Source organism: Sinohyriopsis cumingii, chromosome 3 (assembly GCF_028554795.1).
Source record: "Sinohyriopsis cumingii isolate HCF-2022 chromosome 3, ASM2855479v2, whole genome shotgun sequence".
Taxonomy (NCBI): Eukaryota; Metazoa; Mollusca; class Bivalvia; order Unionida; family Unionidae; genus Sinohyriopsis; species Sinohyriopsis cumingii.
In genome coordinates this window covers 52,490,273-52,634,451 of record NC_142963.1, presented here as the reverse complement: position 1 = coordinate 52,634,451, position 144,179 = coordinate 52,490,273, and the positions used below count along the sequence as shown (strand labels likewise).

The following is a 144,179-nucleotide window of genomic DNA, read 5'->3' as shown; positions in this document are numbered from 1 at the left end:
TCGATAGAGTCGATTAAACAACAATACATGCTATAGAACGGTTTGATTTATCACTTATAGAGACAACCATATGTGATGACGATTAACACAGTACATGGTGTGATATCCCTGCTACCGTTAATACTATTACATGAAAATATTACTTTATGCTACATGAAATCTTTGATGAATTTAGGAATCTGTGTGTGAAAAAGTGCAAATTAGATTTAGTTCTCCATTGTAGTGCACCTGGTTGTGCTCATTATAATAGATTAAAGATATTGGGTGTTGACCTTGGCAGAATATGACACGTTTCTGCTGATTGGAAGTCGTTATTGAGTTAGTACACACACACACACACACACACACACACACACACACACACACACACACATATATATATATATATATATATATATATATATATATATATATATATATATATATATATATATATATATATATATATATATATATATATATATATATATATATATATATATATATATATATATATATATATATATATATATATATATATATATATACACACACACACACACACACAACAGATAGTCTGCCGAAAATATCTGGCTCTGAGTGAGTAGAACGCAACGATGTTAGACTTTTGGGATAACGGCAACAGTGACCATGGCTGCATGTTAGAAGTAAGCACTGAGATTCCAAAACATTTCCAGTATTAATTTAAAATCTACCATCTTGCTTCAATTCCAGATGCTGATTAAGTGATACAAAACCAGCTGTACCAAAGCTACTAGTAAAATGTAATTGTAAAATAACACAATATATGCGATATTAGAGAACCTTGAAGATTTACCGCAATTTGGATAAAGATTGAAAAACATACAAAGGGTACACTTGTTTGAACAGGAAAACATTGATTAAAATCCTCCATGGTAATTATTTAAATCTGGGCAACAATGTTTTCGAGAACAAACTTCTTTCGATTAATTAATAACGCAGTATTCCGTAAACTGATCCATGATGGCTAAACTGTATTAGAGCTATCCGAATGGTTGATGAATTAATTATATTACAACAGTGTGGAAAATAAACAACGTAATAGTTTGAAACTACTAATGTTACGAATCTTATGTCTTCTTTGTGAGTTTAGATGTTTACTTGGGTTTGTGTTCAAGACCTAGCCTCGATTATAACTTAGAAGGTTGTAGAAACAACTTGTTTACAGTTTGAAGTCAGTTTCCATTAGGAATTATTTTCAGACATTTCTATTGCGAAATGGGTCATTTGGGGATGTATATACGTTTGAGATCAACACTATTATTCATTTCTATTTTCTTTTCCTTCTGAAGATGATTTTACTGTTGCGTTCAGAGATAATTTGAGAGGAATCATTTATTGAAAATTGTTGATTGGATTTACAAAATACTTATACACTTTTGGACTATAACACTATTTTGGTATTATTGAGGAATGATTCAATGACATTCGGGGTTATATCATTTTCATACATCAAGACAATTGTTATGTCAGCACATTCAAGATTACTTGAGTTCATTCGGACCACATTATACGTTTGGTCTTGTTGTAGAACATATATGATTATTTGGGTTTTAGTTCACAATACTGCAAGTTTCTTTTCAAATTTTCACTTTCTGTTCTAGAAAAATAAATTTGCTTGTTGAATTATACAGAAGTTTTTGCTTTTGTTGCCTTTTGTTGTATAGCTGAAGACCATAGAGTCGTAATAAAAGGAAATGAAACTCAACTCTCATTGTATGTTAGTTCCTTGAATTACCTATAATTTCTGATATGGTTCTCTTAAATACTACTTCCACTGACAGTGAATCATTACTGTTACCAAAAATCTTTGATGATGACAAAGTTTTAATTTTACGTTTTCACGCATACTGCTATTTCTAAATATCTGCCATTATATGTAATTTAGTTACTTTTGTTACATTCTCATTAAGTTTTCAAAATCCCAACAGCTAGAATGAAAGTATCGGTTTTATTCAGATGCTCTTGCTAGGGTAATGTTAAATCTGAAGTACCAAGGAAGAGTACACGGATATATTGATAATAATACGTACGTATCAGGAAGTCAAGTGGTATTCTAAACCTATGTTTCATACATCACGTACTGTGTACATCGTCAGTACTAGTATTTTTCTGATTGTCAGCTGCTGGTCGTGGCTTTATCAACTGTATATCTTATATCTTGTTATATCTTGTTTAATTCTGTTTGTTATACCCGAAATTGGTAACCACTAAACCTTGTCTAAAATGAAAATGTTGTTACGATCTAGCTTGAAACGATTATCATTTATGTATGATACCATTATTTCTTTCACAAGTTATCTGCCGTAACGTTTTGGGCTCCGGTGGTCGAGCGGTCTATAAATAGCTTGCACATCTAACCTCCGTCCGCGTGAGTTCGTGTCTCGGCTCGACCAACGTGGGTATATGGGAAAGCTTCCTTTTAGCTTCATGTGGGTCGATGGTTCTTCCCTAGACCTTCTTTGATTCTTTTCTACCAAATGTACTGGCCTATGATGCCCTGAAAAATTGCGCTAAGCTCCAAAGTGTTTCTGCGTAAGTTGTTTACCACTGCATTGCTAGGATCTCCTTTCACTTACATATCAATAACAAAAAGAAATTACCCGGTAGAATCGGTATTTGTCACTCAAGGATATGTTGGTATTCAGTTCCTTTGTGTACTTTCTCCTACGTATGAGAATGCCAAAAGATGTTGCTTAGTTGATTTTCTACAATTCCTAAACCTTTGTCGAAATGCCTCTGGTACCAAATCATAACCCTTTCAGATATAGTACTTAACCACGTTATAATAATCACACTCTTGTACTGACGGCTAAAATTAAATATGATGTGCTCTGCCCAGAAGTGTAGCGTATCATAATAAAATGCAGTGCTCTCTGGGCCATCTCGGATTTTCAGCAATTTTTTCAAAATGAATACAATATTGATTTACTTTATTTTCTTGGAAAGGGTACTAACTTGAAATTTCTGATTTCATCTAAACCTGAATTTGTATGTAATGTGGATGAGTGTGTTCCATTTGCCAACTCTGATTCTTTTATTTTAAATTGAATTTCCATTTTTTCTCTCTCTCTCTGCAACTTTATTTCCCTCTCTTTTATCTTCTTTGCATTTGCTTTAGCATTTGCTTATCTTCTCTTTCACTTCCTCTTTCTGCAATTGCGATTGTCTCTCTCTTTTGTATTTATGCAACTGAAGCTTTCTTGCCTCTATTTCCGTCTTCTGTTTTAATTTAAAATTCCTTACTTTTAAGTCAGAGCCTGATAATAATCTAACCAAAAACACTTTTATCCCAAAAATTCTTTTCTACCAAATGTTGGATCAAAATGGTTGTTATTTCTTGCTTCAGTAAAGAAGCCTTCGCCTCAGAGAGATCACAGTGTGGGCAAGCTTGAGGAATTCATCTTGTTTCAAGGACTGTAACCTTTCCTGGGTGGCATTAAATATAAAAGTATCCACCTTAGATAGCATTGTGAATGCTTCCAATCTAAATGGCATAAATGACACAGTGAAAGCATGTTGGTTTCACTTCAGATCTCTCAAATGTGTAAGATGAAAATAGCAGGTACTATCAAAGAATAATTCCAAAAGAAAGTGAATATAATTCTAATTAAATTTCAGTGGTGTTCAAATTATGATCCTACACTGAATGTGTTGGTGTGATGTGTGTGATTTGGATTTTTGTAAGTCTTTGGTATGACTTGGCCGGGGATCGAACCCACGACCTCCCGCATCCGAGGCGGACGCTCTAACTACTAGGCCACCGGAGCGGTTTGAATGTGTTGGTGTACATGTAGTCTCGAATGTGGTAATGTGTCAGTGTCCTGAAATGTGATGATGTGGTAACAACCTCTTGATAAATCGCAATAGTCCAAATGGTTTTCGCCTGAAATCACTATAATTCCAAATTAATGTTCAAGTCCAAGAGTATTATTGAAGAGCACGTTGTATTTCCAGTGATTAATAATTCGAATAAACAACTGTACCCAAATAAAATTCAGAACCCCATAATAAGAATAATTCTGCTAAAGATGTTACAGAAAGAATAAACATTTTTTCAAGCAAACAGGATTAAAAGAGACTAAGAAACAAAAGATGAACCAGGATGTAAGTCCAATTTTCATTTCAATCTGTTTTTAAAATTATAAGAAAGAATATAGTAAATATCGGGTTCAACAGGTTTGTCCATAGAGAATATCAAAATCTTAGATGAAGACCCAACTAATCATGTTTACCACTACTAATAAACTGATCCTAATATTTAACCAGTATTCGTAGATTAAATATTAGATACGTATTATTTGTTTAAAAATTATAAGTCACTGTCTATTAACACAATTAACTTGATTTTAGACAAGGTCAAGTCTAAAATACAATTATTTATATCATACAATCAATGAGAAAAAATATTAACAATAGAAATTAAATATACATAACAAGAGAAACGCCCTAATCATGTCTATCGCTAATCAATCCACACCTTTGAATGCTATTTTGCATTTCTTTTCCATACGTGGATAGTGTTTGTCTCCTTGATAAACTAAATTGAAATCTCCTCAATTTGTGCGGCGTTGTTGTATTTAAATTTTTACATATTTCCATTTTATTAAGATATGGAGGTTACTCTCCTTACTGAGTAAATATTTTGTTAGGTAAAATTATGTTTGCAATCAGGTAGTCTATTGTCATCTGTCTGAAATAAACTAGAATGAATTTAGCTTTGCATTATATTCAACACCCATTGTTGATAGTTGATCAAGTGTAAACCTAAGTAATATTTTCAAAAGCATACATCGGTCAGTAAGATCAGAGCCTAATGAGGCACGGTAAATTTGTATCGGTAACTTTGTTTTATTTCTCTCATCTTTGCATTATTGATTGCCTGAAAACACTGGTGTTATGTTGACTGACGAGATAATATGCAAAATAGATCAAGCGAAATCAGAATGGGAGCAAATGTGTGGTATGCCATGACTTGCGAGAACAAGTCAAATCAGTGAAGATAGTTGAATTCATAAATTAGTAAATTTTGCTAGCTCACATTGTTCCTGGCATGATTTCAAGTAACATCTCTTAATTTGTTTTTCCATCTTATATTTCATAGCATAATAGAAATGGACCCCTGTCGTTATGACAACCATTTTAATAACTGTTGTTAAAAGAACAAATGCCTCAACAGCACATCATCAAATACACATTTATTTATATTTCGTTTGTTTTAGAACATTTATTATTTCAGCACTATTTCAGTTGCGCTTTTGAAATCTGTTTAATAATTATTAAGTTACCACATCTGACAATGATGTGGAAATTTAGGAGCTCTTTTATTTACAATTGTTTCTTACGTGTTCTTGCTTTCTTTCTCCGGCCATTATTCGAAATTTTTCTCAGGCAAAAATATACTAATTTCCTCTTGGCCTGTTGTATATTTTATTTGCAATCGAACTATTTCGTTTGTACATATACTTCTCCATTTTTGCAGAAATGGACTATTCACCAATTGCAAGACTTTGTAATTGTATTTTTCTTTCTTCTTCCATAAATAATACACATGCTTATAGCTGTGACTTTTCCATTTTGTAGCCATTAAATAACTTAAATGAAATGATTTGTCCCTGCGAAGAGAAGTATAATTTAGAGGTTACGTAAATACTGTACGTTAAAATCGACAATCAAATAATAAAAATATTTGTTAAAACATATGAAACACAGGTTGAGGAGTTATATTAAAATAAATATCAGCAAATAAACAGATTCAGAAAAAGGGGTAATATTGAAAGAAAACGTGGAAAGTATTAAAACCTATACAAATTAAAAAAGCAAATAGTTAGATATTTGAAATGTCAATGTGAAAGTGAAAACAAATTTGACAGTACCTGAAAGATTAACACTTAAATTACAAAAACAACGAGATGGAACAATAGCTCATACAGAAAAAGTAGTAGATAAATACTTGTTTTCACCCTGATAAAAGTTATGAAAACTTAACCTGGCCAAGAGAACTTTGAACTTTGTTATTACAAAGCGTACGTATTGGCAGATCTTTCACTGTCAGTACCACAGAGTACTGATAATTATGTGGTTCATGACTATATTTTGAAGGGTGATGAATTGGTACTTGAGACATATAGACAGAGGTTTAGGAATTGTAGAAAAGAAACTAAGCAAACATACGTTGAATTTGCATGGGAAAAATAACAACTGTTTGATAAATGGTATTCAGCCAAGATGATTATAGAGATGATATTTGTTGAAGTGTTCTAGAATTGCTTACGTAGTGACCTCGAGATATAACTTGATTAAGCAAAAGGTGGAAACTCTGGAAACTTTGGAAACTGCTAGTACAGCTGATGAATAGTCATTGACTCACAAAGTTTCATTTGTCAGTAAGTCTTCATCTCCACAGCTTTTTTGTTTAAAAGATCCATATCAGTCTCATATGAATATTTCCAAGCATCATTGTGGCTCAACTCTTTGAAATCAAACTTCTGATAATACTGAATCGAAATCATTATCTCTTCCTACGTGCACTTATTGTTTAAAGAAAGTAAACGCTATTTCTGATTGCTGCCGATTGAAAAATAAGCATCAGAATAGACACATAAGTATTATAGATGCTCTTATTTCAAAGACGTCGAAGTCACGATCATGTATAGAAAGCAATATATTTGTAGATCACACAAACCCCAGTCTAATTTTAATATGGAGAATAATGTACCATTCATGTCTAAAAGTTCTGTATCATTTATTGGTGTCTTAAGACTCTGTGGTTTCCAGCTAAGTTAAGGTGAAGGAAATCTCTGAATTCCCTGTTCCTATCGTTGGGTATGACAGAATAATACTGTTTATTTTTTCCAGTAGACACTCATATGATTACGCCATGAATGTGATACTTGTTTAATGCTATATTGAATTCCTTTGTTCGTAATACACAATTGACACATGTTTTGTTGCGACGATCCTTTGATGAGATTTCAAATACAGTTTGATCAAATGTCTTTTACAGAGCACAAGCTCTTTCTCTATATACGTAATGGTCCAAGTGTATGAATAGTCATTGTTCTGTCATTTACAGTGTACTCTGTCACTTAGATATACATGGCGAATAGCTAAATTTAGTTACTTTCATCAATATCGGGAAAATAAAACATAATACGTACGATTAGGAATTAATGTCAAAGGCAATATACTTTGCAAAGAAAAACAACACGTATTGCAAAACGTGAATTTGATGCGTCAGAAAACAATAGCGTGACCGGCGCAAGATTGCTAATCAATGTTGATGAGAAAGTGGATACTTTTAAAAAATAATGTGTTATCGTCGACAGGAAACAAAATGATTTTGATCTGGAGCACATATGAAATACCGAAGAAACTCCGTGTTTGATCTGGATTTAAAAATATGTTACACTAATCTAGGCTTATTGTTCAAACATAAGATATAGCTTTTGTGGGAAATATATCGGGTGCATTTGATGCAGTCTGTAAAAGAGAAGTCGCGGCGACATCGAATATACCAAGCTGTGATCCCTGGCGGTCCCACGTCCGTACTGAAAACAGTGAATGTTTGCCTAAACAAACCGTTGAATAAGATGTGGAAATTAGAGTCGGGTGATATTTACGATGTCAGTTGAGGAATTCGGAACTTTATTTGGTAACTCTTACAATGAAGATGAATTAGTTGAGTTCGAACCCGATATAATCAGACAGTAACCTTTATAGGATGCCGTGAATCACAATAGTGTTGAATTTACATTAATTGTTTATAAGAATACTTTACGATTAATATATTACGTGACATTGTGAATCACAACATTCTGGATTGCCATTGTTCTACCTGTATATGACACATATCTCAACGGATGGATTGGTCATATAGATGGAAAATATTAAGCATTATGGATTTCATTCCATTAAACGGACAAAATTTAAGTTGTCAATTTGTTTTATATATAATAAACTCAAAAGCACAAATCTGTTTATGTTACATGATTTTGTCTTTATATGTCTCTTTGCCTATTTGTCAAGATTTTCTTTTTTTTCCAAGTGCAACTCTTTCTTACCGACCACATTTAAACCCTTGCAGAGAGATTTGTTTTACAAAACTCAACTCGACTTATTGGATGGTTATAGAGAAATTCGCTTTGTGCAGACCAAACAACACGGATTTGACTCATAGTCAAATAGAGTTATATGCCAGTATACGCGGTACTTAAAGGTTAACTAGTTCTTTAAGTTCCAGATTTTATGAATCATTTAAAATGTATGTTGATGCAGATGCGAAGGGTTTGGTGGAGTATCAGAGTGTTCTATTTTTCTAAAAATTAAACAAGCGCCAGAGAACGTGTTCTACATTCGAGAAGAAATGTTTGGCTTTGATGCTGGCCTTGCAATACTATGACTAGAGGGGCAGGAGACTAGTTGTATTTCTCCCTTAGTGAAATAATGTCCTCAACAGTGTGCAGGAAATTTATTGTTTTTCCTTTTTGGTCAACGAACCCTCCCTCTTTGCTTCTTGTCTACAACCAGGATAGTCCTTAGATCCACTGTGTGCCTTTGTGCTTACATTATATTTCCCATTAGCACTCCCATGCTCCACTCCTCCGCTTGGAAGCAAAGATAAACCGCCATTTGAGCTCTCTGACTCGGAGTTTCTTTCAGCTGCGGATCTGACAGAAGTAGAGTTTCAATAGTTTTGCACATAGTCTGGACAGTTTACTCAGCGATGTTTGTTGTTGCTGTTTTCGCTACTCTTGGTGGTTGTCATCCTTTGGATTTGGGTCCCTTTTAGTTCCATCTTCAGCCTCTTGTTTTCTTTCTTGTTTATTTCTTATTCATTTATTTTTTTCTTTTTCTGCTCTACACCTTTTGTGATATGGGAGCTAGCTAACTGTATAATCTCTGAAGATTGCTACTGATGTCATTCCTGCTTTCTTACTCCTCTTCTCTGCTGCATCAAGGAGCTACTCCTCTGGTTTATTGTGTCGTTGTCCCATATCGCTTCTACTCAATGGATTCAGCCCTTTGCGATCAAAAGGTCAGACCTTTCAGTGCTCTCAGGGCCGTGGCAGGAAATATGTCCGTCGCTAGTGCCATTCTTTTGATTACATGTTTCTTCTAGCTAATCTCTCTGCTGACAGAGGCAAGACGTAGACAGACATCAACATTTTGAATTATATACGTGTGCGCGAATATGACATGTATGTGTTGTTTATGCCCACACCGTGGGCTATTTAATTCATCGTGCGGGAGTGAAATTAGAGCCACACTCCCATACGCGTTTAGGCACACAAAAAATTATGTCGAATGCCATGGCAATGGAGCCTCTTGTTACTTCTCAGAATTTAACATGAGTGGGAATCTAAACCACACACACACACACACACACACACACACACACACACACACACACATATGTTATAGTCGATGTTACGCGCATAAAACGCCACGTGAGGATTAAGACCACACACACACGACGCCATCCCCGGTTCCGTGCGTACACGCTCTTCGGGATATTTGGTTATTAGATGAGTGGGAATAGGCCCACGCACTAGTTTTTGAATGTCGAACAGGAAAGGGATGCAAAGGACTCGCAAGGGTTGGGTACAAATGTCAGCCATAACGTTAATTGAAAACACGTGCAATACTTGCGAACGCATTGCTTGATATGTTCTAAGCACATACGAGAAGGAAAATAACCCGTTGTTTTTGGTACGCTTACGTAAAGTACACATCTGTAGGTGTAATGTAAGTCAAGTGCTCAGACATAAAATAAACTGTTCTTCTTATATTTCACATAGGTTTGACATTAGAGAAACGATACGTGTTTATGTATACACGCTTTATCCACAGTCACACTACTACACATAGGTAGAAGGTTGTTTATAGTTTTGCAGTTGGTTTGGTGAAGACAAAGACATCCAAACACTGTAGCAAAACTTGAAAGTCATTAAATAGTATCTCTTTTATGAGAGATGTACATTCATTTGTTGTCCTGGACCGTTGAGATGTTAACGACGATATCCATGACGACCAAGTTTCATCATAATATTTAGCATGCAAAAGAGACGCCTCCTTTTGACAGTGAAAAGAAATCATCCTTTTCCATCTGCCACTCCTCCACCTCTTCTCCATGATGTAGCTGCTGTTTCTGTTCTTACTTCTTTTCTCCTTATCTTTTTTATATTTCCTCTTGCAAGACTTCGTCTACGCGGTCTTACGTCATCTTTATAATAATGGTGGTCTTTTTCTCCATTTTCCTCTCAATCATGCCGCCTCTTACCATGTTCATATGCATCAAGGCTTCTGCCAGTTGTGAAATCTTATTCATGTTGACATTTCGGCGATGGGTATCACGTCTGTTTGTCTTCGATTAGAGTCGCGTATCGGGTCATGTCCCTAATCTGTCATTTTATTGTGGATTTGATTTGATTCAATTAGTGCCACGTTGTGCAGCTTTACCTGAAGGTTTGGGTTGTTAACCACCTTATATCATACAATTTTTGTGGGAGTTCGGTCATGTCTAAATATTGGTACATTTTCTTAATTTTATCAAAATGGTGCTTTATTGCGTTGTGTTACCTCGTTAACATTTGTGCCTGGTGGATTGACATTTTGCCCACATTGTAATATTACTAATATGGGGACAGGTTGTTAGAACCTATGTCAATTTCTGTCTGTATAGTGTTGTTGAAGCTGTTTGGTAATTGGAAGTCACATCAGAGATGTTTGACAAATGGGTCTTGATCTTATTACTGGGACGAGTTTTTCAAATGATGTTTTATTTTCATTCCATGTAGGTTTCCTCGATATTCCATCTTATAGGGCGTGAGTTTATCGAGACCTGGCCCCTAATGAACATGTGTAACGGGGCAAAATGACCACCGTAGGGAACGAATCTTGGTCTTTTAGTCTACAGAGAATAATGACCGGGGGATAAGTTATCTACGACAAAAGGGTCCGTTTTCTACGTAGAAAGGTGACCCCATCCTCATTGAAAAAGAGTAAAACGACCCCCTTCACTTTGTAAATTGACTCTCTGTAGAGAATTGCCCCCTTTAGGATTTAACTTTTTACAAAGATTGTCATAGTAGTGTTTTTTAAGTTATTTTTACTATGTATCTTGTTATTCATTTTCTCCAGCTTGTACCATTTTACATTTAGTATTGGCTAGCAATTAATTATTCGTGGCGCTGTAAAAACTCAACACACCTCGTACATTTGTAGGATAATGCGGAGCACAACACCCAATTGCAACAAGAAATAAATTACCTTCCCTACATACAAAGAATGTGTCAGAAAGGATCAGACCAGGATAAATGTTTCCAGTTGGGTGTGGAACCAAGTGGTTCAATATAAATTGAGAGATGTTATTTGGCTGCAATTTCACTGTGAATATTCATGACAGGGACTAAGTTTTCGCACGGAATGATTGGGAAGGAGACATTCTCTATATTGAGATACCTTTTATTGTGGTTATGAATGCAGTGAGGTGGGATTGCACAGGTAAAATAAATATAAGATATGGTCAAGAGCAATATTTTCATTGACCTTGATATGGAATAATGGCCCCAATAGACTTTGATCAATTGTCATTCAAAACGTGATGGGTAACACCTAACAAGTTTTAGTGTGTGTTCATGTACTATAATAGCACTGTCATCCCAGGTAATCTTAGTGGCGTTGGAATGTTGGTCTGAGTTCAGCTTGAAGAAATGCATGCAGGTAATATATAGCAATATATAGTAAAATAATTGGTGGTCTGACCCAAGAAGTGGATTTGAGTCGATGCATCGCAGAAGCGAACGGCTCTAGTAGCCTCAGACCAACGGAGGCTTAACGAAATAGGGTTACGGAACCATGTGAATATTATAACAAAAGTGCACAATTACTGTAGTCTTGGACTTCAAAGTGAGACACTAGACAATAAAAAACAATTGATAAAGCAATTTATCAACAGCCATCTCACTGGTATATACACCTACATATAGCTACGGATTTCTGTTTAGGTCTTACTATTAAGCAGATGTATGCGAGAGTCTGCGTTAATCAATATTGCAATATTACATCATAACTGTGTACGCATTTTCATATATAGACCTTCCTTAGAATAGAGCTATACATTCTTTTAGTATCTACGCTTGACAAAATAAAATTCAGTCATGCTTGATCGACTGTGAACTGATTTGACTGTGGACTAATTATACATGGCCTTACAGTTCTAGTAGGAGATCTGAGGCTCAAACCTGATCCTTTTAATAACAAAATCTACTACCCAAAATGTTCTTAAATACCGTGGGAAACTATATAGGTTATATGTCTAAGATTCAATCCAAGCGACAAACTTAATTAATTGCCTCGCTTCTTTTGAATTCAGGTACCAATATTCTATAATCTATGGTATCTATTTTCTGACATTTCATCGGACGTATCAGTTACCTATTTCATACTATGGACTAAGTATCAAAAGGCAGAGTTAGAACCGGACTTCAGGGTCATAAGACTCTGTTCAGTGGTCGATCAGTCTCAAGAGAAAGAGTTAGTATACCAGTACCTCAGTCTCTAGATGCGATGGTATGGACTAAATGGGTTGGGGGTGGGGGCGTCTTCAGTGAATATGGTGCTCGCCTGTGCAACAGAAAATTAGATGTGGTATGCCGTTGGCTAGGTAACACCATTTTTTATTTCTATCCATTTAACATAATGTCTGAAGTACGAAGAAGAAACATTGATTACACAATCTAAAAATACACCACGCGTTCAAAACATTTATTTTGATTTTGTTCTGTCTTATGTTTTATAAGTAATATTGAACAGTTATAAAGACAATTTTGAAACCTTTGTTTTCTAAATCAGCAAATATGTTGTAGAAAAGACACCAGTCATGACTTATGATTTGAAACATTAATGTTAAACTAACTTGTCTTGTCAATCAGTCACAATAATACAGTATCGTGGTCAAAACGCAACATCGCGACCTCGTTAATATACCGCTTTGCCGCGTTATCGTATCGCGATGTCGCATCTGCTCCATTAAAGTTAATCCGATTTACATGCATGTACATATTACCCATCAAAGTACTAGTATAACTATATATACAAATATAATAACTTTGTCACATCAATCGTCGCGTGCTGATCACATTGTTGCGGTGTTGACCTGTTCATCTTAAAGTTTCGACCACGACATATTGAAACATCCGAACCGGACACCATAAAAAATTAATGTGCTATTATTTCACATGAGAAAATATGTGAATGGGCGACCAATTAACATAGCCATTAAAAAGATGCAAGTAACTGAAATACAAAGGGTATTTTGTTGCTATGAAATGATCCCAGACGAAGTTATGGATGTATATTTTCTTCCAAGTTTTCCCATTAACAGAGTAAATTAAATATATGAAGATCTGTCACTTTCTGCATCCACGGGGATATCCGATCGACTGGAAGCATGACATCTCTCCCATAGACAAAATATAAAGGCGTTTTTTGGGTTGATTCATGATTCGTCGTTCTATATCACCCCAGTCATTTTGATTTCATTAAGATACGGTAACTAGCTAACATTCCACACAATCTCTTACTAAATCATTATTTTTGTCTACTGGTTTGAGGGTGGTATGGTGATGCTATTCCATAATCAATAGGCCAGCTTCACAATACCTAAAAATAACGCCCTCTGATTATCTCGCAAAATCCCGAAATTCCAAAGAGAGGTGCTCAGGTCTCACTGGACAGTTTATCTGGTGAATTTTCATCCGATAATGACCTATTGCAGAAAAATAAGAATACTTTTAGACTGAAGATACAATAAAATCAAACTAAATTTTTTTGTAGAAAGCATGCATGTGAGATTTTGACTGCGGCAATCAGGTTAATTCCTTATGTAACTGTTGGCTTTTATACTGAACCAACACTGCCACCAACCCCCCTTTGTTACATTCATTTTTGACAGCAAAGAGCTATTTTGAACATTTTCCTGTGACAAGGCAGCTAAAAGAATCAGTATGTGCCTTACGCACGAATAAATGTCACTAGTACTATGACAAATCAGCATACTTTTCATCACCCCTCAACCATGTTGATTTTAAGATATTTACATCTGTAGCAGACATACGTAAATACGTAAGCCAAGTCGGCTGTTCATTTGCAGCCCAAGTTACGCATTTGATCTCCAATGCTAGTCTAACTGTGAGAGTCTATATAATCATGTTATTTTAATTAAGAGAGCAAACTAGAGAATAATGTTTTTTTAAATAAAATACCAAACTACATAATCATGTTATTTTAATTAGAAGAGCAAACTAGGGAACAATGTTATTTTAAATTAAAATACCGAACTATAATGGTTTCTTAAATTAAAATACTGAACTATAGACAAATGTTGTTTTTTTTTAAATTATAATACCAAACAATAGTTTAATGATAGTTTAAATTAAAACACCGAAACTATATAATAATGTTGGTTTTTTTAAATACCAAAACTATAGAATAAAGTCATTTTAAATTAAAATACCAAATCAACAGAAAAATGATATTAAAATAAAAATTGTTTCGATAATTGTCAGACGTTGATCCAGGATTCTGAAAATATGTTTTTGTAGACATGTTTAGGGTTTGAAACCAACATTAGTTCGTTAGTCATAAATCAGTATCTTGTGCTGAAAATGGCGTTAAACCCTACAACAACAACAACAACAAAAAACAACAACTTTCACAACAATATAGCAAGAGTTATGGAACCTGCTTTCCTCAGAAAGACTAGTTACGCAGTATGGTCATGATATTCTGGGTGTTTTATGCGACTCAGTTGAATTGTTTCAGTGTTACGAATTGGACACGAATCAAGACGCACGCACTAACGGTCGGACAAGACAAAACCAATACACTCATTCACTTGATTTTGGGCATATAAATTAAAAAGGACTGAAGTTTTGCTGACTCCCAAATATCAACCAGTCTCAATGCAATGCATACTCTGTAAAATTTTCTCAACTTCACCAATCCTAACTACCAGCATAGAATTAAAATGCAGAATGTCGTCTTATACGCTGAAGTCTTTATACTTCCTTGCAACATTTCTCTTCTTGTCATTCTGTTTTCTAATAGTCCTTGTGAAAAACAAAGTTCCTAATGCCACCATATTCTACGTGATCCATGTTAAAAATGAGGCAGCAATATGCGTCTCCAGCATTTATACTTGGATTTTCATTGATATTGCCAAACAGTCAGCCTTACACAACGTTTCAGACTTCTAAAGGAAAACCGTTTCCTCACACGACGTTTCATGTTTCAAAAGGAAAGGCGCTATAGCTTTTGATATATATTGATTAGATCGTGAGATGGGTGATAGAACTAACACTTCTACCCTTCGGTACAGTAATTTAATTCCTTCTTCAATGTACTTTCATGAAAGTAAGTGAGCTCTAGAAAAATGACCCCATTCTGTCCAGATTATAAGCTTTTTCTAGATTAATGAACATTTTCTTTAACACTGAAAACCAATCTGATGTTTGACTCCAAGCATTTGAGTTGATCTATGGTGATCTTTTGTTGCGGAAACCCCTATGGTTTTGCCTGCCTGTTGTTAATCATAGTTTCCATTATTTTACAGATATTTTTGGTAAGTGAGTTGGGTCTGTACGAATTTGCCTCTGCCGGATCCTTTCCGGGTTTCGGGAAAGAGATTACCGTCGCATGTTTTCAGTTAGTTTTTTTTAATTTCTCCCAATCTCGAGATCGTTCACAGCAGATCCGAAATCGTCTGTTTAGATTGTTATGAGAGGTTTTATAGATTTCACAACCGAGTGTATCCTCTGCAGTGGATGTGGATTTTTATTTTGTTGGTAAGCGTCTTTCTCTATTCATGTTTTGTGAAGTCTGTTTTAGGGGGCTAGAGTGGTCATGCCTGTCTGCGAACAACTGGGGATTTATTTTCTACTGTGTTCCGACATTTTTGGAACACAGTGGAATGATTTGCGTTTCTGCTCATATGCACATACGGGCAAACTATGATGCCTTTCTGTTGGAATTTTCATTAATCGTAGTTAATACGGAGATTTGGTGGTTGTGAAGGTGTTTTTTCGCTTATTATTTTAATTCTGGTCTATACCTGTTTGGAGTTAGTAGTTAGTTTAGCGATGAGCAAAAGTTTTCTATGCTATTTGTTAAGCGATAGAAAGACATTATTAGCTAGTTTTTCCTTTTCTTTATGTACAAGAAAATCTTGGGCTTCTTTAGTATGCCTAAGTCTATTTAAGGACTTGATTTCCCCATTTATGGCTTGTTTACAGACGTCCTTCAACCAAGGTTCTGACTGTTTGACCCATCTCCCGCCTGTTTTGGGAATGCTGTCGAGGGCAGAGCTGCAACTATATTTGTTTGAAATGCTCTATATTGTCATCGTATTGTCACTGTATTGTCGATCGGTATGCATTCCCTCATATAGTAAGCGAGTGGCAGGTCTGGCGAAGATATCGATTTATATGCTAATCATGTGGATGTGAAAAAAAGCATCCCTTGAAAGAAAACATCACAAACGAAAAATTGAAACAGAGAATGTAATTGTTTAAAAATGATGCTTTTGGTATAAATAAACAATTTAACACCATTTTGTTCTAATTAAAATATTTGTTTTAATAAGCTTTGTTAATTGAAACATCACCTTTGAAGAGAAAAGATTAGGGCGCATCCTTTCCTCTTCATTTACAAATACTGAAAACTTTAAACATGGTTGACAATGTTGTGAAGCAAGACTAGTATTAGTACATTTTGTCATTCTGTTATTGATGAAAACTACTTCACAAAACAGCCTTTCGACTTTATCATCGTTTCTAAGGTACCACGGTCCAAGCACTCATTAAATGTTCTAAGCGGAATCTAAAACTACGCTAGAGAAGAACATACATAAAACATTGTCCACACAGTGAGATCTTATCCATCTAATCTCGCAGTTTTGAATTCAGCAGACCCAGCATTTCTTATAATCAAGTTAATAATGTCGTCTTCCAAAAGAGTTAATCCATAACAATCGTGCATTCTGTTCTACGCTATGGTCGTTGGGAAAATAGGCGGATACCAGCTGGGTTCCTGGTAGATACATGTTATCTCTGTTGAGGAGGTGTAAACGTCTTTTGGGTTCTCGATGTACAGCTTCATCTTTAGCACACACGATTGGACTGGATTCCAGTAAGCTGTTTACGAATTGTGATTCAATAGGTAATGCAGATAACAGGTGTTCATTTTTTTTTCACAGGTAGTGATAAGTCAACAGTTCACACTTGACTTTTCACTTGAAAATATGTGCAAGCCAATGATCCGGCAGACTGTACTCTGTTGCAAGAGAGTTTCGATGTGTTTCGTTTTCTGAGTAGTCAGTGGATGTCAATAATCACGCATGACTTTATACCACTCTTTAAATTATTCTCCTCTCAGAGGTGGGCCCATGCATCTTCTAGATACATTTTCAACTTGGTTTCTAAACCCATCTTGAAACATTTGTGTTGTTATTATCTGACTAAGATGATCGATTTGACACCCACAATAACGTTCTTTTATTATGTCTGTGATTCTTTCGTCTAAGTCAGGAGTAGAACAAGTGATTAATTGTTGTTCTTGTTTTAGTCATCTTGACATTATGACTGTATTTTTGTCTTCTTCACTTGTGGTTTGCGACGTTTCTTTTGGATTGAAAGTATTATCTTCGCGCCTATTTCCATATGTACCTGTTCCATCTTTTATTCTTAATAGTTTTCAATCACTTCTCACGAATTGTTGAGTTCCAAAGTGTTGTCAAATCTGTGTGCAAGATGAGGTTCACTATGTTCTCAGAGCTAGTTGAAATTGAAGTGCGACACGAAGTTGGCTAGATTTTACAGTGTGAAAGTGTCCTTCATTGCTGCCATGATCTGGTGTGAAATCAAAGCCCCACGAATTGCTGTACGAAATACCGTGGATCTTGTTGGTAGCTAACCTTTCAATGGTTTCAAACAGTGTAAAGTAAGATTAAATGTAATTTTTCTAAGCAATGTTAGGTTCAAAAGGTCTGGTAAGCAACGTCTAGCCATTTCTGATGATTTCTGTCTTGGATATGTTGAAGTGTTGAAGCTCAAAAGTATTTTTGTTGATAGTTCCGTTTAGACCCGTATTGCTGATGATGCCAGTGAACAAACGTTTTAGTAGTATTTCCTAAATATGATCTTTGAGCTTTGATCAGAGTCCAATACAATAGTGAAGGATTACACTTTTCTTCGTCGTACAAGATAATTCACTGTCATTCTGCACTAACATTTGACTGCTAAAGTTTGCACTTTGGGCAACCATTACACACGGCGAATATAAAGTTTGACTTCTTCGGTGTTTGTTAGCATTATCCATCTATTGTACTATTTAGTCTTATGTTTACATCCAATCCATTTAATAAATACTTGTCTTGCAACCACATGTTGAAATGCTTTATGTTCAGTAACTTTTGAAGAATATTGATGGTTAATGAAATCATTAAACACCATTTATTGATGGAATGGAATTTCCATGAGGACGAATCAAAACGTGACCAACTTTCCTAATGCTCGTGAATGAATCAAAACAAGATCAGATATACTGCTCACTTTATTTATTTTTGTGGGAACGTATAATAATTAAGGAGCTAAATAAATATTAAACAGAATAATAAGAAATCTGAAATGTGAAAGTGAGTAGGTAAATTCAATTTAATCAACAGATTTACCTGATATAGATTACATCAGGTCTGTATGACGCGTATAGCAACGTTCAAACAAAAGTAGAAAGGTCAGTAGAAAAGTAGAAAGGTCAATAGACAAGTAGAAAGGTCAATAGAAAAGTTGACTGTATGCTGGTATTCATTATTAATTTTTGAGAAGGTGGGTGGGGAATCAAACCAGAACGTCTTTGGCTTAAATATAAATAATTTTTCAAACACCAAGCGAATGCTGCAGTCTGTAATCTCGGATTTAATTCTAAATATAACATTATCACGCATGCACAGTTTACTAAAACTATCAGGAAGCAGAGTTGATTCAATCATAAAGTCGTACTTTCCGTTTCTTGGTGTGAATTTATAAAATGTTATATTATTCCAGGTAACTTGACAGATCAATAACTATTTTTTAGAACGAATGTAACCTCATTTATCGTTCAAAATGCTAATCATTTCAAAGTTTCCTTTTTTGTGGCAGGTTTACTATTTTTTTAGTATTGGCTGTAGTTAATATAGTATCCTATAACTATCCTATTGAATATATCCTGAGTACTATATTATTGGCTGTCGTTAGCACCGAGTCTTTGACAATGTTATCATACTAAATCTATCCCCTGTACTACCGTATTCGCTGCAGCTGACATTACGGTAATAAAGAATCGATTTCTTGTTATATAGTATTTTCTGAAGCTAGCAGTATGGTGTTGAGTATGTTATCCTATACAATCTGTCATATGTATCTGAGCATTGGTTATATTAAAATTGTCTCAGTTACTATAACTATCCCTTGTACCTGAGTATTTTATTTAGTTAGAATTGTAGCAGTGACTATTACTATCCCTTGTACCTGAGTATTTTATTTAGTTAGAATTGTAACAGTGAGTATTACTATCCCTTGTATCTGAGCATTGGATTAAGTTAGAATTGTAGCAGTGACTATTACTATCCATTGTACCTGATTATTGGATTTAGTTAAAAATGTAGCTGTGACTATTACTATCCCTTGCACCTGAGCATTGACTGTAGTAAGAATTGTGGAAGTGACTTACTATCATCTGTACCTGAGCATTGGCTGTTATTAGTGCATGAGCATTGGCTAGAGCTAGAATCGAAGCAGTGACTATATTATATATTCCACATATCTGAGTATTGGCTGTAGTTAGAATTGTAACAGTGACTATATTATCTATCCCTTGTACTAGAGTATTGGATATAGTTTGAACTGTAGCAGTGACTATACAATTTTCGCCTTGTACTTACGTATTGGCTATAGTTAGTACACCGGAAATAAACATCCAAACTACCTGGAATGAGAAAATAAAAGCGGAAGATTTTATGATTTTATTTTGTCCCACAAAGTATATAAGCATATTTCCGGTGTTTATATGACATATGTTGTTATGTATATCTATATTATGTATATTAATTTTATGATAATAGTTTCTTCGCATCAATTTAATGCATAATATTTCAAATACTAATTTTATTTAAAGATGAATCATTCTTGAATATTGCGTAACATTCATTCATAAATTTCCAACATTGAAAAGTACTCTTGTCCAAGATAATATCAAGTGATTTAGATTTTAGGACATGAATTGATGAAAAGCCAGTCTGATTGGTTAACATCTGAACTTGTTTACTAGTTTAAATCATTCTAAAAAGAATACAGGCATTTATTTTCTTTCTGAAACTACGTCTTAGCTTCGTCTATAAGACATGTTTACGGGAGAATTAGACATTCCTTGTATTATTATTAGTTTTGGAAGATAGTTTGGTGTGTTTGCTTGAGATGATTCACTTATTTAATTCAGTCGTTTATTGCATTAAAAAAGTGCTCGAATTATTAAGAGTTTGGAACTATTGCTATTACGGAATTACTGTGAATTCATTTAAAGTCATTTTGGGATTTTGATTATTTCATTGCTAATGGTATAGAAGTACTTCAGTGAAAATCGTTCGGAATATTAATGCAACTTATTTGGATTAATAGATACTTTTGGACTTAATACGACTATTTATGACTGTTTAGGATCTCATTCACCATACTGTAAGTTATTTTAACGTTTTTACTTTGTATTTTAGGGAAGTAAATTATACTTTGGTTTTTGCTTTCTTGTTAATCATTTTGAGACCATACAATCGTGACAAGAAATTGGGGGCTGATTCGGAATTTGAATATTTCAGAGAGATTACAATTGTATGTTAAAATATAAATTTCACTTTAGTTTGACTTTTATTAGTCCTGATATTTTAATTTCAATTATTTGGGAAATTTAAGGTAAATCAAACTAACCACGACATCGAAAGTAGAGAACTTTGTTACCGATCGTATCCAAGAAGGGCTAGAGTCCTCGAAAGATGAATAATTTGAACTTGCCATACATTAGCCTTTCTGAACAAAGGCTTCTTTAACAAAGCAAGAGATAAATAGTGTTTTGATTCATTATTTGGTGAAAAGGAATTTCTTGACATCAGTGTTCTGGGTTTGATAAGGAAGTCTCTCTTTGGTTCAGACTGGAAATTAAGGGAAGTGCAGTTAAACAAAACAGATGGATGTTGAGTTTTGGAAGCTTCAGCTTCAGCAAAAAGTAATACAAATGCAAATTCAGAGAGAGAATTAAGCGGGGATATGCAAAATGAAGAGGAAGACGGAGAAATGCAAATGCATATTAAATTACTGGCAAGTAGTTCACACTCTTCCCCAGTATATACAACCCCAGGTTTTGATGCTACCAAAATATTAGGTTGATATCCCCTTTAAAGAAAACAAGATAGATAAATATTTTGCTCATTTTGAGAACATTGCAGAAAATTTGAAATGGTCAAGAGAGCATTGGACTTTGTTATTGTACTTAAGTGTACTTATTGGAAAAGTTAGTGAAATCTACACTTTACACTCGGTAGAACAAAGTGATAATTATGATATGGTCAATGAATGTCTCATGAAGGGTTATGAGTTGGTACGTAAGGCATGGCGTCAAAGGTTTAGCAATTGTAGAAAAACTAGACAGACCCATGTTGCATGGGGGAAAAAAAACAACTGCTTAATTGACTGATGTACAGACAAGAAGGTTGACAAATATTATGATAACCTCAGACAATTTAATTAGATTCAAGAGTTCAAGAATTGCGCCTAAAGTGACGAGAGGACATAGATGTTGAAACTTTAGATAATGCTGCTAGTAGAGCTGATGAATATTCCTTTACTCACAAGGTTTCATTTGTCAATAAATCTTTCAGCAGTTTTTGCTAAAACCCCATTCAGGGTCCTCTGAGTACTTCCAAATCATAAACTGATACAACTATTCGGGATCAAACGTCTGAAGAGGCTGATCAGAAATCTTGTTCTCTTCCTCTGTGTCTTATTGACAGGAGAGAGGGCACGTTATTTGTGATTACTACATATTGAAATTTAGGCAACAGAATAAAGTCAACGCGGTTCCAATTACTCTTGTTCCTAAGATGTCACGATACAGTCATGTATTGAAAGCATTACATTCGTTGGGTCTAATAAAGCCCGGTCTGATTGTATTATGGAGAATTCTGAACCAGTCATGTCGAAACGTTCTGCATCACTTGTTGGTGATTATGCCAAACCTATCCATATTATGATAAAAATACACACAGGAGCATTTCAGGGTATTTTGTTGTTATTTACTTTGCTTTTTTCAGAGATTTATTCTTCTTCTCACAATGTTCCTATTCGTGGAGTAGGGTGCGTAAGGCTCGTGTGCAACATATTCCTGTACTTGACGAACAATTTATCCATTTAATGATTTTGTTGAGGAACAATTTATCCATTTAATGATTTTGTCATCTCCATCAGCGTGGCCGTCCATCCGTCCTTGTGAGCAATACTGGGACTAAGCCACTCAACGTATATTTGTATATTTTATTGAAATGTAGATAAACTTTTGGTGTATTAGGTTAATACAACAATGTTTCAAATCTGTTTTTCTTTTTGCTTACACATTTTGGAACTTCTTGGACTTCTGCATTTTGAAGGAAAACAATGGTTACTGCGATTAAGAAAAAATGTTTCATGTAGCAAATGAATTTCGGAATGCTTGTTTTGTATGCACATATAGATGACCTGATTAGAGTTTTGAGTAATTAATGCAATATTTCTAAAACTGTTTAATTTTTTTAATTAAATGTTTATTGTTTCATTTTTACAGGGTGCATAGTACTAATTGTGTTATGGTATATGAATGTATTCTTTAGAATTGTGTCTTTCCGTCTGAATTAATAAGTACTCAGCAATCTATCGTGCCAGCAATGTATATAAAAAGCACATGATCCTTTGTGGGGTCAGGTATATATATATATATATATATATATATATATATATATATATATATATATATATATATATATATATATATATAGCGGAGTAAGATCGCAAAAAGGAATTGTGATTACGAAATAGTGACGTATGTGAAATGACATTGGCGCGGCAATAACGTTATATGTGTTAACACGCAAAAACTCGGTTTATTACACGTCGTATCAAAAAGTATGATCTTCAGGGTGATTTACTATCCAAAACTGCCCTCAACCCAAAAAATAAAAAAATAAAAATATACGTTGAGCACATTATTGTACTGAATTAAAATGTCTATCGAATATGTCACAGTACTACTGCAACTCCTATTGATTTTGAGTGCAGAATCTTTTTTGTTCTTTTTTTTCTGGGATTTGTTTCTTCTTCTAGTTTTGTATTCTCTATAAAGGTGAAACTAGGACCCCAAACCAACAGGGAGTACATGACGAACAAGTCATATTTTGCATGCGTTGGTCGACAAAAGTTGTGACCCCAAAACAAAGCACTTTCTTCCATATGACCAGGTTAAGTATAACCTTTATAGTGTTGATGTGCGGTAAGGCAATTAACCAGACCATAATATATGGACTGTTCTATACCTTGATATGTAGGCTTGCTTTGGCCATGCGCTTCACGGTGCAAGCGATAAATATTGTGGAATACCGGATCTGTAGTTTAATTTCATGCAAATTCTGATTGATTTATTCTTTGGATTATCTTATTCTTTCTCACTGTCGGATTGCATTCTCTTGTGTACAAAACACTTATATGAATTTCGAACGTGGAAATCTTATATTACAATTTCGATACATGTCGCAAGTCATAAGCCCAAGTATCGGGCTTGTAAGCCCCAGTCTAAGCTAGCACGTTTCTCCAATCCATATTTGAGTAAACGATTTTTGCTATATTCACCGTTCTCCATCTTTGAAAAATACACTGGACGTGAAACCAATATGTCTTGCTTACTATTGTTTTTAACAAAGGAACAACCATTCGTCCTTTCTTCTGATTCTTTTATAAGTATCATGAATTAATGTCATTCCACGTGCTTTCTTTACTAGAAAGGTTACGAGCTAAAAGAACTTAACAAAGACTATTCCTAAATGCAAAACACCAATCCTAATGATACTGGAAGAATTTATACATTCTGATGAAAAGGAAAATAAATTGTGTTTTTACATTCCACATAAGCTGTAATTTCTATTGTCATAATCATCGTATTCATAGTGGACATTATTGTAGTTATTTTCGTCTTTTATGTGGCTGTAGTTATTATCGTCTTTATGATACCACAACCACTATTATTATTATTATTATTATTGTTATTAGTATTATTATTAGTATTATTATTTCAGGAAAGACATGAATGAAACGTCTTGCATCTATGGGCTTGAAGTGGTAGAGGAAATGAAAGGAAAAAACGCTACAACCTCGGACGAACTAGCCTGGCCATGCGAACTCCGAATTTTCTGGGTTCATATTCTTCCATTCGTCACCCTAGTAAGAGGGCTCCTTTCTTATGGAACAGCAATGATCGTAGCCGTCGGAATTCTTCTGAATACTGTATCATTCGTGGTGTTGACAAGAAAAAACATGCGTAAAATTCCACCTAATTTATATCTCGCTGCTCTATCAATCTACGACACTCTTACCCTAACCATGAACTTTATGGTGGGGGTGCTTCGAGGTCAGAATGAAAGTATCAACAAACATTTTCAAAGCGACGAGGGACTTTGCAGATTTCATGGAGTAATAGTTGAGATGTTTAACCTTCTGTCCGTCTGGGTGATTGTCGCTTTTTCATTTGATAGATTATTTACGATAAAATTTCCTCTAAAAGCTAGAACTGCCTCTCCGAGAAAAGCTCTTGCTGTCGTTCTACTTGTTTCTGGGATACTCTCCGCGATTGCCCTTAATAAAATAGCGGTGTCCGGTTTCGAGGACGACTCTGTTTTTGGTTACAAAGCCTGTAAAACCAAGCGAGAGATCGTCAAAGAGATGATATATTTCTACGTTGCACTGAATACCTGGATACCTACAATTCTAATTGTCGTTATCAATACTATAATAATTTTTGAAGTAAAAAAATATAGAAGTGTGCGTCAGACACTGACCAATTCCTCCATGTCGGGAACTGACGAGAGAGCCACAAAGATTCTTTTGCTTGTCTCCACGACGTACGTTCTGCTCGTGTTGCCTCTGGGTATTGTGCAGACGACTGAGCTCATATGTAATTCTACAAAGGCGTTTATCCCAGGCGAGAAAGGTTATGAGGGTTTTATTATGACAAAAATCAAGCTCAAGTGGACCAGAGCTTTCTTCTTTTTCTTCTACCAATTTCACTATGCCATCAACTTTTTCCTGTACGTAGCCTCTTCTTCAGCCCATCGGTTTCGAGCAACCCTTAAGAAACTGATAGGCATGAAGGTGAATTCGGAAGACATTGCGAACACTCGAATAACTCGGAGAAACGTCGTTGTTCCGGCACCCTTTTCACCAGCAGTCAGCGATACACAGGGTAATGACGGCAACCAGAGTCAGTTGTGAGCATCAAGAGAATCAGATGGATATTTATACTTTTTCTTAACATTTAATTTAAAATTCACAAATATTTGCCTATCATCCACCCAGTACTATTATAAAATATTTGTCTGTCATCCACCCAGTACTACTGTAAAATATTTGTCATCTACCCAGCACTCCTATAAAATATGTCATCTACCCAGCACTACTATAAAATATTTGTCATCTACCCAGCACTCCTATAAAATATTTGTCTATCATCTACCTAGTACTACTATAAAATATTTATCTGTCACCCACCCAGTACTACTATAAACTATTTGTCATCTTCTCAGCACTACTATAAAATATTTGTCATCTAACCAGCACTACTAGAAATTACTTGTCTGTCATCTACACAGCACTACTATAACATATTTGTCATCTACTCAGTACTGCTATAAAATATTTGTCTGTCATCCACCCAGTACTACTATAAAATATTTGTCATCCACCCAGTACTACTATAAAATATTTGTCATCCACCCAGTACTACTATAAAATATTTGTCATCCACCCAGTACTATTGTAACATATTCGTCATGTACCTAGCACTACTATAAAATATTTGTCATCTACCCAGTACTATTGTAACATATTCGTCATGTACCTAACACTACTATAAAATATTTGTCATCTACCCAGTACTATTTTTAAATATTTGTCATCTACTTAGTACTACTATAAAATATTTGTCATCTACCCAGTACTACTTTAAGATAGTTTTCATCTACCCAGTACTAGTATACAATATTTGTCTGTCATCCACCCAGCAATACTATAAAATATTTGTCATCTACCTAGCACAACTTTAAACTATTTGTATGTTATCTACACAGGACTACTACAAAATATTTATCATCTGCCCAGTACTACTCTAAAATATTTGTCATCTACACTGCACTATAAAATATTTTTCATCCAGCCAGCACTACTATACACTATTTTATCTGTCCATCCACACAGCACTATTATAAAATATTTGTCTGTTATCTACCCATAACTAATATAAATATGTGTGTTTCATCCACCCAACACTATTATAAAATATGTATCTGTCATATACCCAACAATATTATCCACCAATATCATAAAATATGTCTGTTATCTAACCACCAATGATGTAAAATATTTGTCTGTTTTCCGCTAATAATAATTAGTTTAAAATATTTATCTATCTTCCAGCTAATATAAAATGGTTCTAAAATATTTGTCTGTCTTCACGCCAATAATAATATGCAGCTATAAATAACTATACTCTAAACTAAATAAATAAGGTATAAACATAAACCAACACTCTAACCAACATGCCATCAGTAAAATTTAAATTTTGTTTAGATAATTTGATTTTAACGATATTATTGCGAATCAACAGAGATATGAGATACATGTCATCTAGTTTTAATCCAGTAGTACTTTTGCTCTAGGTCTGGTTAGCCACTAATCTGCCATTTAAACACTCATATCTTATCCAGTATAATTAATACAACATATTTTTGATGATATGGTTTGTGCTTAAGTTGAGGTATGAAGATCAGGATTTTATCTACACCCATATGTCACAGAATAAGGCAAGAAATAACTTGGTTTCGCCTTAGAACGATTTGATCATTTTCGTCGTACAGGCGTACAACGTTACCTAAGGTGGATAATTTTTTTTCTAGGTAAGTAACTGCACTAGCATGTATCTCGTTGTAGATTGCTTGCGGCAAGAAACACCAAAAGCAGGGTATGCACGGGTATTTTACCCTTACAAATACTCACTTTCCAGTAGATTTAAGGCAAGTACTTTTCTAACTGACACAATGGTCTTTTGGATCTTGTCAAGGAGTAAACGTTCTCCGTTTTTATTCTACAGCCATAACCCCTACCCAGCACTACTATAAAATATTTGTCATCTACTCAGCATTAATATAAAATATTTGTCATCTCCCCAGCACTACTATAAAATATTTGTCATATATCCAGTACTACTATACACTATTTGTGTTACATTTGTATTTTATTTGATATGTGAAGCATATGCAGTTTTTAATGTCGTATTGTGAAATGATGCCTTTACTACTACACAGATTTGAACGTTGTGAACTTTTGAATTGTTTACAAGTTGCTATTAGGGGTTTAATTTAGTAGCATGTATCTATAGATTAATTCCGTACCTGATATTATGACCAGTTTGGTTTTATTGTAGTTGTCTGTACGTATGTCTGTGCGCATGGTGGATCCATGAAGGGTGGGTGTGGTCAATAAAAGTGTGGGCCAACCCAATTCAGGAGAACTGTGTGCTGTCGGTGCGTATGTGTGTGCAGGTATATCAGGCTGTCTGTCTGGCCGTCTGTGTGTCTATATGGAAATGGAAGATGATGTAACCATCAAGGCCATACGAAGACGAAACCGCTAAATTTGTAAACTTGTGCGCATTGCGGATCCATGAAGGGTGTGTGCGGCCGATACAAGTGTGGGCCAACCCAAGAATTCGGGAGAACTGTGTGGTTTGCTAGTGGACAAATTTGCAAGTATTTACAAATATTTATGAATCATACGGCTGTACAAATGACCAAGTCATATGTTTGTTTCAATTGATTGTTGTTTCAACTGAGTACAATTGAGTCATTTTGATTACATGAGATTATTTGAATCTTACTTTCATTACGTCAGATTATATGAATCTTACCGTCATACATTTGAATATATGATTTTTTTGTTTGTTTTCCTATTTGTGAATGTTTGGATAAAGTAATTGAATGAGACGTATGTTTAGAGCATGATGGAATCACCGTATTTGTAGAATATATAATAATAATACATTTAATAAATTTTCATCTTTCATCACATTGTGTTGCGTTGTCATCTGATTCAAGTATCCATTCAAGTCTATCCTGTCACACCGTATAAGGTCAGTGGATGATTACCATTTAGGCAGACAAAGCGAAAAACCTCTAGTTCAACTTTTCCATTTTTGATAGAGCTTTCTTTTGGTCGGGAAGTGGGGCAGCAACTTTTACATTACCTTGGGGCGGTACAATCATAAATCCGTCACTGTATAAGTCTTTTTTAGGGAAATAAACTTATTTATTTCCTTGTTTTAATATCCTAGTATATTAGTTGAAGGCTTAAAAATTTGTAATTTCTATGAGAATTGTAAACATTTTATCAATCTATGTTTGATGGTGTCATTTGTTCATAGCGTTGTTATGGATACATAATGTATTTCTAAGGAATTTAAATGCAAGATTCCAGAAAGCTTCTTTTTATTTTTTAGAAGTAAGATGTACATGCGCATTAGAATATATTGAATTTTAAACCACGATTTTATGCCAGTATATCCTGCTAGGCGAAGAGTAAGTAAGTACTTTTTTATTTATGACAGGGAATCATTATTTTATGACCGAAATTTTTTCATCATGACGCTGTTTGTTATTCATTTATGCGTCATTTGCTAAAATGAAATGACGAAGTGTTTACATAGAGATTTATATATTAGATACTAACATTATCGAACTAAAATAACCAAATTATATTTATATATAACATTATTAGGTGTATGAGACAAAACATAAATAAATAGCCTATTTCATATTCTCTAGAAAATAACGTCTTTTTTTCTTAAAAAGAAAGGTCTATAACTGAGTTATAGTCATGGGGAAAAAGGCATGGAATTTAGATCTCAGCTCTTCTAAAGAGCTTGCTCTAATCCAATCATAGCCTTGCAAGAATTATTTATTGCTATCTCTCTGCGCTAGACTCGTGCTCTAAATTTCTTGCTCTAATCCAGTGATTACCTTGCAAATTGCTATTTCTGTGCGCTAGGCTCATGCTCTAAATGTCTTGCTCTAATCCAGTCATAGCCTTGCAAGAATTATTTATTGCTATCTCTCTGTGCTAGACTCGTGCTCTTAATGTCTTGCCAAAATCCAGCCAGAGCCTTGAAAATTACTTTCTTTGTGCGCTAGACACAGACATGCGTAGGATTATGTTACATTCCGACACCATAGAAGACCCAAATTTACTAATGAGGCACAAATCAATGTCGCTGACACGTTTACTCATTATATGCGTTCTTTCCTTACAGCATACCTTTTTGCTATATCAATATAGGTAAATCATTCTAAAAAATCAATGTAAACAAAAATGCAGTTTGGATCTGAAAATATCGCAACCTAAATGGTGTATATCAATACCTACGCTACTGTCGCTAGTGTAATTACGAGCCAATTCTGTCCGATAAATATGAAAAATAAAACTGAAGATTGAATTAAAAATATCTGAATCAATCGTCTATACCCTTTGAGTAATCTAAAGGCAAATTTTGAATAATTATACCCTGAACATTCATTCTGGAGACTTCAGAATGTAGGTCGCTAAGGTCATGATACATAGGTAACCCTTTTTTATACACGGCATTTTTGCGTGTAAAACGAGGGTTTTGGGGAGTACAAAAGGTGCTAAAAATTCACTTGTACGTTTTATAAAAAAAAAAACAAAACAAGCAAATAAATGGTTATTGTTGATGCATATAATTTTTTACGTACCATATGTTGTGATGTTCATTGGTTATAAAATATGGGATACTTACGTTACTTGGTCCAAATAATGTGAAATCAAATCAAAGGATTGAATAAACCCTTCGAAATTGTAATCATGTTTCATATATGTCTGAAAATAATATCTTGATAAATCTATCAAGTAATATTTTGACAAATTTTAGCATAAATAATGCCTAATAATACGTACATTACCGATACATACGTGACAAAGATATACTAAACAACGAAACATGTGTTGATAACCGGCCAACTTTGCATGCTGAAAGGTGTCATGTTGCTATATTTCAATTCTCAGTAATAAAAAAGCATCAAGTACAAAGAAGACAAGCCAGTAAAATTGTGTTATACATTATGTATTAAAGCCCACCTATAGGTAAGCGATTCCAATTAAAACTATTATGCACAGGAACACTCCCCTCAACATCATTAGAAGAACTACAAACACTAACAGGAGAACTACCCTTAAAATTACGTAGGCAAGAACTGCTCCTCCGATACTCCATTCGATTAGATACCCACCCAGACAACCATCCCACCAAAATAGCTATAAATAAGTGTAAAGTTGTCTTCAAACCCAAAATCATACCCATCACACCAAGTGGCAAAGTAATCCTTGAACTAAGAGAAAAGATACCTCTACTAAAAAAAAAAAACAGGTAACAAACAATACAGACCAGAACAAATCACCATGGTTACAAAAACCACCAAGGATTAACATTGAAGCTACCAAATTAGGCAATAAAGAAGGACAAGAAAACTTACTAAAACCTGTACTGGTAAACGAAATCAACCAAAAGTACCCGGACTATGTTAAAATATATACCGATGGATCAAAAACAAACAACCCACCAAGAACAGCAGCAGCAATAGTCATCCCTGAATTCAATATACAAACGGGATCCAGATTACCTGACTATTGCTCCATTTACACCACTGAATTCTGGGCTATACTTGAATCACTACAATGGATCAAAGACAACCAAATACCTAAAGCAGTCATTATAAGATTTCCCTAAGCGTTATCAAATCGATCCAAAATCGCAATACACACTCTAGGGAACAATTCCTCGACAGAGCATGCCAATTAATCGACTATATCACCACAGCACATCCATTAGTTGAGCTCATGTGGATACCGTCGCACATTGGAATTTCTGACAACGAAACAGCAGACAAAGTTGCAAAAACCAAACTAGGAGATCAAAACTCTATCAAGCTTAACTATAGCTCTACAGAAGCAATAAGCTTCGCACAAACATATATAGACCAAACATGGCAAGATTTTTTGGAACTCCTCCACAAAAGGTAAAAAGCACCATGAAACCCAAAAAAACGTAGATAGGAACATACAGCTACCTAAGGGTACCTATTTAGAACAGAAAACCATAAACAGGATAATAACTGGAAAAACTAAACTAGCAAGCAGTTTTGGAAGGTTTATAGGACCCAAACCAGCAACCATTAACTGCTTTAACTGCCACACCACCGAAGATCTACACCACGTATTCAATATATGCCCAAAATATCAACCCGCTCGGAAAATATTTATCAAAAACCAAAAAGAGATTGGATCACCACACACATACCCAGAGTTACTTATGGACTTTAATAAAAATAAACAATCAGCATATAAAAATAGAAATCAATTCATAGACTCAGCAGGACGTAGGAACAAAATATAATTACTATCCCCACAAAACCAAAAGACCCAGTAACTAGCTAAATAATTTTAGAAGCCACCACATAAAATCCCATAAAATATCATTCAATTTTATAAAAGTATTAATAAATAATTCACTTACGAAGCACCTATAAAAACTAAGGAAACCGTAAAATCGGATGTCCTAGATGTCCTTAACGAACCGAGTAATCAGCTAGGATTCCGGTCCTAGATGTCCTTAACGAACCGTGTAATCGGCAAGGACTCCGGTCTCTTGCTAAATAAAGTATAAATAACATTCAATCTCTAAAAACATTAATTAATAAATAACTTAAAGAAGTAAGATCTAAAAGCTTATTAATAACATAACGTAGGAAGCACACCCTAAACACCTCGACTAGTAATACCATAATAACCTTGAAAATCTCTCTTCATACATGATTTCTACTAAGAACCTCTATAAACAGCATAGAACATCCCCCTCCTTTTAGAACATTTTGAAGAAGAAAAAAAATCGAAAAAAAAAAATAAAAAAATCGCAAGAAACACCAGGCAAATGCAACAAGAAACTAGCGATGTAAAGCAAGCAGGACCGTTCCCGAGCTCTCCTTCCCACTAATGACAGCCAACCATTCAACTGTAGGGACCTTTATGGACCCACAGATTGAGGCCAAACTATCAGGGTTCCTTGAATCCATAAAAGCCTGGGGGAGGTGGCACCATCCCCTTCCCCAGGAACAACTAGCAGACTGCGGTGCAGTCAGAAAAAAAGTGGCACATGCATAATTGTGCGCACGCCACTATAATTAAACTCAACAACAACAAAATTAAAACGTTTGATTGACACTTACGTTTTTATTGGACAGAAATCAGTGAAAGAGTACATATCATACATCAAAATATAGTGACCTCTTTGTTTATAAGCGATGTAATCAATGTGTATAAGGTACTGATACATACGTTACAGAGCGTAAAGTATGTATTAAGACTTAATCCAGAACAAAAATGATTTATCAGTGTAAAATATGAGTACAATTTAGATTTTCAGCTTAGCTCTATAATACAATTATTCTTAAAAACACCATTAATATTGTATACATTTTAAAAGGTTTTAAAAGTGACTATGGATCACATGAGTATATTTTGTAACTAATGGTTGAAGACTAGCCTAAAGAAACACATCTTTAGTGCGAACGTAAATTATAAACAAACTAGGAAAAAATTCAATGCAAAAGTAAATTAGAAATAAGCCATGAGTGTAAATATTTATAAATAAAATAAATTAATTTCAGCTATACTCAATACTTCTCATGATAATGTCGTAACGTATTATCGATACTTACGTTATTAGTCCCCTACCGGTAAAACCGGGGGGACTCTAGGTTTGCACTGACTCGTTCTTGTCTTATGTTACGTGTTTAAGCTCTAATAAACAGTAACTAGAAAAAAGTGAAGACAACAAGATTTGTAAAATTTAACAAATAATTTATTTCCCTGGAAAAAACAAGGTAAAAATGAAAAAATGATACTTAGGGTTTTAAAAATCAAATCCAAAAATAATTCAAGAATAACCCATGAATTAAAAATTCGAAGTCCTAATAATATTGTTGTTGTTGTTGTGGGGTTTAACGCCATTTTTCAGCACGATAGGCTATACATGGCGGCCAGTATTAATGGTGGAGGAAGAACCCGGAAAACCCCGGAAAGAACCACCGACCCACGAGAAGCTACTGGCAAGCTTTCTCACATGCCCACATTGGCTGAATCTTTGACTCGAACCGCCGCAGACAGAGGTGAGATGGCAGTGATCCGTAACGAAGAGCGCTTTAGACCACTCGGCCAATCGGGGCCCCCCTAATAATATAATGTTCTAAAGAAATTTGAGTTCGAGTCCCGACGAAAATACACAATGGAAGGCGAGGACTTATACTATAGCGATACTATAGCTAGTATAGTGCTGTTGAGTCTACAGTTCTATGTTATTCCACAGACAGCAATGTTCCAGTGTTTGAATTCCGAATAAAATTGCAAGAAATGTCTTTGCGCAAGAATTCCGTATGAGCACTAAAATATTTCCAGGAAAAGGAATTAATCTTTTAGAATCCAAATAATTTGATTCAAACTTGAAATGTAACTCCAAACTGGTCACAACAAAACGAACACCTTGACATCAAGTGTCTTCAAGCCCAAACTGACTAAATTCTCTATAAACATCTGTATTAAACATAACTACCGCGCAATTCAAATAAAACCAGTATTTCGAAATAGAGGCTGTTTGCAACTATAGTCACGTATTCCCAGTATGACCTTAACAAAAACCAATAATTGTACTCTAAGAATAAGGTAAAAATAGAAAGTTGTTTACTTGACCCACTGGTTTCTGAATCAAAGACAGAAACTAGGTCAGCTTTAGGTGTTTACGACAATACATTTAGGTTTAACTAATTTCTGGAAAATGCCCAATCCCAGTAAACAAAATTACATTACTTTAACATGTAAAAAAAACTATTTTTTAAACTTACAGACAATTCAGTTAAATCAAATTTAAATTAAATCAAATATACATAACACTTGTTTATTTTAGAGTGGCCAAAACATGAAAGGATAAACAAAAGGCCTACAGGGAACGTCAGAAGGCTAAAGGTCTGGAGTTCCTCCAAAAAGGGAGAGCTAGGCAAAGTCAATATTATGTGCCATCATCACAAGTAAGTAAGAAGAAAAGTAAGGAGAGAAACATGAAAACTAAATTAAAAAGCAGACTTTCACGGCTGAGAAAAAAAAGAGAAAAAAGCAACAAAACCAAAAGTGAACAGACCAGTGGATATGACAGTGATATTGTACCAATAAATGAAGAGCAAAATGATCACCTGATAGTAAGGATACCATTTATTACTAAAAGCAACAAATGAAAAGGTTTGCAGATGATCAGGCGTATGGCTTTTGCGCGTTCCCACAAAAATATAGGTATTCTGAAATCTGACGTCTCAAACCTGAGACGTAAGACAAATATCAAGAGAATTCAGCGACTAAGTAAAAACTCAGACTGTTTACAGCACCTAGACCATTTGTCATCAGAATGTTACTAAAAACCATTGGCCACTTGAATTTTTGTACAGAATCCTTCATTATTCATCAGATTGCTTCTAATTTTACATTTTCGCTCTAAATTGTAAATATCCTGAAAATCAATCACATACGTGAGTATCTACTAAAACATCTTAATGATCTTACATACAGATTTTATGTCTGGTAAGGTCAGTAAGCTTGAAATGTATCCTTGATAACAGCGGATTATGACATCACAGATAAACCGGATTAACGATTTCTAATACAATACAAAATCCGGGGGGGGGGTGCTTGAGGTGTGAATGTAAATAAAGTATATCCCTGTTGAGCCTGACTTGATTTTTCAAGATCTCCTTGAAAACTGCTATCAATTGTATCACATGCAAGATTGACTGCACGTTAAAGTGATACTAATAACACCTGAAATATGACGACCTCCACCGTATGGATCAATGTTATGTTTGAGAATATTTGATGGCGGGACTATTTTTCATGCGGCAACAATTTTTAGGAATTTTTTTTATCGATGACGTCGTTGAGTGATTTTGTTTAGCTTGTCGGCGTTAAATTCTGGTATTACGAACCTTAGTAATTGTTCTTCTGTAATTACATATGCGTCCAGGAATGACGGTTTAATTTTTGAGACATAAACTACTTTATCAGCATGGCCAATTACATTTTCATTGATAACTTTATTGACAAATTCAAGATCGGATATAACCTGGTTTTTAAATGTTGCAGTTGATCAAACACACGTTTGTATTCTGACTTGATGTCGAATTCATTAACACATTTTTTTTGAAGAATTCGTCTTTATTGAGATACTCATTATATAAAAAGTCATATTACAGGAAGCTTTGTAACATCAGAGGCAATGAAAGTAAATTTTGCAGGAATCCATGGTCCTCTTTTTCGATATTCTGGAAGTTCTAGAAATAGTCGTTTGTTCATTGAGAACTCGACACGTTGAGGTTCTGGTGGTACTTGATAAACAGGTTCTATCTCTAGCCATCCTAACACACTTCGGATCTATGAATAATCTAGCGAATTTATTTCTATCGCGTCTGATAATGTTGGTTCATGAACAGTGATGGCAATTGTGGATTTAATTCTGCGCTGTATTTCATCGCTGATTTGTTCGATTTGATAATTACCCGTAGGTATGCTCAGAACTTGCCAATCTGGAGTTCCATCGGGTTTATTTTTATACGCGAAAACCAGACAATTATTTACTTGCAACCCACCTAATGATTTCGCTATAATATTTGACCAACTGTGATATACTCGCAATTGTGTTAGTGCTATTTCTTTCGTTGGAATTGTAGTTGGAAAGTTGACGCTGAACTCAGGATTGGTTGCACTTGCTGATATCATCATGGTTTTTAACGGAGTTGTATTAGCGACGATCTGTTGTAGTAATTCTTGCAATAACGACATTTTTATAACCCTTGATTTTAAATCAGGATTTTAAATTCCGATTTTCTATATCGGACGTAGATTCTGACACAATTATCGCCTCGTTCTAAATCTTAATCATTTCTGTGAACTCAGTATCTGATATTATTCCATCATAAAGACCCGATGATATCAACGAAGACAATTTGGAGTATGCAAGCGTCGCTGTATGCAACTTTTATTGTATAATCATGTAATTTTGTATTTGTACATGTATTTATTTTCTGCGATGATATTTAGAACACCAGCAATTGTTGTTGCAGCTGAAACACAATTGTTATAACTGCTGTCGATGTCATTGTTATTGTTGATAGTAATATGCCGGTCTCAGCGATAACAGCGAATGCCGAATGCACAATTATGTCAACAACAACTACACGTCTGCGATTATTTTTTTAACTTTTGCTGTATACTTGTCAACGTTATTTTTCAGGTTGATTTGCCACTCACATACTTGATTGTATCTGTAATGCTGAAAGTCGATTGGGGAGCTCATTTTATTATAAGTAAGTCGTAGTTGAGCGACTATTTGAAGACAACATTAGTACAACAAACTTATAAAAAAATATTCGGGGTCCACAACAAATGTTTCCTGGTCGTTTTGCTCCTACATCACTAACATAGATCCAGAGAATCCAGTTAGTAGATAACGCCATGCAATTGTGATAGATATCGTAAATTTCGTAGTGCCGAGTACTGAGAACCTGTATATACCGGTAACCTCAGCGGTGTATTTGATGGATTCATTAAGTAGTGTCCATAATGCTGATCCAGACGCTACTGTATATACTACACCGTCGGTGATCTTTTTGATGTCAGAGAGTGTAATACCGATAAATGTTGGCTTTCCAAAGAAATCTTCAACTATTCCAATTTTTAAAAAATTGCGAAAATTTATAAACGCATTTATATGATTAGAGTATTTAGATCTAAATGTGGTCAATCCAGCGTTAATTGCAACTAATGGGAAATTGTTATTGTCGACGTATTTCTTCGTTGCAGTTTCATAGTCTATGAATGGTTCTGTCAAATAAGCAATGGTATTACTAGCCATATTGAGACTGCCTGTCATTGTATCACCGGTTTTAACAACATATTTACTGTTCTCAATTCTGACCGTGTTGTTGTTGTTGTCTACGTATCTTTTTTGTTATCACATCATCGTCTGATTTTGGTTCTCTCACATTATTAATTGTATATTTACTCAAATTGAGATCGCCATACATACTATCTCCAATTCTTCTAATACATCTAGTAATCTCTCCCAAGAGTTTTAAGACTGATTCCTCCGAGATTTTAATTTTAGCAAACACCACTAAGTTACCTTCTGTCGCATCTGGAATCCGCAGAATATTATCTGTATACGGGATAGTACTCGTCTTTAATCGTCCTTGTTTATCCTGAAAAAACAACGACTTCATCGTGATCTACTTTTGCGAGACTCAAAAGATTAGCGAGTTCATCCTTGACCTCGTCAAGGGTTGCATATTTAGATAAGTCTCTTTACTCAGTATTAGTCAGGGGAGAAGATCTTAAAGATCTGCCTAAAACGACGGTGGACGGCTATACTGTCTACTTGTGTACTCGTTCACGACTTTATGAGGTGGTGTCAGCAATCTTGACATAGCGTCGAGTACAGCAATTACTTCACGGTCACAAACTGGCGGATCGGTTACTGTCTGTGTTGGTAATAATGAATACCAGAGGGGAGTGTTTTGAAGTACGCCAACATATTTTTAAAATTCTTTTGGTGGCGCCAACCCATACGAATCAAAATAAACAACTGCACGAGGATCAATCGCGTATGCAACCCAGTGAGTACCTTTTCCAGAACTTCCATCGTGATTAATGATACCGGATTTAAGACGGTTTTGTTGTTTTGATAATTGATCACGCATAAAAACACCTCTGAAGTTTTTGATGTTTTCATGTTTAATTTTTTAGCAGCATCAAGGAAAGGAAATCAAAACATAGGAAGGAGAGGCTTTGCGTCTGACGATGTGTCCCGAGGAGTCTCAGACCTTTTCCGTACCAGGAGTGGGGAGTTCCTGGTAGTCTTAGACCCTTTCCCTTTTTTTGGAAGTCTTTATTCCGTGCTTTGTTCTGTAGTGCCATTCCAGCAGCAGTTCCAACAGCATAAAGTGTAGCTGCTTTCTCAACAGCTGCGACTGCAGCGGATATTAACACCGGTATAGCTGCAAGAAGTGGCACCCGCAGAAAGATTATCTAATGCCAGTCTTTGATTGCTTGGAGTCACTGAAGTGCCTGAGTTGACGTTTAGTTAGTTATAATTTATTCGGACCACCTTCGATTTGTTCTTTTTGTGATCTTTTTATTCCACAGGTCTTTGCTGATTTCGATTGAAGTCTTTTAATCTAACTAGGATTCAGAGTAACACTAACATGATGATATGACATTATAATGTAATGAGCGATTTAATTACATGTTTTCTACCGGGGCATCAATGACTCTCATTCGTCCACCAACCCCTTCAAGTACCATTATTCTATCTGAGAGTATAACAGAGACTGATCACTAAACACCAGCGGTCAGCTGAGCTACACGAGTTCGGAAGTGTATATCAACGACAGATTGCCTGAATAAATATAAATATTACAACGAAAAGTAATAGATTGGATTTAATCTTCTGAAATGCCGCTGGGATATCTGCAAACCAGAATCCACATTCTGATCACGCCCCATGAATGTAATCAGCCGATGATAAGCACATGCAACATTATTTTGATCAAAATTTAACAAAACTTCTTCAGAAGAGTCTTGGTGTCCATTTATCCTCAAAGCAACTTCACTAACCCCAAGCGTGTCAAATACCATTGGACTGCATTCCTGCGAATCTGCTCTGGCATTTTCCTGAAACGTGATGAATATATTTTGTGGTGCTAACACTCCCAGCTCTGACGCTGTCTGCCATGTGAATAACCAAGCAGCATTACTTTGAATACTGTATGTGGTCATTGTCAATCATGATAAAGTTGATTTACCACCTTGATCCATGAAAGAGAGCAATCGTTGTTCTTTGGCAAGTGATGGAGTTATTACTGGCATCCACAGTGAAAGTTTTGTTAGTATTACTTCACCTGCATCAACTGCGTTGGGTTGACAGATTGCATCATTGTCGGTGGTTTTCTTACAAGTACCACAGTGTGTTTAGCGCCAAATATAACTTTTTGAACATTTCCGCAAAATCCAATTATATGTGATAGTGAAATCACACGCGAAAAATTGTCTTCTCCATTTGACATTGATCTGCGTGCTGCGAATCCCAAGTTGAAATTTTAATTAATCGATGAAACTTCAGTTCCAGTTGCATTTATTGTCACGTTATTACTCTTAGGCTGATCAGTTGTATCCTTTGCAAACATCATTGACGGACCAGCCGACCTCGAGTAATCATCGGAATATCTTGCCAGACCCAGTATCGTATTGGCAACAGCAACATTTTCGAGACACTGTTCAATATTCTTCCGTCAATCATGTATGTGGAACTGTTAAATAAAGCCATAACACCATTGTTAACAAAACCAACTCGATCATCAATTCCGTATGCTGTATCATCTGCTTTCAAAAGTCTACCTTGAATCTCAATAAATGCCTCAGCGGATAAGACATATCTACTTGTATATTGAGTTTGCAACTCAGTTCTTTCTCGTCCGTTAATCGTATGTGCCTCATAAGAATACTATTGATAATCACGCACAGACTCATCTTTGAGAAATGGTGCGTCCATGATAAATGCGGGATCAGAAATATGTTTGAAGTTTTACTATATTTATTATCGTCTAAAACGATGACCACTTCCGGCTATAAGAATAGCAATTATTCTGGTAGTGGTACACCAGCCAACATTTGCAAGCATCACTTCAGTGCTGGGTAATTTTACTAGCTTCGGTTTTCGTCGTATTCTTCGTGCCAGTCTATCCTTGATTGCTGAGAATGCTTTACTAGCAACATCACAATACTTTTATCACAGACAACGTCAATAGCGTTCATTGATAAAAAAAAATTTGCAATCGGTACTGCTTTTGGGGCTGTCCTTTTGAATAGACCCTGAACAACATCACCGAGTCCATAATCGCAGATCGCTTTATATGTTGGTAATCGCGAATGTATCACCCTCACCATGATCGGTTCACATTAAGCATTTAGTATGATCATCTTATTTTATTGTCACTGATCTAATTACATACCTTCAATCACTGTGACAATCATCAACGATTTCATCGATGACAGACCGATACACATTAATGTCCATGATACCGCCTGTGAATAATCAGCTGCTTCATTAGTGATTTATGGGGAATTATTACCGGCTCGTTTTCCGCCAATCCGAATCTCTAGTGGTTCACATTGGCAAGGATATTGCTGGGACATGGAGTAATAAGACCACTTCCCTGGTACCGGAACCACTACCACTTCCAGTGGCGACAAGGTAGAACTTGCATCTTCCTCACTTGTTCTTTGGGCTGGTTGCTGTGGTTGTTGTTTTTTTCGTTGTTGTTGTGGTTGTTGTTGTAATTGTAGTTTTCGTTTTTGTAACAGTGCAAAATATTTATCTATTCCATTAATAAATGCAATTTATATTGTGTCACTATTTCGGGCCTGATCAACTCCGTAGTGTAAACGAAATATCCATTTGTACCTGTTACCGTGACTTACAGTATCATTAACCTACTTGTGTCCAACAAGTTTTTTCTTTGATCAAAACTGCGCACGGCAAACGCAGGTGATTCATCCGTGTTTTTAATTTTTATTTTTGATGATGGTAATACCTTCGTCGATAAATTTACAACTTATTTTAAATTTTCTCTCTTGCTTGTTCTGGTACTGTTTCTGGTATAAAATCGTTTATATCGGCTACTTCAAAACGATACTGGTCAATAACCTCAAGTATTTCTTGTGTTTGTGGTTGATAAGTAGCACCAGCTATTTCACCTAGAAGTTCTCTTTGAATTTTTTTAAATATTTGTTTAGTTTTTTCTGCTTTTTGTTCTAGTTACTTTAGCGGTTTGCTCCAATGTGGGAAGAAGACCCACGATAGCCTTCGTAACCCGTTTAAATAATTGTTATGCACCTTCTGTAAATTCTACCTGTGACTCCTGATGCTCTTGTATTTGTTGCTTGACAGAATTGCCTCTAGTTGCTGTCGAGCTAGTTTAGATGTGTGAGATTCCATTATTGATATAATAATGATTTAATTACCAGTACTCACACACTATAGCAACAGGGAGAGTGATGACAATGAGTGTCCAACGGGTCAACTAACACACATACAACTTTGAAAACACTAGCGACAAAGATAAAGAAACAAAATGAGCTAACCCAATTAGAGAAAGTCTCGGTCAGTTAGAGGATTTGGCTTGGCGTTATTAACCTTGCATTTTATTTTTTTCGTAGTAAGTTTTATTTTAAATAAAGACTTGCTCCAAAAATGGTCTGTTTATCCTCACTGCTGCTTTAATACATGACATTGACCTTGACCTCTTAGATATAAATCATTTGGAATTGGTCTGTCTTGACTTTATGCTAATTTTTCAATTTGTAGCAATCAAAAATGACATTCACTTTCTTCTTGCAATATGTGCACGTAAAAAGAAAAGGACTTCTAATACGTCTTATCAGAAACTTGATTTCTTAAAGTTGTGCCAGTTTGAAATTTGGATCTGCTCGTATTAGACTGAAATAGTTGTGTTTTTTTTTAACTAGAAGACTGATAAGTTGTAAACTTATTAACACAAAAGAACTTTATGAGGTAAGTAATACTCGTTAGCTGTATGAGCAGCATTTTCTAGAGTTTCGACCGTATGCTAATCAAGGTAAGTGTTAATGTTCTATGGAGACAATTCTTGGACTCTTCAACCAATAACAGTTGTCTGATATTTTCGTAATCTTCACAAACTTTTCTTGGCTAATCACCATTATCAAATAACTTCTCTTTTCCTCTTGCGATTTGACATGAGTTTGTCCAGTTCCTTATTTTATAGTTCATAAACTGTTGTCGATAAACTTCAGGTAGCTGCTCATAAGCATTCAAGATAAATTCCTTAACCAGACCATAATCAGCACTTTTTTGTACTGACAGAGAAGCGTAGATGTCACGAGCATTGCCAAAAAGTGCAATTTGTAATAACAGAGTCCAGTGTTCTCTTCTCCATTTCAAATTTTCAGCAATTTATTCAAAATGAGAAAAACGTTTGTCTACTTCTTCTTTATTAAAAGGGGGTACTAACCTAATATTCTTCGTAACATCAAAACTTGAATGACACCGACCTGAAAATTTACTGACCTACAGATAGGATGAACTTAGCGATACTGTGTGGAACGAACTAGAACAGAAAACACTGATCCATCCACAAAGACCATACATATCACTGACTAAAAAATGAAAATTACAAACTCTCTCAAGAGCTACCATAAAGACGGCAATAATTTGAAATGTATTTTGTCAGACCTGCATTCTTCAAACTTTGTCAAACATCCCGAAATAGCCCAGTTGAATCATTGTAAACAAATGAAAATTCCTGCACTTACCAATCAGTGGTCATTCATCAGTCCACACGTTATTCCATGTGGCGTATCATTCCACTGGTAATAGCAACACTTGCCATATTTTCACGAAATAAAATATTAATTTCCAAGAATATCACGAATTAGAAATCTCCTCCGTCACTACACACACAAAAACTGTACGGCAGTCTGTAACCAGTAATGTATCGTACCGTTGTCTACCATATACTATTTTCCGTATTAGAACCGATCAAAGTAAAAAGTTATCGATATTAATCACTCATTGTTATTTTCATTTGATGTCCATCGATTAAACCTGATAATACAGTAATAATATCAATGAGGTTCTTGCTTACATTTTCTCATGCTTAGGACTTAGCGTAGACAGGTCGTCCCATTACCCTCATGTTCTACTGAGATAATTATTCAGATTTTCATAAAAGAGTACCAAACCTTATAACCTTTATACAGAGTGAGAAGCAAAGATAGTACCTTATGAACACAGTTTTGAATCTGTCAAAAAAAGGTTCAAAATGCTGGGAAAAAATCGCGTGAGAAAAGTAATCTATATCAGCTTTTGCACCAAGACAAGGAAATTCCAGTCGCGGGGTTGCATTATTTGTCTCCCCAGATAATATAACCCTTTGACTGGGAATTCGTTGTCGCGGTCCAAACTCTTATCATATATTCTATTACTCTTACAACGTCATCAGAGCTGTGTTCCGTCTCTTCAGGCAAACAATGCCTGACATCTTCCTCGTACGTAAGTTGTAAAAATCTACATTTTCTGCACTAAAGTTGTTGCTGAAAAAAAAAGATAACAGAAAATGCCTCATGAATGTGTGGTGCAGTTATCAAAGCGTACAAGTTTCCCAAGGTATAATTTTAGCACCAAATTTGAATTATAGTGGCCGTAGTATTATCCTTATTGTGAGGTCACGGTCTTTTCAAACAGGCAACATAAAAGTCACCACTTGCGATCCGCTGGTGGGGGTTTGGGGTGGTTGCTTATATTCGGTATTAACAACGATCATGAAATCATGGAGTGATTTTTCTCATAACAATGTTGATTGCAATACTAAAATATCATTAAAATAGTTGGGTTGAAATGCATTTCTTTTTCTTGTCAAAATGTTCGTATGCAGCTGCGAATCTGTATCTACGCTGAAACGACATTAATTCTTGAATCACATAGTGTGTACATGCAGTTTCATTGTTTACCTATTACACTAGAGAGCAATTATTTCTATTGAATTTGAATTATTATTCGTGTTAAATCCCACGCAGATCTTCTCGTATACGTCAACTGTGAATGAACGTGGAGAAAAGCATTCACTCCTATGCAAGGTTTGTGAAGATATCCAATAGCATGATCAAAATCGTTGCCATAATAATGTATTTTTATATAAAATGAACGCTGCAATAACAAGTATTTACCGGTGTTTATGTTGAAAATACTATTATTATTATTACTGCTAATGTTGTAAGAATAAAATAAAATACACGCTTGTACACTGTTCTCGGGTGTCATAGTAATAGGAATTTGCATTATCATACCCATTGTTTTAGATACTTTTTTTCAATATCGTTTGCGATCTTGAAAAGAAGTGTACATACATTTTTTTCCTATTTAATTTTCCTTTAAAAGAAGCTGACCTCCAAAGATACCAAATAAAATGTAATTATATTCTCAAAAGGATTATAATTAAAATAAATATATTGATGTAGGCTGCATATTCTCACACACTGTTGTCAGTGCTTTCTTGCACACTGCTCTAGAATATGCCTGAAATGTGCTATAACTTAGACAATATACAAGTTACATTAATTTACAAGATACAAAACAAGTTCAATAACCTTTTCAGCAATAAAAATCCTGCGTTGCATATATTTTGTTATTCACAATGGTGAGTAGATTAGTGTTTTAACATCGGGTCTGCAAGTTTTAGTGGTCTGCATTCAACAAAGTCCTGACGTCAGCAGACTGTTGAGCGCGTAATCACGACTCCTTAAATTCTTGTCATTGTCGATCATTAAACTGGTATAAAAATAGGCAGAAAAAAACTAATTCCTAATCGACTGTCTTTATGAGAAGCAAAATGCCGGATTGGGATCAAAAACTTTTTCTCCAGTAAGGTTGTAGAAGACCCCCCCCCCCACACACACACAAACTGATATGTTAATTCTGGACGCCTTTACAAGGCCACACTTCGAGATAGTAGTCAACTAGGCAAGGATGTGACGGTACTCGCAAGCTGCCGAGTCTTGGTGGCCTAAAGTTTACATCATTGCTCACAGTAAAGCTGGAAAAACTGCAGGGTGAAAATACAGCAAACAGCATGACGAGGTACGTTAGGAGCAAAGAGGCCATCCTGCTTAGCAGGATGAGATGGCGCAGCTGGCTGACGATGTTAACGCGCAAGTACAGAACCACATTGATGAGTACATGTGTGAGGGTTCCGGATGGATTTATGTTAGCTGTACATGCATGAAATTGGGTGTGACACGGCATCATCCCTTTCAGGGGCTGAGTTACGCCTCAACCCTCGCGTTTATTTCACAGCGTTCGTTCATCAACATAAAGAACGACGATAAACGTTGTTATGAGTGGAAATCCGCGCTGTGGACTGTCTAGGGGTGAGCGCAATGCTTGATAAGGCAAAAATATCCTAGCATTCCATAGGCACTAAAAACAAATAACATCACAAACGTAGTTGATAGATACTGAGGCACTGAACGTGCTGGTGTATGGCATGCAAACCCTGGGACACCAACACGCAGTAGATAGCTAAGCAGTTTTGTGCAAGTTTTGCTATATCGTTGTTCAACGCGATGGTCTTACTAGCGCTCCCGCGCTATAGTGCGGAGTCATTTATCCAACGTCAAGAGGCAGAAATTGCGAGAATCCATTTGGATTTCAAGTACTCAGTACAATAAGGATGGGCGCCAATAACTGTACTGCCATTGCTGCGGAAACGAATTGTTGGATCTGCTGCGAAGAGTTGTGGCAAGACAGGGTAAGAGACTACTGCCACATTACTGGCAGCTACCGAGGCGCAGCTCATAGGGGCAGAAACCTCAAGCTATGGGTAAAGCCAGAGAAAACAAAGGTGTCAGTTAAGAGCCACAATCTGCTTGAATATCATAGCCACCTCATTCTGCAGGCTGTTCGAACGGCCTCGTCGGAAGAAAAAAAATCAGCGAGATCCCCAAAAATATGGAGAGCTACATGATTTTGTCACTGAGGCAGAAGCAGTTTATCAACAGACTGCAAATTTTGAACTACATCTTGGACAAATTGGTGGAAGCAATGCCAAAACTAGATTCTATCAGGACAGGAGACTGCATGGGTGGAGATTTCAGTTTGCTGGAGAGAAAAGAGGTGTACAAATACATGGGTAGCTGGCAATCTTTGGTGAAGCTCAGCTTCCCTGTTGGAGGCATTTTATAATCAGCTCGCTTGATCTGGGATTTAAGTTGCAGACTAACCACAAGGCATGATAATAAGGAACAAATATGGGTGAAGAACTCTTGGTGATTTTACGACCTCTGTCTCAGGTCCCATGTGATGAGACATTTTGGGCCATTCCATTGCGCCACTCTGACCTCGATCTGGCCCACTACTTTAGCACCTCCGGAATGAGGTAGGATGTACTCTTAAAAAAAGATGGCGCCGTGCTAAAGCTGTGGACTTACTTGACGATGAACTTTTTATTGAAAAGGGCATCGTGGTGCCATTTTGATTACCTGCTGCTGCCACGCACTGACCAACAACAGTTGTGGCTCGGCTATGACACTAGCGGGCTATCAACACGACCATGTAAAACTCAGCTTGCTACAAAAACGCTAAAAGAAGAAAAGCCAGAAACTGAAAACCCGTAAAGGACAAGCAGGGAAAGACCAAAACAAGTACAGAACACCAAATGAATAGACGGGCAGAACATTTTGAAGAACTGCTGATCAGGCCAGTACCACTAAATCCCCTAGAAATCCACCCAGCCAACGCTGATCTTCCATAAGCTGTGACAATCCCACCAGAGACGAGATCAGGAAAGCCATCACCCAGTTCAAGAACGGCAAGGCAGCTGGACCTGACGACATCTAAGCAAAAGCCCTCAGAGCAGACCTAGAGGCTTCAGTGGAAATGCTATACCCCCTCTTTGAGAAGATTTGGGAGGAAGAAGAAATACCGACTTACTGCAAGGAGGGTCACCTCACCAAGATCGCAAAGAAAGGCGACCTCAGCAACTGCTCCAACTACAGAGGAATCACACTCTTGTCAGTACCATGGAATGTCTTAAACCGGGTCCTCTTTGAGAGGCTGAAGGAGGTCGTTGACCCACAGTTACGGGATGACCAAACAGGCTTCCGGCAGAACAGATCGTGTACTGGCCAAATAGCTACTCTTCGCATCATAGTCGAGCAATCGTTGGAGTGGAATTTTTTGCTCTACATCAACTTTTTCGATTATGAGAAAGCATTCGACAGCGTGGACCGAGAGACACTCTGGAAACTTCTTTGCCACTACGGCATCCCAACCAAGCTGATGGACCTGATCAAGAACACTTATAACGGAATGTCCTGCAGGGTCATTCATGCAGGGCAGCACACAGACAGCTTTCTAGTGCGGACTGGCGTGAGACAAGGCTGCTTGCTGTCGCCGTTTCTCTTCCTTCTTGCCTTCAACTGGATTATGAAGACGTCCACCAATATGCGGATAAATGGAATCAAGTGGACATTGTGGAGTCAACTTGAGGACCTGGACATTGCCGATGACCTGGTGCTCGTCTCAGTCAGCAGCAAATGCAAGACAAGACGAAGTACTGGCAACCACATCATCACAGGTTGTCCTCAACATCCACAAAGACAAGACGAAGATCCTCAAGGTCAATTATGTCAGTAACAACCCAGTCACACTGCAGGGAAGTTCCCTGGAAGAGGTGGAGTCCTTCACGTACCTGGGCAGCATTATCAACCAGCAGGGTGGCACAGACGCAGACGTCAAGGCAAGGATCGGAAAGGAGAGCAGCTTCCATACAGTTCAAAAACACCTGGAGCTCCAAAGAAATTTCCTTGACTACCAAGATCAGACTGTTCAATTCCAACGTGAAGTCAGTCCTACTGTGTGGAGCAGAGACCTGGAGAACCACCAAGTCGACCGTAAAGGGAGTTCAGACCTTCATCAACAGCTGCCTAAGAAGAATTCTCCAGATCCGCTGGTCAGACATCATCAGCAAAACACCAACCTGTGGCAGAGAACCTCCCAGCTTCCGGTAGAGGATAAGATCAATAAGAGAAGATGGGGTTGGATAGGACACACCCTACGTAAGCCACCAACCAACATTACCAGACAGGCATTGAGGCGGAACCCTCAAGGCAAGCAGAGAAGGGGCCGACCACGAAACACCTGGCGACGCGATCTTGAGGCGGACATCACTAAGATGGGTCACATCTGGAGTCAGCTTTAGGGGATGACACAGGACAGAAGCCTCTGGCAATCTTTTGTGGGCGGCCTATACCCCGGAAGGGGTGACGGGCAAAACTGAACTGAACTATGACACTAGCAAACCAACAAAATGGATCATAAATTTGGAATATATTGCTGGGCTATATTCATATAGTACCAACTAGACATCACAAGAATTCTGGCAAAAATTTAGTGTTAATATGACTTTCATTCACAAGGAGTGACAATAACATGATTTTCAAAATGGTCATTGTGGTGGCCATATTGTTTATAAGATCAGCACTATCTTCGGTTATGACTAGTAAGTAGACACCATAGGAAGTCTTCTGGTCAATATCACTTTCCATTCTGGAGGGGTAACAAGAACAAGATTTTCAAGATGGCTGTTGTTATGGTCATATTGGACCTCATATTGGCACCATTTTATTTAGGACCAACTAGACATTATAAGACATATCTTTTGTGAAAATTCCATGTTGATATGATGATCCATTTAGGAGAAGATGCAATAACAAGATTTTCCTGACAGATGCTGTGGTGGCCTTATTGTAAATCTCAGTAGCACCATTTTCATTTAGGACCAACTAGACCATGTGAGGAGTGTTTGCATAAAATTTCATGGCAAAAGAATTTAGGAGAAGTACCAACAACAAATGAGAAGGAAGAGAGGGAATATCAATGTAGAATAAAAGAATCAGAGCTGGCAAGTGAAAAGCACATTCCCACTTCAAATACAAATTTAGGTTTCAATGTTGCAAAGAATATTAGGTTAGTGTCCCCTTTTAGAGTAAAAGATGTAGACAAATGTTTTCCTTATTTTGAAAAAGTTGCTGAAAATTTGATATGACCAAGGGAGCATTGCACTCATTATTACAATGTGTACTTATTGGTAAATCTAGTGATATTTACCATTCACAGTCAGTTCACCAAAGTGGTGACTATGATGTGGATAAGGAATGTATCTTAAGGGGTTATGAGTTAGTCCCTGAAGCTTATTAGCAAAAATACAGAAACTATAAAAAAGAAGCTGGACAAACTCATGTGGAATTTGCTAGAGAAAATGAGCAGTTATTTGATAGATGGTGCTTAGCCAAGAAAGTTGAACAAGAATATGAAAGTCTCAAACAACTTGTACTACTTGAAGAGTTCAAGAACTGTGTCCATAGTGACATTAAGACTTATGTTGACGAGCATAAGATCAAAACCTTGGAAAATGATGCTCGTCCTGCTGATGAGTATTCTTTAACTCATAAAGTTCCTTTTGTAAATAAGACTTCAACTCAACAGCCTTCCGGCAGAAAAGTTTTTCAGCCTAATACAAGCCGTTCCAAATCTCAAACTGGTATAACTTTTAAAAATCAATCTTCTGATAAGCTTGACCAAAGATCCTTGTCTTTTCTTACGTGTTCTAACTGCAAGAAGAAAGGACACATTATTTCTGATTTGTACAAATTAAAAAATAGGCCTCAGAATCAAGACAGACCTATTCCAAATGCTCTTATTCCTAAGATGTCAAGGTCACTGTCATGTATTGAAAGCAATACATTTGTTGGGTCTAATAAACCACAGTCTGATTTTATTATGGAGAATGATGAACCATTCATATCAAAGGGTTCTATATCACTCTTGGGTGATTCGGCCAATCCTATCCCTATAAAAATTTTAAGAGACAGAGGAGCTTTGCAGTCTTTTATTGTCAGGTACTTTGCCGTTTTCTGAGAAGTCTTTTTCTAATGAGAGTGTTCTTATTCAGGGAGTAGAGTGTGGCTTTGTTAATGTTCCTCTCCATTGTGTAAATTTGTCATCAGACTTGGTCTCAGGACCAGTGACAGTCGGAGAAGTGTCTAATTTACCTGTTGATGACATTCATTTATTGTTAGGCAACGACCTAGCTGGAGAAAAGGTTGTGGTTAATCCACTTGTAACTGACAAGCCTTGTTTGGATCAGAAAGTCGATCCAGTTGAAAAAGAATTCCCCGATTTATTCCCTGCTTGTGCAGTTACCAGAGCTATGGCAAAGAAAGCTCTTGAGAATGATGTTGATAAGGAAAGTATTCCTTTAGCTGACACATGTATTGGTCAGGCTTTTCTTGAGGTCACTTTCACTCCTTGTTTGGATCAATCAGAAGGCACTGATCAGTGATCCTTTTTTAACTACTCATTCTCTTTATTCTAATCAGGGTGACAAATGACAATCACTTGTAGTTGAACAGGAAAAAGATACAGAGATCTCCTGTTTGTTTCAATGAGCCATTAGTGAAACTGAGTACCTGTCATTTCATTAAAAATGGAATTCTTATGAGAAAATGGAGACCTCCCGAGGTACCTGATGATTATGAGAGGTCACGGGTTCAAATCCCAAACGAGCCCCCAGTTCTTATGTTACGTGTTTAGGCTCTAATAAACAGTAACAAAAGAAAGAGTGAAGACATCAAGCTTTGAAATTTTTTACAAATAATATAATTCTCTGGAAAAACACTGTACAAATGAAAAAATATAAACTTGCAGTTTTAAGAATCAAATCCAAAAATAATCCAAGATAAAGTCATTAATTACATTTTAGAAGTCCTAGTAATGAAAAGTTCTAATGAATTCAAGTTTGAGTCCCGATGAAAAATCCAAAATGGATGGCAATGATGTACACTATATCCTTTATAGTACAGATGTGTCTACAGTTCTTTGCTGATTAACAAATAATATTCCGGTGTTTGAATTTCTGATTAAAATTTAAAGAAATGTCTTTGTCCAAGAAAACAGTATGAGCACTCAATTATTTCCAGGAAAAAGAATTAATCTTTTAGAATCTAAATAATCTGAATAAAAATTAAAATGTAACTCCAAACTGTTCACAAACAAACACTTTTCCAGTGTCCAAGGTAAAAGCCCAACTGAGATTATTTCTCTATAGACAAAGGTTATACAGACAAATAATGCGCAAAACAGATACCTGTATGAGGGTCATGTGATCAGATTCCAGAACATTTTAGAAGGTATTCACATCTCTAAGATCACATATTCCAGTACAGCCTCGATTTCACTATTATCATTCACACATTAAAAATGAATTTTAAAAAAAGTTGTTCAATTGATTCTCAATCAAGGCCAGGAACTTGGTCAGCAAAAGTTACAAACTTCAGTGTTTATGACTAAACAGTCAGGTCAAACTAATTTCTGGACAATATAAAAATCCTAGTAAACAAAATAACATTACCTTGACATAAAATGAAATTAAAAATATTTTTTTTTAAAAACTTACAAACAATAAAATTAAATCAAATATAAATGAAATATACATAAAACTATTGAACAACAGATGGCAGACCATCCCATAAGCTCTTGTGGTCTATGACCTGGTATTAGATCAATCAATTAGGTAATTGAGTAAACTATGCACATGTGATCAGTGAAGGATATACATGTCAATGCTTAATGTTACTTACATCAGTAACAAACTGTCATCTCACCTACCATCTTATTACTTCAGATATCGAAGCATTAGTTATGTGACTTATCTTTTTTACTGGGGTCAGTGTATCCATACCTATGATTTGAAATCAAGTGTTGTACTTCATTCAGCAGAAAATGAAAAAATCTAATGTACATGAAATAAATGCCATTGTGTAAACAAGATAACTCAGTGTGAGCCATGGACCATAAGCAGGTGTTGTTGGCATTGTTGTAATATCAGTTCCATACTTCAATTTTCCAGGCAGAAAACACTGTAATTACCTGTGACTGGCAACAATTTCCATGTAATAATGGGCAATAGTAAAATAGTCTCATGTAAAAAAAATATCAGAAGTTATTGTTTGTTTTGGTAAAATAATGTGATAATGCAAAATTTTTGTGAATGTTCAGTGAAATCATATTTATTTGAAATTAAAATGAAAAGTAACATTAAAAATAAACCTCTGTATAAACTTAAAATATACTCAGTCTTTGAAACTGATAGTAATGGTGAAATAACAAAATTATTTCTAGTAATGGTAAAGTAATAAATTATTTCTATGACATGAAATATGGACATAACAAATAAGTATTAACAGTTAATAACAAATAAGTATTAACAGTTACAGGCTTCTCTGCTTGACTATTAATAAGGTATGTAAACAGAGCTCAACTGACACCAGTCATAATTTAAAACATATAACTAGATCATCTTAAAAATTACTGTACGGTCACACAAAACTGTAAATAAACAGGGCTAATTAAAATCCTAATTAGAACATAAATAGGTACATTGTGCCTTCAGGTGTACATAATGATCACCATTGAACTACCCATGATTCCAGATTTAGGGCATGAGTATGGTTTGTTTACAATAATAGTTGTTGTTTATCAAACCTAATATTTCCTTGTCAGTCTATATTGTGATTTAATTTGTGCAAAAATTTACATACAAACATGCAAACATTCTAATGTAAAAAACAAAACATGATATTATCACTCACAACCTATTGTTGTTGTTGTTGTTGTTGTTGTAGTGTTTAACGCCATTTTTCAGCACAAGATAGACTATACATGGCGACCAGTATTAATGGTGGAGGAAGAACCTGGGAAAACCCCGGAAAGAACTACTGACTCATGAGAAGCTACCAGCAAGCTTTCTCACATACCAACATTGGCTGAGCCTGAGACTCGAACCCAAGCAGACAGAATTGTGATAGCAGCGATCCGTAACGGTAAGCGCTTTAGACCAATTGGCCACTCGGGGCCCCCTCACAACTCTATAATGACAATTTTACTGGTATACCTGCATGTGACTTTACAAGTATGTCAAGTAGTTTTATATTGTACCAACACCTATATATAATATGAAATGAGAGCCAAGCAAGCAACAATTTAAAAGTTCATTTTTGTTTAAATCAAAGACTTTGTTCAATAAGCACATACATGTAATAAGTTTATATAAATAAAGTAACACTTATCCCAAAAAAAGAGCAGGAAGTATACATACATAAGAAACAACAAAAGATGTACATTCCCTAAGAAACAAATGAGTATCACAATTTTCAAAGTGAATTGTTATTTTAAGAAACACATGATATGAACCAAGATCTGATGCTGATATATCAAATGGCATAATCCCAGATGCTAATATATCAAATGGCATAATCCCAGATACTAATACATCAAATGGCAAAATCCCAGATCCCAATATATCAAATGGCATAATCCCAAGACCTCAACCAGTGATGTAACCTAAGGGCTGGAATGGCACAAGATGTAAAGAAAGGATATGATTTTGTTAAATGTTTCAAAAGGATGACCCCAAACAATACCACAAGAAAGTGGCATACTGTTTGAATCAATGGCCCCCCATCCAAGGACATTATGAGCTGAAATGTTACAAGATCATGGGTGTTAATCATGCAATGATATTATATTCCAAGTATGCATTGACTTTGATAAGACTTTACTAAATGACTACTACTATTACTACTACTAATAATAATGATAATTTTTATTATTATAAAATTAATCAGGAAGTGTCCTATTTCTTTACTGTATGGCACCTCTAAGGGACATAGCATCTGGGCAATAGTAGTAAAGAAAGGGAAGTATGGGGTCACATAAGAATCAAACAATGGGTGAGTGGGTGGGATTAGGATTTTTAACGTAGCTTTAAAAAATTTCAGTCATATCACTATGATGTCTGCAGTGTGGCAGTTTATAGTGATGTCTAGCACTAGGGCATCATGCCACAGACACGTAGCATGATGTCCCACAGTGTCACATTATCCTGACACCAGGCCGACCAGTCCTAACACTAACCTCTTAATGCTGAGCACCAAGTGAGGCAGCTGTTAGTACCATTTTTGTAAGTCATTGGTATCCCTCGGCCGGGGTTCGAACCCACGACCTCCCACTTCCGAGGCGGATGCTCTAACCACTAGGCCACTGGAGTGGTAATCAAACAATGAAATGAATTGAGTGAGAAGGTATTGAAAAACAAAAAGTGTCCTACTTTGGACCGCATGCTCCATGCTGCAAGACAACTTGGGGAAACAACACTGTATATGGAGAATGTATAATTAGGACATAACATTCAGATTTGTAGTGTACTGGACAAAAAAATTGATTAAAACATTAGTAGAAGGCACAAAAAAAGAAACCAAAAGGTGTCTTAGTTACTGATCCTCAAGGCCCCATCAAGGGTCTTGACCCAAAGGGTAGGAGTAATAAACCCATAAGGTTAATCACTGATCCTGTTAGATTTCAAAGATTAAATGATTTGCTTATGGAAAAATAAATGAAACACACACACACACACACACACACACACACACAATGTAACAAAATATAATCATTTGACTAAAATGACACTTAACTGTTCTTGACATGTTCTGTATAGGCTAAGTGTGAGAGGTTTGTACTATTGACTACCTGATAATCTGTACTTGGTCAAACTAGAGATACTGGTGACAAAACATACATCTTGTAAAGTTTGGTGAAGACAACTTTTCTACGACTCAAGTCACTGCATAAATGTAAATACCCCATTTTCACCACTGAATTCAAAATCTGAAATCAATCACCCTCCCCCCCCATCTGAGAGCTACTTAAAGTCTGCACAATTCAAAGTTGTGCTCTGCAGGACTCCTTTCATTTTATCCTATTATGTAAGTTTCAGTTTTACTGTATATACTCCTGTGCAGTGTAAGACTATTGATTAAATTAGCTATTGCTGGTATGTTGCTTTACAGAGATCTGGGAAGCATAAATTTTAATTGCACAGACGTTGGTGCTAGCTTCAATCAAGTACATGTATTGTATTGTGACCCATCAAATGAAGAAAAAAAGTTTATTTTTTCAAACGTTAAAATTAGTGTCTATGGAAAATTAATTTGTGGTCTGAGCTTTACAAAGAAAGTTCCTATATGTTAAATCCTTGCTAAACGAGGTACAAATGCTGCTACATGTTTGCATACTGCCTGTAATGGTCTATTTATCAAACGATATAAAAACAACACACTAACCTTCTCTGACTTGATGAAATGTGATTTTTAAAATGTAAAAATCTAATTATTCTGGACCAAAAACAGATTCAGTATGACTATCCTGTGACACACATTGAAAGAGGTAATAATATTTTTCTCTCAACAACTTGATCTCATAAATGTAATGAGAAAATCAATATAACAATGGTTTTTTGTATGTTTTGTTTGGCACACCTTTCAAAACAAATTTTCAGCAAATGATAAAATATAGTAAATTTTGCACCACACATTCCACTTGAAAACTGCATTTTTGAATGATTGTGGAAAATGGTAGTTATACCAGGAAAATACAACAATAAGAAATAATGGTCATCCATAGCTATATGATAAAAATACACAATTGGGGTACTGTATAATTCATCAGGTAATTTAACAGAATTTTGGGAATATTTTGCTTTTTTTATATTAATTTTTCTCCATGTTATTATGAGTGGATACCCAGTTTGTGGCTGTTGATTAATGTAGCTTTTACAAGTGTCCCATTTTGGGTCATTTATCTAAAAAGATGCAATAAAAAATGCATATTGATTGCTCAGAAGGTTATAAGCACTAATCATAAAGTACACTGTACAGCATTTGCTCATCCAGTGCAAAATAGTTTTCTTTTGTCAAATGTAAACATGTATGTCTATGAAAATGAACTAGTGGTCTGAGCCCTTGAGTAACATTGACCTTGGCCTATGGATCTTGCCATTAATTTTAAACTCCCAAAGACATCCAGCCCTTGAGTAACAGTGACCTTGACCTATGGATTTTGCAATTAATTTTAAACACTCAAAGACATCCAGCCCTTGAGTAACAGTGACCTTGACCTATGGATCTTGCAATTAATTTTAAATGCTCAAAGACCTCCAGCCCTGGAGTAACAGTGATCTTGGCCTATGGATCTTGCAATTAATTTTAAACACTCAAAGACATCCAGCCACAAAATTTACATTTTATGCAATTCTTCATTGCTACATTTTTAATTTTACCTTCAGTTGCCACCAGTGCACAGCCACTATTGTGCTGAGGTGCCATAAAATGTTACTACATACATGTACAAATATTTGACCATTGTTGTTGTCTGAATATTTTCAATCAAGAGGATTAAAGTTTTCAAACAATTAGCTATACATTATATAAGGCATGGATAATACAATTATTACATGCTGGTATATGGCACACAATCCAAAATATGGAACAAAAAAGCCTACTATGACATTCTCTACAAAATCTAGAAGATACAGAGTCATATTTATGTAAACTCCTACCAATATCAACTGGTCAAGAATAATTACGAGTGCAGGGTTGAAATGATTTGTACAAGATCAGATGGAAGAACAATTCTCTGGAGATACTGCCATTCATGGTCCCTTTTACTATAATTACACACTGCTCTAAATGATCCATGTAATATATTTCTAAATGCTTTTATCTTTTAGATCTTATTTGAGAATTTTTATCAATGTCTGAAACATCATTTTTGAAAATTTACAATTATTTCCTTTCAAACGCATTTCCTATTTTTGTTTTAAATATTAACTCAGTGTGTAAGGATTTCCAAATGAGATAATAATGCTCAGGTTAAATCATTTATCTACACGAGTTGCCTCTTTTGACGTGTAAAATTTATGTGGAAGATCATTAGATCTAGACATTATTACTAGTTTTAGTAAGATCTTAAATTTTTATTACTATTCTTAGTAATACAAACTGAATTTGGCAAAAGAGAACAGACACTAAGCCATGAGGCGTAGTGGGTTTCAAATCCATTCAAGCAAGTAAAAAACATACTTTTCACTTGTAAGAATTTGTTTTTTGCTGGTTATGACAAGAGGTAGGTGTGCAAGAGATCTTATTCTGAGTAAGTAGCAAACTTTGTAGTCACACTATCATCTCGTATCCAGCAGGACAAATAGCAGTTAAAACTTATTTCTTGAGCTCCGATTATCTAGTGCATATAAGTAAGATGTTGAGATTTTAGAAGCCTGGTCCCTAAAGAAGCATTCATTACCATGCACATGAAAACCCAATAATAATTTAAAGACATTTTCTCTTGATGTAGCACTTTCCCGCTCATTGTGATCCTCCAGTATATCATCATCCCAGTTCCCTTTCATGTCATGTCATCAGATGAGTTCTTTCAAACCCTTGAGCTGCAATATTAAGATATCAGATTTGTAAATAAATTTTACTTTTCAATTATATCAGTGCGGTTTTGCTATTAAGGCATAGTTTACTGAATAACACTGGAGTTGTAATGTTACTGAACAACAATTTAATCACAGCTGTCTTAGAACATACATTAGCCAACAGGAGAAATTCTCATATTTGATAAGAAGTAAGTCTTTAAGTCAATGTTTAACATTTTAGAAGAGTAAAAATATGCATTATAATTCTTGATGCTGAAAGACAAAACGTGCATTGAAAAGCTTATTCATTCTGTTTTAATATTTTAACAAGTTCTAATAATTTACACAACAACATCTCCATTGGGCAATGTGGTGACATGTGAAGGTATTTAAGGTACACAAAACTACTTCATCCACAGGAAAACATTGACCTTAGATGGGCAACTAGGTACAGGTTTTTTTTATTATCCTTCCTTTTATGCTTTCCAACATATTTGAATCTATTCATTGTGAATGAAACAAATAAATCTGGCTTTATATCACCACATACCTTAGGACCAATCAGACTATGAGATGAATGCGTATTTAAAGTTTTGTGGCAATCCTCCATGTACTACAGGAAGAGTAGTGAAAAAAATCTGAGCTAACAGATAGATGGATAGATGATGGATGGATGACAAATGGACAGATGATGGATAGATGATAGAGAGATGATGGATGGATAACAGATGGACAGATGATGGATGGATGACAGATGATGGAGGGATAACAGACAGATGGACAGATGATGGTTAGATGACAGACAGATGATGGATAGATAACAGATAATGGATAGATGACAGATGATGGATAGATAACAGACAGATGATGGATAGATAACAGACAGATGATGGATAGATAACAGACAGATAATAGATAACAGACAGATAATGGATAGATGACAGACATATTATGGATAGATAACAGACAGATAATGGATAGATGACAGACAGATGGATAGATAACAGATGGACAGATGATGGATGGATGACTGATGGACAGATGATGGATGGATGACAGACAGATGATGCATGACATCAGCAAACAATACCATAAGCGGGTCCATGACCAACAGACCTAAAAAGTCATGGTTTGCCAATTAGAGACACACCTTATATAAGATGGCTAGATAGGTGAATTTTTAAAATATTTTTCCTGACTTGTGTAAATTTCTATGACGATCTTGTATGGAATTTTGGCATGTTATGGCACAGGCCATGCACTCACTGTTGGAAATTGCAAGATAAACAAGGGTACAAGGTTAAGGGTGTACTGCATGACCATATGGATTACGAACCATTCTCTTAAAGCACTATGTGGCTGCAAGCTAATATTTATCCCTATGAATTGCAACATAAGAATTTTTTTTCTCCATTTTAAGGAAAATATATTTACACAGTATTTCTGTCACCAGTCATAACCATGCCACATCTGCACTTAGTAAATCCACTCACTAAAAATTCATCAGTTTGGAAATAAACATTTTTGTGATGTTCATACAAGTCTGTTTTGATTTCTCTTTTACTTCATGGTTTCTGGCATTGGATCAAAGTCTTTTACACCAACAACAGTAAGATTTATTCTCACAAGCTCATGTCAACAATCAGCCTGCATCACAGCTAAGTTTTGATAATTTTGTGTGTGAAAATCCATGCTCACACTTCAAGCTTCACAATGAAAGCACCTGTGAAATTTCTATCAAATGAATCATGTTCAGGTACTGTACTTTGACTGGAACCAGCTTTGTCATTAATTCAGTTACTAACAGTCTCCAATAATTGTTTTATGCCATGTACTTGGGAATCCCCTGCTCTATACTTCATGGGCACTGATGATTGCATCCCTGTTCACTCTCAGTTGAACAAAATGGTTGATCGAAGTGTCCACATGATCATAACCAAGCTGTAACATGACACTAACATCTGCAGGAAAAGTGTTTGACTCAGAGTGAATGCAATCAAAATCATATAGTCTATGAATCTATCATTTACATTTGGGTGAATATCTTTTATGCATATTACTGCATTTCTGGGAAGTCACTGTCACATGATGAACACTTCAGTTCTATCCCTTTTCATTTATCACTGTTGCACATGGCAGAGAAGCCCAAACTGGGGTGTATCTCCAAGGCACACAAATTCCGGTGATGTGAAAAATCCATTAACATGTTGCTTCATGGTAATGCATGGTAACTCTCTTGTCTGCAAACACTGGTTATGGGTTACATATTTCATCCTTAGTATTCATACACTTTGACATAGTGATTAGTGCTCTCAAAAGCCGTACAAATGATATTATTGTGTTATTTACATTTAATATGTATTGTTTGTCAGCTTTTCTTAATGATATATGTTATATAAAACTGTATTTTGTACTTAACCCATTTCAAAATCAAGTTAATGGTGTACCTGACCAGTGATATTTATTTTCTCAACAACAGAATACATAGTTCAATATTTCTCTATCATTATGGATTAAATATTCAGATTATTATTAACTGTAAACATGTTTACTAGAATCCTAGTCTAGAACATTAAGTGTTCCACTTGGAAATTCCCAAATTTGTTGACAACTGCAAATGTTTTATATGGAAACTGATCTACATCCTAGCTCTATCATTGTGTCTCAGGTTTTTATATCAGTGTTGTTTACTTGAAAAATGTCTTGTTCTTGCCTTAACATCTGAAGTAGAATCAGTCTTATTGTTTTGTTCTGTTTTTAATTTGGATGGTTTTATTTATTTACTCAAATTATTATGTACTGGAATTACAAAGTACTCAATAACATTCTTGACTAAAACTTTAATTTTGAATTATAGTAAATTCAGACAAGGACAATTTGGACTAAATTATTGTGATACATCAAAAGACTGTTAGAACATCACCAAATTCCAGGCCATATCTGAGTCTACAGGCATGTCAACACATTGAATATTACAATTTATTTGGAATACCAATGGAATTCAATTGGAACATCATATATTTAGACTTGTGACTGATCTTTTAAGACTATTTGGGATTTAACTCAAAATATTGTAAGTTCTTTTTTAATTTTTCACTTTGTATTCTAAAATATTTTTTTTGTTGAATTTTACAAAACTTGTTCGTTTTCGCACTTTTCCGTTACTTAATTTAAGACCATAGAGTTGTAACAATTTTCTCATTTAGGCATATATAGGCCTATCAAATAACAATAAAACTGCTTAGAATCACAAACACACATTTTTACTGAGCAACTGATCTTGGAAATTTACTTCTCGATTTTTCACTAAAGGGTTAACTTGCCCTTCTCTACACATATTTAACCAGCCAACTGTGAGCAGTATAGCCATCAGGCAGTTGGGCTGTATCAAGTTTAGTCAATGACCCTTCTAATATTTTTCAAAGAACATGAATATATATATATATATATATATATATATATATATATATATATATATATATATATATATATATATAATCTCACTGACTAAACATCAGACTCCTGTTGTGACACAAAGAGGCAATGACAATGAGCTCTGCAATTGTCAGAACACTTAATGAGATCTATATTAATAATATGGTCTGATATAACATTTTTAAATAAAATTTTAGTGGTCATTTTTTGCTGAACTTGATACTGAACCATTGATTGATTGCAATTAAGTAATGACTATAAACATTATATTGGATCATATTTGATGAAATGCTCATACCAATAAAATATATAATTATTAGAGGTGCATGGTATTACCTTGACACTAGTTTACAGTGGTATTTTCTTCTGGTGGTATATACCCAATGAGTTTTTCAATGTACCAGTACATCAGTAGTTTCCATCAGGAAAGAATGTATGAAAATTCCTTAGGAATCTTGTGCTGGCACCCCACTCAAAGTTTCCCTGCCTATTATATCAACAGTGTAGCTTGAGAACAGTAGGCTTCAGTATCAACACTTCCTATTTTATACCAACTTGCTGTCTAGTGTCAGCACAGTGTTTTTCACAGTATCTGCTATAGTGTAAGAGTGATCATGCCACTTTAGTTACAGTTTTTAGATTTGTAACTTACAAACAAAAAACTATCTCACCTCTGCATCGGTTCAAGTCTCGGATTCGGCCAATGTGGGTATGTGAGAAAGCTTGCCAGTAGCTTCTTGTGGGTTGGTGGTTCTTTCCGGGGTTTTCCCAGGTTCCTCCTCCACCACTAATACTGGCCACCATGTATAGCCTATCGTATGCTGAAAAATGGCATTAAACCCCACAACAACAACAACAAACAAAAACGTGCCAGGCACCTGCCTCTGGAGATTGAATTGTTGCTCCCTAAAATAGCTGCAGCATACCATGGTATATGTCGCAGTATGTTCAGTTGTTGTTGTTGTTGTTGTAGGGTTTAACGCCATTTTTCAGCACACGATAGGCTATACATGGTGGCCAGTATTAATGGTGGAGGAAGAACCTGGGAAAACCCCGGAAAGAACCACCGACCCTCGAGAAGCTACTGGCAAGCTTTCTCACATACCCAAATTGGCCGAATCCGAGACTCGAACCCAATGCAGACAGAGGTGAGATGACAGTGATCCATAACGGAGAGCGCTTTAGACCACTCGGCCACTCGGGGCCCCCGCAGTATGTTCAGAAATACTGCAGTATTCTTTTGCGGTACAAATGTTTTTGGTGGTACCCAGCTCTATTAATTATACCTGTGAACTGGCTCCAGTTACTCTAAACCTCTCAACATTGAATGTTTTCTACTTTTATGTATATTTTATTTAATTTATATTTGATTTAATTGTTTGTTTGTTACTTTACATTTTTGTTTTATTCCATTACATGCTATTGCAATGTACCTTTATTTACTGGATTAGACATTTTCCAGAAATTTATTTTCCAGAAATTCAGTTCAGTTTGACCTGACTATTTTTCGTGCACACCTAATAATTGAAACTTTGTATCTAATGCTGACCTAGTTCCTGACCTTGATTCAGAATCAGTAAGAGTTGAAGTAAACAGCTTTTTTATAAAAAAATTTAAAATTCTTTCTCAAAGTATGATTCATAAAGTGAAGTTGAGGCCATACTTGGAGTATGTGACAAATAGCATGTAGCAATTGTTTCAAACTCTGGTTTTTCCAGTGCACTGACCCATATCCGGGCATGTGTTTTGCGCTGTAGCTAGATTTATTATTGATGTATTGAGAAAGAATAGTCATTCTTGCCATAACACTTGAGAAGTTAAAGTGTTTTATGTTGTGACCAGTTTTTTTGGTTAATTATTTTGTTTTCTTAAAATTATTTGGATGCCAAGAGATTATTTTTTCCTGGAAATACTTGTGTTCTAAATTAATTCTTGGACAAGGACAGTTATAGAAATTTACACAGAATTCAAACAATGGAATATTATTTTCTGTGATTCAACAAAGAACTGTTGACAAATCAGTATGACCCTGACCAGAGCATACATCATCTTCCATTCTGGATTTCATCAGGATTTGAACTCGGTTTCATTAGGATTTGTAATTATTAGGACTTCTTTTTTTTAATTCTTGGATTATTCTTGGATTATTTTTGGATGTGATTAGTAGAACTGTAAGTTCTTTTTCTCATTGTTACCTTGTTTTTCTAGGGAAATAAATTATTTGTTAAATTTTACAAAGCTTGTTGTCTTCACTCTTTTCTTGTTACATTTTGTAAGCGCCTAAATGTAACACTACCTAAAATTGAGACTTTCTAATATTTTTCTTATTACTTAGCATTAATCTTGTATTCTGGATTGGGTTAGGTAGCTATTCAAAATTAAATTCCAGTAATAAAGTCATAAATTCAGCATAAAATTGTCTTCTTTTAAGTCTGAGGAAAACTGAGGATTCCACATTGGCACTCTTTAAAATGAAGATTAAAAATATTCCCAGGAAATTTGGAATGATGCATTTTTCTACTATGCTTTCAAATACCTCCATCTCTCAATGCAAGCACAATATGGTCATAAGCATTGTAAACAGGGTGAAGTAAAATGATCTCAGTTTAGGAAAAAACAGGACAGACTGATTAAAACTGTGGCCTGGGTACTGGCTTATCCATTATCTGGATGGCTTCCTCACCCTATTCCATTACCATCAATGATTGTACAGCTTTTAAGCCATATTTTTCTCCTGAAATATCTGCTGTGAATTCATGGACTTCAAAATTCTTTCCTTTTTCTAATTCATATATTGTGCACATACAATCTTCATAATCAGTTTTATACATTTACAGGACCACACCATTTCCTGACCTAATGCTTACAGTTAGAAACCTTTTATAACATCGACATTCCTTGAACATGATCACAACCATCTTACCAGGTCTCTTTTATTAAGCAACTAACTAACTTTTTACAATGTTACCACATCAGTTCTCCACAGTAATACATAATGGGTCATCCACATCCTCCCCTTGTCAGCATCAATTTTGCACATGGCACATGCCTTCCAGAACATATGATTCAGCAATGAAAGACTTATAAATAAAGTCAAATTGCCCCAATAACTGGAATATGGTGCAGACCAGAGACAAATTTTCTTAGGGTTGCAGGGTTTTAGCTGGGTCAGTTGTTAACGGGCAAAACAAAACTTTTTCAAATGTAGAACTCAGTGAAAAAACCTAAATAGATTCAGTCCTGGCATATGATAAGAAAATATATATTAAACATCAAAATCAAATGCCTGATCAACCAAGATTCAATGAGTATATAATAAACAGTGATACCATACAACTCAGTCTTTCCAGCAACTTTTTCTGAAAATGTAGGGATAAGTTTAAAGTAGGAAAAATGGAGAGCAATTGGGATATTCTATATAAAAAAATATAGCCTGAAACTTACGTAAATTATTGACAAAATTAAACCCTCACTTGATTTACCTCTGCAAATGTGAAACAACCCTACTCACATGCATGTACTAGCATTTCTTTAGTCCAGACTGTTGCCATAGTCTTAAATACCCAGATTCACTTCACAGAGACCATATCTGGATTAACTTAAACACCCAGATTCACTTCACAGAGACCATATCTGGATTAATTGAAACACCCAGATTCACTTCACACAGACCATATCTGAATTAACTTTAACACCCAGATTCACTTCACAGAGACCATATTTGGATTAACTTAAACACCCAGATTCACTTCACAGAGACCATATCTGAATTAACTTAAACACCCAGATTCACTTCACAGAGACCATATGTGGATTAACTTAAACACCCAGATTCACTTCACATAGACCCTATCTGAATTAACTTAAACACCCAGATTCACTTCACAGAAACCATATCTGGATTAACTTAAACACCCAGATTCACTTCACAGAGACCATATCTGAATTAACTTCACTGTGGCTGCTTATATAGTGCAACTGATTTTCAACATAAAATTGAAACAAGCTGAGACAGAAGGGCCATTTCAGAAAAGGTAGGGAAAAATAGGGTGTCTGAAAAACTGTAGGATAAAGTATAAAAAATAGTAAATACCAGGGCTGTTCAAAAGACTGAATGACTCCAAATGGAGCACAGTAAACATCATACACCTGTACATGGGTACTGCATGATATAACAGTATCATACCTTGAGAAAATGCTATCTTTGTATAAAAATGACTGGAAGGCAGTCTTTACTCACCTATGGTACAAAGTATGACTCGTACCTATAAAAAGAAGACAAAAGCATGATCAAAATCAGTGGCCATTCTTTTCTTATTTGCCAGTTTGTTCAGAATTGTAGATATTATGAATTCCAAGCTGGGAAATATATTGCTCGCAAAGGTAAGAAACATAACTTGATACAGCATGGCACATGATCATTATTATTTGTATATTAACTGGTTTTAAGCATGTCTGAAAGAAAACCCCTCAAAATTGATTTTTTTCCCCTCCCTTCAAAATGACAGGACATAAGGTATCAATTAGTGAAGAAATCTGATAGAAATGGTTCATTAAAATGTTTCACATACTGCAATAATAAAAAACATAACAAGCACATTTTAAAATTGATTGCAGCTTTTCTAAAAATACCATCAACATTAGTATCAACATTGAGAAAGCTGTAGCATCATGTGTCTTCCATTATGGATCATTTTAATCCTTATATGGAAGGTAAATCTTCTATCAAACATATTTCCTAATATTTTAGGTTTAAAATTACTTGAAAATTAAAAGTTCCTAATGACCCTGACATTTTCTTCTCTGATTATCCAAGATAGAATTAATTCAATAAATTAATCACAATACATGCATCCACAAATATTTGCATTTTAATAATCTGAAAATATTAAAATGAATATTACTCAATACAAAATTAAGTATCCATCAATGTTGTTTACCTTGGGTGTTTACTAATATCTATTGCTTCCATTTTTGTGCGAGTCTGAACAACCAGTATTCGTACAGTAAAAAGTTATGAGCGACCTCTGCTATGAGCAACCAACTGTCATTTCCAACTACAATTATAATGCACAGATCGATTTTATTATATAAATGCTCTGTCATGAGTGACCACTTGCTGAACGTGTCCAGCGACTGCAATGTCTTGGCAAAATATGCATCTTGATACTGCTATGAAATGACTGTATCGCAAGAACAAGGATAAACTCCAACAATTTTTATTTAATCCCTGTACCAATGACCGCTCATACTGTTCTAAAAAAAAAAAAACTAGGCTGGCTACCAATATCTGCAATTTTGTAGGTATGCTTATACTTATGCTGTTTTAAAGTTTTTGTTGTAAACCCGACTTGGATTATTCAATAGTCTGGTTCCCTGCTTTGTATGCTCCCTGCGTTGTTCTCTGCTATTCATATAGAGGAGGGCAACACAGACAGCATACAAAGCAGGGAACCAGACAAATTATTACCGCACTTAGCCTGCTTCCCGGCCTTATTGAAGATCATGTGTATGAGTAGGACCCAGCATCCCTATGAACGACCGTATCGTGAGAACAGACAGACACCACTGACCTATATGTAATCAATTGTTACAATGACTGCTTGATTAGTAATGACTGTTCTGAAGAAAAAAACAAGCACAAAAAAGATTAATAATAACAACAACAGAACAATCAAAAACAAAAACAAAAAAAGGATTGTGGCTACAGTGATAGATGCTACAATGCTACAGTCTGTAAACCAGGCTAATGTACGTCATGAATTGCCAAATATTGATGATGTGGTCAAGTACATTGTTTGTCTTTGGAGTTAATCCGTATTGCCTTGGGGTGAAAAAGATCATTGTCTATTAAACCAACAAGAGACAAACATTTGTGGGATTTGATTGATAGTGTCCAAGACTTGTGATGTTTGTTCCCCCAGTGTTAAGTGATTACATCCCAATCAAAGCTGTTGTCTATTCAAGTTGGTGTGACTGGGTTACTCACTTTGTTGATAGAGTTAATCCCTGTATGTCTTCTTTGAATGAAGCCATTCACTTTTGTCTCCGAGTAAATGGTTTTGTTTCTGGATGGGATAATTTTTTCTTTTATTTCTTTAATTGTTAATTGTGTAATGCACATGTATAGATTTTTTCATATTTTCCCAGAGCCCAGTCAAAACTGTTTTTATGTTTGATATTACAAATGTGCACTTATAATGTTAACACCTAGTATCTTAATAACAATGGACGAACCTCCAACCAAAAAATATACAAATTTTAAGGCTGGAGAAAATAATTATTGTAACTGAAAGAAGTGAGAAGGAGCGGGCCACTCGCAAAAATATGGTTAAACATCGAAAAAAATTTTTTTAAAGTTCTTATAAAGGAAAATGAGTAAATCAGAAACGATTCCATATGCTAATTATGTGATCTTCAAATGTAAATGTGATTTCATGCTTAATGATAGAAGTATATCTTTATTGCTATATAATTTTGTTTTTAGATGAATGCATACAATATTTTAGCAAGAACTATTAATAAAGAATAGAATATTTGTACAGTGATTGTGGTTATTTTTCTTGAAATTGTTCTGAAACTGGACCATGGAAACTGGTCTTTTTGTACAAACCTGCTATGAGAGACCACCTGTCTTGAGCGACCATTTTTTGATGGCAGAAGGGGAGGTCTCTTATAACAGGTTTTACTGTATTATATTTTATGTTTACCTGAGTAAGACTATTTGGTTCGATGCAATGAAAATTTTATTTCGATTTATATTTTCCTTTTTCATAAGCCAGATCTAATTCCCAAGTACTATTTTCTAAGTTATGTGCCAGTGTAAGTGGACCAATAAACCCTATGCTTGTAAAGGCAACACCCACTTTTTTTTCCTAGGTGATAATTGTTTCATTAAGCCACAAATCGGACACTCTTACATTCTTACAACTCCTTGTGTCCATTTGACCATAATCCTTCATCTTGTAAAGACAGACCCTGCTTTGTTTCCCCAATTGACAACCCTTTGATCAAGAGATAAATTAGATATTTGTCTACTGCCAAGTACAGTCCAATATTCAGTTAACAAAAGGTGCTTATATGAACTCAACATGATGATGCCACACAATTAAAACCTGTTCTTTTGCAATGATTTTACAGACTATATGATTAAAATGTCACTTACACATAGTCATACATACAAATTATATATTGACAGCTGACATATATATGTATAAAATATATAAATTCTTTTTACAATTTTATATAATGCCATAGCATTAAGGTCACTGGGATAAAAATCATCTAATTAATCAAGTAACTTTCTTTAATCAGTCTGTTCATTTCTTCATGCACAATATTGATTTCGATAAAAGAAAACTCACATAGTGATTATTTGTATTAAAATTCATTGAAACATCAGAGGAGAACTGAGTCCATGCAATTTGTTACATGAAAGTGGTGATTATTCATTTTTCTTAGAAACTTGTTGAAGTGTTTGTCCAACATACTGCATGTTACATTTTGTACAGGTTAACAGATAAATTACATCAGTTCATACGATGTCAGTGTTATAATGCAAAATAAAAAAATCTTTTGTTCTGGAGGTACTAAAATAGGTACATTCTCTAATATCTATAGAATGAGAGCACCAACATCTGTTACACTTAGATGATGAAAAACATCTCTTTATATTTTCATGCATATCAGCTGATGTAATTTATCTGATAACCTGTTGGGGAATCTGCTGAATAAATAATTATAAAATATCAGATTAATATATATACCTCTTCCTCTCCTGAGGCCTGGAAGACATGGCATTGGAAATTCTCGGCAAAGCTGCAATATGTTTCTCTGAAAACAACCAGGATGCAAAGAATTTTCTATATTCATAATCAAACACAGAGTTACCCATATTAAGAAAACCCACAATTAAATGCATTCTAACATGAAGTTAGAGTTACCTGTATTCTAACACAGCAAGCATTATTTACACTAAGAGTTACATGTATTTTAACAAACAATTACTTACATGTATTTAAAACACGTTAAGATAAAGATAAATGTCATTGTAAAATTATAATTCACTGTTATAACTTTAAGGCAAAATAAACAGGACTATAGAACTATTTGCAATATCATGTTAGCTAAACAGAAAACAAAGAATGGTTATGTACACTTAACATCTTCAAACGCTGGATTCAAGCTGCTCGTATTTAATGAAAAGCATTTTGCCCAGGAATTGTGCTAACTAAATTTGCAATAAAGCTGCAATAAAGCTGACAATACTGTCCATCAATAATTTTTTTGTATCTTTGGAAGATTTTTTAATAGAGAAAACCTTCTATGCACATGAAAAAGTACATCTGCAATTAGAATACCTTTCCCTTGATGTGCATGAAGTCAACATTGCATTCCTGCAACATAAAACTCCACTTTAATAATCTATGATTTGTTTTTTCATCTTGCCAGTGAAACTAAGGGGGGTTGTGATCACTGAATAAAATAATCAGAGAAGGGGCTGATTATACACCTCAAAGTGCCGCAAAGCCAAACATTCCTTCTCCACTGTGGAATATTTTCTCTGGTTTAGAAAAATAGAACACTGGATGATCAACACCATTTTTGTCTCCTTGAATCAATACTCCACTGACTACAGCATCAGTTGCGTCAAGAGACATTTTAAATGATTGGCTGAAATTTGGAGCTGAAAGAATTGCTATGCTCTTATCCAATACCTACAATCATTAAAAAAACCCAACAAATAATACAAAGTAAATGTACATAACACCTAGAAATACTATGTGATAAGCTCTGCTTTATCAGCAGGTGTCTTCCTTCTGTCAAATCTAAGCCATCCACAACTTTTGTCATGGTAAAAGGCATAGAATGCAAGATATTTTTCAAACACCATTTCTCTCCCTTTAGTCTTGATGACCTTGACCTTTGACCAATGGTCCCCAAACTTGATATGTGCATTTCTTGTCTCTAAGGCAAGTAATCCACAAAGTCTAGCCATGGTTTGTGGTGTGGAACTTGTTATTCTGTCGATATCAATTTTTATTTGGAGCATATTTGATCCTGACTTTTGACCTTTATACCCCAATTAGCAAGGTGTCTTCTCTGTCTCAAATAACGTGCTGTTAAAAATAGCAAACAAGTACAGTCACAATGGCAAGCCATCTACAAATTTTAATCACATCTTGATATAGCCAAAATTATGTTAAAAGTGCCATTAACACCAAAAACAATCATTGTGTCAAAGTCATCCACAAAAATTAGTCAAAGCATGTAGTACAGGGCTGAAATATTTTCATGTATTCCTTGATTCGAGGCATGTAGTACATGAATTAAATAATTTTGTGTATTCCTTGATTCAAGGCATGTAGTACATGAATTAAATAATTCTGTGTATTCCTTGATTCAAGGCAAGTGGTATAGGAGTTAAATAATTCTGTGTATTCCTTGATTCAAGGCAAGTGGTATAAGAGTTAAATATTTTTGTGTAATCCTTGATTCAAGGCATGTGGTATAAGAGTTAAATATTTTTGTGTCATCCTTGATTCAAGGTATGTGGTATAGGAGTTAAATATTTTTGTGTCATCCTTGATTCAAGGTATGTGTATAGGAGTTAAATATTTTTGTGTAATCCTTGATTCAAGGTATGTGGTATAAGAGTTAAATATTTTTGTGTAATCCTTGATTCAAGGTATGTGGTATAGGAGTTAAATATTTTTGTGTAATCCTTGATTCAAGGTATGTGGTATAGGAGTTAAATATTTTTGTGTAATCCTTGATTCAAGGTATGTGGTATAAGAGTTAAATATTTTTGTGTAATCCTTGATTCAAGGTATGTGGTATAGGAGTTAAATATTTTTGTGTCATCCTTGATTCAAGGTATGTGGTATAGGAGTTAAATATTTTTGTGTCATCCTTGATTCAAGGTATGTGGTATAAGAGTTAAATATTTTTGTGTCATCCTTGATTCAAGGTATGTGGTATAGGAGTTAAATATTTTTGTGTCATCCTTGATTCAAGGTATGTGGTATAGGAGTTAAATATTTTTGTGTCATCCTTGATTCAAGGTATGTGGTATAAGAGTTAAATATTTTTGTGTCATCCTTGATTCAAGGCAAGTGGTATAGGAGTTAAATATTTTTGTGTCATCCTTGATTCAAGGCATGTGGTATAAGAGTTAAATATTTTTGTGTCATCCTTGATTCAAGGTATGTGGTATAGGAGTTAAATATTTTTGTGTCATCCTTGATTCAAGGTATGTGGTATAGGAGTTAAATATTTTTGTGTAATCCTTGATTCAAGGTATGTGGTATAAGAGTTAAATATTTTTGTGTAATCCTTGATTCAAGGTTTGTGGTATAGGAGTTAAATATTTTTGTGTAATCCTTGATTCAAGGTATGTGGTATAGGAGTTAAATATTTTTGTGTAATCCTTGATTCAAGGTATGTGGTATAAGAGTTAAATATTTTTGTGTCATCCTTGATTCAAGGTTTGTGGTATAGGAGTTAAATATTTTTGTATCATCCTTGATTCAAGGTATGTGGTATAAGAGTTAAATATTTTTGTGTCATCCTTGATTCAAGGTATGTGGTATAAGAGTTAAATATTTTTGTGTCATCCTTGATTCAAGGTATGTGGTATAAGAGTTAAATATTTTTGTGTCATCCTTGATTCAAGGTATGTGGTATAAGAGTTAAATATTTTTGTGTCATCCTTGATTCAAGGTATGTGGTATAAGAGTTAAATATTTTTGTGTCATCCTTGATTCAAGGTATGTGGTATAAGAGTTAAATATTTTTGTGTCATCCTTGATTCAAGGTATGTGGTATAGGAGTTAAATATTTTTGTGTCATCCTTGATTCAAGGTATGTGGTATAGGAGTTAAATATTTTTGTGTAATCCTTGATTCAAGGTATGTGGTATAGGAGTTAAATATTTTTGTGTAATCCTTGATTCAAGGTATGTGGTATAGGAGTTAAATATTTTTGTGTAATCCTTGATTCAAGGTATGTGGTATAGGAGTTAAATATTTTTGTGTAATCCTCGATTCAAGGTATGTGGTATAGGAGTTAAATATTTTTGTGTAATCCTCGATTCAAGGTATGTGGTATAGGAGTTAAATATTTTTGTGTAATCCTCGATTCAAGGTATGTGGTATAGGAGTTAAATATTTTTGTGTAATCCTTGATTCAAGGTATGTGGTATAGGAGTTAAATATTTTTGTGTAATCCTCAATTCAAGGTATGTAGTATAGGAGTTAAATATTTTTGTGTAATCCTCGATTCAAGGTATGTGGTATAAGAGTTAAATATTTTTGTGTAATCCTCGATTCAAGGTATGTGGTATAGGAGTTAAATATTTTTGTGTAATCCTCGATTCAAGGTATGTGGTATAAGAGTTAAATATTTTTGTGTAATCCTCGATTCAAGGTATTTGGTATAAGAGTTAAATATTTTTGTGTAATCCTCGATTCAAGGTATGTGGTATAAGAGTTAAATATTTTTGTGTAATCCTCGATTCAAGGTATGTGGTATAAGAGTTAAATATTTTTGTGTAATCCTCGATTCAAGGTATGTGGTATAAGAGTTAAATATTTTTGTGTAATCCTCGATTCAAGGTATGTGGTATAAGAGTTAAATATTTTTGTGTAATCCTCGATTCAAGGTATGTGGTATAAGAGTTAAATATTTTTGTGTAATCCTCGATTCAAGGTATGTGGTATAAGAGTTAAATATTCCTTGATTCAGTGTTTGAGGGAGGTTAAGTTGAGTAACAGTTAGAAAACAAAATACGGAACACAGAGTTGGACAGGTACATGTCAAAATATTACACACTCTGCTTGATGGTGGGTGTATAAAAACTGATTATCTAATGTCTCTTTTCTAGTCCTATTATTATCTGGAATAATTGCCCATTTTTGCAGATATTGCTATCAAAACGCGTCCTTACCCCGCATTGAAAGCAAAATATTCTTTGGCATCTGTTCTGCGACCACAAGAAGAAATTTCAGTAAACAGATACTGAAATAAGACCTGAAAATAAGAACAGGTTTAATTTAGGTATAATTCCATTTGGAGTAGCTCTGATCTCAGAGGTACACTGGAAATACTAAAATCAATTCATAACAAAGAGAACCCAATAAAATCTGTGAAAAAAATGCACATGGAAAGATAATTATTCCAATTACTTGTACAAGTTTAACAAACTAAAGATAATTCTGATTGTTGACATCAGTTTGCATAAACTACAAAACTGTCTCTAAAATTACAATAAACTTCAAAAGTTCTCACATATACCTCAAAATTTATTCAAAAATAATACAAATATAAATTTACTAAAATAGATATATAAACAACTATGTTTATATCATATCTTGACTGGAAAAGCTATATGTCAAGATCATAACATTCAAACGATATGACAGTTCTTGCTTTAAAAATTATGTAAATTTAAGAACTACATTTCTCTAGACCGCTGACCTTCTGTTGCCCAACACTGTAAGTGCTTTAGAATTGGTGCACAATGCAGAAAAGTCACATTATTGATGGGTTTTTCAAAATATCATTATCACTGCCCATCTCCTCTGTATGACATGGCTGAGTGTTCCTTTTTTGAGACACTTTCACATTTTGAGGAATGTATACATTCATTACATTCTGCTTGACTGATGAAGGCTGACCAAAAAATTTCAGAAACACCGGGACTAACAAAGTTGACCTTCTGCATGTGCTTTGACAGATGTCATAAAACAGGTTCAACCATTTGCTGCTGAAACTTCCTGACTTCTTTGGATGAACATTTTCATCCTTACCACCTCTCTTTATTACTATTTATGATTACTCTTTTATCCCAAGACAATATTTTTTCCAAATTAGATCACATATATAATATGTTAGTGTGCTATAAATCAGAGCAAGATATTTTGACAGATGGAAATTAAACAAAAATGTGATAGGCACCTGCACCAGAACCTTAAATGTTTGGTCACTAATATAACTGCAGTATACCATGGTATCTATCACAGAATATTCAGAAAATTCATGTTAAAAATGTCCTCATAGTATTCAGTTATATATATATATATATATATATATATATATATATATATATATATATATATATATATATATACACACACACACATACATACATACGTACATACAGTGGAATCCCACTATAACGCGATAATTGGGGTCCAAAAAATTGGATCGTGTTAATAGCTGGGTCGCAATAATGCGGGGTTTAACAGTTTTTCAGAAAACAACGCACTGGAACATATATGTTCATTCATGTCTAATGTATATCATGCACTGGGTATCAACACCCTTTACTATCATGCCACTGTGGCATGAAATTCATCCTATAATGCATGTAATTCCAATTAAAAATCACACACAGATTTAAAATATTCAATAATTTTGTTCCAGATCATTGTGTCTGAATTCAACGTCTAATATATAGCATAAACAGAGTATTAACACCGTTTACTTGCTGTCTGATATCGTACCTATTTAATAATTTTGTCACACATCATTATGTGTCTGAATTCAATGGGAAAAATTAACAACAAAATTAGGTTAAGAAAAATGAAGCACATGTATGGTTCATTACGTTCCAGGGTCTCTGAACGGTGTCTGTACAAATTTCATACTGCTAAAATTTTCTCATTAATGTTTCCGTGTACATTTATCCATTGTAAATTTTCAATAATTAACGCTTGTACACCTATACGTTTGAACAACTACAACAAAAATAAGTAACAATCAACACATGCTTTCACCGTGCATATAGTTTTTACTTCTGATTTTGTGGATATTGAAAGAAACAAGTGAAAACTACTATTTTAATCAGTGCACAAAGTGCAGAGAATGACTTGTGTTTGTGAACTTGCTTTTCCATAATGGTAAAATATTTTTTAAGCTGAATGTAAGTACAATTTCATACCCTTTCAATTTCCAGCTAACAAAGCAGACATTATTTACTGGTCAACTGATTGTGTCTAATAACACTGCCAAGTGCATCAAACATGCTGGCCACATTTGTTTTTTGATGTTTATTAAATTGTGAGAATCTTTTATCAACCAATGCATCATCTGCTGCTTGGTTGTGTATGCAGTTAAAAAAGAAAAACATGTTGGCTATTGTTTGAGCAATGATTGTAGACGTACTGGCTTTACTCATGGATCAGTAATAAGTAACATTTCTGATCATGTTTATTTAGGCATAACACTTCAAGAACCTGATGAAATTGTTAAATTTCAGAAGCTACGCCATGATCATATTATATTCAAATTCATACACAAACTCTTCACCAAAATGATAATAAATGTTTTACAGACTGTTTCTCGGATAAAAAATATTTTTTCCCGGTAGGAGAAAAATACACGTGTATTTAAAATTTCAGGAACCACGCCATGATCATATTATATTTGAATTCATATGCGATCTCTTCCCCAAAATGATAATAAATTTTTTATCCACTGTTTCATGCACTTTGAACAAAAAATATTTTTTTCACGTGCGAATGAATTTATAAATTTTGACAGCCATACGATGATGTTATATCTGAATTCACTTTATCGTGGGGTCGCACTGTATGTATGTGTGTATGTATATATATATATATATATATATATATATATATATAAAAGAGCACATTATTAGGCATACTAATTTTTCTGTGTGGATAATGTATACAAGACCATAAGGGCTGCTTTACCTCTCCTGTGGCCTTGCTTGAGATAGTTATTTCCTTTTCTCCAAGTTCTATCATTACATCCTGAAATATAGCATGACATGATATTGTCTTTAGACAACTGAGATCTCCTGCACATATCTATTCCAAGACAAGTGTAATTATCAGCAATCAAGATGAGCTATACTGAATGATGAAAACATATCAAGGGGTTGACGTAGGACATTTTACTAATATGATGATGGTGTACATTTAAGGATACATCTTAGTATAGATTAATGTAAAAACCACATGATTCAAGACAAGCATCAAATATCAAGTATTAAATTTACATAATTAAAAGTGCAAATCTAGGGCATGGTGAACTACTTTTGATATCATGCTGTACTACCCCTCATTAAGCATTCACATATCAAGAACCAGAGACTGATCCATGTTGATTCAGCTCTTAAAACAATCATATCAGGCTTACAGTTGTAATAACCCTTGTAACTCGTGGTTCCATACTCACAGAAATGTCTGAGTAACAAAATGACAAAATAAAATGAACTCAGACTTGACATGCCATAATTCAAAGCTATAATAATTGTTGCAGACAACTGTAAATTTTGAAGGAAGGATATGAATATTTAATTTCCTGATACTAAAATATTGAAAATCCTGCTTCTCTTCAAAGTAAAAACATCTGCAGTCAAAATCAATGGATTTTGAGTCCGCAGAACAATTTTTCATGATCATGTAGCAAGACATGCAATTATATTCTGATATTAAAGTTTGAGACTGCTAATCAAAGTAAAAACGTATCACTCTGACGTAAATTATTATAGACTAAACACAAATTACAACTTCTAAGCAAAGCAAAATCTGTAAATCTCATGCAACACCATATTAAAATTCCAATTCCATTTTCTAGCAAATGTTGTTATACAATTTCTTCAAAGATTTATATTCAAGGTAGATATAAAAAAGAACATAAGCATATCAACCCAATTAAAAAGAAACTAAGTACTGTTTGCTTTTACAAACCATTTCTTGGCACCAAACATGTTAAAAACTACTTTTTAAATTTAAATATATCAGTGTATATTTTTTCCTTCCTTTCCTTTCTGTCCATCCTTTTTCTTTCTTGCTTTTCTTTCAGCAATAATGGTATCATTCTCCTAGAAATATCTGATATTTTTGCATACCACATGATAGTCATTGTTTGGAAATACAGAACAATGTCCATACTTGATCTTGTTACATATACAAATGTGACAAATGAAAAATAAAACCTGCCACGGCTGATAAAAAAAAAATAAGCATTCTGAAAGATCCTAAAAATCTCATAATTAATGATAACAAGTCTGCATTAGTTAATTGTTTAAAATCAAAACATTTCAGAAGCTAGTATCATTGTCCAACCCTAGAAAAGCCAGAGTACACAGTGTGGAAGTCAGTGGCTTTGAGTAACCTTGGTGTGATGGGCAGTACGACCACTATTATAAGCACAGTACACATATTTGTAATTACACTGATTACCGTATTTTCCGGCCTACAAGTCGAATTGACCAATTTTGTAAATTTTCCATCCTTCGTCCATATATAAGTCGATTCGGAGTACAAGACGAGGCCAGGTCAATAACTTGGCTTTGTATTTTATACTAGTAACTTCCGGCTGCATGAATATTAATGGTATCGTTGTATGATATTCCATATTACCGTTAATCGTGAAATTGCATTACCGATGCTAACATGCTTGTGATTTTACTTCTGAACTGCTATATTTTGTTATCAATTGACACAGCTGAATAAACAGTCCATGCTTGTTTTATTATAATTGAAAACACATCCATGTTGTAGTTCATTTTATTACCTGTAGTTACGAACGTAACTTATACAAACTTGTCATTTTCTATCGTAAGTTTGAAAGTCACGGACTCAGTTAAATCGATTCGTATATATATATACATATACTATTTTTTAAGTGTTTGTTCTGTTTGGACTTGGATATAATTAACATTTTATTACTAATCTATTCAATGATATACCCCACTATTATCTTTATCGGCGAGTTCGAATACAAAGTAATGGGTATGATCTCTTGTCCTTATAACAAATTTTGTATGGACAATGACTTCAATAAAATGTTGACAGATTTTCATTTCCCTAAAAAAGCCTCATTTCCCTACTGGCAGCCTTGCTGATTTGACCTATTCTGTCGATTCTTGCCCTCAATCTGGTTTCAATTATAGCCAAAGCGCTAAGCATGTTTAATTACCGTGTAAATAACACTGCATAGCCATGTGGTTGTTGTGACAATGTACATCGTAATTAAAACAAGAATGAATTGTTGATTTAGAGGTGCTTATTGATAATGGAATATAGTAGGCTCGTAATACATGAGGATTATCACAATCGTCAGGTAACTCAAAATACTGTCTTTTTTCTCTTTGCAAAAGCTACAAATAAAAACCGCCCTGAATAAAAGAACGATCTTGTACACGGACAATTTTTTTCATCTCTCACTCTCCCTCTCTTGTGCGCACACACACAAGCACGCACGCACTCACAATATATCTGATTTTAGTTTAGTTTAAATCATATTTGTTTTAATTATGATATCCATTGCAACAAGAGCCACGTGGCTGTGCATGCTATGATTATTCCTTCCAGTTGAAACCAGTCTTGAGTGCAAGATTCAACAGATGAGATAAACTCAGTGAGGCTAACAGTAGGGAAATAAGGCAATTCATAGGGAAATCAGAAATGTGAATAAAATGAGGTGACAGAAAACAAAAGTTGCAAACAAAAAATAAATAAAAATACTTTTTATTATACTTTAACATATCTGTGAAATCTCACCTTTCTCTTCAGCGAACTTTACAACTTCCAGCTTAAAAGCTGCTGTGTAAGACTTGCGTGATTTGACGGGAGGCATTGTGAGATAAGTTGTATGATTTGTACGGGGATATTTATATGAATGATTATGACTGAAAAGATTGATCAAAATATACCGAACTCATTAAAATGTGCCCGTACTATAGTAATGAAAACAATGCCCATGGCTAAATTCATTATTTACATCTAGAGAAGGGAGTGGGCATCATTTCCTGTTGTACTTAATCCCATTGATATTAAAAACAGGTAGAGTAATTGATGCGGATTAATGATAAAGAACAATGGGGTACCGGCAATATGGTAACTAGTATTGGTAGCTAAAGCCAATATCAAGGTCTAAACAATTGCGGCAACTGGCTTTGATTGTTGTTGGAAACCAAAGACCAATTTATCAACAACCGGTATAATCAAAGAGAGACACCGAATTGTCAGCTGGTTAAGAATGAATATAGATGAAGTGTTGACATTACAATTGGCTTTAAACTGAATTGCGAAACTAAAAATCATGGATCACTGATGATCTATGAGTACTGGTAGTCCATCTATATATCTGATTTTAGTGTAGTTTAAACCTAATTTATTTGAGAAACTTCATCAAATACAATTAGAAACATATGATTTGGGGGATTCAGTAGAATGCATGATCTACATTATTTTATAAATAATCATAGAACACTCGAGTTAATATGGATTACATCCCTTTGTAGGATCAATTGGATCAATCAAAAAGCTATGCCGGTAATTGCTCATGTGTGTCCAACATTATACTGGAAAATCAAATATTAATGGACCAGTTATTTCATATCTTTTTTTTACAAACAAACAATATGCTTTGAATTAGTACAGTACACTATAGAGTATAGACCGTAAGTGTGCTATGCGGCCCGGTGAAGTTTTTACCGGTATGGTAAATTGTTTTCTTTTATTTTATGTTTGAGAAATAAGAAAAAACACGCAGAATGCAAAATAAATAATGACAAAACTTACAAATATAAATGCAGTCATATTAGTTTATGACAATTTATTGACATAGTAATTTAACATGAATTTGTATTTCTATGTGACCTGTTTTCGATTATGCCGATTATAGAGCAATGTCAATAGCATACCGGATACTGTAATCCATATATAAGTCAATGCAATTTCAATGACACAATCCATATATAAGTCAATTCGGAGTATAAGATGAAGACCGAACTTTCAAGTCAAAAAGTATCAACTTATACGCCGGAAAATACGGTAGCCACTACAGCTAAGACCTCGTGGGAAATGCATGCAATCAGCTTTTCTAATACCTAATCATTCACACATACAATATACAGTTAAATGGATGAGAGAAACCTTTCACAATATATAGTGTACATGCACTACGATTGGAAGTTTACCACTGGATAAAGATATTCATTCCTGCACTGTTGGCTTGCATGTTGACAGCATAGAAAAGTAGCCATGAGCTAAACACACATACTTAACTTATAATGGGAAAGCACAAAATATAGGTCACAGTGATCTTCATTGGTTGTAAGGGTGTAGTAATAACAATTTCATGATTTTAAGTGAACAGAATACAAGAAATTAACTATAAACACAAACTTTCAACAATATCACTGAAACCTGAAATACAGACCTCATTTTGCAATAAAACTGCTACTTATCAAGGTGCATTCCCTCACCAAGTTTCAAGATTCAAGGTATGAACACAGTATGCAAATAGCATGCCAAAAACGAACTTGCTCATGTGCATGGAAAAAAGTAACAGAAGTTTCTAAAAGGTTAAATATAGGTGCAAGTGGCCACTTTTAGCTGTAAAATTGTGGTCTTAACAGAGGTGCATAAAATCACTAGTTTGATGATTCAAGCATGAATAGTATTTTATAAAAAAAACTTAAAACACAAAATTGAACTGAATTCAGTTAAAAGTGTGAAATATCAAGGTGACCTACGTTTGTGATAAAAGTGTTGTACTTAATAAGATGCATTTCCTCACCAAAGTCATCCAGATGCATTTCCTCACCAAGTTTCATGTCATTAGGTATAGCTGTATGTATACAAGGCACACAAAACACATTTAACCACAAACAATATACATGTATAATGTTTCCTCCCTTAGCATCATTCCCCAGGGACGAGATGCTATGAAGCACATCCAACCTGCTGTATTGGACCTAGGAAGAAAGAAAGATGGAGATGCAGTGAGATGCTTTGACATCTGCTGATGTCAGTGGGTATACAATAGTGATACAATAGCTCTCATTTACTTCGTAGAGATGATCTTACTAGTACTTTCAAATATGGAAGCAAACTATCAGAACATTATACCTTTGTTTCACAGCAATGACTAAGAACATATTCAACTCCATCTTCTATTCTGTCCACTCTACCATCCTACAGACACAGAAAAAGAAGAGAAATCTTAAGCGCAATAAAAAAAACAACATACTTGTGTAGTCTATATAAAATTTCATTCTTTCATCACGATAAAAATATATATTTCTATCTTGGAGCTGCAGTGGCTAATTGGTTAGTGTGCATGACTTGTGACCAAATTGGTATGGTTTAGAATCCTACATTAGATTAGTCAGCCTGGGTTGACTATTATGGTGTGTCCTTGGAAAAGGTGTTTTACTTCAATTACCTCAGCACTTAATAACCTATACATGTTGCTACACTATAAAACACCAAATGAATTAAAATGAACCAAACCATATAGATGTCTTATATTTAAAATTACGAGATTAAATGTTTTGGAGGAAAATGCATAAATTCTGTAATGCCCAACCTGTATTTTCGTGCATATATTGTATAAATACTGTGACAGTGTGCTATACAACTCTAATCATGAATCTTAAATCATTTATATGAAAATTGTATGTTTGTAATATGTTTCTATTTCAGGCTTTAATTAATGACAAAATATTGTATTTAACATCCCATAAAATCAAAGCTTACATTACAATGTAGCTGTGCAAACAACAAATTTCATTTAAAAGGCAGAGAATGAGATGAGTGAAATTCAAGAAGTAGTTTTTATGGGAATAAATTAACTTTATGTATGGAATATGTAGATTCTGAATCGAAATAAACTGACATTTCATACAGTGTTCATAGACAAACTGGGTGATATTTATTACTAAAAATAAGTTTCTAAAGCATGCATATATAAAAGTATTGGATGAACTTTAACAAATCTTATTTATTTTTTACACAAAAAAACAATTCCATTTAACTTTGTGTATTTATAAACATGCATGTTTTACCCAGGGGGACTGTCTGAGGCTAATGAAAAGGTTTGGTTCATTCTGACATTAAGTGTTTCAGAGGTACCATTAAAGGACACAACAGTAATGTATACAGGTCACACCTGGGATATAAAGATCCCTGACAGATTGTTATGGATAACCCTTGGGTAAAGTTTTTTTTTTCAGAGGAAACTGCAACAGCCCAATGAAGACTGAGCTGTCCAACAAACGTTGGGAATGTGTTAACTGTGTGGAATTCACCCAATGGTTTCAGTTTGAAGTGGAAAATAGCAATAACAATAGATTCTTAGGTGAATAAAAAGGAATGGTAATGATGTGAATTCCCTTTAATTTGGGAATGCAACAAGAAGCAGTAAATACAATGCCAAGTCCACTAAACACAGTGTGAGACAATAAATAATGAAAATGCCACAAACTGTACAATAAATAAGCCAGAAATGTATTTTGTCATTAAAAAGTGCATGTAACCAATATGAAAACTGCAGCATATGAAACATTATCTTACTTCTTTTTAGGTAGTAGCCATTTTAATGATATGAGTATACAGTGAATTCATTTAATTTTGTATACATACATTTTTGTGCTTTGGCAAAATATGACATTTTACTTGGTACTTAAATTCATGGATTCAGGGAGACATCCTCTTTTTGTCTAAACAAAATGATTATTTTCTTAGGTCTTTTAGTTTGTAGTTTGTAGCAATCACTGATTCCATGAAAACAGGTACCCCACAAAAAATACACTTTTGTCATAAATTATGTTTTTCTGAGAATACTTACCTGATAAGGCAGTATACAAAATAAAGTGTTGCATGATAGTTGCATCAGTAATATTCTGGACAAGGCTTGCACTTAGGACTTGAGCCATGCCTAAACCTCAGAGAGGTTCCATTCTGGGAAATACAGTATATGGCCAGACCAATCTAGACAAAAGCTGGCCTGCAAGTTTGAAAGGTCATTGTCATGGCTGGTATAATTTCTACCATGGGCTAAGATCTTCTTGCTCAAGAACTTGTGGAAGAAATGAACCAGCTGAGAAACAACATGTTATCACTGCACAAAGTAATAAAGACATGCAAACTCCATCATAAACTTCAAATCCTACGGCCTCCTAGCTTGTGCAGTGCTGAGTGCTGATTTCCTTTCTGTACAAGGCTTTCCTAACAAGAGCCAGACAGACAGGAGGAGTTTATCTGAACAGAGATTTAAATTCCTGCAGAGTTCTTTGAGCAGGTTTGGCATTACTGGAGTTTTCCTGGAAATGTCTATGACTAGATGGAGTAGATTGTGGACCTAGGATTTGTCCTGCTTGATAGGGCAATCTCAGCCAATTTGCAGGTCTGAACCCTTATCTTTTAAGTTACTCTCAGAATCACAAGAGCTGGAGGGAAAAGAGTGTCCCCAAATCATTTCCAGATTTACCATCCACTTCCCAGCCTTGTGGAACAGGAACTGTTTGAATGAAGGTGGACAGCCTGTAGTTCCACCTTGTTGCAAAGAGATCCATCAGTGGATGAAAAAGGATGAAGCATGTACAGACCATTTGGCATGAAGAGTTTGGTTCTCTTTAATAATGAATTGGCTAAAACCAACAGAGAAAGTCCAAGCCTTGAATGTAAAGGTATGGTGACTTGACTGCTTCTTCCCCACCTTGTCTGGAATGGTAGTTTACAATCACATTGATGTCAGACATTATGAGGGTCATCTTCCCATGAAGCAGACCAACTAGACCTTTGAATGAATGTGTTAAATTCATGGCAATCTTCCAAACAGTTTATTAGGAGTAGTGATAACAGATGGGAGGACACTGAAAGACTGATGACAGACAGCAGGCACTCCCACTATGTCCAGCTGAGATAAAAACTGCACAACTCCAAGAATGAAACCAACATAAATTTCCCCTATCATGGTACAAATGTGCTATTAAATACACCTCTCCCTCAATAACTTGCGCAATCGGGGTAAAAAAAATAGACTGCAAGGGCGCAAATTAACAAGGGACCTCCCAAAAATCTGTTTGATTGACATCCAGAGAACCAGAGTGTGTGTGTGTGTGTGGGGGGGGGGGGGAACTGGGCTGTTAATGACTGAATCCTCGCTTTATAATCACTCAAGAATAATTGTCAATTTATCACTTTTTCTGATGAAGTTTTTTGTTATTCTGTATAAATTACATTTATTTTTAAAATGACCAACATCTGAATGATCAATAAATATGATTCCAAATGTTTCAACAACCAACGTGGTACATGAAAACATTCGTGTATTACATCATGGCTTTTTGTTTTGTTGATTAGTATGGTAACTGGAGTGGTGTATAATAGTATTTTGAGAAACAAGAAGTCTACGAAGCAGAGAACCAGACTAACTGTTGATACACTACCAAACAATTGTCTATGTCGAAACTCAATTCTGGAATTGTTCAATTAGTAAAATATTTATATCATAATTTCATTGCAAGTAACAGTGAAACTTCATATCATCCTTGAGGATATATCTCTCCATGTGAATTCAAGAATTCTCTGAAACTCATTTCCCCAACAATGGTCCATATCTGTGAAACAAAGCTCTTTATTTTATGAAGTACTCATTTCGCTTGGTTACCTTGCTGTCTTTAATCACAGTTATGAGTAGGTTAATTTAAGGTAGTTTAATTCGAGTATGTACAAAATAACATTTATAACAGTGTTTGACTGATCAAATGAAATGAGTTACCTGACAATCGGGACCGCTGGTTCTTAAACATGTAAGATTTGCATGCTTTTAACCTTTTTGTTTGTTCCACCGCCTTTAGTTGATTCCAAAGACGTGAAAAATGCGATAATAGAAAAGGAGGCTCACTATTTTTTTGGGTGCGACAATACAACAAATGCTTCCACTAGTCCAATATCACACCAAGGTCAGCACTCAATTGGGTCATCAGAGAAATAGCTGTTACGATATATTGACATATTTTACTTTTAATTATAAGAGGACACTTTGTATTTATGATGATTACACTTAAAAGCAACTAAACAGTAGAACTAGAACACAAATTTCAATTGATAGTTTTTTTATTTAATTGGTACATATTTATTATAGTCCTGCCTCCACTAGGCATGACATTTTCATTGATAGAAATTTCCTTGATTATCATTAATTATGGTGTACAAAGAATGTTGTTTGGAAAGAAAATGTAAAAAATTTTGAGTCATCTTTTTAAAGTTGATATTTCATAATGCGGACTAAAATTCCCAGGTCGCATATACCGTTTTCAATGATAAAATGAGCCATATACAAAAGTTTCCATGATCAATTTGATGGTGATTTTCTTCAAGTTCAATAAATAGGGATCAATTTTAGGGTATTTTCTTGTTTAAAAATGGGATCCACTCCTGATCCAGTGTCATAAGCAGGTCTGTGAGTTATCAGGGCGCAATTTTTCAAGAGATCAGTATACTAAGGAAATCACTGCTTACCTTTCCAAGGGCCATACTGCCAAGATATTTGACTTCATATGTGGCCCTGAAAGTAACAGACACAATCTGAAGAAAATAGGCATTTAGGATTGTATATACATGGGCACATTTGTTTTTAATGATTCTTAGATTTATGTATATTGTTTACATTTTGGAATGGTATGACAATGATAAGACTATGGATTAAATTACCATGAGGAACTGCTAAAACACAGCTTCTGGCAAAACACCTAAGGGAATCTAACTCAGAAGACAAAATTTAAAGTCCTCAAAGAAGTCACTAGTTGAGTATGGTTGTTTCTGTAGGTTACTGACCAAGATGTCACAATCACCTTGACATTTGCTCAGGGTGTGTGATCTTTAGCTAAACTTAATGTGCACAAACATTATTTTCTTATTAGACTTACCATGCTTTTGACCTCTGATCCTTTGACCAAAGAATCTATAGTTTTTTTTACCAAGCTAATTATAAACCATCCATAAACTTTGGTCAATGTACATGGTCTAGAACTAAAGTTATTACACAAAACCATTTTTCTTTTTTCTGTTACAATGACCCCTCTTCTGACTTTCTGACCCAAAAATCAAGAGTTTTTTTTACTACCCAGCACGCAAATCATCCACACACTTTGGTGAAGGTACATGGTCAATAACTGAAAATTTGTGCCGAAACCATTTTGTTTGCAGTTAGAGACACGGACCTTTGATCTTTAACCCAAATTATGCAGGTTTCTTTCTTATCCCAAGTGCAAGCCATTCACAAAGATTGGTCCAAGTATGTGATGTAGAACTAATGTTACTGTGCAGAAACAAGTTTTTTTCTTCTTTCTTTCAGTCCCAATGATTTTGACCTTATCTCTCCAAAACTGACAGGTTTCTCCAAGTCAGTCATAACATTTGGTAACTGTAGGTTGTAAAGAACTCAAGTTATTGTGCAGAATCTACTATTATACTATTATCTACTATTATACTATTATCTACTATTATACTATTATCTACTATTATACTATTATCTACTATTATACTATTAGACCTTAACCATTTTTATCTTTTGACCTTTAAATTGATATGGTTCTTCCTTCCCTAAATGGTGGAGAAATCAAATTGAGCAGGAACAATTTCCTCTTCATTTAGTCACAATAACCTTGACCTTTAAACTTTTGACTGTGAAATCAATCGAGTTCTTCCTTACTCTACCCCCCCCCCCCCAAATGCAAGCCATAGTCTGGTGACCAGATTGTGGAAAACTTAAGCTATTGTGCAGAAAACATTCATCTTTATTGTCAGTCACAGTAATCTTGATCTTTGACCTTTTGATACAGAAATTGACAGGCATTAATTTTCCTGAACCCATCTACAAAATATTTGATAACTGTAGATGATGCAAAAGTCAAGCTATTGTGTGGAAACAAAATCAGGAACAGACATACAGGTGAAAAGCTGCCAGATGGTTGCAGAGGAACAAAAAAATATCATAATATGCTATGACGAATATAAAAAAAACAACATTTTTAACATGCTTGGGATATACTTTAGACCAGTATCAGTTCTCCTGTCCTTTCAAGCTAAACACTGAGATTCTTACACAGTGTACACATAGATCTTCCACGAGTATTCATTAGATAATTACACAAATAAATGACACAAATTGAATAGCTGTGTCATTCATCTCCTTCTGATGCAAGTCAAATATCTCTGACTCTGACTTGGAGGTCACTGTAGTGATACATCCCAAATTGGCAGACAAAATAACCAGACAGATATACTAAAGATATTTTTTTAATAATACAGGCAGTGAAAATAATGTTCAATGATGTTTCAACAATCAGTGAAATATATAAACCTACAGATTAATGTCAATACAACTTCTCAGGTTGCCTAGTAGTTAGAGCATCCTCCTCGGATGCAGGACGTTGCAGGTTCGAAACCAGGCCAAGTCAAAACAAAGACATAAAAATGGTACTAACACTGCCTCGTTAGGTGCTCAGCATTAAGAGGTTAGTGTTAGGACTGGCTGGCCTGGTGTCAGAATAATGTGACTGGGTGGGACATCATGCTACATGTCTGGGGTGTGATACCCTGAGTGCTCGACATCACTATAAACTGCCATACTGCAGACATCATAGCGATATGACTGAAAGATTTGTTAAAGCTACATTAAACTCAAATCCAAATCACATACTAGCATTAAGTAACTGTAACTTCCACAAAGGTTTCGCCTACAACTATTCCTTTGGGCAATTACATTATTATTTGAATATTAATATACTGATTTATTGAATGACTGATCAATTTAATGATTGACTGATTGTCCTGCAATTAAACTTTTGTATGATTTAACACACTTCAGACTAATCCACCGCTTTGGAGATCATACTGTAATAAATTTGGAGCATGCTCATTTGGTTATAGTGCCCTGTTTTATGGAATTCTTAGATTTGTATGGTTACTTGTTTGAATATTGTAACTCAGTGAAACAAATAATATTCCTTAGCCTGAAATAATTAGCCAATTACTAGGAACAAATGTCACGGAGTGAAGTGTTAGTGAGTTTCCATGATGCCACGGTTTACTAGTAGTGAATTCAGGTCAAAACCGAATGACTGTCCCTGGAATATCATAGTCCCTATTAAAATCTAATGGTGTACATTGGTGGTGTGACTGTAGTGGCAGCATTTACAATAGGAAACCAGTAAATTACAGAAAGGAATAAAAAAGAAGGGACTCAGTGGAAACCGTTTATGTCACCATAGTGGCAAATGTGATGCAGTTGTACTGGCAAAATGTGCCTTGAAACCATGAATTGATTGGCCTAAGGTGGTGTAGTTAAAATAGTTCCCTGTGTTAGGGGATAGTTGTATAGTTTCTACAGCATGAACTGCTGATGGTACAGAAAGCTGATGAGGAGAAACCATGCAGATGTGTGGTTGATAGATATTTGGCAAGTTGTGAGATCTGTGGTCTTTCATTGATTAGCAAAACATTTATGTATAGAATGGACATGTTAGGCTTTTTAATTTACAACTGAAGTTGTATAGAAGTCTTGGAAATTTTGGGTAAACGTATGACTTTAAGGGGAATCGTACCAGGATTTAACACTGCTAGGTCAAGCAAATACCCCTCGCTCCTGGCTTGTAACAATACAATTTGGCTGGATTTGAGCATTTATGGCAGGAAACTTGCCTTATTGGCAATGACTATTCGTTTTTTTGACAAAATAGAGTAATATCTTTGCTGCATAATATATTTACAAATCTTCTCTATCTTTCTCTCTTGGGCATGTGCACATGTAATATTGAAAATAAGAACAAATATTTGTTAACCATATTGTGTATTTCACGGAGACTTTGCATTTTTGAAGTCACTTTGGCTGAATAAATCAATGATGCATACAATATTATTTCTGTTGTAATCTGTATAGTGTTTTATATCATCCTCAACACAAAGACTAATGATATACTAAAAACAACAATAACAACAACAACTTGTCTATTTTAATTGAACTGAAACCTCTTAAACAGCTATATAGTTCATTCCAGAAGTGAAGTACAGAGTTCTATGAGAGTACATGTATGTATCCTGTTTTACTGTTTTGGTGCCATTAGTGAACAAGAATATACTTTAACGGTACAACTTTCCCACGGTTCACCTTCCAAACCACTTAGTTTACATATTTGCTAATTCAAGGTACCTTGTAAAGGTGTTTTGTATTGCTGATTGGAAGTTTTAAAGTTTTTTTCCCCACGTTGCCTTCTGTGTAAAACATACTGAAAAAAGACTAAACGAGTAAGAACATTACAGTCTAAAGCAGCTCTAAATAAATGTTTCTTTAAGTTGTCAATACAAGTAGAGCATCCTGAGCATTTTGGCTATTGTTAAAAACCTCTTTAAATTTGGGAAAACAATATAGATTGATGCCTTGTGCTTATATTTTGTGTGCTGTTTTAATAAGACTTCATTTGCAACAGAACTATCGATACAAATATAATTTATGATATGTTAAGCAAAGTCATCAAATCACCAACTGAAGCAAGTATATACATTTAAAAGAACATTGAATGCATGTGTAGTCAAAGGTCTTAAGCGCATGATAATGAAACACATATTGCTGCAATTAAATGATCATTTTGGGACTGATCATCATCATGATAAATGTTTGACCTCTATATAATATATTCATCTCTCTATATATTTAGTGAAGTTCTGTGCATGTAACTTCCAAATTCAGTTAGTGATGTGTTGTGATGTGATGTGATTTGGATTTTTAATGTAGCTTTAACAATTTTCAGTCATACTGCTACGATGTCTGCAACTAGGCAGTTTATAGTGATGTCTAGCACTGGAGCATCATGCCGCAGACATGTAGCATGATCAGTTAGTGATAATTCGATCTCACCATAACAGGATTTTTCACTCGATTCACATCTGTTCTATCCTGTTTGAATACTAAGTAGGCAAATGATGAAATAGGGGCGGATATAGCTCATTTAATAATCAGGCAATTTCGGTACAACTCTACAATGAATTCATGCATATTTCCAACTGCATTTTGACGTACTTCTTTTGTACATGTTGTAGATCTATTTGCCTGTTTTGGATGTGTATGGTATGAATGTATCATCAGTTTCCCAACACTATTGTCTCACATGCATGAAACATTAATAAAAAATACCAGGGACTGTTATATGCAATAGCGTTTCTTCTTATAGTTTAGCTATGTATTTGGTATCTGAATCTTGGATCTAAAGGGAGAGAATACATTTTTACAATGTGTAATTTGATAGCGGAGATCTCTCTACAAGTTTCCCACTGGGCAATAGAGGACATGGTTTCAGGCATGTGTATTGCCAGCTTTGGAAGAAAGATACACTCCAAAATCACAAACAAGCACCAAACGTATAAATGGGGACCTTCCTACAAATGATGATTTATTGTTATTCTAGGTTAAAATAATTGGTAGAAGCATGATTTTACCATTATTTCCAATCGAGGACATCCTTGGTTGGAGGTGTGTCTTCAGTACATTGGTGTGTAATCTCATGAATGTGCTTAGTTTACACCATTAAAAGTATGACTATGATAACTGATGATGTCATTCTTACATACAAAATTAATGCTACAAGTTTTGAATGTACCTATTTTCTGTGTGATGAACAGGCACCTCATCTGCTTCATCCTCCTCCAATATGGCTTCTGGTGGCATTCTCTCTGGACCAAAATGTGTCTCCTCCACCATCCCAATATCTACCTTCTGTCTATCAGGCTCCATCCCCAACTGCCGCAATAAACAACCAATTGGCTCGAAAATGTTCCCTTCTGCATCATAGAACTGTCAAAAAATACGTTTGGACCTACCTTTAATAACCACACGTATAGCAAATTCTAGTACAACAGGTTAAAATAAACGTGTATAGCAACATAAAATACAACAGATTACAATAACTATGAGGTATTACAAGTATATCATAGTATTTTTTCTAGTGGTATGTACCATGGTACTTTTTCACTGTACCATTACATTGGTAGTTTCAAAGAATGTATGGAAATTACCAAGGAATTCTGTTATGACTTAAATAATATTAACATTGTGATTTCATTATTCAAGGCAAAATAGTTAAACAACTTCCTTTTTACAAAATGGTTGTATCTGTCAAAAATTAATGGTGAATATTACAAACATAATTTTATTACTTATCCATTTAATCTGGCATGTGATACAGATGTTTAATCTGTGATTCCATATCACATACCTAAAATTTTCATATTGCACACCCAGCCTGGAACTACTTTTACAACATGAAATATAAAATAATAGTCCACTTATAAAATGTCTGGAATGACTTATTGCTATATATTTTAAATTATAAAAAAAGGTCAACAAATGTTTGTGACATTAAGAAATGCAGTCATATTTGGTTAGCTGAGGTGAACAACAATATTTTGGACAGAATGTTTGACAATGAGTTCTTACATAAAGCTAGTGTACAAAATGGCATTAAACATGAGAGAGAGAGAGAGAGAGAGAGAGAACAAGTACTTTGCCATTAAAATGTTATATTGAAATTTTTTAAACTCCAAAGTAAGAGAGACTTGGGGAATCATGTAAATATTCAAGGCATGGTTAGAAATGAGTAAGCTTTGCCCAATGTTTAATTCCCAAGAAACCCAAGAAACATTGCACAACGTAAAACATCTAAAATACCAAACTTAGCTGAAGTCCATTTCAGCTTCAGAGTTTCAAAAATATGGTCTACTACAAAATTATATTTTTTAAGGGGTATATTTAAGCGATGGGACATCACAATTTGTCAACAAAAATTACAGAGGAATTGAGTTTGTTTAGTAAATCTGAGGATAAAATTGACAAATATTTGTAACATAAAAGTAGACATATCACAGAAAGCAGCAATTATTCTGACTGTGACAACAGTGTAGAAGAATTATATATTGTTACAATACTGTTGTTGAAACGTTTTCATTATTGAACACATGCTGTCAATTCTGTATGCTTGTTTACATTTTAAATTCTTGCTACTCTTCAAAAGAAAATAAAGAGATGAAAACATAATATTGTTTAGAATTTTCTTGTTGAAAGTAGCAAAATGTTTCTTAAAATTCTAGTCTACATCAAAGAAAGAGACTGAATCTTCATTTTGTTAAAAATATATGCATGCATTATCGCCTTTAAGTTAAATGCATCAATAATTTATAATTTCTTGTAATGAAAACTCTAAAATAAGAAGCATGAGAAGAAAGGGTCGCTTACTGGTCTAAAGCATAAGTTCCATTTGAGAAATAAGGAAAAATCCACTTGCCAATGAAAATTCAATGCTTTTTAAATCAATTCATATATTATATGCAACATTTTTGAAACAATCAAAGTTAAAGAGTAAATTAATAGAATGATCACACAACTGCACATTACATATTTAGTAAAAGCTCAGTTTATGTACACACACATGGAGATTTTCACAGGTTGTACAATATCCTTCATAAAATGCCAAATGCCTAATTCATATTTTTAAAATTATACATTACACAAACTGAAAAGAATGTTGTGACTAAAATGGGATATGCAATAAATACAAAACCACATAAATATTTTGTTCCAAGTCGTGCAAAGAACTTGTTTGACAGCGCGTAGGTCCTGGCCTAGAGGCCTCAATAATTTCCTATGCTATGCTGCATTAAACTCATTCTTTCCACCCAATCAAGAACAAAACACAAACATAGTTTTGTGTATATATATATATATATATATATATATATATATATATATATATATATATATATTTATATACACACACATATATGATCCTTTGACATGTGTCACATATGCCAACGTGGTATCCAAATGGAATATAGTAAATACTTTTGAGCCAAAGGCAACTTTCAGAAAAATGTTGGATACCCCCCCAACCACATAATGTTTTAGTTGATGATACAAAATATTCTGTAAATTCAGTCATTTTCAATTCAAGATAATTTCCTTGTTTTCATAACATGCAAAATTCAGTACATAAAAACTATTTTTTTTCCTCAAGAATGATATAAAATATTACCAAATTTTGCCCCACTGCCCCACCAAATCATTTCAGGCACAACAGAGATGAAATTCAAGCATTTGGACATATTCCAAACTCTCACTGCAGTAAATATAGGGTAAACATAGGCTTCAAATATTTTCATGCTGCATTACAGAAATAAACAAAACAGTTTTTTATTGCTTTATTTTAATTTTATAATTTTATAAAAAGCATAATCTATATACAGGCAAGCATAAAATGTACTTTGGTGAAAAAAAGTGTAAACATTATGCCAAAAGAGTAATGTTTGGCATATATGATGCGAAATATTTAGAGGACAATCTGTTAAGATACAATCAAATCTAACACATGGAAATGAAAATGAAAAATATCTTCATCAAGAGCAAAATAAATCAAAAATGAAATCTGACATTTCAAACATCTTAATGTAGGTTAATAATACTCAGTCTGAATGGTGGAGTTTGAGTTTTCAAAACAAAAACAGTTTACACTTACAAAATCATACTGATGAAACATTAATTGTGGATAAGATGTAAGGGCACACTTCGGAGTCTAGAAGGTACCATAAATCAGCCAAATACTGACGGAAAAATGTAAAATCATATTTGATTTCAATCGCTTCATCTTTTGTTCCATTCAAAATTACACTTAAATGCATGAAGTCCTTAAAAATATATGATGCAGAACTAAATTTATAGAGCACAGTGTGGATTTAGTGATAGACACATGTACAACATAATACATATCTGCCAACCCCATTCATAAATATGATCTAAGTGGCCAAAAAGAGTAATCTAAGCATGGAAAGTGTAGTCTACATACAACTCTCCCTTGATAACTCACACACATTGGGGTAAAAAAACACGGACCGCATTATAAGCGAGGATGCAAGTTATTGCGGGACCTAAAAAACAATTTCACTAGACAATAAAACATCCAGAGAACCATGGGATTGGGGGGCCTGGACTGTTTAATGACTGAATCCTCATTTTATAATTGCCTCGAGAATAATGGTCAATAATTGTGATGAAGTTGTTTGTCATTCACTATAAATTAAATTTATTTTTAAAATGTCCAACATGTGAAAGATCGATAACATGATTTCAACTGCAACTGCTTTCAACAACCAACATGGTATGCGCAAACATTTGTGTATTACGTCACAGCTTTTTGTTTTGTTGACTAGTCCAGTTCCTGGAGTGATATTAATAGTATTTTGCAAAAAATAAAAGACGACAAAACAAGGAACCAGACTAACTGTTGATACACTACCAAACAAGATTCCTTTTTATCAAAAACATTCAACATTTATTTTGTGAGACAAATGTCTACATTGAAACTTAATTTTTGAATTGTTCAATAAGTAAAATATTTATGTCGTGATTTCATTGCAAGTAACAGTGAAACTTATCATCCTTGAAGATATCTCTACGTGCGAATTCAGGAATTCTCTGAAACTCATTTTTCCCACAATGGTCCACATCTGTGAAACAAAGTTCTTTATTTTATGAAGTACTCATTTTGCTTGGTTGCCTTGCTATCTTTAATCACAGTTATGACTGAGTAGGTTAATTTGAAGTAGTTTAATTAGATTATGTACAAAATAACATTTATGACAGTGTTTGATTGATCAACTGAAATGAGTTAAATGACATACAATCGGGGCTGCTGGTTCTTAAATATGTAGGATTGGATGCCTTTTAACTTTTCTTAAAATTCCACATCCTTTATTTGATTCCAAAGATGTAATTAATGTGATAATAGAAAAGGCTCACTTTTTATTTAGTGCAACAATACAACAAATGCCTTCACAGTCTGATATCAAAACACAATGACCACTTAATTAGGGTCTCAGAGAAATACTCTCGCATACAGATGTTACAGTAGACTGAAATTTCACATTTAGTTACAAGAGGACACATTGCATTTATGATGATTACACTTAAAAGGAACTAAAATACAGAACTAGAACAGAATTTTCAATTGATAACAAATTATTTAATTGGTATTTGTAAAATGTCGTGCCTAGTGGGGGCAGTACGTTATTAAAATAAAGTAATGCCCCCACTAGGCATGACATTTTCATTGATTGAAATTTCCTTGAATATTGTTAATTGCAGTGTACTAAGAATGTCATTTGGAAAGAAAATGTAACAAATTATATGACTTCTTATAAAAAGTTGATATTTCAAAATGTTTACTAAAATTTCCAGGTTCTGTCTATCATTTTCGACAATAAAATGAACGATATATCAGAGTTTCCATTACTAATTTTGATCATGATTTTCTGGTATATTTTAGTTTAATAAATGGGATCCATGCCTGACCCCATGTCATAAGCAGGTTTACGAGTTATCAGAGCATGAGTTATCAAGGGAGTGGTATATTATATGTCATAATTACAATAAACTGTATGAGCAATGTATAATTTTATTACTCATGTATTTATTAGATTTCTGAAGCACTTTTGATTTTTCTTTTCCTATTCTGACATATTTCAAAGTTGAAAATTTCCTCTCTTAGGACGTTTTTCACAGTCATGTTAAATTATTGAGTCACAACAATCACACTCATGTAGCTTGACACCTTGCACCATCATTTACAGTCTAGACTGGTAATCTGGCCAATTCTCTTGATGAATATAATGAATCTGTGACATGTGTTTTCTAGGAGATTGCTCATATACAGTTGCAATAAACAGAACACCAAACAAAGAGCTTTGGGAATGCAGATGCATGATGATCTAATATGCAAGTGTAACATTAAATATAATGATCATAAAAGCTTACTTTCATCACAGAGATATAAACAGGGTAACCTCTGACCTCTGAGAATAAGTTTTGTACCTGCAAAAAAAACATGGTTGATGCTTGATTAAATCTAGTTAACAGGATCCAAAAGATATGAAATATATATATACATCTTTACCTAAAAGAATTTCAGTACCTTAGTGGCGTATATTTTCTTCTCAAAAAAATGGTGCAAGAATTAAACAAATGAACTTGTTTTAAAACATATCATTCAAAATATTTATCTAATGAAACTACAGTGATAATTCTACTTTAGCTTCAATGTGTTAATTGTCATTGCGAACTAGTGTCATAAACCTAATGTGTTAATCCTCATTGCTGAGTAGTGTCATAACCTAATGTGTTAATCCTCACTGCTGAGTAGTGTCATAAACCTAATGTGTTAATCCTTATTGCTGAGTAGTGTCATAAACCAAATGTGTTAATCCTTATTGCTGAGTAGTGTCATAAACCAAATGTGTTAATCCTCATTGCTAAGTAGTGTCATAAACCTAACGTGTTAATCTTCATTGCTAAGTAGTGTCATAAACCTAATGTGTTAATCCTCACTGCTGAGTAGTGTCATAAACCTAATGTGTTAATCCTTATTGCTGAGTAGTGTCATAAACCAAATGTGTTAATCCTTATTGCTGAGTAGTGTCAAAAACCTAATGTGTTAATCCTCATTGCTGAGTAGTGTCAAAAACCATATGTTAATGCTCATTGCTGAGCAGTGTCATAAACCTAATGTGTTAATCCTCATTGCTGTGTAGTGTCATAAACCAAATGTGTTAATCCTCATTGCTGAGTAGTGTCATAAACCTAATGTGTTAATCTTCATTGCTGAGTAGTGTCAAAAACCATGTTAATGCTCATTGCTGAGTAGTGTCATAAACCTAATGTGTTATTTCTCATTGCTGAGCAGTGTCATAAACCTAATGTGCTAATCCTCATTGCTGAGTAGTGTCAAAAACCATATGTTAATGCTCATTGCTGAGTAGTGTCATAAACCTAATGTGTTAATCCTCATTGCTGTGTAGTGTCATAAACCAAATGTGTTAATCCTCATCGCTGAGTAGTGTCATAAACCTAATGTGTTAATCTTCATTGCTGAGTAGTGTCAAAAACCATGTTAATGCTCATTGCTGAGTAGTGTCATAAACCTAATGTGTTAATCCTCATTGCTGAGCAGTGTCATAAACCTAATGTGCTAATCCTCATTGCTAATTAGTGTCATAAACCCAAAAATTGGACTTTCATCCAAACTGTGGCAAGATCAATTATTCAATATACCATGAGCTGCAATTAACTCACGGTATTCAATATTATTCAGTATGTCTTATAAAGTCCAAATCCACTCTGGCAAAATGTAAGTGTCAGCTTGTTAATTAAGGTCAGTAAAAAATTACTGACAAAATAACAATACATTACAAGTATCTTTTAATCCTTTAATTCCATGGCACATACCATTCCTTTGCCAGAACCTCTAAGTGTTTTTCCACACATTTCATCTAAAACATCTCCTGGAACAATTTTATCCTGGAAAACAAAATTCTGACAGTATAAAATTTACAGATGTAGTATTAATTTTAATTTGTTTTAAACAGACAATATCTTTTGTGAGAAATCAACTTGGCATCATGGAGAGCAGCCATTATGTATATAGCCAATATATGACACTATCCAATACTGTCTTGTCCAGAGAGGAATTAAAAATACGAATATGTATTGCCGCACCTGCTTTTATTTGTTGTTGTTGTAGGGTTTAACGCCATTTTTCAGCACAAGATAGGCTATACATGGTGGCCAGTATTAATGGTGGAGGAAGAACTCGGGAAAACCCCCGGAAAGAACCACCGACCCACAAGAAGCTACTGGCAGGCTTTCTCACATACCCACATTGTCCGAATCTGTGACTCGAACCCACGCAGACAGAGATGTGCCCCACCTGCAATGATGTTGCTGAAGCAACTGTAACACATCAGTAAACAACCCCTGTGATCTTAACTTCTGACCTTTCAAGAACCCAATTCCTCTGCTAATATTGGAGAATCTTATAACTTCACCCCATTACATTGAACTTTGGTGCCTGGAGCCACCATTTAAAAACTGTTCCATGTACACTGGTGGATCTAGCCAAATACCTATAAACATGTCATAAATGATTTTGCCCCAAAAGCTGTAAGAAACTGATCATTGTGACCGTGATCTTTGACCTTCTGATTTCCACATCAGCTGCTATATTTATATCCCACAGAAAAATCTTTATATTGTCAGGTGTCAATTCATGCACAGCAGACGTATAATCTCTCCATTCAACAAACTTTATGACACAAAAGTCCTTTCACTTAATGTAATTACAAAAGTCTGGGAAATGTACATAAGATTAGATTTAAAGCACTAGGAATGTAATTTTTAACTAAAACATTTCTCCAGTTAAGCTTTTTGTGAAACTGAAAATTCGTTCTAAAAGAGGTTACAGTTTCCAAAATGTCAAAAATTTGAGCTCATTAGTGTTTCATGGCACTAGTCTTGTTGAACTTAATGGCTACACGCCACTACTGCTAGTAGGTCTGGCTGTTTATCTAAGATGGAGTTGACTATATCAGCTTTCATATACAAAGAAATGCAATTTCAAGTTATTATGAGTTACTAGACTCCTAAGGAACATAATGAACATAAACTGACCGGGTTATCATGCCTGGTAGTTCATATAAAAACATGTCCAGATTTGACCCTGAGGTTCAATCCCTCTTAATGAAGACATTACTGCATCTACATGTAGATAATTCTGCTGGTTACAAAGATAATCACAAAATTAAACAGTAGACATGATTTTTAATGATTACTCACATCTTCTGCTGATACACTGTTAGGTTCCACAGATACCACGACAGGGTAGCCATCACATGTCCTGCAAACATAGAAACCGAACTAATTTAAAATGAATCAAAAGTGTTTATTGCAATGTCTTCAACTGCACCGCCCTGGGATGGAGAAATAAAATCTGCTACTGGCCAAGGACACATTTTTTTAATGAAATTACAAATAAATTCACATTTTAACTTTAATACTTAATATCTCAGCAAGTGATAACAAATTTCACTTGTCAATGAAAATGAACAACTTGTCTGTGATACCAGGCTAGGAGTTTATTAAGGCCCCCTACTTAACGTGGCATATTTAATCCTTCAAATTATCCTCGCAACAATCAAAACCTGAATACCATATATACTCACTTACAACTCAAGTTCAACTTTAAAATGCACATACCCAGATCTGTTGTATAACGTGATCTGCTGTCAAACAATGTGCTGGCATATCTGCATCTGAATATTGTATACAGTAGTCCCCCTCTTAAATGGACCCCCTGACCAGTGGCCACTTGCTTACGGCCAGAATCCCTTGGTACAAACGAGTTTGTATTCAAAAGTACCCCTCAACAATAGCCACCCCTCTAATGCAACTAGCGGCCAGCATATTAGTACAAAAAAGAAAAATGTTCCCCTCACAAGCAGCCACTTGTTTCTCTCAAATGTTTCCAGAACAGATAATTAATTCATATCGTGATGTATGGCAAGTAATCAGATTATCTCTATTGTCGATACATGTCTCCCAATGTCAAGTTTACATTAATGAAAGAAGTGTTGACAAAATTACATGTAACACTAAAATTAATATTCTATCATTGTCTATAAAAGCCGACACTTACAAGAAATGGCCTCAACAATGTTAGGATAGAGTTTTGGGATTCACACATTTGTCGAGTTCTTTTTTTTGATGATTACAACCAGACGTAATTGTCAAGATCATAACAGGGTCAGCACAGGCTAAAAAAATATTTTTTGCATTAACACACACACGCACACACACATACGCACACAAACACACACACAGAAATTAACCTTGGACATATCAGGGTACCAGACAAAGACAGAAAAATCAAGTGACAACACATTTATTACATCCTTTACAAAGAAGGCATTTCATCCACTCGACAAAAGTTTTGACTGCATAATTAAATCACATACAGTTAGCAACATCCGAATAAATCATTACCAAACATTAACATGTCATCATGTAAAAGGAGACATTATTTTAGAAGAAAGTCAGTTATTCTACTCGACGACACCTGATGAGGTTGGGAGGGGGTTCTTGCATAACAATTTTATGTAGAAAAGACTCAAATAAAACAATTTTAATGTTGAAAAGACTTGAATAAAACAATTTTAATGTTGGAAAAACTTGAATTAACAACGTTGTAACCAATAAGGATTTTACTCAGCAGCAGTGGGAAAATGGAACGAGAATAATTTATGTACCAAGATTTAAATGATGTTGTTTTGAATGGTTTTGCAATGTGCATGATAACAATACCTGCTCGCATATCATGCTAACGCCAAGAATATGAACTATACAAATTGTATATTCAGTTGAAAAAAGTCTATTATTATAAGAAAAAGAACCTTTTAATGATTAATGTTACTTTTAAACGAAGATATTAAACAAAGATATTAAATGCTTTTAAGTACGTAGCTTTCTTACTACATACATTACATATACTTCTCACAAAAAATTGAGTCCCCCTCTGGAAAGGCAACTTTAATGGTGCAGATAGGGTGGCCATATAAGAGGGGTCCACTGTCTACTCACAAGTCAAGTTCGGGGGCCCTGAGTGGCCAAGTGGTCTAAAGCGCTCTCCGTCACGGATCACTGCCATCTCACCGCTGTCTGCGTAGGTTTGAGTCTCGGGCTCGGCCAATGTGGATATGTGAGAAAGCTTGCCGGTAGCTTCTCGTGGGTCGGTGGTTCTTTCCGGGGCTTTCCCGGGTTCTTCCTCCACCATTAATACTGGCCGCCATGTATAGCCTGTCTTGTGCTGAAAAATGGCATTAAACCCTAAAACAACAACAACAACAACAACAAGTCAAGTTCAACTGCAAGCTGTACATACCCAGATCTATTGTCACACAATGTACTGCTGAATTGGCATCTATGCAGTTTGTTAAGAGAAATCAAGTACATCATGCAATGACAGATCATTGTCTATATTGTTTGCTGTTGGACTTGACTTCCATAATTATATATCAACAAGTGATAGCTAATTTCACTGGTCAATGAAAATGAACTACTTGTCTGTGACACTAGGCATGGGGTTTATTTGGGCCCACTACTTAAAGTGGCATGTATAATGCTTCAAATCATCCTTGCAACAATCAAAATCAATACTGTATATTTCTGTTTACAAGTTGAATTAAACTCCAAACTGCACATACCCAGATCTGTTGTCACACAGTGTGTTGTAGGATCTGCTTCTATGCAGTGTGTTAGGAGTAATCAAGTGCACCATGCAGTGTGTTAGGAGTAATCAAGTGCACCATGCAGTGTGTTAGGAGTAATCAAGTGCACCATGCAATGACAGATCAGGGTCTATATTGCTTTCTGTTGGACTTGACTTTCAAGTGAATATACGAAAATTCCTTGACTTATGTTAACCCTTTTACAAGCTGAACCTTGATAAAATTCAATTTTATTTCTCACTGATTTGTTAACATACAATATGAGGTTTATTATTTTGAAAATTAATTTTGTTCTAAATTTAACAATACTACAACCACTATTACCCCAGGATGACTTTTGTCAGTCCTACGTTTTATGGATGTTACTAATCAAATACAACTTTATTAAGGAGTCTCGTTATCGGCCAATGTGGGTACGTGAGAATGCTTGCCAGTAGCTTCTCGTGGGTCGGTGGTTCTTTCCGGGGTTTTCCCAGGTTCTTCCTCCACCATTAATACTGGCCGCCATGTATAGCCTATCATGTGCTGAAAAATGGTGTTAAACCCTACAACAACAACTTTATTAAGTGGAATAGGATTTTTAAAAATCCATATTTTCAAAGGCACTATTATGACACTGACCAGGGAATGAATGCATGAGCCAAACTGCATTTAAATATCATTGCTCAGCATTACAACCATTAACTGTACTTACTGTATGTTTATGCCCAGATCACTGCATGGAACAAGCTCATATTTTTTATAAACCTGCAAAAAAATTTAAATATGATGACTTATGTTTATTACAACGACACTGTGTTATGTGTAATGATTAATTAACAAAACTACTCTGTACAAATGATTTAAAAGAATTAATGAACACATCTAAACTGATTAGGCTCAATACGAATAGCAGTTCAAACGAACTCTACTCATAAAGAGGGCTGGATAATGCTCTGCAAAACTTAAAGTCCTGGTTTTAGTTTCAACATGTGTGTAATGTGTAGATCTAGACTTCAAATGTTTAACTGGTCAAAAATGTTTTGAATGTTCTTAAACTTTATCCCATCAAATTGCTGCACACATGTATTCCTACATGTCTGACAGCATGTCAGCACAATCACGCACTAATGGCACTGATATATAGTAAGGCTCTATAAATGCAAATACAGAGAAGTGCTAAAAAAACGCTGTAAAACAACAGACCCTTCCAAATTAACAAAAACATGAAGTACTACAAGACAAAAGACAAAAGCAAAGATGTTAAAAATCTGTAAATAGTAAATATAAAAAAATGTATTCTGGATTCTGGACCTAAGTTCACAACATAGTTTTGTTAGCAAAATATAGCCTAATAAGTTAGGAGGATATAAAATGGTCAGTGGCATTCTATTTATTTTATTCCTCTTTTTATGTGCCCATGGAATCCCATATAACATTAGCTGCCAAGATGTGCCTCTGAACTATTATTAAACAAAATTAAGTTTCAGTTAAAAATATTTCTTATTATGGCAAGAGTGAAGCAATGTACAAGTACTTTGTGGTTTACAGTATTTGGACTGTGTTTTGTTATAACACTATGCATTGGCAGGTTTAGGGTGCTGTTGTTTTGCATACTGTGCATTAAAGTCAGGTTCTTCACAGATATAATATGGGAAACAATATCTCTGAATGCCTATATTTCTATTTTTCATGAGATCCATATACTATATGTATTTGCTTGTAAGTTGACATCTAGGGGTAATTTTGGAAACTCTAGAAGTTTGCAATACACAAAAATACTGTCAATTCAAATATTTTCATGTTCTCATGCACTGTTCTCATGCTAAAATTAAAATATGGTATGTACTGTGTTTATATGCTTCATGACGATATTCATTATACAATACTTGTACCTAGTTATATGGATTTGAATAATATTATGGCTAAATTAAATACTACCCATTGCAAAGTGAAGTGTCTGTCAATGTTGTTTACCATGATTACTACTAGTAAGTCAATTTCTTCTTCATGCATTTGTATTTTGCTGTATAAACAATGTGTTTGATGCAATAAAAGTTTTGATTTAATAAGTATTTTCCTTTACCAAAAACTTAAATTTAATTCCCATGTGATATTTTCCCCAAGTTTTCTGCCACTGCACGTGGTCCAATAAGCTTTTGACATATAAAGGAAGCACTCACTTTATATTGAAGCTGACAATCCTTATGATCAAGCCATGAATTTAATACACGTACTTGTTCAGCACCATGTAGAGTTATACAACTTCCTGTGCATGTTTGATCTTAATCCCTTAGCATGTAAAGGCTGCATCCTCCTTGTTTTGCGAAGTAACAGAGGGTGGTTATATGAACTCCTTGTGACCTTGCTGCACAATTGACATGTGTAAAATGTATAAAGTTGCAGCCTTTAACAGATTTCAAAGACTGTATGATCAAAATATTACTTATAGAGCCCAAGCTTAGTCACTGTGTAAGCACCCTTATATGACAATAAGACTGATAAAACTGAATTAGATGAAACTTCTGATGACTAGATGATGATGGATGATTTCAGAACTTTATCAGACAATAGGGATGAATTCTTGGGCTTTGTACAAGTTGACATTAGATAGTGACATTTACAGGACAGTCTGAATTACAACAATATGGACTTCACATTCATTGTTTATTCATAAGATGAGTGTGGAATTAATTTATTATGGGATATTGTGAATTAGATCATTGTGAACTATTATTTGTATAATGGTATGTTATCTAGAATTGAATTCAAAGATTTGTCAAATAAATGATTTTAAAATGTCAAGCATTATGGAGTTAAGGATTTAATTATGACAAATTTAAGCTGTCAATGTATCTGTGACATATTCAATTCAAAAATATAATTGTATTTTACACTGGTTTTGTCTTTATTTTTCCTATATCTATCTATCTATCTATCTTGTTAGATTTGTTTATGTTTTCAAAATGCAACTCTGACTTTACCATGTTTTCAAAATGCAACTCTAACTTACCAACTAAATGTCACCCCTTCAGATGGATCTGATTTGCAAATTACACCATGATTTATGGTAGGTCAAAGAGAACGTGGCTACTGTAGCCCTATTAAGGGTGGTAGACTTATAATTGAGTCAACTTATAACTGAGTATATATGGTACGTTACAAAGTATTTAGATTTTATAAAGTCTTGAATGTTTATTTAAACCAATATACGAGTTGAGTCATAAGCATTTTTAAAAATTGCATATACAGCTCTCTGTCATTATAATGCCTGTCATTGTAATGCCTGTCATTATAATGCCTGTCATTGTAATGCCTGTCATTATAATGCCTGTCATTGTAATGCCTGTCAATATAATGCCTGTCATTGTAATGCCTGTCATTGTAATGTGATTCTGGATATAACATGGCACAGCTATCAAATCCATGTACAAAATTAAACTATTATATATGAACTGGTCTGTCAAATGTATGACAATATGGGCTGAAAGAAAATGACAAGAAGCTAACAAATACAATACAAAGAAAAAATATTTTTAATGAAAAAATATTTTTAATTTACCAAAACTAAAATTATTACTATTACATTCTTATTTAACGACATGCTCACAATACATACAATTATATGCAATGACCACATTTTAAATCAATCTTAATATACCGTAGTCCTGTATGTAACTCAGTACATAACACAGCAGTTCTGGACCCCTAGTAGGGTGTTATTACTATACGCTTGAATGGTATTTTGTTAAATCCCCCAGATGTACAAAGGAGGGTCATATAAGTATGTAGGTGTACAAAGGAGGGTCACAGGTCTATGTAGTTGCATAAAGGAGGGTCATATATTTATCCAGGTATACAAAGGAGGGCCATAGGTTATATAGGTGTACAAAGGAGGGTCATATATATGTATCCAGGTATACAAAGTAGGGCCATAGGTTATATAGGTGTACAAAGGAGGGCCTTGTGTGTACGTAGATTACAAAGGAAGGCCATATGTGTATGTAGTATACAAAAGGAAGGCCTTATGTGCGTGTAGATTACAAAGGAGGGCCATATATGTAGATTACAAAGGAAGCCATATGTGTATGTAGATTACAAGGGAGGGCCATATGTGTATGTAGATTACAAAGGAGGGCCACACGTGTATGCAGGTGTATAAGGGAGGGTAGTATATGTGTATAAAGATGTATAAATAAGGGAAATAGGTGTATGTTTGTGTAACTGCAGTGTGTGAGGATACATTAAACTCTGAAGAGAAAATAGATTTACTTACTGGCAACTCCCAACATATGTCAAGAAAACTGGCATTCTGAAACAGAAAACTCGGATATGAAAAATATAACTAACAATAAAAAAGAAAAAAAAAGCTTTTACATTTTCCTACAATATAAAAGACACAAAATTCTTAAAATGTTGGTGGTAAATTCATGCTCGATATTTGGGTTTGTCTGTTGTCAGGTATCACTTCAATAAGACCATCACATGTTTTAGGATCCTACTTTATTCCCTATGAAAATTATAAATCTTTATTCTCTTTATTTTCCTGGAGAGCTTTTGACAAGTGATAAATGTTACCTGCATTCAACATAAACCAAAAATGTTTATTTATTTCAATTTTTTGGACATCTGCTTATAATGACAAAGTGAATAGGTATGGGTTCAGCAGATTCTGGATAGATAGCTTGCATAACAAAAATCATCATTTCATTCTAATGAAACTTGTTCTAAAAAAATGCAACAAGCTGATTTTTTTAAGTGCTAAGTATGATATTCTGGTGTAGCTGCACTTTCAACTTTGGCACTAAAATAAAATATCAAAATATAAAAGGAAATGGAAATACAGGTATATAAGGAACTTAAACTGCAAAGAAACTAGTAACCTATTTCTTACAAAAATAAAAGTGAATAATTTTCACTATCACAACTGAAGCAAAAATCAATAAATGAGCAGGCTTTTTAAAGTTCAAATATTTTAACCATTTCCAGCAATAAATGATTTATGGGGGGCAAAAAGTCTTCTTAGGAAAATTTACCATTATACATAATAATTTTTGTAAAGAGGGATGACCTGGACCCAAGAGAAGTAGGTGACATTTGTTTTGACTTTGCTGAAATTATTTTTCATCTAACAGTAGCTTTAGGGAACTACAGTTATCCCCCATTATAGCACCTTTCATTATAATGTGATTCCAGATTTAATGCATTACCACTATGGACCCCTGACCTAAATTAAACAATTGTACTTTATTTGGTCTGTCAAATGTATGACAATATGGGTTGAAAGAAAACAACAACAAATTAAGTGTTATATTTCATTTCCTTTAAAACATTAATGATTTTACAAAATTAAATGCACAAATACCATAATGTGAACAAAATATAATTAATTTACATAAGCTAAAATTATTACCATATGTCTGACATGCAGGTCCCTCCTCCCCAAAACACATACACATCCATTGATAAACTTTTGTGATTATCTGTTCTATACCTCAGTTCAGTAGATAACACAATCAGTAGCTAAGAACCCAACTATCATGTTAAAATGGGGAAGAACTATAAAAGGTGTGACATGTTTACAGGTGTGCTAAGCCTTTTTTGCAACAAGGAAGAGACTGATTATACAACCACAGGGAAAAACTCTGCAAAGATTTGTGACCATCAGCAAAGACAATCAATAGGTATCCATGTCTTTCTATTTATTTGCAAGTTTATGTACTAAATTCTGGATAGGAAATTTCTTATCCTCGTTGAGCAAAACTAGGCAAGCAACACTGACAAGAGAATGTTCCACGGTCATGACTTAGTCTAGTCAAAAGTGGAGGCAAAGGTTGAAAACCTTAAAAGAATAAACTCAAATACACACTAAAATATTAAATTTTATCAAAATATACAATATGATTGCTGAAATATCCTGGTTATATTAAATCTGAAGATGGACATATGGAAAGAAAAATAAACAGATATTGTGCCTTTCACTCATTCACTCACTTGCTCATTCACTCTCACTCACACATTCATTCACTCACTCACTCGCTCATTCATTCACTCACTCATTCACACATCCACTCACTCGCTTGCTTGCTCACTCACTCACTCACTCATTCATTCATTCATTGATTCATTCATTCATTCCCCCTTACGGAGATTAATAATATAGATAATTGGTACAGACAGGAGAATAACAGTCAAGATGCACAATTACATATATAAATCACAAACTCATACATATAATCATATAATCATACAGAAATTACATATTCAAACATACATAAATAGGAACACATTTTGTGTGTGGAATTCTGATAGCGTTTTCTACCAATAAAATGGATCATTCTTATATTCTCTGACTCAACATAATATATGAAGTACCCAATATAATTATCAATTCTGGGAACTACCAGAGATATTACAACAAAATTTATGAGCAGTTATTTAGCTGCATAATCAAAGCTGTGAAGTCAAGTTATCTGTAAGGTAACCTAACAGGATAATTTTGAGTTAATTCAGTTATTTATCATTGTTTAGTAAGTTAGCCAAATAACAGCGGAAGCAAGCAAACATTCCTATTAGTTACAAAATTCATGTAGGCTTCCTGCAGAAAATATATCAGCTGACATCACAAAATTTATGTACACTTTGGGGTCATTCAGTCCACAGGTGTATGTGAATTCCCTCCCTAGTAAGTGCTGAACAAATTCTTCGTCAGATATATTATGAAGATATGCACCAAGTACAATATCAACATTATGGGCAATATGTGACCAAAATAAATCTCTCATTCTTTAAGTTTTTGAACATGAATTAAGCATATGAGTAATAACAACAGTATACGCAGTGTTGTTATATTGGCAATTATGAAGTGTCATACTGTATGGAGTTACCAGAATCCTGACCAAAACATTGACCAGTTTAAGCTCTATGTTTGACCTAGGTATTTGCCACAAAATGGTGGGTTTAATGGAATGATGTATATTTTCGAATCTTAAAAGATGGATCATTAAAGCACATGTGCTTAAGGCAATTATTCTCATTTTCATTTATGATATACAAAATATATCGCTGAAATATCCTGGTTGTATTAAATCTAAGAAGGACATAAGGAGAGAAAAATAAAAAGATATTGTGCCTTACATTGGGTACTTATTGCTATGTAAGGGAAACAAATAAAATCTACAACAAACGAGGCCCCACTAAAAAAATTAAACCAACTACATGCCTTTATCTATAATTACTAAATAAGGTCATGGTGACCCTGTTTATGTTAGTGCTGCAAGCAAAACCAAATCAAATTCTGTCCAATATCTGGCTGGGACAGGTTTTCTCAGATGGCAGCATCATCTAATGAACAGCCAAGTGAGGTTATGCAATGACTGTCCCCCGAAGCATAACTGTCAAGACACCAGACATGCTTACTCCAAAGATGGCAATCATTCTGGGTATACCTGCACTATGACACTAAAGGATCTGTCAACAAATATGTCGGAAAATTACCTGTGATGTATTGAAATCACACTTAAATCCAGACAGCTAAGATATAAATATTTTAGCAAAAGCTACTTTGAGAATGTGAAATTAGAAGTGAGCAACAATGACACAAATCAAACTACATCAACCTGGATGTTCAACTGGGGAAACTGAGTGATGCCAACTGTTCCTACATCGTATATACACTGTATTTTTTAACCTTCATTTAGAAATGAAAGAATCAAAAGAAAGAAAATGACGAATAAAAACAGTCTAAGAACAAAGCTTATGCATAGATATATGGATATACTCATAAAATCACTTTCATGCAACATGGCCATTCACACATAACCCTGGGTGGCAGGATTATATAAACTCTATGTTGACAAAAGATACTATTGTTTAAATTTATTAAAACCAATGAAATCTTAAGATTCTTTAATGGACCAAACTAATGCTAAAATATTATTGTTTGACAGCGTGATAAATGTTTGAAAATTTGCAAAAAGTTTTGATTATTTAGCTTAATTCATAACTACCTTCACAGTATCTTTGTCCTCTGCTGTGCTAGCATTGTAAGATATGTTCTCGGCTAATCACAAAAGCATTAACAATATATTACAAAATTTAAGATAACTGATAGGGATTTTTATAAATAAGCATCCACTTTACGCTCTCCATTTTTATTTTAATTATTTTTGAAGTACTGATGAAAATATTATATCTGATTTTATCCTTCATTTTAATGCAAACTATAACCAAATTCTGCTAACGATGCCCCGATCCCATGATATCATACCATTACAAAACTGTGTAAACAACCCCCTTATATCTACTGATCCAGGTAATCATATCTTTGACCCCCATCCCATGATATCATACCTTTACAAAACAGTGTAAACAACCCCCTTACATCTTCCAACCCATGTAGATATATATGAGATATGCATGAGATATACATGAGATATGCATGAGATATACATGACATATGCATGATATACATGAGATATGCATGTTTGGCTCTATAGAAAGTAGATTTTATAAGATATATGGAATGAAAATCAGACTACATAGCTACAAAGAAATTTTTCCAATGATCACAAACTTTATTAAAATTGGTCACAACATTCTCATTCAATGCAGTGAACTGTCTGAAGATAAACTTCAGATGAATTGGTGTTCTGCTTTGTGTATGTGACCTTTATAAATTAGCTAAATGGACCCTCCCATAGCAGAATTTTACACAACACATTATCCTAGCTACTTTATGCCAATTAAGTAACATCTGTATGATGGTTGTTTATCTCTAAACAACCACAAGTACCACCTCTATATTAGCTGAATGCCCAAAGGATAGGTTTTGTTGAGCTTTGAGCAGGACTGTTTACTGTCCATATATACTAGACTGCAGATTACAGGCACATATCATGGTGGTCAAGAAATAAACGGTTTTTGTTGCTGAAATAAATTTGGGATTAAGTTTCCTGAAAATCACGTTTTTCTAAAAAGAAATGTGTCAGGGGCTTTGGAGTACAAAATCGTGGTTTTCATGTGACATGACATGTTATGACAACTATGCTGGCCAATCCAGCAAAGCTAAGAGGCTGTGTTAGTTTAATTAGGTCTGGTGGTCATTTTGACTGCAGGCACAGGACCCATTAAATTCTGGTTTTGTCTCTACAAAGCTAAATCCTGGAGATAAAAACTGAAGAAACTTTACTCTGCATGCCAGCCAACAGCTTCTGTGATGTCTGTGATTGAAACATTGCATTCGAACATGAGGCTGACTGAAACTGCTCTTATCTTGTGAAATGAAATCCTCATGAAGTGACTCTTTGAGATGTCTGAGTATGCAGAGAGTATATCTCACTTAAGTAACAAAAAAATGTGCTTGGAAGGTCATATTCTGAGTTCTTGATTTCACAGGGAGAAAGAGTCATTTGCAGTTGCTGTGACTTGTCTATGCTCACTTCAAGTAGGTAGCGGCAGTTCTCCTAAGGTATTATGATTGGGTAATATATTTAAAGAAAACAACGGATAAGCTATCATGAAAACTTTCATTCCCTCAAACTGGTGAGGCTGAATATATCTGGATGTAGCTAAATATTTGGTTACTTCTTTTCAACTGAAATTTTAGTTGAAAGCAAATAACAGCAACTGTTTTATGTTTTGTCACCAGTAAGTAAAGGATTCAGTAACACTTACATGTAATTGCAGGCAAAACGTGACTTCTGTGAGCTCAAAAAGCAAGGACTGCAAAATCTCTGCAAATAATAGATGAGAAATAAGTCCAGTATAAATTGCAAAAACAAATGCAAAGCCAAAACCTGTTGAATATGCACTGATCAACATGCACAAGGCAATAAAAGCTTTGAACAATGCCACATAAACAATGTTAAGCTAACCTTGGTGGCCTCACCTTGCTCTGATCATATTTAAGACCTGGACTAGGTGTAGCATAAAATTATGGACTATATTTAACACATTAACCCCTGGAGGTTTTTGTCATTTTTGCCTGAAAAATCAAGTAGGAAACACATTTTGAAAGCTATTTCTGAATAGATCCAAAAACACCAAATCCCCGATGATCTTTCAATAACATACTGCCTAGTTGTGTTAGAAACATCGTTCTTCATTGGCTATTTGACTTGTGCATGAGCAGAAGGGTAAAAGTTGGAGTTCTTTTTTTTGGTTTTTTTTGTTTGTTTTGCTAAACGGAGCCATTATTTTTGAATTGAGACCACTCTTATTCCAAATGCCCATCTTATCCTACTTTTTGCAAAGGCTCATCTGTCTGTTTGCAGTTCATACCGGTTTGTCTCAGATCTGAGACCAAAAAGTATAAAACCCGAACACAAAATTAGATTCCGACCACGGGTGAATTTTCAGTAGAAAAAAGTCGGGTCCCAAAAATGAGGTTTTTTAATCTGTATTTTGTGGTGCAACTAGATATTCCAGATTATTTGGTATCATTGTAGAGCTACATCTGCCTACCTTTCTATATTACCACCATCTTTAATGTATCATGCATGACCATGATGCTACAGAGCTCGACAGTAGGCTACTACCTCCTGCCCTGTTAAGTCATCGCTAGGGGTTAATGTGTTAACAAGGATTTTTTTTTTACAAATCGTCAAGGAATTGCTAAATTTGCAATTTATGTGCAATGTCGATGCACTAGTGATTAAATATGCCAGGAATATTCAAATTTGGTGACGTCATCATAATGCACTGTTTAACACATTAACCCCTGGAGGTCTTTGTCATTTTTGCCTGAAAATCGAGTAGGAAACACATTTTGAAAGCTATTTCTGAATAGATCCAAAACACCATATCCCCAGTGATCTTTCAATAACATACTGCCTAGTTGTGTTAGAAACATCATTCTTCATTGGCTATTTGACTCGTGCATGAGCAAAAGGGTAAAAGTTGGAGTTTTTTTTTTTTTTGTTAAACAGAGCCATTATTTTTGTATGGAGACCACTCTTTATTCCAAATGCCCATCTTGTCCTACTTTTTGCAAAGGCTCATCTGTCTGTTTGCAGTTCATACCGGTTTGCCTTAGATGTGAGACCAAAAATTCCAAAATTTGGACACAAAATCGGATTCCGACCATGGGTGAATTTTCAGTAGAAAAAGTCGGGTCCAAAAAATGAGGTTTTTTAATCTGTAATTTGTAGTGCAACTAGATATTCCAGATTATTTGTTATCATTGTTGAGCTACATCTGTCTACCTTTCTATATTACCACCCAATTTAGTGTATTATGCATGACCATGACACTACAGAGCTCGGCAGTAACCTACTACCTCCTGCCCCATTAAATCGTCGCTAGGGGTTAATGTGTTAAAACTGTCTTATTTATCTCTATATTTGCAAAATGGATTGCAGGGTATTTTTCCAAATAATGAATCAGACAGTCATACAGTATCTGCTAAAATAGTTTCCAAAAACATACTGTGCCTCTGCACATCTCAAAGAAAACATGATTATTTTATAATCAGTATCCAGTAAAAAAAAAAACGCAAACAAAATTCACATATGCATGTCTTTATATTATCAGTATCCAGTAGAAAAGCAAACAAAATGTTTTTAATATCAATATCTAGTAAAAAACTAAATAAAATGGACATATGTATATCGCTCTCTTTAAATTTCAAAGCAAATCATCAAACGTTTTTACAAAATATACACACTGTAGTATATCAAAGGTACCATTCTTGGGATGTTCAGCAAACCAAAGCATGGGGAAATAAAGACTCATGATGCCATTTGGAAACAAGAGTACCATGAGCAGCACATTACGCACCCCTCCAAGTGTTTAATAGTCCTTCCTCTAAGCTCATGGATAATTCTGGAGACTAATGATCAATGACTCTCAATGCATTCTTTAATTAAATTAAAGTTACTACACAGAAACCATTACCATCTTATTACTCATACCATGAATGTAACCTCTGACCTCTTCAAGAACCCAAAATCAATAAGTTTCTGTATTGATCTAAGTTAAAGCCATTCATAATGTTTGGTCAAGATACTTACTTTAAAACAGATGTTATTCTGCATTTTCTTTAAGCCAGATTGGCTCTGACATTTGGCCTTTAAGAATCCAAAATCAATAGACTTCTTCCATAACTGGAGTAGAATCACTCCTTAAACTTGAGTTATGGTTCATGGTCTATAACAAAAGTTATTATGCAAAAATCACTTTTTCTTCTCTCAGTCATGGTGACCTTAACCCTTGACTGTTTGACCCCAAAATCAAAAGGCCTCTTCCATACTTTAGGTACAAGCCTTCCTCAAACATCTGTTCAATATATGTGGTCAAAAGTTATTATGCAAATTTAATTTTTCTTCTCTCAGTCACAGACCTTCTGACCCCAAATCAATGTACAAGTCAGTCACAAACTTTGACAGAGTGTATATGGACAAGAACTAAATTTTCTTCTTTCGTTCTAAGTCGTCTTCATTTCTTACCTTAGTGTAAGCCATCCACAATGTTTGGTAACTGTAGAGGGGAAACTCAGGTTACTGTGCAGAAATAAATTTGTAACAGATAGAAGAATAGACATCATCAAAACATAATATGCTCCGCCTTAAGTCATACATTAAAAAAAATAAAGTATTACAGAGTTACCTATTAAAATCTCATCTCCCAAAATGGTCTCATTTTCTGCATACCATGTCTGCAAAAAGAAAATATCAGTACAACAAAATACACTAAAACTGTGACAAACATCATTCACTCAAATACTATGCCAAACTTTAAAGATGTTCTTAGACCCAATGTAACTTCTCACCTCTGTTACCTTGGAAAACTCAGAATAGTTGAACCAAAAATTTGGTCCAGCAGCTCTGTATGTACATGAAACCATAACACACTTTCATGAGGCATACACTTCTTGTATCTTAAAAACAAGAGTGAATCAAAGGAACTGATATTCCACTGTGTTATGTATATATGATTTGCATTTGTTAATTTTTTCCTGCACAATTATTGGTCATATATAATTGTATTTTGGATTTGATCTTGTCCTAAATCAAGTTCACTGTATACCTGACTAAGGACAATGATGTCGTTTTTATTTTGTAAACAAATAATACATGGTTAATATTTTTCAAAGAGTGGGGGTTAAATACTAAGATCATCATCTTTAAAGGTAAATATGTTTATCTGAGTCTTGGTTTAGGATATAAGAGATTACCCATGAAGAACCCATTGTACCTGATGTTTCCCAGGTTCTTTATTATAATTTTAGTAACAGATTTTATCTGTTTACAACATAGAATTTTCTAGAAATGCACATTAGACCTACATCCTGGCTCTACTGTGTGTCTTAGCTTTTATATAATCTTGAGTAATTCTTGTGCTAATATCAGAAGCAGAATCATATGTACTATTGTGTTCAGATTTTTATTTGGGTGGAATTATTTATTCAAATTATTATTCTCTGGGAATACAAAGTGCTGAATAATGTTCTTGGACAGAAACATAAATATGGAAGTAATGTGAATTCAGACAAGGACATATGGATTATATTATTATGGTTAATTGGAAGACTGTTAACACATCATCACATTTCAAGCCACAGGTACATTAGTACATTCAAGACTAATGGCACATCCACCAGAACCTTCAGTACTGAATCTTATTTTGACCACCACTGGAATTTAATCAGAACTTTATTCATTAGAACTGGTGATGGAACTTTTTGGCCTATTTGGGATTTAATTCGCAATAATGGAAGTTCTTTTTAACTTTTCACTTTGTATTCTAGGGATATAAATTATTGTTGAATTTTATAAACCTTGATAGTTTTCTCTCTTTTCTGTTACTTAGTTTAAGACTAAGAGTCATAAAAACTGGCTGAAAATAATTTCCTGGAATAAAAAAGTCAATTTTTTCTTCCTTGTATTCTAACTGTCCAGATTGAAAAATCATCTCAGATATTCTTAAAGAAACTACACGAAATCAAATTTGGTAACAAAAATACCTTTATACATTTAAAGTTAACATGTTCATAAAATTGATTAAGAGCAGTACAAAAGTCTTTCATGTTGCTTAAGTCTTCTTGGAGAATTAACATTTACTAAATAATTAACTTTCTCTTTCAAATAGATTCCCCAGCCACAATAACACTAGGATATTAAGTAATAGCTGTAGGAAATGAATGATTGAGCATCCAGCCTCACCCATAATGCAGTCACTGGACCCACCAAATTCAATTCATTTTTGTAAATCTTGGAGACAAAGCCTTGAGAAGGTTGAGACTGCATGCCAGTCAAAGACTTCTGTAATGTCTCAAATGAAGATGTTTGAGTGTACGGTTTGCATAGACCACTCTAGTCTCACGAATTTAATCTTCATGGTGTGTATCGGATCATTCGAGATCTGATAGTTCACCATACATATGACCACTCTCTGGTTTCCTACACGTATGACCACTCTTTGATTTCCTACACTTATGTCCACTCTTTGATTTCCTACACATATGACCACTCTTTGATTTCCTACACATATGACCACACTTTGATTTCCTATGCATATGACCACTCTTTGATTTCCTACACATATGACCACACTTTGATTTCCTATGCATATGACCACTCTTTGATTTCCTACACATATGACCACTCTTTGATTTCCTACACATGTCCACACTTTGATTCCTATGCATATGACCACTCTTTGATTTCCTACACATATGTCCACTCTTTGGTTTCCTATGCATATGACCACTCTTTGATTTCCTACACATATGACCACTCTTTGATTTCCAACACATATGTCCACTCTTTGATTTCCTACACATATGTCCACTCTTTGATTTCCTACACATATGTCCACTCTTTGATTTCCTATGCATATGACCACTCTTTGATTTCCTACACATGTGACCACTCTTTGATTTCCTACACATATGACCACTCTTTGATTTCCTACACATATGTCCACTCTTTGATTTCCTACACATATGACCACTCTTTGATTTCCTACACATATGTACACTCTTTGATTTCCTATGCATATGACCACTCTTTGATTTCCTACACATATGACCACTCTTTGTTTTCCTACACGTCTACTATTTTGTTTTCATATGCTTATGACCACCCTTTGATTTCCTATGCATGTCCGCTCTTTGATTTCCTACACATATGACCACTCTTTGATTTCCTATGCATATGACCACTCTTTGATTTCATATGCATATGATCACTCTTTGATTTCCTACACATATGACCACTCTTTGATTTCCTATGCATATGACCACTCTCTGATTTCCTATGCATATGACCACTCTTTGATTTCCTATGCATGTCCACTCTTTAATTTCCTACACGTCTACTCTTTGATTTCCTATAATATAACCCCTCTTTGATTTCCTACACATATGTCCACTCTTTGATTTCCTATTCATGTCCACTCTTTGATTTCCTACACATGACCACTCTTTGATTTCCTACACATATGTCCACTCTTTGATTTCCTATACATATGTCTACTCTTTGATTTCCTATAAATATGACCACTCTTTGATTTCCTACACATATGACCACTCTTTGATTTTCTACACATGACCACTCTTTGATTTCCTACACATATGACCACCCTTTGATTTCCTGCTCACGGCAACCTATTATTAGCTACAAAGTCAGGTTACGTCATTAACCAACCAATCTGAACTGAAGATAGTTTGCATCCACTGAAAGGGCATGCAAGAGGTTCTGGCTAGAGTCTAGAAATGATCTTAGTTGAGCCATGTCAAATCCAAGAACGAGTTTCCATTTAGGAAACAGAGTGAGAGATTTTGGCCTATTAAGAGTCAAAATTGGCTAACAAGTCTGATAGAGCCTTATCCTGGCCAATATACCCTCTAAAATGATGGTTGAAAGTGTCCAAGAACAAGGGGGATGTGATGTCTTTGACAGTGATAGGTCCAATCTTTTTCTCCTCAAGCGTCCAAAGACAAAAAAATTAGTTGTTGTTGTTGTTGTTGTTGTGGGGTTTAACGCCATTTTTCAGCACACGATTGGCTATGCATGGCGGCCAGTATTAATGGTGGAGGAAGAACCCGGGAAAAATCAGACAGCAAATGAATGATGAATACTGTTACACCATGGGGCATGATTGAATTCTTTATTACTAATGCAAGCAACGAAAGAACTATAGTATTTGTATACCCTTCTGTATGTTTGTACCCCACCCTCGTACTGATATTAAAAACAAAAAGGATATTAAAAAAAATGCAAAAAGAATAGTCATTTTGTTCACTGATTTATAATTTCTAACCTGACTGTTGAAAAGAGGTCCCTAACACTGTCAAATGTTTTTGAGTTTCAATGCAATTAGAAGTACCTGATGTAAACAAGCAAACAAATTGCTTGCTGTCTATTTCTGGTTTATAAATTAGTCTTTTTCAACAAAAAGAAAAGTGTCATCTGCATCAAACATTTGCTATGTCTAGTTTTAATATTTCTAAAAAAACTGAACACACAAATAGGAGGAACTCTTTTATACATGTATTTAGAGAGATGTGAATCCAAACTTTATGGAATTATTAAGATTTTCAAATACGCTGATCTTCATCACATCTGTTGCTTGAAAACATGGACTGGTCTAATTTTATATGGTGACCGTGTTGCTAAAGAAATTCCCTTTTGATTCGAAATCCCAACAAGCTGAGAGTGTTTGGGATCCCTTAATGAAAATCATGTTAGAACTTATAAATCAATATATGAAATGACCAAATCTTCGGCATTTTTTATATCCTTGATGCCTTCTGTTTTTAAAATTAGGAGGTATAAGCAAACAGGATGGTGTAAAAATACTACTACTGGTTTTTATTTTCCTTCAAGAAGCTATATAGAGGGAATAGATTCAAGCTCAAACCAGAAAGGTCAAGCTCATTCTGTCTGCATTAAAATAAACATGAAATTTATCATGCATAGCCAAAAGACATAAAAGTTCCAAACTACAAACATGCCATTTTACTTGTTTTAGGTAATAACAGGAGAAAATAATCATGCAAAAGTAGTGACAGAGCATCTAAAACATAGTAATGTGACTTACTGCCATCCTTGATTATCACTTACATTTGCCAACTGTTTATCCTTTGCCAATATCTGTACTGGAACTGTGAGAACTCGTTTCACAAGAGCCATACGGATAAAGTGACGTCCTTTTCCTAAGGAAGACTGAGTCTGAAAAATAATTTATCTGTAGTTATTTTTAAAAAAATCAAATCTGTGTATGAATGGGCTACAGATTTCACTTAATGTTTGGAAAAGATTTTCAATCTTGGGCATGGATTAATATATAGCTGAAAATAGAAAAAACATACATGGAAGCCATTCATTTCAAATACCCAAACTTAATTTGCATATTACCTTTTGTTTTGTTGACTTAGCCCCCTTTCTCCTTGTGGCTGTATCCATGGTTGAAACCTTTATTGTCATCTACTAATTCTCATGATTACATGCGATCACTCTTCCTCAGTTAGTGTAAAGGTGTATTTCATAGTGTTACAGTCAAAAGCACATATTAACTAAGTCAATGAAGTCAATGTGGCTTGTGACCCACCCACCCTCCAACACATACCTCATCAAACCCTGACTATATCAAAGATTAAAAACTTTATCATCTCATCATCCTTGCAAAACATCATACCGAATATATTCTTCCTTAGCCTCTTGATAGGACCATCTTGGGTCCTCTCAATACCAACACCCTGGGTCCTCTCAATACGATTACCCTGGGCCTTCTCAATATGATTACCCTTGGCCTCTTGATATGATCACCTGGGCCTCTTAAATAGGATTACCCTTGTACCTATTGATATAATCATATGGGCCTCCTCAAAATATCACCCTGAGCCTATAAATATGATTACCCTTGGCCTCTTGATATGATCACCCGGGCCCTCTCAACATGATCATCCTGGACCCTCTCAATATGATCACTTGGGACCACTCAATGTAATCACCCTAGGCCTCTTGATATGATCACCCTGGGCCTCTCGATATGATCACCTAAGACCTCTCAATATGATCACTTGGGACCACTCAATATGATCACCCTGGGCCTCTTGATATGATCACCCCCCGCCTCTCGATATGATCATATGGGCCCTCTAAATATGATTACCTGGGCCCTCTCAATATGACCTCCCTGGTGTTCTCAATATAATCACCTGGGCCCCAATGATATGACCACCCTGGTGTTCTCAATATTATCATCCTTGCTTTTCATCCTAATCAATGTGGGCTTCTCAATTAGCTGTAATTTAGGTTATAAGGAAAACTGACTGAGAGAAGATTTATTTACTCACTGACATTGCCTCTAACTTGCAAAATGTGGATATGATAAAGAAAGAAGGTTGTTATCCCCTGCTCTCTCTCTCTTTCTCTCCACACAGGCACACACACATTTACTAATATCATTCCTCAATAGCAACAGATTACTAAATGCCATATAATCTACATATTCCATCTATCATGAAAAGAACCCTCCTACAAATGATCTATTTAAAGTGAAACCTTATCTACACCTCACAGTTCTAAATAATGTAATGGAAACAGAAAACATCATAATATGATAGGTTTTTCTTTCTTCAAACCAAGTCAAATCTAGAGCATTATCATTCTACATTCTTTGATAGCATCAATTGCCTTCAAGACAGGATGGTAAAGTCTAGAGCATTACCTTACGTTTTTACATTCTTTGACGTTTGACACCATCAATGGTCATCATCACGATGGTAAAGTCTAAAGTATTACCTTTTAACATTTTTTGTCACCATCAATGATCATTGCCAGGATGGTAAAGTCTAGAATACTACCATTTTACATTTTTTGTCACCATCAATGACCATTGCCAGGATGGTAAAGTCTAGAATACTACCATTTTACATTTTTTGTCACCATCAATGATCATTACCAGGATGGTAAAGTCTAGAATACTACCATTTTACATTTTTTGTCACCATCAATGGTCATTGCCAGGATGGTAAATTCTAGAATATTACCTTTTTACATTCTTTTTTCTATCTTCAAACCAAGTCAAATCTAGAGCATTATCATTCACATTCTTTGATAGGATCAATTGCCTTCAAGACAGGATCTTAAAGTCTAGAGCATTACCTTAAGGTTTACATTCTTTGACAATTGACACCATCAATGGTCCTTGTCAGGATGGAAAAGTCTAGAGTATTACCTTTTTATATCCTTTGTCAGCATCAATGGTCATTGTCAGGACGGTAAAGGCTACAGTATTACCTTTTACAGTCTCTGACAGCATCAATGGTCATTGTCACGATGGCAAAGTCTATATTATTACCTTTTAACATTTTTTGGCAACATCAATGGTCATTGTCAGGATGGTAAAGTCTAGAGTATTACCTTTTACATCCTTTGACAACATCAATGATCCTGATCAGGATGGGAAAGTCTAGAGTATTACCTTTATACATTCTTTGACAACATCAATGATCCTGATCAGGATGGGAAAGTCTAGAGTATGACCTTTTTACATCCTTTGACAACATCAATGATCCTTATCAGGATGGGAAAGTCTAGAGTATGACCTTTTTACATCCTTTGACAACATCAATGATCCTGATCAGGATGGGAAAGTCTAGAGTATTACCTTTTTACATTCTTTGACAGCATTAATGGTCCTTGTCAGGATGGTAAAGTCTAGAGTATTACCTTTTTACATCCTTTGACAGCAACAATGGTCATTGTCAGGATGGTAAAGTCTAGAGTATTACCTTTATACATCCTTTGACAGCATCAATGGTCATTGTCAGGATGGTAAAGTCTAGAGTATTACCTTTTTACATTCTTTGAAGCATTAATGACCATTGTCAGGATGGTAAAGTCTAGAGTATTACCTTTTTACATCCTTTGACAACATCAATGATCCTGATCAGGATGGGAAAGTCTAGAGTATTACCTTTTTACATCCTTTGACAACATCAATGATCCTGATCAGGATGGGAAAGTCTAGAGTATTACCTTTATACATCCTTTGACAGCATCAACAGTCATTGTCAAGATGGTAAAGTCTAGAGTATTACCTTTTTACATTTTTTGACAGCATCAATGGTCATTGTCAGGATGGTAAAGTCTAGAGTATTACCTTTTTACATTCTTTGACAGCATTAATGACCATTATCAGGATGGTAAAGTCTGGAGTATGACCTTTTTACATCCTTTGACAACATCAATGATCCTCATCAGGATGGGAAAGTCTAGAGTATTACCTTTTACATCCTTTTACAGCATCAATGGTCACTGTCAGGATGGTAAATTCTAGAGTATTACCTTTTTACATTCTTTGACAGCATCAATGGTCATCATCAGGATGGGATTAATCCTATAGAAAAGCCAAAAATGTAAAGTATAATCTCAGTGATGTAATTCAAGATATATAAATATCACAACAAGATCATGATATAACTCACAATAAGTCAGTATCATTACCAATTCACAAAATAAAGTTTTCATGACTTGCTAGCTAGTAATATGCCTCGAGTATATCCTTTGTGCCATTAAAGCAAATACATTTCTGGCAAATGCCCTTGTCTTTCTTATTTGGCAAACAGACATGGGTATTTAATTTTTCATTTAAGATGTACAAGAAACAAGACTGGCATCAAAGCACTGTAAAAATTAAAAACTTTCAATCACCCTGAATTAATTAATACTGTGTATTTTTAAGTTTGCGTTGTTTTAGAAAGCAAATTCCAATCTTCTCCAGGTTAGTAAATGCTTGTTAATAATGTTCAGCTGAATAATTTTAGAAATGTGGCCACCAAAAATTGATATGAACCCCATACTACATATGACTTTCAGAAAATTTACCAGACAACTTAAATACAGAATCTTAACATTTCAAAACACCAATAATGTAGTCATAAGAAAAACTGTACCTATGTCTTGCCATTTGTGAACACATGCTCCACAAAAAAATTAAATCTCTGTGCCAAAAAATATTTGCATGAGAATAATAAGCTGATTCTCATTATCATAATATTCATCCATTACAATCAAGTTGTTTCTTACCATGATATTCATTACAATAATATTCATCACCATGACATTTGTTGCAATATTTATTACAATGATATTCATTAAAATGACATTTATTACAATGATATTCATCACATTGTTTATTACAATTATAATATCTATTACAATGGCCTTCATGACCAAGATATTTATTTGAATATGTATTACAATATTTATTACAATGATATTAATTGCAATATTTATTATAGTGATATCCATTAAAATGACATCTATTACAATATTTATTGCAATATTTATTACAAAGCATCCATTACATGATATTTATTACAATCACATTCATTACAATTGCATTAATTCATATGATATTTATTACAAATGATATTTACTACAATGAAGTTTGTTACAAATATATTAAATACAATGAAAGATGTCAGAGTGAAATTCATCACAATGATATTAATTCCATTAATTACAAAGACATTCATACAAAAGAACATTCAGGTTCTGAAAGATACATATATCTGAAGACAACAATTGTGCTGAACTGAAAATTTCATTTTAACAACAGAATATTCTGCTACCAACTCTGACAGTAATTTTGCTGTTACAAACATGCACCACCATTCCTTGGGATTTTCTGAACCAGAAATAAATCCGATGACAATACATAAACATTTCTCCTAAACTTGAGATTTAAATACAGGAAAATATATATGAAATTTTAGAAACATAAATTTTGATAATGTTACATATTAAATATAGATTTATATTCCTGACTCATTCTTCTCTTTCAACTGTGCTGTCTTGACAACTAAACAAGGTTGAGAGTTCCTCTAAATTAAAGGCATTATCTTCACATTGACAGATTCATTTCTATAACTCTACAACAAAATTACTGAAAATGAACTTGAGTGTGTGTGTGTGAGAGAGAGAGAGAGAGAGAGAGAGAGAGAGAGAGCAAGCATCAAAGAGTTATACAAATGCAAATTTACCTCTGGTTTGCTGTCAGTATTGGAATCTTCACAATCCATGCCCAATATCCTGACTTTTTAAACCAGGAGCTGGACTCTGGAATAACAATAATTTTTGTGTTACCATGCTTAACAGAACTTAGACATTTTGACAAGATAAATAGTTTTCAATATCTGTGAAATTCCAAAAGAAATCTGAGATAATTGTCAAATTGTTTTCATTTAAGAGAAAGAGAAAAATGTCCTAAATTACTATTGCCAATTGGTTTTCAGCAATGTTGAATATGATGAAACTAAAACCTTAAATATTCATATCAAGATTAGACAAGGACAATAACCTCTCTAACAATTTCTTCAATCTATGAAATTATTGCCACCAATCCCTATTTTTCATGCATTCACAAATTCACAAATGTTGGCACAAAAGAATAGGCTATAGGATCATACCTGCCAGCGTCCAAGATATTTGGCTAGGGGTTCAGGTATTCTGGGGCTCAATCTGGAGATGGGTAGGTGCTCCCTAGGGAGCTTGAAAGGTCACTGCATATGAACAAAGTAACCTTATATGGTGAACAAAAAGTTTCCTAGTCAATAGATTTAACTGATCCTGATATAATGTTGATAGTAAAGCAATTTTAAAATTAAGGGAATATTTTAAAAATATAAATTAATGAATACCTTGTTCAGGCCTATACTTATGACAATAATAATCACAATGGACAGGCTATCATTAATCATCTGAATCCTAATGCAACACATCAAAACCAGAACCCAGAAGGCTTTATACAGGGCCTAATATATTGTCCATATAGACCATGACTGAGGAACTGCACAATGCCTATTATGAAGCCTGCCTAACCATTGTCAATGCAATGCAAAAGTCAAACAGCCCTTGAGCAAGTAAATACATGAAAGGAATTTGTTTTTCAAAGAATACTTACTCAGTCACATTACAGACTATAATAACAGTATCTATGGGAAGAAACTCTTCCAAGACCCCATAACAATTACCTTCCCTGTCTTTTCTTGGTTGGTACCCATGTAATGGATGCTCATTGGTTTATGTATGTGCAAGGCATAAACATGGATGCTAATGATTGTGAGGAGGTATGGGAGGGCTTTTTTATGATATGATTGGGTAAATGTTCTTGGAAAAGCATAATTTACAATAAAAACTTCCTTTCTCCATCATCCAACCTCTACCTTTGTAACCCACTGGAGGATGATATGGTTCCTCATTTCAAGGGTGAAATCAATGTCACAACAACGACAGGGTACAAATGAGGGACAACAGTGAAACTGGCTAATAGGTAATTGCTGTGAAGCTTCAACCAGAGTTTGTGGATTAACAACATATACCATTTCCTTACCAAAACAAATTCCAGGTTAATCCACTGAAAGCTCTAGCTTATGATAAGGTTGTACTCATATCAATAAGGTCTGGTAAACCTTTACAGAGAAGAAAGGTCTCTGATGACCCTGAAAAATGCTTTCAGTACATTTAATACAGCACTTCAAAGCATGGACTGGCTCTTGGACTTCTGCCTCTCTAGAAGTCAAGGGTGAGAGCAAATGATAACCTACTGATGATCCATAAATGGTAAAAGGTCATGAACCCTGAATGAATCATTAAACTGGCTCACAATTCATTAACCCTGCCAGCCAATGTCAAAGCTATCAGGAAGCATGATTTGTGTGACAGCAACTTCAACAACATCTAGAGCAAAGACTCAAAACTTAATGGAACTGAGCCAGATGAGAACCCATGAGTAATTCCATTTGGGTAACAATGTGAGTGATTGGGGCTAGTTCAGATCAAATTTGGACAACAAAGTTAGCAAGATCTTTGTCATGACCTATATCAAATGAATTTGTCAGAAATCATCGAGCAATTATGGCATTTAATATTAATCACAGTTAATTTCTCAAGCAGACAGAGAAAAGAATAAGCAGCATGATGGTAGTCTGTAAGAGAATGATGTATCACGTTCCCTCATGTGTTCAAAGTGTATGGTTTTTCTAGCTCACACAATCTTCTCCACCACAAAAGGGACGAACTCCTTTGTACACAGGGATTTCCAGCTAAAGTCAAGTATGAAAGAGAAATATGTCTGAACTGGGATGGAAGACTGTGATCTCATACCTGTGTACACCAAGATCACATCCAGACTGAATGACAGTGTCCACTGCTCAGGCTTCTGGTGTTAGTACCAGAGACTCAAATGTGGGTAGCTTGTGATTGGGATTGGTACTGGAGACACAAGGGTAGGTAACTTGTGATTACACTTTGCTGCAAAGTGATCAAACAGATGACCCCAAAGTGAGCAAACCTGGAAGACTGACATGTGGAAAGACTACACAGTGTGAAATGTCTGTTCTATCCCTATAATGTGTCAAACAGTACAATGAACCAGCCTGGTGTGTCTTATCTAGACAATGCACTGATGCAGTGAGTACCAATTATGAAAATCCCTGATCATAACAAAGAGAATGAGTAATTTAGTTCCATCTACTCTGAGTAGGCAACTGACTATCACAAAATTGTTAGGCATGATGACAGCAGCCTTCCTCAATGCAGCTGTGAATTAAAGCCGTTTATAGATTTTCTGAAAGGCACTCTCTTCCTACCTCCACTTGTGACTGATTGTAAGGAAGTGATGCAAAAAGCAGGCACACCATCCTTGCATAGTATTTGTCTGTACAGATAATACCTTCCAGTTTGGAGTGTCCTCAAAGGCACTGCTGCCAATAGCCCATCCTACATTTTGTCACTGACAAATGAAGTGTTTGATCTAGGCTGAGATGTAATTACAATAATCTAGGCAACAGGAAATTAAGCAAAAATGAGGCTGCTGCAAAAATGTACATGGATAACCTGCTGAGATGAAAGACATACTAAAAAGTCACAGGAGTTATAAAAAGTCCCTTATAGAAATCCAAGTCTTCTTAGAGACAGACTTAGTGAGTTCAACAATCCACACTAATGCACTTGGAGGGAAGGCACACTAAATTGTGATGAACCAGAAGCTCCATTCCTAGATGTAAAATCTGTGAGTAGAAACACAGATCTGATTTTTCCTGTTCACATGAAAATCCAGCTGAGAGTAAATAATTTATATCTTGTACGAGAGTTTAATTTGATATGTTTTTGCATTATACCAGCCAGGTATGCTGCCATCGCTTTTGTCAAGGTCAACTGGATGATGGTGATGATGCATTCATCTGTCTTGGTGAAGTTTGATGGCCTGAGATGGAGTTCTTAATGGTGCAAAAAAAATGAACAAAAGGAACTTGCAGAACAAAGGCAAATCAGAATGAGAATGTAGGCACACATCAAGTCAAGGATAAGAACAAAGTTGTCTCTCTTTACTGAAAGTCTAAAAAATGACTTGAATACAGATATGAATTTGTTCACCAGCTCAAGTCAATCACCAGTCACAGCTTTCTGTTTACATTCACACCCTGGATATGAGTCTTGAATAAATGCCCAGGGAACCAGATTTATGAAAATGAATAAGAACCTAGAGAATCACATTTGTGAACAATATCCACTGACTGCTTCAGCAGCAAAGTAGGAATCTTCTTCAAAATAAGTGCCTTCCCTGAGTCATTTGGGAAATCTGTCATAGAAAGGAAATATAAAAAATGGAGGGTGAAGAATAAATGAGATTCTTTCACACTCCAAACAACTTGGATCACCTGTTCATTTCTGGAAACATGTGCCAGGTCTGATGAAAATTAAACAGTATAAAGCCTAAATCATCATTAGGTGGTATTTGTGATGGCTCACTGCCAATTGTTCTGAGACTTGTGGATCAAGAAAATGGGCTTTCCCTCATCCTTTAGTAAACATCTCTTGTTGCTAGGAAGACTGATGCCATCAATATTACTCTCATGGTTAAAATGACTGCTGGAATGAGGCTGATAGTGACAACAGGAAGAAGGTGAAGGTCAGACAAGCTACAGAGACAAAACCTGAGCAGCCTGCTTCTTAACCTTTTCAATATGGACTCCAATCGATGTGTGGGAAATCGGAACATCAATGAACATAAAGTCACTGGGTGATTTGGGCTTGAGTGACAACAAGCCTAGAAAGACATCCAATCTCACCAAGTCAAGATTGCATACAGCAGTGAGGACATTTGACAGAGTGTGGTGAGCTTCTCTCCTGACAAAAATATCACCTAACATGTCCCATGCATCTTTCTACAAATGTATGAATAGAGTACTGATGCTAAGTAAAGCAACTCTATATTTCTAACTGACTCTGAGGTCACTTGGAACACTCAAATATCTACTTTGTAAGACATGATGACAGCTGATATATCTTTATCCAGCCTTGGGACTTGTACATAAGGCATCCAAATGGTCATCTTCATCATCTACAATCATTGATGCCCTATATACAGTATGTTTGTTGATGTCTTTGTCTTGAATGTTAAAGGAATCATGTACCCTAAATATTTCATACATTTCTTCTGATACAAATTGTAAGAAGCAAATTATCTATCTTAAATAATCTGTATCATGTATGCTGAGAATTGATTTTTCTATGTCTGGAAATGTATGGAAACCTTCTAGCACAAAAAAACCAAGAACAGAGCAATTTAAAAAGTGCTTCCAATACTCTGGTACAGTTCTCTGGAACAAGCTTCCACTGCATGTACAATCTGCTGAAAATATTGGAGTTTTTAAGAAGAGATATCATGAGTATGTATGTGTTTCTAACAGATAATGGAATTTAGTATTTTAATACTAAACATGTTAAAATAAACAGTAATTATTGCTATCTTCATATAATGTGCATTGTTATACTCTTCTTAAGAGGGCCTCAAGGGAGAATAGTCCTTGACTAATGAGTCACCCTCTATAAATAAAGCAGCAGTAGTAGTAGTAGTAGTAGTAATAGTAGTAGCAGTTTCCCAAATGCAAATATATACTACTTCATCAGACTGGCTGATAATATTTGCAATTATGATAATAATATAGGTCAGCAGAACATGACCCCTAAGTGGTCGCTGTTATATCATCATGTAAGACACTGAGTGGAGTTCTGAATTTAATCAGACTGATATTAAACTAAATGGAAACTGACTTACTCTAATGCTTATAAACTTGTAACAAATGCATGAAATAAGGTTTTACATTGTGCCATGTTAGTTGGTTTTACAGCTGGATGGGCTAAAAATTTCATTAAACATGGGTTTTATTAGTTTGACCTTCTTATAACAATATACAGTTATCCTGAGTGATACCTGGTTTCCTCAGTGGTGCTTCAGCCCCATGCATCACAAATTAGGTCAAAATGACTGATCTCAGAACTATATCAAGGTCAATAGGGAAAAGACATTCAAAAATCTGGATGTCAGTGACTCTTTTCATTCCCATTATTCTTAACCCCCAAATCTGTACTTAACTTCCTCCTTTTAGGTTCGGTTTGTTTTGTTTATTTCAAAGAGAAATGCCACAATTATGTAAAATAACATTTTTTCTGGATTTTTCAGGAATGTTTCTTTCTTTGCATAAAAATTTCAAACTGTATTCTTCATTTTAATACAGACCGCTCCGGTGGCCTAGTGGTTAGAGTGTCCACCTTGGATGCAGGAGGTTGTGGATTCGATTCACAGACCGAGTCATACCAAAGACTTATAAAAATGGTACCAACAGTTGCCTCGCTAGGCACTCAGCATTAAGAGGTTTGTGTTAGGACTGGTCTGCATGGAGTCACGATTTGGACATCATTGTTACATGTCTGTGGCATGATGCCCCAGTGCCAGACATCACTATAAACTGCCTGTCTACAGACATTGTATCGATATGACTGAAAAATTGTTAAATCTACATTATTCATTCTGCAGTAGTGGGAAAATGAAATATATGTAGAATGATAGTTACAGCTCGATGTTTGTATTCACAAGACTTTTTAACAGTTTTGCACTACAGCTGATGATTTATCATAACTATTTTAAATAATATTAACATAAGTTTTATGACACTGATTCTATAACATGCATGTTGTATTTAAATTAAAGTATTAAATATTTAAAAATTAACTAGCTGCACCTTTCAAGTAATTATTACCCTCATCTGTGTGATCGTCCTCTAGAAAGCTAACCCCAAATACAAGGCCACTTTCCAGCTGTAGAAGGAGTGATCTTATAAGATGGGGACCACTGTACCATGCTGAAGGTACTGACAGGCTCCAAAAACATTTCAAAGTAAATTCAGATATTCCTTAGTTACAGTACCAGTGTCTGAAAATATATACCAGCTATGGAGTTCGGAGAATTCATCTTTTTGGACCATGATTATAATATCTTTGAATATGGGGGTCCAAAATGATGTATTTTTATATTTTGCTGTCACTTAGCAGGTGCATGTACATAGTATTTTGTTCAATGGAGAAAGCTATCTCTGATATTTCTAATGATTTTCCAGATACATATTTGTGCCTCAGTTCTGGTTATACTTACTCTTAAGACCTTTGGAGAAGATACACTCAAGTGTGTGACAAACGGACACTACACTATACTCACTCTTAAGACCTTTGGAGAAGATACACTCAAGTGTGTGACAAAGGGACATTACACTATACTCACTCTTAAGACCTTTGGAGAAGATACACTCAAGTGTGTGACAAAGGGACACTAAACGAGGATGGCCATCTCTAACTGTTTCTGATCTAGACCTCAACTCCAAAATGTGACCTAAAAATAGATTAGCAAGTACACATTCAAAATGCAGTCTGTATATGTAACGCTATAATATTGGCATAATTTTGATCCTCTATCCATATGACCATCTGTCTAACTATCTATGGTCATAGTGACTGTAGTGACCATCTTGACTCTATCTGACTCTGAAAACCCACAAATCAATACCATGCTGGTCCTGCATAAAGATTATGTTTGATATAGCAGTGCTACTTCAGAAACAATGTCTGGACAAGAGTCCCTCGAAGAGACTTATGTTCTACTGGCTAAAAGGAATTTAAAGTCATCCAAGACAAGACAGCTTTATTTTCCTTTTAACTTCTTAGTGCTGAAATCAACAATAATCAATCACGAACAAAAATGAGATTTTCAAGAGGGCCACTGTGGCAGCCATATTGCATTTAAGATTAGCACCATTTTTATTTTGGACTAACTAGACATAACAAATAATCTAATGGTGAAATCATCATTTCAGGAGGAGTAGCAATAATGAGATTTTCAAGCTCATACTGTCACTATGACCACAGCGATTTTATGTAGCTTAATATATATTAGATAAGGCAAGATGAACTGAATAATTGAACTATAGTTCCATTATAGGGTTGCAACTTTGGGAAATGAACGGGAAAGTGTTTCATATGCAGCGTTTATATTTACAGTAAGTATCTACCATGACTTAATTTTGGGTTACCACTGAGATTGCCACCTCAATACCTCTATGGTCATCTGGACAAACCAGAATCATTGGTCAGGCATGGTGGTGGAGAATATTCCATGCAGTTGACTTTTCGGCTAAGTTAGAATTATATTGAGAGAAAAAAATGGTTCCTAGGACAGACATCACCACATCAGTCTCTGGGAACAATGACAGTGCAAAAGTGTAGTTTTCAAAATGTGAAAAATTCTGTGAGGTCAAGAAACTAACATGGGATGTAAAAGCACTACATCTTTTATTATATGTATCGGATGACGCAGATCATTAGCTGTACTTGCTCAGAGAGTAAGCTCAGAATGAATTTACCCAGTTAAAACAATTTATGGAGTTGTTCTTCTCATCCAGATTGTCACATCACATGAGTTAGAGATCTTACATAGAAGTGTCACTTTGCAATACAATATGGAAAAAGTAAAGATGAAAGAGATGGACACGAAAAATTTAGCATCAGAGATCTCTGACGATGCAATAAATGGACTCAATCCAACTGTCAAATCCTTCATTTTATCCGATGAGGTAAAGACATTGGAAGATATTATTAAATATGCAAAATTAAGCTTGAAGGATATATTGAGAACTTGAAAGCTAAAATTCAAGAACTTAGACTCAAGAATTACCCACTTCATGCCTACAGAAGGAAAGGAAACCATTAAAGATTTAATTACACTATAGTTATAATTTTTTCTCACCATATAATCCTTTTGATTTTAGTGGTCCAAGCAGTATGGATAGAGAAGCAAAGCAAAACTGAATTTCTTAAAAATGCCACTTTCTGATAATTTTTCAAGAAATGTCATTTAAAAAAAGACTAAACAGCTTTCACCATCACTTATTCTGATGCATTCTCAGCATCTTCAGGAAAGATAAAGTTCCCATCACAGAAGTTTTAGAGCATGCACACATCCCCAGCATGATCACATTGCTAAGATAGTATTGCCTATGATGGTTTGGGCAAGTGCATTGAATGGATGATGGATGTATACCAAAGGACATCCTCTATGGTGAGCTGGCCTCTGGAAAAAGGCTGCTGGTCACCCATATATTAGTGCAAGCTAGACATTAGGCCTTTGGCCATTGACATGATGTAGTTGTGCTCAGAAGTAGCCAGTTAGTTCCCACTCAGGAATGAAAGTCTCTGTTGTATCTGCTGCACTCAACAGTGGTGTCTTGGGTTGCCACATGATGTTGCATCCTGTCCTTTTAGATAGCTGGGAAGGACTTGCTCAGGACCAAAGTAGCTGGAAGCATGAGCTCAACTAAGGACTTCAAAGATATGAGAGACAACAGTTGCAACTTACAGAGGATACAAGAGTCTACTAAAAGGACAGGATACAACATCATGTGGCCACTGTTAAGTGAAGTAGATGCAACAGAGACTTTCATTCCTGAGTGGGAACTAACTGGCTACTTCTGAGCACAACTACATCATCTTCCAAGAATGAAGGATGCAAATAGATACTGCATATACTAGCTAAAACTAGTATGGACTAAATAAAACAAATTTACATCTAAAAATGGACAATTATGACATATAAAAAAATACAAAAATCCATACAACAATAGTCTCTTTTGCAGAGGAGAAAATGATCATGTGTCACAGTGCAATAAATCACCATACTGCTATGCAATGTCCTCAGTCTGCATACATATAGTCACAAAAGGTTGGCCAGCTGCATTTACAACTTAGACTATGTTTTGGTGAGGCCATAGGCCAGGTTAACATAATGGGTTCTATATATACATGTTCTTATGTAAAGCAACCTATCTGTGAGCTTTATGTCAAGCAGTTTGTATGCAAACTGCATTTAGTTACTGCCTTAATCTTTTGTTTTATGCATGTGCTATTTAAAATATTTAACAAAGAAGTTAGAGGAAGCATTTATAAAGTCCAATATAAATTATTTACTGGTCCTTATTCAAGCACCTATTCAACATTTAAAAAGACATTATGATTTGTGCTCTTTTGAAAAAAGTATTAAAAACATAACATTCCATCAAACAAAAAACATAAAAACATGTCACAATGTATCACACTTATCTCCAAGACATAACAAAATGGATCAGAACACACTTGAAAGCAACTTTTGTTGGATGTGGGAGGTCATGGGTTCGATCCCTGGCCGAGTCATAACAAAGACTTATAAAAATGATACTAACAGCTGCCTCACTTGGTGTTCAGCATTAAGAGGTTAGCATTAGGACTGGTCGGCCTGGTACCAGGACAATGTGACTGGGTGGGACACATCATGCTACATGTCTGCAGCATGATGCTCCAGTGCTAGACATTGCTATAAACGGCCACACTGCAGACATCGTAGTGATATGACTGAAAAATTGTTAAAGCTACATTAAAAATCCAAATCACACACACATACACACACAACTTTTGTTTGCTCTTCTTGCTGTTCCTTTTTCATATTGTTATTATCACTCAAGCAGTATAAAGTTTCACTTGCAAAGCAAAATCTTGTAGTAATGCATATCTACTACTTGCTGAAAAACATCGGCTTCTGGTTTTGCATTCCATTTCTCATGATTTACTGAGTACAAGAACTTCAACAAAGAATGCAAATGACATAACAATAAATTTATAGAGGGCAGAAAATACTAATTATCTTTAATACAACTAATTCCTGATTCTAAATATATTTATAATATTCTGATAATCATCAATGAACATAATATTCCACAAAATTATTGTACTGGGTAGCTAGGGTGGTAGTCTACATGGAAAAGTATGCATGTATGTTGCTGTTGTTGTTGTGTGGTTTAACACCATTTTTCAGCACACGATAGGCTATACATGGCGGCCAGTATTAATGGTGGAGGAAGAACCCGGGAAAACCCTGGAAAGAACCACCGACCCACGAGAAGCTACTGGCAAGCTTTCTCATATACCCACACTGGCTAAATCCAAGACTCGAACCGGCGCAGACAGAGGTGAGATGGCAGTAATCCATAACGGACAGCGCTTTAGACCACTCGGCCACTTGGGGCCCCTATGCATGTATGTATGAATATAGTACTGCTAAATTGGCACCTCAGCAAAATAGTGTCTAGACTACATGCTTATAACTAACGATAAATGTTTGAAAAATGTAAAAATGATTTGTATCAATCCTCTCAAAAGATGAACCCTTCCAAATAAACCTAAATGTTAAGTAAATGAATATAAAATATAAAATGCAACAATGTTAAATTTTGTAAATGGCATACAAAAGTAAAAGATAAAGGTATGAGATGTAATGTCTTCAAAAGATGTGGTCAGTTATGGTAAAGCAGACACAACCAAACTTTATGCTTCATTTTTAACTCCTACCTTTCACAAAACCATACTTATGATAATCAATGCCACCTCTTATGAATCAAAGTAGCGCACTTCACTGAAGACATCATGATATACTGTATAACTCGCTATAAGACAAGTCAAACTGAAAACAACAAAGATCCTCTTCTGATTGAGCATAATGCACTTGCAGGTCAGGGTCTATGTTTTTTGTTCTACCGATTACTCCTAACAAACTTAACAGACTCAGATCTGCCAGTGCATTATGCAATGGCAGATCTGGGTCTGTGCAGTTTCCAGTTTTCCTCATCTTATGAGTGAGTACAACATATGGCACTATTATCTCAATGTGAAACATTGAGATATCTGTCCTTCATGTGCTAAAAAAAAGCTTTAATTTCTCAATAATGCTTTGTCTAGGACTTAATGCATTAACATGTAAGTAATTAGTTCATCTCTAATCACTCTCACATATGTTTTCTATCTTTGCAACTAAATATAAATGTGAAAAACATATGCTTGTAGAGACCTGGCAAAAGTTATCAAAGTTTAAGTATAAAATTTATATTTGCTACAACACTACATACAAGCTACTGTACTGTTGCTAATTAGAGCCAAATAATCCAATATCTTATCCCTAATATCATCAGTAAGTTCAACTTCTTAAGTCATTGTAAAGTACTGTAACAGCCACTTAATTAATATACATAAACACACAAACATGTTGATTCCAATAACTACCAGCCTGTGCTCATCCTATGAATGAAAGGAGCCTTTGTGTCCATCAAGTAGGAAGGTTGAGAGGCAAGTATAAAATTCTGCTTGTATATTTCAGACTACAGGACCAGCAAATTTCTTATATGTGAATTCCAATCAATGTGACTTGTAAAAGACTAGAAAAATCAGATACAGTTAAATAAGTCTATTGTCCTCTATAAGAGGAACAAAAATTCCTTTGCACAAAACACACAAACACTTAAAGGTCACCGGCCATACTCCAACATTTTCCTATTTATATCAGATTTGCATTACATGATTAAAAATAGTTATACTCGCACAAAAAGAACAAAAAAATTATCAAATGTAAAGAAGAAAAAATAAGTTAATTACTTGAAAGAGAAGTATCAACCCTGTTACTTCCCCTTAGTTACGATTTCGCACCTATAGAGGACACCAACCTGAAATGACGTACATCTTCTTGTCGAAAAATAAAACACTATAAACTATAGATAGGGAATATTTAGATGAAACTAATGAATACTAATTTACTGTTCAGCCTTCTATCGGTATGCGTGCATGATGCACTAGATTATGTCTCTTTCAAAACTGTTACATTGTTTCAATTTATTTTTAAAATTCCCATTAATACAGGTAAAAAGAATCAATGCTGGCTTCCCTATGTTGGCAGATTTTATATTAAAAAAAAGATGAAAGAAATCGGCACACTTAAAGAATCCGAAGGAACCAAACTTGACTTGCTTTTGTCGTCCGACTTCAGAAAAAAAAATCAGCACACTTAAAAGATACCAAAGTCAAGTTTCCAGTGTTGGTTTGCATTGTAATAAAATAACCTATGTATTTGATATCCTGTCAGTAAGTTTAAACAATGAGTTGTTTATTGCTCCTTGCCAGTTGCGTTTATCACCCAGGCCTTTATTTGTTTGCAATATGTAATCATAATTGATATTTGCAGGGCAAATAGTATACACAATAATAACTTGCTTTAATAATACATTTGTAACCAATGCTAGCAAAAAGATTATCATTTGCACTCCCACTGAATGTATTTTAAAATAATAAAAAATTTTATCTGCGAGATACTGACTTATAGTTAACCTGGATACAATACAATCTGGGTCAGTTTGCAATAAGTAAATTATCATCTGTAAATGGCAGGTGGCTTCAAGCAATCGGGTAATACTTTCGTCTCATTTGCGATTTTGTTATTTGACATAAGTGATACACACTACATTAAAGGATGCATATGCAAGCCGGCATCTGCTACATATACGGAGTTCGTGGATATATATTTTTAAAAAAATAATTTTTGCACGATGAAAAAAGAAGGAATATATGATAACAATACAAGGTTAATATCTTTCATTTTATTTTCAAATAAGTGTATGTTTATCAATGGAGCAAATATGATTGACGATATTGACCAGTAATGACAAGCTTTCAATTTATGCGCACACACACTAAGACAACTTGAAGAAAAACATATTGCAGCAATTACATAATCACAACATGCACAACATTATTCTCTCTCTCTCTCATGTGTAATCTAGTATGTATTGTATGCAGCTGTGTTACGTGAAACCTAAAATTAAGTATATTTGTTATAATATCTCATGTACACTACCCTTAGCAAAATGTATACGAATGAGGTAAAATATGTTACATACTTTTGTTTCATAAATGATTATTGATAATTCTTTTGTTTCATAAATGATTATTGATAATTTGACCAGAAGACTTAAATTGAGAATGTCGTTGTGCAGATGTATATATTTTTTAGCATAAAAAATGTATATAAATATTTTAATCAGAACAAGCAAGATATGTCAGTTTGTGTTTACTCTCATAAATATGTACGTTACGAAGTATGATTATTTTCTTTCAAAGAATATCAAAATAGTTTGTTTAAATTTAGTTTCTTTTTCCTAAAACCTATCTTACATAGCATCTACTTTTTTGTTGAAGAAAAAGAACCTACAAACTATTGTTAAGTTTGGCAGAACTGTATTTCGAGTTGGGCCGAATTGTCTTTGGGCCAAATTCACTATAATCCGGCATAAATGGTACAACTTTCCCATCCCTCCCCTATTCGATCCCACAGATTAAATCCACTTTTTTCTGGTAAACATAGTTTTTTGGAAAATGAAAGAATGCTTTTTCCCATCATTGCTCTTTTGGCTACATCTGTATGCAACACAGTGCGTGAAATATGCTGTACAAAAGCATGATCGTACGCTATATCACATAGACATTTATGTGGGAAAATTAAGCACTTGAATGGCTAGGTCTGAAGAGAAGGGATACATGTACATCATATCAGGTTTTGGCACAAGGAAACTACCAATTGTTTACAGAGATTGCTGAATAATTTTTTCACTTTATAAATCGGAGCTTTAAGTCTAATTAAACATTTTTATGGTGTGCATACATAACCAATGCGTTTTATTTATAACTATAATAATATCACACGTTTGTACAATATAGGTGGCCAGTGACCTTTAGCATCTCTGTAGTGCCACACAATATTGTTCTTGTTGTCCCAGTGTATTTTTCACCATATAGAGAAGTATTTAGCTGGTAAATGCATGTGCAGGCTGATTCAGACTGCATGAATTGGGTCATGTAAAAATGTATTAAATTTTATCTTAGATGTAAATGTACAAATTACAATTATTTAAAATCTATTTCTCATTATCTCCCAGGTATGCTGCACAGTTAAAAACTGGTTTTAAGGAAGCAAAACCCCAATTTTACATGAGTTAATGGTGTTGTTCTATATAAAAATCAAATGAAAAAAGCAAGGCTGTTTATCTTGCATTGTCAACTTAATAGTTAAATATTTTCAAAACAGCTCATTCACCTTTGTACAAAATTGAAACAGTTTACTCTATTTTTGAGAAGCATTTAGAACTAATATTGTGGACAAACCAGTAGATCCAAATGTAATAACTATTTTATGTAAACTTAAAAGGCAAAAATCAACCTGTTACAAACTGTTTCAAAGGAAGAATAACTACTAAAATAAAATAGGTGTGTTCCATTATTTTTCTTAATTAGATAATATTTTACACGAGTTGAATCAGCCCAAAATTTAGTCCGAATCTACCAAAATATTGTACATTAAATAATAATAATAATAATGAGAACTTTGTATAGCGCCTAATCTTTAGAAGCTCTATGCGCTTTACAACATTAGACAACACCTATAAGATAAGAAACATAATAATATTATTAAAAAAACAAACAACATGAAATTATAAAAACATTAAAAAATAAAAAACATGCTTAGAATATTTCAGGTAGGAAACATTATTAGGTCTTTAAGTTTGTTCTTGCAGTCAAAATAAGTGAGTTTTGAGAGCCCTCTTGAATGTGATCAAATGGTTGAGGCACTGTTCTCTACTTTTTTCCCTTTCTACCTTTGTCTATTTAATATTATTGTCTCTATCAGTGATAATTTTAGAATCTGTTAAAAACGATTTTTGCATTCATATTACATATTCCTAAATTCCTTTATAAACTTGTCACATTCACATATATAAAAAAAAAGAAACTTCATACGTCTGATTGTACAAGTAATTTGTTTTATTACTGTTTCTAGTTGGTGAAATAGATTAACGAGCTCATGTTTCTTCTCATTTAATGAAACTCCGACTTTGTCTACTGTCAACTGTTATGGTGGTATTTGTGAATTGGTAATTGCAGTGGGTGGGACGATTTGCATTTAAATTTTAGCAGCTAACCTTTCAATTTCTTCAGTAAAGGATCGCTGACAGACATGTCTATATTTGAAAAGCTAAAACTAAATTATGTACAACATAATTTCATGCAGTGTCAAATGTAACGCGTAAAACATAGGATTTCGGTAACTTTCGAAAAGTTTATTTATCCGGTTGTCCATGAGTGTCGCCATCTTAATGCAATGGCTTGTTAAAACCGAGGACTCGAGCACGGTGCCGCACTTGTTATATTATTTACGACTCGACACATGTACCCTCTTTGTAGTCGACAAATACGCAGGTGCGAGCATTATGTTTCTTCTGACCGTTATACGACAGGACTCCAACAGAATTTGTTACACTTCTGACCGGAATCTTTGCAAGCACTTTTATAAAATATAGATAATTAAATCATTCAAAATACTTACAGGCATTTTCTTTTAATTGACCTCTAACAAGTAGTTCTAAAGACTTCAAATTCACATTCGTGATATTAAAGACCATTAGTGACCACTGTGGTCTGAATACATGACCACTATGGTGTGAAGACATTTGTGAATGTGCCAATCTGATTTAAAACAAGATCTTCTTATAATAAATATGTTCGAGATTTCGATCGTATTAATTAAACTCCTCCGTTATGTCGGAAGAATGTTTGATGATCTGTTTGTTGAACGTGGCATCCACAGCGGAATTTATATGGCGAACTTAGGTTTTGTTCGCGCAAATCTCGATTTTAATTATTTTGGTAGAAATGTGCTGTCATAAACATTGGTCGATTTGTTTCGTATTAACTTTGAAATGTTTAGGACTTTGTCACTTTTGGATGAAGTTTTAGAAACTAATAAACTTTTTTGTCTTAGTGGCAGTTTGTAAAATGTGTATCTATTATATAGTTCGTTCCACATTAGTCCGATAACCCCCCCCCCCCCCCCCAATCTGTGTTGATACTGAAAATCAATATCATCACGGGTGAAGGGCTGATTTATCAGCCTAGTTCCAACATAGCATCGTGAGATTTTCATATCCGTACGTAAATCAGTACAAGTTCAGGTCAGCCTCAGTAAATGTTGTTAAAAGTACTTCATTCTACTTTTTTCCCCTTTCTACCTTTGCCTATTTAATATTATTAGTTGTCTCTATCAGTGATAATTTTAGAAACTGTTAAAAACGATTTTTGCATTCATATTACATATTCCTAAATTCCTTTATAAACATGTCATGTTTATGTAATCAATGAAGCTACTCAGGAACGTCTGGGTGAGTTTGCCCAAGACAGCACCAATTCGATGATTACAAATGTGATTCGAAAAGCCGAGCTTTTTGAAAATGTATGAGACAATACCGATCATGTATAAACGATGACTGAGTTCAAAAGATGCATCCAGTCCCATGTGGTACATAAACCCGCCTATGTTGTGCGACAGATACATTCAAAATGACCAATATTACGAGTACAACGCAAGGGCGCCAGATGTACAAAGGCCAATAGAATTTCAGATGTTATGTATATCTATATTGTGTCTTTAACTTTTATTATATGACTAGATTGCAATGAGCTATGACAGGGTATTTATTTGTTTTCGTGTTCTATATATTGAACCTTTATTACGGTTTGGGTAATTTCCTATTGGATGATTAAGTCAGTTGGATTGTGTTAAACGGCATTAGTCAGATAGGTGGTTGAGTGCGACATAAATCACGTAGGATGTATTGCGACACATAATCGTAATAGTTTTGTGGAGAAGTATATAAAGAGATAATTGGTTCATTCTCAATTCCTGTCTCCTATGACCACGTTTTAAAATCAATCTGCTTATGTTTTAATGCTGTGTTTAGATATAATTTGAGATAAATCATTTGTTTGATTATTCATTGCAATTCCAAAGTGTTCATTGACTTTAATAAACTTACTATTCTAGGAATTTTGTGAATTCATTCAAGGAAACTCTGGACAATGCCATTGTGTGACATCAAGACTGTCGAAACTGCAGCACATTCAAGGATATCGCTACATCAGCACATTCAAGACCTAAAATTCATTTAAGAGTTTAACGTTGGGCGTTAGTAGTGAAGGGGGATACATTACGTACAATGGAAATTAGCATTACAGACCCCCTTGGGAACATATACGTACAATGGAAATTTAACATGGCGAAAAATCGTGGGAACATATACGTACAAGGGGAATTTAACATGGGAATAAATCGTGGGATACTATACGTACAAGGGGAATTTAACATGGAAATAAATCGTGGGATACTATACGTACAAGGGGAATTTAACATGGGAATAAATCGTGGGATACTATACGTACAAGGGGAATTTAACATGGGATTTTTTTTTTTTAAATTTAAAAAAAGGGGTAGGCAATTCAAAGGCTATCTCTTTTCGAGAAATATGGCTGGCCCTGAAAAGGGCCTTTGGGTTTTTCTTCTTCTTCTTTTAACTTCTTAACTTTTTCCACCATCCTCTTATTTTGTCCATCATTCCTTTCTTTTTCTTTTCTGTTTCCGGCAGCCAGTCCGGGTGACCCATGGCTCGGAACTTGGCCTGTATTTTCATCCAGTTGTTATTCAGTTGGTCGAATTCTAATTTCTTCTTCTTATTCTGTTCTTCCTTTCTTTCTTTAGTCCACCTTTCCTTTATGTTCTCTACTTCTTGGGTCAGCACTCGTTTCATAAGTTCCTCGGCTTTTATAAGTTGGTCAACACCCCATTTCACAAAAGACCACTCACTCCAAACTAAGATATCTTGTAGGAAGCATCTTACTAATCTTGTATTATCTAGAGCTTCCTTCAAGCTACCTACTCTTACATAGAGAGGGTTAATTAATCCTCTTATTTTCTTCACTTCTTCTTGTAACATACCGTCAAGGAGATCCATAGCTAGTTTCAGACTCCTCACTTGTCTGGTCACAAAATCCCTTGTAACTGGATATTTCCATTCCTTTTCTACTCTTTCTACAACATATACTCCATCTACTATCCAGTAATAACAGTGTCTCAAGTTGTTGAACAAGTCAGATACAGCTACCATTTTCTTTCCGTTATTCCGTAGAATGGTGCGAACGACCAACACTGTGGGTTCTTATAGTGAAAGCGCGGACGTGATGGAAAACATCCCCTAAAAACATAAAATTGATCTTACCTAGATCATGACCTAACAACGCGCGGACGTGAAGGAAAACATCCCCTACTTTTTCATTTCATATAATAAAACCCTAACTATACTCTTCACATACGCTAAGAAACAATAAAGAAACCCATAATCTACTATTCACACAAACATACCTTAGCTCTTATAAACACTAACACACCAACACATACCCTCACACAATTTTAAAAAAGAGTTAGTGTTTATATTCACACTACTCTACCTACACATTGGCAAATTAATAGTTATTTCTTTTCTAGAGTATTTGGTAGCCCTGAAAAGGGCTTTTTTTTTAAAACTCCAGATGCACCTATCTAATGGTTGCACCTTCCTGGCCTTGCGCCGCACACGCATCTTCTTCCCCAGTCTTCTTTCACCTTTCTTCTGGGGAGCGCAGAGGGAGGATGATTCGCTTCAGCACCCCAATCCTCTGTCTCGGGAATATTAAACGACATCATCTCTTCTCTATTCTTTTCCTCCTCCTCTTCCCTCTGTCTTCTCTCCTCTTCTTCCTTCTTTATTCTTGCTTCTTCTACGATAGCCTCCGCTGATAGTTCGTTTACTATGCGCCTGGCATATTCCAGGTGCATCTGGAGTTCTAACAGTTTCACTATTCTGCTATTCATTCTTGTGTTGATCAATCAACAAGGGTAGCTAGACTGCCCCAGCGAGTTTCAATTTATACTGAAAGCGCGGACGTGATGGAAAACATCCCCTAAAAACATAAAATTCATCTTACCTAGATCATGACCAAAAAAACAACAACAACACGCGGACCTAAAAGAAACACTCACTCACTTTTTATGCTACCCACCACTATTATAAAATTTTTTATAAATCACTTCAATACACTATCCACATACGCAAAGCAATCCAATTTAACCCCAAATATACACCTCTAACAGCCAAAAAAACAAACATCATTTTAATCTACTACCCATACCAACTTACTTAACCACTTACAAACACACAAACACATACCCTCACATTTTTTTAAAAAGAGTTAGTGTTTATTTTCACACCACTCTACCTACACACATTGGCAAATTGATCGTTATTTCTTTTCTAGAGTATTGGGTAGCCCTGAAAAGGGCTGTTTTTTTGTTTTGCTATGGCATTCTTTTTTAGTTTCTAAGAATGCGATGTCCTCTGAGGATAGACTTTCTGGCGATAGGTCTGCTTCTTCGGAAAGAGAAGAAGAACTCTTTGGTGTCGATACGACAATCGACAAAGCCTCTGTCAGCTTCAGGTTGTTGCTGCTGTTGTTGTTGCTGCTGTTGCTGCTGTCTCTGAAGTCTGTACTTCTCTGTCCATTCTTCTTTTTCCCTGTTCATTTCTTCTCTGAAGAGCTCTTCTATCAGGTCTTCAGTGATTTTTAACATTCTCACATTCTCTATTTCTTCTGGCTTCGGTATCAGACTGTGTCTGACCCTATGCAAATTCACGTAGGCTTCGTTGAGTTTAGCTAGTTTGGAGCACATCTTCTTAGGAGGATGAGTCGACAATGGATGGTTAGACTGGAAACAACCCGGTTCTTAAAGTCAAAGCGCGGACGTGAAGGCAAACATCCCCACACGGTTTTTGAGTCGCAACGTTTAGTGAGTGTCATGAGAGGGATAGTAAGAAATGAAAGAGCATCAATCCAACATTCTTATAGCTAAACAAAAGACAAAGGCATTTTTTTTTCAAAACACAACATTTTTTATTCAAAAATCACTTAACACTAAACAACAACTCTAACATTTTTTAACAATAATTCAACAATATAACATCAAACATTTTTTCAAATACCAAACATTTTTTTCTCAATTCACAATTTACTTTAAACAGGGCTGACAACGTTGTGAATGAAATTGTGATTTCCACTGTTGGAAATCATTAGGCCATTGATGGACACTACGTTTCCTAGCTTGAGACAAAAGATAAGCATAATGGTCACAAAACCATCGATCTACTTTCACATCGTTTCTAGCAGAAGAACGAGGATCAAAATGAGTCACTAAATGTTCTAAGGAATAGCCCAGGCTGCGATGATGCAGAAAATACACACAGTACTGTCCACACACCAAGGAATCTGTGCCTTGTAATTTCACATTATTGAATCGGGTGGTTTGAGCATTTCTTCTCATAAAGTCGATGATATCGTCTTCCAAAGGGGGCAATCCATACGAATCGAAATATTCCACACATCCTTCTTGAGGAAAGTAGACGGCTACCCAGTGGGTTCCTGGGAGATGACTGTCGTCCGTGTTGATCACGTAAGCTAGATGGTCTTTAGGTTTGCGATGAGGGAGTTCATCTTTAGCACAGACGACAGGATTCCAAGAAGACGTATAGGAACTGTGGTTCAAAAGGTAATAAAGTTCCCAGGTATCCATTGATTTGTGTGTGCTTTTTTCTTCTTCACAGGTAATAATAAGTCGTCAATTCGATCCTGACTTTTTGCTTGAAAATGTCTGACGAATAAACGGTTATTCGTTCTGTTTCCTCACTCTGATTCAGGAGAGCTTCGATACGATGGATCTCTTGAGTGGTTAATGGTGGACAAGAATGTTCACGCAAGTCTTTATACCACTGATGCAACACGTCTTTGTTCGAGATGAGACTCCAAGCTTCGTCCAGATACTCGTCCAATTTTTCTTCTTGACTCAACATCAGGCATTTATCGTGTTGAATTTGACTGGGATGATCGTTTTGACATCCATAACAATTTTTCTTGATCAATTCCGTCATTTTGTCGACCAAGTGTTTGGCAAAACAGGAGACTAAATGGGCTTCTTGTTCTGGCCATCTCGACTTCATCATGATCACTTCTTCTTTTTCCACAGTCTCCTCACATTCCATCTTTAAAGTTTCTCCACTAGGTAAAGAGGGATAACAGTAGTGAAAGGGGTCACTTTACGGACAATGGGAATTAGCATTACAGGGACCCCTGGGTCACTTTACGGACAATGGAAATTTAACATGGCGAAAAATCGTGGGTCACTTTACGGACAAGGGGAATTTAACATGGGAATAAATCGTGGGTCACTCTACGGACAAGGGGAATTTAACATGGGGAATAGAGTTT

General features: G+C 34.8%; 2 protein-coding genes across 2 annotated transcripts; one reads left to right on the top strand and one right to left on the bottom strand.

The window, feature by feature from the left end:
* The first annotated feature begins 24,431 nt into the window (after nt 1–24,431).
* On the top strand, nt 24,432–25,616 carry LOC149802866 (uncharacterized). The gene has a single exon (XM_089953842.1). The coding sequence runs from the start codon at nt 24,432–24,434 to the stop codon at nt 25,614–25,616; it is 1,185 nt and encodes a 394-aa protein (XP_089809968.1).
* A 26,576-nt stretch (nt 25,617–52,192) lies between these two features.
* On the bottom strand, nt 52,193–138,139 carry LOC149802865 (uncharacterized). Its single transcript, XM_089952310.1, has 20 exons — nt 137,978–138,139; nt 129,382–129,489; nt 122,804–122,879; nt 121,104–121,155; nt 117,873–117,980; nt 113,413–113,461; nt 110,482–110,540; nt 105,083–105,118; nt 101,522–101,574; nt 98,381–98,441; nt 96,995–97,066; nt 95,528–95,584; nt 90,327–90,520; nt 85,192–85,237; nt 80,794–80,859; nt 75,619–75,678; nt 72,849–72,931; nt 68,668–68,734; nt 65,142–65,166; nt 52,193–57,490 (listed from the first exon to the last, which is right to left on the bottom strand). Exons 1-20 carry the CDS (start codon nt 138,012–138,014, stop codon nt 57,456–57,458), a joined length of 1,344 nt encoding a protein of 447 aa, XP_089808436.1. The 5' UTR covers nt 138,015–138,139; the 3' UTR covers nt 52,193–57,455.
* Between the last annotated feature and the right edge of the window lie 6,040 nt (nt 138,140–144,179).

Excerpts from the sequence above, each read along its gene's own strand:
- LOC149802865 (XM_089952310.1), bottom strand. The coding sequence starts at position 138,014 with ATGTCTGTCAGCGATCCTTTACTGAAGAAATTGAAAG. Across the intron at positions 95,585-96,994 it reads GAGGTTCTGGCAAAGGAATG|GTACAAAACTTATTCTCAGA; the intron begins GTATGTGCCATG and ends TTTTTTTTGCAG. Across the intron at positions 65,167-68,667 it reads AGGCCTCAGGAGAGGAAGAG|GTACGAGTCATACTTTGTAC; the intron begins GTATATATATTA and ends TTCTTTTTATAG.
- LOC149802866 (XM_089953842.1), top strand. The coding sequence starts at position 24,432 with ATGAATGAAACGTCTTGCATCTATGGGCTTGAAGTGGTAGAGGAAATG.